Source organism: Artemia franciscana, chromosome 1, assembly GCF_032884065.1.
Source record: "Artemia franciscana chromosome 1, ASM3288406v1, whole genome shotgun sequence".
NCBI classification, from domain to species: domain Eukaryota; kingdom Metazoa; phylum Arthropoda; class Branchiopoda; order Anostraca; family Artemiidae; genus Artemia; species Artemia franciscana.
Genome location: NC_088863.1, coordinates 9,083,863 through 9,228,041, shown reverse-complemented (window position 1 = coordinate 9,228,041; position 144,179 = coordinate 9,083,863). Strand labels below are relative to the sequence as shown.

The 144,179-nt window shown below is 34.0% G+C and overlaps 2 protein-coding genes across 3 annotated transcripts in view; one reads left to right on the top strand and one right to left on the bottom strand.

The window, feature by feature from the left end:
• Positions 1–32,989, top strand: part of LOC136025168 (2-amino-3-carboxymuconate-6-semialdehyde decarboxylase-like) — a 146,085-nt gene extending 113,096 nt beyond the window's left edge. Inside the window, exons 6-7 of the mRNA XM_065700935.1 lie at positions 20,828–20,923; positions 32,341–32,989. Of these exons, the coding sequence (XP_065557007.1) occupies positions 20,828–20,923; positions 32,341–32,385 (141 nt within the window). The 3' untranslated portion in view covers positions 32,386–32,989. The remainder of the gene's footprint in view (positions 1–20,827; positions 20,924–32,340) is intronic.
• Positions 32,990–53,316: 20,327 nt separating this feature from the next.
• Positions 53,317–126,522, bottom strand: LOC136025156 (uncharacterized). Of its 2 annotated transcripts, none has more exons than XM_065700922.1 (6): positions 99,251–99,311; positions 93,718–93,868; positions 86,779–86,927; positions 72,065–72,297; positions 66,347–66,448; positions 53,317–55,113 (listed from the first exon to the last, which is right to left on the bottom strand). In XM_065700922.1, the coding sequence occupies exons 1-6, from the start codon at positions 99,264–99,266 to the stop codon at positions 54,103–54,105; spliced, it is 1,662 nt and encodes a 553-aa protein (XP_065556994.1). In that variant the 5' UTR covers positions 99,267–99,311; the 3' UTR covers positions 53,317–54,102. The 2 variants fall into 2 exon arrangements, with proteins under 2 accessions (XP_065556994.1, XP_065556984.1); XM_065700912.1 differs by lacking the exon at positions 99,251–99,311 and adding an exon at positions 126,332–126,522 and having other exon boundaries at positions 53,319–55,113.
• Between the last annotated feature and the right edge of the window lie 17,657 nt (positions 126,523–144,179).

Below are 144,179 nucleotides of genomic sequence, written 5' to 3'. Positions count from 1 at the left end.
CATCCCCCTTCACAAAGAGGGTTCTAAGCTAGATACTAAAATTATAGACCCATATCAATCCTACCCCTGTTTTCAAAATTATTTGAAAAATTATGCATAAAAGACTTTATGATTACATTCCGGAAATGGGGATTTTAAGTGAAACCCAATTCGGCTTTAGGAAAGGTCACTCGACGTTAGATGCCGTGCATTCCCTCTGTGATACTGTAAATAAATGCTTTGCAGGTGGTGTAATTCCTTTGACTGCTTTAGTGATTTTAAAAAAGCGTTTGATGCAATGGATTTTAAAATTTTACTCAAACATCAACAATCCCCTGGAATTCGTGTTAGCTATCTGAAGTGATTTAGTTTTTTGAGAGGAAGAACTCATCAAATTGTATTAAATGATGTTTTCCTCTCCTTTTCAAGTAAAGTTTGGTGTACCCCAGGGGTGTATCTTGGGACCACTTCTGTACCTTCTGTATATTGATTCAATGCGTTTCTACTTACCTGAGTGCTTTGTTACAACTTTTGCGGATGATACTGCAATAACTGTTTCTAGTCGATCCACTGATGATTTGTTGTTGAAAGTAAATAGGGTTTTAAAGTATTTTTTTTTTTTTGCATTTACAAGTTTGAGCCTTTTGTCAGTGAATGTTAAAAAAATTATTTTATGATATTTGGAAGAGTTAGTAAGCAGTCAAGTGTTGATGGAGATATACTTTTTAATGTGCGTTATTCGGGCTTCCAGCTTGATTGTAATTTGTCTGGGAGGCAATTTGTCTGGGAGGTGATTTGTAATAGTGATCTTGTTGCAGCTAAAGTTGCTAGAGGTCTGGGGATTTTGCGCTGATTAAAGTATGTTTTGCCATTATCAGTTCTTCTATTACTGTACCATACTATTGCTGCGCTTTACGAATGAATTTTTACATGTTTTGCAAGTTCAGGGTGCTAGAATAGGTTTGAAAATTAATGTTAAGAAGACTAAGTCTTTTAGGCTAGGAATAAGTGAAAATGAAAAGGTGACGTTGGGTAACGAAAAGATCGATCAGTTGGGCAGCTTCACGTACCTTGGTAGTATTATTAGTAAAGACGGTAGGAGCAGTGAAAATATTAAAAGTAGAACAGCTAATGCTCAGGATGTTTTTTTCACAGTTAAAAAAAGGTTTAGAAGAATAAGAAGATAAGTCTGCAAACAAGATTAGAATATTGGAAGCAACAGTGTTGACAGTGGTCAAATATGGCTCTGAAGCTATTGTTATATGGGCGCTCCTAAAAGCGGACGAAAGTTTACTAGATTTTTTCCACAGTAATTGCCTACGGAATGTTCTGGGTTCCCGGCTGACTGATCGTATTTCTAACAGTAGATTTTCGTAAAATGTGGTTCAATCCTGCTTTCTAAGGCTATACTGAAAGAAAGGTTGAGATAGTTAGGCCACGTTCTGCGGATGAAGGATGACTGATTGCCGAAGATTGTCCTTTTTGGCTAACCGTCTGGGGCTACGCGGAAAGCAGGTCGTCCTCGTCTGGGGTGGGGGAATGTCATAAATAAAGATTTAAAGGAAATGGGAACTTCCTGGGAAGGTGCAAAGAGGGAGCCTTCAATAGATTTGGTTAGAGGAGGAGCGTTCGTAGCGGTGTTGGCCTCAGGCGGCTTGATGCTGCAGTGAGTTATTAGTAGTAGCAGTAGTTGTAGTAGTTGTGTTTTTTGGTCTAGAAACTCTTATGCAAATTTTAAAAGGGTGCAGATTCTTCAAAATAAAACAGTACGTCTTCTTGGTAATTATGTACAAAATGTGAATGATACGGCGTCGTTTTTTAAGAAATTACGACTGCTTACTATTGGTCAGATTCACGGTTATCAAGCTGCTGTTTTTGATTATTGATGTTGGAATGATGTATATCCTACAGTTTTTACTGATTTTTTTTCGCCTAAATTGTTCGCTCCGCGGGTATACGATTAGGGAGGCGGATAATTTTGTTGTTGAGTACAGAGACACCACACGTCCAGGTTTCGGAATTAGGTATTTAGCCCCGGCTATTTGGAATGATATCCCAGCTGGCATTAAGATGGCTGAACACATTGAGTCACTTAAAGTAAAGATTAAGTAACATTTATTGGGAGAGGGTATTTAATTTTGGTATTATTTGTTAGTTGAGAGAGTGTTTGTGTCCTTTTTTATTTTTTTTTAATTTTAGTTTTAAATCATTTGTGTTATTGATTCAGAATTAGAGGATTGCAACCGTCCATCATAAGGCTTTTCGAGCCTTCCCGTGGTGGTTGTGTCTATATATGATTTATTTTGTAATTACTAGTGGATAAAATTAATTTATCTAAATTAATATAAAAATTTGTCTAAATTTGTCTAGTCTAGGGTTAAGTATGTGAAGAATTTTCATAGGCCAATCACATTATATCTTTAATGTATATCAGAAATTGACACCCAAAAAGACCCTTTTTAAAGCCTGAATGATTCTCCTGTGCGAAAGGCTAAGCAAGTAAAAAAGGACGAAAAAACAAGTTCTATCTAATGGGTTCTTATGTAAAAAATTCAAGTAAAAAAAGAAAAGTCTTGATTGATTGCGATTTCTTACAAAAATTTCCTTTGTTTATCTATGGTTACACCTTCCGGTTTTAATTTCGTTCAGTTCCACCTCTGAAAGGATTCTAATCTTGGCCACAGTATCCGGCAACTTCATATTTTGTTAATTTAAATAGATTCCAAGAAGGATTATATAATTTTCAAATAAGCGATTCCTTAATCTAATATCAACGAAAGAATAGTTTCCGGAATGACCCTTCTAAGCTAATTTAAAAGCCTTTTTAGTAATTTACCGAAAATCATCAGAAGACATGCAATCGTCAGCTGCAGATGAGATTAGATAAAAGGGTTGCATTAAAAGGATGATTGCGTCTAATCTTTTCTATTGTGAAAAGCTTTTTTCTCTGCATAACTTTCTATGGTCCTTCATTAAAAATAAGAAATACTAGAAATACTTGAAATACTAGAAATATCTAAAAGAAATACTAAGAAATAAGAAATTAGAATGTAGAAATACTTTTACACTTAAGCAAATCGCAGAGCAGAAAACTTAAGTAATATTTATAGTAATATTTAATATTTATAGTTAATATTTAATAATTCTAAGTAATATTTAGGAATCTAATATATGAACTAAGCATTAAATATGAAAGTAGGAGGCGATACTTTTCTGCGTTTCTATCCCAGAAAATTCCTTGTACAGTATGTATAATATCTGTTGAAAAACCAGTGCTTTTTGTCAAATTTGTTAGTTGTTCTAAGATCCATTCACAATAAGATTTCACTAATACCAAGATTCAGCTATCCCTAAATTAAGTCACATCAGATATTTTATACAATTTTTTGACTGGCTAATGACAATCAAAAAATTTTGCGAAAAGTTTTGAATGGCTCAAGTTAGCGATAGCCATATCTTTGGTTATATATATATATGGTTATATTTATTGTTATAAAATTGGAAATAAAATACAAAAACTGTGAATATGATTATTGATAAAGAGGAAAAAGCTCGGGATTTTACAATCAGATATTTTATACAATTTTTTGACTGGCTGATGACAATCAAAAAATTCTACGAAAAGTTTTGATGGCTCATGTTAGACATAGCCGCATCTTTGTATTAGTCAAGTCAAATTGTTAATGGGCCTGAAGCAAACGCATTTTACTCATTTTTTTTATTACTCATTTTTATATTACTCATTTTAACTAAAGAGATCATGCTGCAACTTCTCTGCGTTTCTATCCAAGCAAATTTCATGTACAATATGTATAATATCTGTTGAAAAACCAGTGCTTTTTGTCTAGTTTGTTAGTTGTTCTAAGATCCATTCACAATAAGATTTTACTAATACCGAGATTCAGCTATCCCTAAATTAAGCCACATTCGATATTTTATACAATTTTTTGACTGGTTGATGACAATCAAAAAATTCTACGAGACGTTGTAAATGGCTCAAGTTAGCGACAGCCATATCTTTGGTTATATATATATATATATGGTATGGTATATATATATATATATATATATATATATATATATATATATATATATATATATATATATATAGGGTTATAAAATTGGAAATAAAATACAAAAAAATCGTGAATCTGGTTATTGATAAAGAGGAAAAAGCTCAGGATTTTACCAATCAGATATTTTATAGAATTTTTTGACTGGCTGATAACAATCAAAAAATTCTACGAAAAGTTTTGAATGGCTCAAGTTAGACATAGCCACAGCTTTGTATTAGCTAAGTCACATTGTTAATGGGCCGGACGCAAACGCATATTACTTTTTTTGTTCCCTACTGCTGATTTTATATTGACACCATAAAGGAGAGGTGGTTATAAAATTGGAAATAAAATACAAAAATTAGTGAATATTATTATTGATGAAGAGGGAAAAGCTCGAGATTTTACCAAAACTTTGATTAGACCCTCTGTTAGAAAGGTGGAAAAAGGAAAAAGCCTGGGACTTTACCAAAACTTTGATTAGACCCTCTGTTAGAAAAGTGGGAAAAGGAAAAAGCCCGGGACTTTACCAAAACTTTGATTAAACCCTCTGTTAGAAAGGTGGTGAGAGTTAGTGTAGCAAGTAGAGAGACATTAGCTTGACTTCTGTAGGAAGCAAATTACTTAGCATGATTCCGTATCTATATTTTAAACGAAAAAGAGTGTTGTTTTATGATGGGAAATGGACATGATACCAAAATTTGTACACTTAGATTAAAAAAGTTTGTGAGTCAGCAGACCTAATTAATCATTACTTGGTAATACGGATTACGGTAATATTCCCCATCAGTAATATTCCCCAGTAATTACTTGGTAATAATGGATTACGAAAAGGTAATTGATTCACCCCATTGAAAGGTGAATTGAAGGTTTTAACATTGTAAGGAATGACAGAAGTGGGCTTTTTACAAGAACAATGTTGCTGCGATTGAAAGTGAAGTTAGTTCTCGGTTCTGGCTGGAGTCAAAAGTTAAGCAAATTGGCATTATCTCCATCAATATATATTTAGGTTTTAAAAATTCAGGATGCAAAAGTAGGTTCAAAAATTAAATTTCAAGTATAGCGAATTATTCAAATTAGTGCTTGACGACAAAGAGGTTGCTTTGATAAAAACAAAGACCGAGTGGTTATACGTAGATAGTAATATTTTCATATCTATGGTTAATGCTATCAACATTTAAAAATACAATAGCCAATACATAAGGCGTCTTTTTCAGGGGGGCCATTTGCCGGAAATATAGCGAGGGGGATGAAATAAACTTTTAAGGTTTTAGGAGGGGGAGGGGGAATATCGTGATTTTTCAATTTCAGTCAAAACAAACACCAAAAACAGTATTTGTTAATGAAATTCCTAAAAATAAATTATTTTAAAATCTAGCAATGAACAAAAAAATTAATGGGGGAGGGAAAGTCACCTCCCATATTCAAAAATAGGTTAATCATACCCGAAAATAGCTAACATCAGAAATATTCATAACAAAGCTCATCTAAATTCTGGGGCATTTTTTTTTCCTTTTTTTTCCAGCTTAGCCAGTTCTGAAAAGTGAAAAGTTTTGCCATTGAATGCATGATTTACATTGTTTCAGGATTTTTAAGTAAGTTTAGATCCTTCTTCAAGAAAATTCAAAGTAATATCATAATTCTGGATTGGTGAGTTTAAAAATCTGAGACTAATAAAGTCAATTATATAAATATCTTTTTGTTATAGTTCCAGTTACAGCTGCAGGATTGTCACAAAATTACGTATTCAGAGGGAACATAATGACAGTGACAGTAGTGACAGTCGTGACCCTAATGACGGTATGCGTGTAAAAGCTGAGTCGGCTTCTCTCGAAAGATATTCTAAAGTTAAAATGACGGAGCCCAAGTATAAGAATTTACTCTGTTACCTCCCTTTTAAAAAGACGGAATAAAATAGAGTTGAGGCCAAATCTCATAAATGAATAGTTTACGTTGAAAGCTGATATGACGACGGGTTTAGTAAAACCCGGCGTAAGTTAGCTTAGAAAGCACTTTTATTGGGCTGTGCTTTCGACTGATACTTTTTCACTTCTGTTCGATTTAGTCAAGAGCCAAGAATTTTTCGCGGGATGGAGGGAGTTGGACTGATAAAAGAGAACCTAGGAGGTCCCCATGGAACAATTTAATATGTCATTTGAAGAGCTTAGGGTCCACTAAGCAGTCCTAAGGATTTCAAATTAACTAAGAAAATGAAAGAAGACTTTTATAAACCAATCCCTATCCAGAGAAAAACAATGCGGCCAATTATAGGAAGCTAAAATGGGGAAATGGCTTCTCCTAAGCCGATCCAAATGAGTTTTATTCTTATTATAGGTACTTGTATGTGAAATGTTGGGACACAAATAAGCTAGGGGAATAAGTAAATGAGATTCTTTCTTGTCAACTATTGACAATATCCATTTTGGTGAGATTCTTGGCTATCAAATAAGCTCATTTTGAAGAAAATGCACCAGCAAACATTAATTACATTTGATTTACTTACGAAAGTAGATTGTTTATTGTGAACACCTTAATTGTTAGCCATAAAAATTGAACATTATAGTAGGAATACGGACATTCTTTTCTCTTCTTTTAAGATTTTTTAAGTTAATCTCTTTTACTGAAAATTCAATATATACTACACAGCAAAAAATATTTCTGTGGCAAAACCGGTTAATTTCTTGAACTTCAGGACAACAATCCTAATTAAGATTGACTAGCCTTTTTGTTAATTTTGAAGGATTTTTGGAACTTAATGGAATTCAAATTTTGAAATCGGAAGAATATTAAAATATTTTTTTTTTTAGTTCAACCTTAAAATGAAATTAAATTAACCTAATTATCTTGATTACATTATATTATCAATAAATAGATCTAATTATGTGAACAAATTACAAATTACACCTGTTGGCTTTTATTTATATTTGGAATGAAAAAATAGCCGTAATGTAATCAAAGTAGAACTATAATTGTGTAAAATAATAGGGAATATATATGAAATATAGAAACAGCAACAGATTTTACTGATAAAAAGATAAGAAAACTTGACATTGAATTATGTTTCGCGAGGACTGCAGCCCTAAGTTGTAAATTTTCTTAGGTAGAGCAAGTGGAAATGGGTGATAAAATATCTACGAGATGGGTTTTTGCTAGAAAAGGGGGGTTATTGCCACCGTACAGAATTACCTCCCCTGAATCTGGGAAGTTCATATGTAGTGTTTTGGTACTTCAAAATTGATTGGTCATCTTAAAATTCTTTCCCAAGTGCAATTTGCCTTTCTTTGGGGCAAAATACTAGTTCGGTCCTACTTAATTTTTTTTGCTACTTAAACTTTTTTTGCTACTTAAAATGGGCAAGAGAACTTCTATGTCCAGTGATCCTCTCCCTATTTTCTAATATCATAGGTTTGACGTGATTGCCCTTGGAAAAATCTATGATTTTTTTTCTAGGAAAAAAAAAATGTAAAATTTCATGTTTTTGTGGATAGGAAATTTGAATGTCGAAAAGCAAAACTTTCTTTCTTGAATTTTCAGTTGTTATAATCCCGAGTTGTTACTAAAAGTACTAGAAAAAAAATATCGAGAGAGTCAAGAAAAAAAAAGAATGCCTAGGTGTTTCCCGAGAATAATAAAAATGTTCAATAAAAATATTCTCAAAAGAACAGGTTGATAGCCAAATGAAATTTTTTTATTGATTTTGAACATTTTAATGCTTTTAATTACAAATTAGCCAACAAACTTAAAAAAGGCTTTGGCAATCCATTTTTTTAAGAGTAGCCAAACAATTAAATTATACAGAGCTAAAATAGAAAAGTCTATTTCTTGAACCGAACGAAATGAGTTTTTATTTTCTATTATGTCCACTTATAAAAGACATGCTGTGACACAAAAAAGCTAGGAGGATAAGTTGATGTGACCCAACTTGTGGTAAGACATAGACTCATTTATAAACAATAGTTTTGATGAGACCCAGGGGTGGATCTTGAGCAAAATGTTGGGGGCGATATGAGAAATCTAGGGGAAGGGGGTAATTATTCCAAAAAAGAATGAAAAAAGAACAAACACAGGGAAAGAGGGGCCCAAAAAAATTTTGGACCCCTAGATCAGCCGATGATAAGGCTCATGGCTCGAGAGCAAAGATATACAATACCGATGTCCAACTGAAGAGTTTTTATCTAACCAATAACTGTCCTTGTCTTTTTTTAGTTTCTTCTCAAACTTTCATGATTTTCACCTATTTAAAGTAAGCTTATTCAGAAAATTCCACCTTTACAGAAGAACTTGGAGAAAATTAAATATTACTTATGGAATAATATTAATTTATATTAATTAAGTACAACTGAGTCTGAATAGTAATTGAGTATTTTTTTTGTATTTATTTAAAAATCGAAAGGAAAACTAAAAATTATGTGGAAAGCCCAATCAAACAGTTCGTGGTAACGAACTGTAGTAAGGAGCGACCCGGCTCAATAGTAACCAAAACTCTAAAAAATGGAATTTTGGTACCGATAGCTACATCAAAAGAATCGCATTTTAATGCTGATTTTAAATATATAAGTTTCATCAAGTTTAGTCTTACCCATCAAAAGTTACGAGCCTGAGAAAATTTGTGTCATTTTAGAAAATAGGGGGAAACACCCCCTAAAAGTCATAGAATCTTAAAAAAACAAGTTGTTTTAAATGAAAGTAAGTAGCGACATTAAAACTTAAAACGAACAGAAATTACTCCGTATATGAAAGGGGCTTTTCCTTCTCAACGCCCCGCTCTTTACGCTAAAGTTTTTTACTGTTTTAAAATGTAGAGTTAAGAGAAAGAGTCAAACTTTAGCGTAAAGAGCGGGGCGTTGAGAAGGAAAAGCCCCTTTCATATACGGAGTAATTTCTGTTCGTTTTAAGTTTTAATGTCGCTCCTTACTTTCATTTAAAAAAGCTATTTTTTTTTTATTTAATTATTGAACATAATCGGAAAGATGCTTCAAGTTCCTATAGACAAAAGAAGTGAGAGGGGGCTAGCTGCCCTCCATTATTTTTGGTCCCTTAAATTGGGAACTAGAACTTTTGATTTCCGATCAAATATGCCTTCTGCAGATCTTATTGGATCACTGTTTTGAGGCGATCACCCCAGGGGAAAACAAAAAACAACAAATGAACACGCATCTGTGATCTTGCTTCTGGCAAAAAATTCAAAATTATATGTGTTTGTATATAGGAGCTTGAAACATCTACAGTAGGATTCTCTGATATTCTGAATCTCATGACGTGATTTTCATTAAGATCGCTTGATTTCTTATTGGCTTTTTTTCCCTTTTTCAAAAATTATGCAAATTTTCTCTGGCCCGTAACTTTGATGGGTAACATTAAACTTCATGAGATTTATATATTTTGAATAAGCATCAAAAGCCGATTCTTTCGATGTATCTTTTATTGTCAAGATTCTGTTTCTTATAGTTTCGGCTACTTTTGAGTCGCATCCCTCCTTAATTACAGTTCTTTATCAACAACTATTTGAAACCTTGATAAAACGTACGTAATTGGACGTAATTGGATAGTTTCTCCAGTAACTATGAAAAAACAAAAATGAAGAAACAGATCAATGTCCTCTAGTGGAACCTTTTATACTCCTCGGACAGTTTTCTTCAGTATTTTCTAATTATACTGGTTAATTATGTTTATTTTTAACACAATATTGATATCTTTTTCCCAAAAATACAAGTTTTGTTTTTCAATTTTTTTAATGCATATATGGTTGTGTAAATGTTCACGTAACCAATCCAAAAAGTCAGATTTTATTATCAAGACTCTGTTTTTTACAGTTTTGGCTACTATTGAATCGCATCGCTCCTTAATTACAGTTCGTTACCAAGAACTGTTTGAAATGCAAAAAAAAGCAAATAGAGTATGGAAAGCCTGATTACCAGACATAATTGATAAGGTTTTTCCAGCAACTATGAAAAAACAAAAACTAAAACGAAGAAATAAAATCGTTGTACTCTAGTGGAACATTTTATACTCCTCGGACAGTTTGTTCAGTATTTTGAAATTACACTGTTTAATCATATTTATTTTTAACACAATATGGATATCTTTTTCACCAAAATTAAAGTTTAGTTTTTTCGATTTTTTTAATGCATATATGGCTGTGTAAATTTTCACGTAACCAATCAAAAAAGTCAGATTTCATTTTTACTACCCTTGTGAGTATCATCCGGCACCTTTTTTGCACTCAAGTACGTAAATTAAATAGAAAAAAAACAAGTTTTTTTTAATGAAAGTAAGGAGCAAGATTAAAACTTAAAACGAACAGAAATTACTCCGTATATGAAAGGGGCTTTTCCTCCTCAACGCCCCGCTCCTTGCGCTAAAGTTTGATTCTTTCTCGCAACTCTACTTTTTAAAACAATAAAAAACTCTTTTTACTTTTTAAAACAGTAAGAAACTTTAGCGTAAAGAGCGGGGCGTTGAGGAGGAAAAGCCCCTTTCATATACGGAGTAATTTCTGTTCGTTTTAAGTTTTAATCTTGCTCCTTACTTTCATTAAAAAAAACTTGTTTTTTTTTCTATTTAATTTCTGGACGTTTTTGAATTAATGCATGTTTTGATCTTGGCTCTCCGCACATAAGTAATTAAAACAAAAGTTGCATATTAATTAATTGCAATTATCGGAAGACTTTGAGAAAAAAGGAGTGAAGGGGTAGGCCATGTTCCCCTCCAATTTTTTGATTACTTAAAAAGGCAAGTAGAACTTTTAATTTTTTACAAACGTTTTCATTGGTAAAAATTATACGTAACTTGCAAATTAACTTACGTAACGAACTTCTATATTCGTATATTTTTATTGCGTATATGAGGGGGTTCAACCCTCGTCGATACCTCACTCTTTGCACTAAAGCTGAAATGTCCCATTTAAGCCTTAGTGACTTTGAACTTTAAGCTTTAGAACTTAAATCACACTTTGAATCACAAAGGCCGTAGAATAAATAGCTGAAATTACTAAAAATACGTAAAGAGTGATGCGTAAAGAGTGACGTAAGAGTTAGCGTAAAGAGTGACGTATAACGAGGAGGTAAACCCCTCATATGCGTAATAATTTTTGTTAGTTTTAAGTTTTAATGGTTGGCGCGCTGGGGTGGGAATTCTGTGTCCAAGGGGTACGGGCTCAATCCCAGTTTTGACTAGTTATTTAGTTTGGGACGGGGGTCAGTGGCGTGACTCTGTAAGCTCAGCCAGAGTCGACTCAGCTCTAGATGGGTACCTGGGGAAATCTGGGGAAGGTAAGCAGGAAGGGTGTGCGAAAGCACAGGATGGTTGGCCCCCAACCCCCTATTGCACTTCCTGGCTGAAGGACCATGAAACGGAGATTATCACCGCCGGTTTGGACCTTAAGGGTCTAGTGCCGACTTACTTACTTACTTACTTTCAATAGAAAAAACTTTTCATATTTATTTTCATTGTTTTCTCAAATAATGCTAGAAAATCCCGCCCCCCTTTCATTCAAATTCTCTTCCCCCATGAAAAGCTCCTCCATGGAAATATCCTCCCACGTAACCCCCCCCCCCCTCAACTCTCCCCCCTAAACCAAAAAAATCCCCCTGAAAACGTCTGCACACGTCCCAGTAATCATTACTATATGTAAACACAGGTCAAAGTTTGTAACTTACGGCCCCTCCCACGGGGACCGCGGGGGAGTAAGTCGTCCCTAAGGACATAGTTATTAGGCTGTTCGACTATGGTGAATAAAATGGCTATCTCAGAATTTTGATCCGGTGACTTTTGGGAAAAAATGAGCGTGGGAGGGGGGCCTAGGTGCCCTCCAATTTTTTTGGTCACTTTAAAAAGGCACTAGAACTTTTCATTTTCGTTACAATGAGCCCTCTCGCGACATTCTAGGACCGCTCAGTCGATACGATCATCCCCGGGGAAAAAAGACAAAAAAACAAATAAACACGCATCCGTGATCTGTCTTCTGGCAAAAAATGCGAAATTCCACATTTTTATAGATAGGAGCTTAAAACTTCTACAGTAGGGTTCTCTGATACGCTGAATCTGATGGTGTGAGTTTCGTTAAGATTGTGTGACTTTTATGGGGTGTTTCTCCCTATTTTCTAAAATGAGGCAGATTTTCTCAGGCTCGTAACTTTCGATGGGTATAACTTGATGAAACTTATATATTTAAAATCAGCATTAAAATGCGATTCTTTTGATGTAACTATTGGTATCAAAACTCGATTTTTTAGAGTTTCGGTTACTATTGAGCCAGGTCGCTCCTTACTACAGTTCTTTACCACGAACTGTTTGATAAGACAAGTTCTTTTTTATTAAAATTACTTCGTATATGAAAGAGGCTGCTTCCTCATCAACGCCCCGCTCTTTACGCTAAAGTTTGACTCTGTCTATCAATTCTTCTTTTTAAAACAGTAAAAAACTTTAGCGTAAAGAGTGGGGCGTTGATGAGGAAGCAGCCTCTTTCATATACGAAGTAATTTCTGTTCGTTTTAAGTTTTAATGTCGCTCCTTACTTTCAGTTAAAAAAACTTGTTTTTTTTTATTTAATTTCTGAACGTTTTTGAATCAATGCATGTTTTGATTTTGGCTCTCCGCAGAGGAATAATTAAAACGAAATTTGCATTTTTTTTTTTTTTGGTTAAATGGCTTTCTCATAATTTTGATCGAATGATTTTGAGAAAAAAAGAGCGAGGGAGGAAGCCTAGTTGCCCTCCGATTTTTTGGTTAATTAAAAAGGCAACTAGAACTTTTAATTTTTTACGAATATTTTTATTAGTAAGAGATTTACGTAACTTATAAATTAGCTTACGTAAAGAACTTTTGTATTCTCATATTTTTATTACATATATGAGGGGGTTCGCCCCCTTGTCAGATCCTCGCTCTTTACACTAAAGCTTAAATTTTGTCCCAATTCATTAAGAATGACCCCAGAATCACAAAAGCCGTAGAATAAATAGTTGAAATTACTAAAAATACTTTAACGTAAAGAGCGAGGTATTAGGAGGAGGTGAGCCCCTCAAATGGGTAATAATTTCTGTTTGTTTTAAGTTTTAATGCTGTTCCTTACTTCCAGCTGAAAGTACTTTTTCATATTTATTTTTTCATTGTGTTTTTAAATAATGCTAGTAAATCCTGCGCTCCCTTCATGGAGGTTTTCATCCCCCATGACAAATTATCGATGGAAAGTTCCCCCAGCATATCCCCCTCTTCTCAACCCCTCCCCCAACCAAAAAAATCCTCCTGAAAACGCCTGTACACTTCCCAATAACCATTACTATATGTAAGCATTGGTCAAAGTTTGTAACTTGTTGCCCCTCCCATGGGGACTGTGGGGGAGTAAGTCGTCCCTAAAGACATAGTTATAAGGTTTTTCGACTACGCTGAATAAAATGGCGATCTCAGAATTTTGATCCGTTGACTTTGGTAAAATAATTAGCGTGGGAGGGGGCCTAGGTGCCCTCCAATTTTTTTGGTCACTTAAAAAGGGCACTAGAACTTTTCATTTCCGTTAGAATGAGCCCTCTTGCAACATTCTAGGACAACTGGGTCGATACGATCACCCCTGGGGAAAAGAAAAAAAAAACAAAAAAACAAAAAAACAAAAAAACAAATAAACACGCATCCGTGATCTGCCTTCTGGCAAAAAATACAAAATTCCACATTTTTGTAGATAGGAGCTTGAAACTTCTACAGTAGGGTTCTCTGATACCCTGAATCTGATGGTGTGATTTTCGTTAAGATTCTATGACTTTTAGGGGGCGTTTCCCCCTATTTTCTAAAATAACGCAAATTTTCTCAGGCTCGTAACTTTTGATGGGTAAAACTAAACTTGATGAAACTTATATATTTAAAATCAGCATTAAAATGCGATTCTTTTGATGTAGGTATTGGTATCAAAATTCCATTTTTTAGAGTTTTGGTTACTATTGAGCCGGGTCGCTCCTTACTACAGTTCGTTACCACGAACTGTTTGAAAACTAAAATCTTAAGCCCTTTCTCACGTGGATTATTGATAAGTCACGTCCAAAAACAGCATTGTATGTTACATATCCCTTATCCTCACTCTTTTTTGTTGTCAACTAAGCCTCTAATAACTTACTCAGAGGAAAAATTTTGTCCATTAAACATTTCGTGGCAACAAACTGTAAGTAAGGAGGGGCACGGCTCAATAGTAGCTAAAACTCCAAATACCGGGATTTTGATACAAAGAGATATATCAAAAGAATGAGCTTATTATTTTGATTTCGAATGTACAAGATTCATTAAGCTTATTGTTGCCCATAAAAGACTACCAGCATGAAAAAATTAGGGAAACATCCCCAAAATTCAAAAGAACCTTAGTGAAAATCTTCCATCTACAAAATGTGAAATTTTCTACTTTTTGCCTGAAGAACGATTACCAATTCGGGTTTAATTGTTTGTCGTTTTTTCCAGGAGAGATTGCATCTAAGGAATAGTCTTAGAATATCGAGAGAATGTTCATTCGAACGAAAATTAGCAGTTCTAGTGCCCCTTTTAAGTGAAAAAAATGGAGGGCAACTAACCCTCCTTTCATGCCCCCTTTCCTCAAAATGCCCAATCAAAATTTAGAGTCAGTTATTTTGTTCAGCATAGTTAAAAGGCCGAATAGCTATGCCTTTGCAGATAACAAGGCGCCCTAAAGCTCCTGGAGAAGGATCTTTATGCTGTAAAATTTGCCCATTGTTTACGTATAATATTTGTTATTGGGAGTTATTAGGATACATTATTTGGGAGGGGGAGGTAAAAATTATGCTGAGGGGATTTTAAGTGGGGGAATCTTTTATGAGGAAGGAAGTTTCCCGAGGCTGAACTTTCAGGAGATATTTTACACTGGGGGAATTTGCCAAATATTCTTATACGAAATTCTTCTTATTTGTCTTACTTTCTCTTTGCTGACTCAATTTTTTGTTTGGAGATGTTCAGAATAATTTTCTAGGTAAATCGTCACCGCCGCTGAGTTGCCTAGAGGATTTTTTCGTGGGGGAGGCGTGGAGGTAGACCCGGACAATCAGAAACTAAACAAAAAGAACAAGTTTTTGTTAACTGAAAGTAAGGAACAATATTAAAACTTAAAACGAAAAGAGATTATCATGTGTATGAGGAAGTTTGCCCTCTCCTCATTCCCTTACTCTTTAAGCTAAAGTTTAAATTTGTTACCCATTCTTTAAGAACGACTCCTGAAACACAAGCCACAGCAATAAAAAAAATTTTTAAAAGCATTAAAATCTTTAGCGTTAATAGCGAGGTATTGAGGAAAGGGGCAACCCTCCTCATATATGTAATGATTTCTATTCGGTTAAAGTTTTAATGATGCTTCTTATTTTCAGTTGAAGAAACTTATTTTTTCTTATTTAATCCCGAAAAAAGCGGAAAAAATAACGAGCTCACTGGGGAAATCTTTGAATCCAGTTTGACTTTTCCACTAGATTCTTCCGTGCATTGGGGAAAATGCAAGTGACAAAGCCGTTTTGACGTGTTTTTGTCTTGTAAGGACAAAGAATTTGGAATTCATCTTGGGGAAAGAAAATTCTATATGTGAATCATAACCAATTGCTTTAGAGAAGTGTTTTTTTTTTCGGTTTTGAAAAATGATCTGAATGAGTTTTATATGTCGGCTACAATTGTTTTTGACTAGTAGGTATATGGAGAAGCTAGTGGGAAAAAAGCTAGTTAAGTAGAATGAAAACTTCTTTAAGCAAGTAAATGCCGCGTGGGATGAACAAACCTTTTCTTGAAGCTTGTACTTGAAGGTCTGCAACAAGATGATAATCATCATCGCGTATCGCAAACGCGAAAAACACACAAAAAAAACTTCAAAAAGCACATCAAAATTCTTTGTATTCATTTTTGTTACGTTCATTTTATATATTCATTTTGTAACGAGTCTAACAAATATTTCAGGGGGGAGGGGTTCAAACCCCCTACACCCGATGGATACAGCCTTGACCTATGGATACACATTTGGTTTAGGCAAACGTGTTAAAATGCAAGTGGTAAATAACACACTTGCACCTACCTATTAGATACATTTGTTATAGTCACAAATGCTTCCAATAAAGCGCTTTAAAATTTTGTAGTAAAGAGTAGGGACTGAAGAGGGGATAGCCTCCCTTACATACAGAATAGCTTATGCTCATCTAAGTTATTTATTGTCACTCTTTACTTTCATTTGAAACAATTCTTTTATCCAAGACTAACCACGATTAAGGTGTTTTGGCGCCTCTGCTAAAAAGTGAGATTGAAATATGGCATGGTAATAATTTTCCACTTAGAATAGGGACTGCTGCATTATTATTGTTCGACAGTGATGGTGAAAATCTTACTTGGCAATATAATTTTTAGAGCATCCACGAGGCCCAAATTATATAATTATGAAATAATGCTTTATCCTAGGGGATCCTGGAAATTATGAAGCCAAATTAGAATTTAATTAGGACCATCTACGGATATTCTAGCTCAGGGTGGTATTTGCCCACTCCTTCTCATAGTCACTTGGTCCTGCAGTAAAGTTTGTGGTATAATTGCCCTTTCAAGTGGAAAAATAGAAATCACTCAAAAAATGCGATAGAAGATATAATTCGTATCGCACTGGGTGCATTATTTTATGCTGAAATGTATAGCTCACCTTTCTCAGCTTTTTTACTGATCCATCCAGTCCATCTGTCTGTTTGGGTTCTCTGGAAACTTTTTCTTTTCGTTTTTCCAATTTTTGAAAATTTTACTATAGCCTATGTCTATTTTTCGTTTATATAGAGCTCAACGTTGGGGCTTTTCATGCGGGAATTGTATGTGTTATTTACTCGAAAAGATCAACATGCACGCAAAAGTATCTCTACGACTGAAGAGTCCTAAGTGCATGGGCCCCAGATCATGAAATTGCCCTATCTTTGCTAGTGCATTTTAGAGAAAAAAACTGATATGCTGTATCAAATATAGACTGAAATATATTCTAAGAAATGATATAACTTTATTTCATGACATTGAAATAAAAAAACTGTTGTTAATTAAAGTCATTAATAATGAAGTGCTAAGATTTTCAGCTATTTTGTCATTATAATCTAAACATTTAGTTATTTTCACTTTGAATTGAGTATTGATATTAATTTTTATGTGTTATAGAATTTAATTATTCGTCTATATCAGTATATGTTATCTTCATGTTTGATCTGATTATTTATTGAATTTTTATTTATTCGGGTTTTATTTATTCCTTGATAGTATCTGATCGTTCTGAGTTTGAATTATTATATGACACTATTTCTGCTTGTCTTTAGTTTTAATATGACTCTTTACTTTCCCTTGAAAGAATTGTTTTTTCAGGAAGGTTTTTTAAGAATTAAGTTTAAGTTAAAATAACTTTAATTTATGGAATCTCTTTGGAGTGGTGCAAAAAGAGCTATGTCTTGAATCACAGAAAAAACGAGCCAAATATAAGGTAAAGATTTTCATAGAACCAAAATAAATCAGTACTTTAGCCATAAACCAATAACAATTTTATCTTTTTTTATAAGCCAATAATAATAATAATAATAATAATAATAATAATAATAATAAAATAATAATAAACCAATAAACCTATTTTATAAACCAGTAACAAAGTTATCTTTCAGTGTAACAGCGAGTCCTTGAAAGGTGCAAATACTAGATCTGTCTAAAAAAAAGTTCAAGTTGTTGACAGACTCGTTGCAAAAAGAAAAGCTCAAGTGTCGATTCAGTGACCAGCTTTTAGCAAACCAATTTTGTGCTTGTCCTTGTTTAATTTCAGTTTATTCCAAGCTTGTTTTCATGAAAATTTTACCTTTATAATAGAACATTAAATGCATAATCAAATACAACCTATGCATTTAATTCTCATTAAATTTTCTTTTGTAGACTTTTAACTCATAAATCTATAATGGTTTAACAAAGGTCGTTTTTTGGACATGAATTGATTATTTGAATTAATTGATCATTCAGTAAACAGCGCAGCACTGTCTTCAAACATACATCTTCATCAATCTAATAACGGCAAGGTACGTCTTTTGCCCGGCACCAATTTTAAGACATGCATTACCAATTTAAAACATGTATAGCTGTGTTTTATACATTTTGTATGTGCTCAAGAGTTTGCCTTCCAAAGAAACTCAGTTAAAAAGAAGCTTTGTCTACAAAAATAAAATCTAGTCTTGATTTTCCAGAGCGCTGCTTAATTTTCAGTAGCTTTTCTTAGGCCGACTTTATTTTCATAGGCTGGCCACAAAATAAATTTTGCTTCAAGTCGCTAAAAAGACAGAACAATCAATAAAACAATGTTATCTTCTTGTGGAATATTTTTAATCTTTGGGAAATATATTCATTATTTTTAATTTATACTGCTTAATTATAATGGTTTAAATGTTATTTGAGTCTTTTTCGATACTTATTAGAAAATCTAAAAGAAAAAGCCAGAAAGAATATTAAAAACTAAATATTTTCACTAAAAAATTAAAACTCTACATTTCCATAATTTTAAATCCATCATATGGCTGTCGAAGTTTTCACTTAACTAATTCAAGAAGTCAAATTTCATGTTTACTGCCTTTTTTCTTAAAAATACTCATAACAAGCACTATTCGTGCTCTCAAATACATAAAGTAGCGAAATTTTGGAGCTATTTCTCACCTAAATCATTGACACATCTTATTCAAAAACCAGCATTGTATATTACATGCCCCTTGTCTCTATTATTTGTTTTTGTCAACTAAGCCCTTCTAATAACCTATCCAGAGAAAAATTGTGTCTATCCAGGACTAAGACGGAGGAAAATGACTGGCTGACAAAAGAAATAGGAAATAGTTGAATTTGGTTTTATTTTTCCATCGTGCTCTTCCATGCATTAACGAAGAAAATGGAACTGACAAAGCTATTTTTTTTGTCTTGTCAGGACAAATGATTTTTAAATTAATTTTGAATATTTATACAAATTGCTGCAGACAAGAGTTTTTTTATTGTATGAATGAGTCTTGTCGATTAGATAGAAGTGCTTTTGACATTTAGTTGTATGGGGAAGCTGTTGGAAAGTAGGGTAGAATAGATACTATAGATATAGATACTAGGGTAGAAGTACTTTATACCCTACTCGATACCCTACTCCATGAGCACAGATTTTCATAAGCTTGCAGTTGAAGTTCTGTAACAAGATAATAAATTATCTCCGTAAAGACGCTAGAATCTTCAGTAAGAATCTATGTAAACACAGAAGCTAGTGGAAAGTCAGAAGCTAGTGGAAAGTTAAGTAAAATAGAAATTCTTTAACTTTTTTTTAGACTTATACTTGAAGGTCCGTAGCAAGATAATAAATCATCGCGGGTTTCAAAGATATTCGACGCATTTTCTTATGGTGAACTTTATCTCTTGCACTCCTCAGGTTTTCGACTTGTCCATCCAATCCATTTGTCTGTTTTGATTCTCAAGAAGCTTTGTTTCCGTTTTTTTAATTATTTTTTTTAATTGCACTAATAATAATTTTTTAAGTGGTAAAAAATTTATCACTGGAGCTTTCCCTGCTGGAGCTATGTTTGCTGCCCTCGGTTAAATCAGCAACCTCTTGATCAGAAATAGAAAAAGCGGGGTGCTGAGGTGGGGACAGCCCCTCTCATATATGGAACAACTTTTGTTCGTTTTAAGTTTTAATGTCGCTCCTTACTTTCAGTTAAAAAAAACTTGTTTTTTATTTAATTGTAGATAGGAGCTTGAAACTTCTACAGTAGCGCTCTCTGATACGCTGAATCTGATAGTGTGATTTTCGTTAAGATTGATTAAGACGTTTAGGGGGTATTTTCCCCTATTTTCTAAAATAAGGCAAATTTTTTCAGGCTTGTAACTTTTGATTGGTAAGGTTAAACTTGATGAATCTTATATATTTAAAATCAGTATTAAAATCCAATTCTTTTGATGGAACTATTGGTATCAAAATTTCGTTTTTTAGAGTTTCGGTTACTATTGACCCAAGTCGCTCCTTACTACAGTTCGTTACCACGAACTGTTTGATACTTGTCATTCTTTGCTATAATTTTTTTTTTAAATCGCTTACTTTAAGAAAATGAAATTGAAACAGATGGACATATTAAGGCAATATTCTCTAAAATCAAAAAGTGCATCCTGACTTTATTGATGCTATCACACGATTAAAATGTTGAAATCCTACACACTAATATTTTAAATTTCTGTCATTTTAACTATCTTGTGATAATTACTAATGTATTAATGATTAATTTGTTAATTAAAAATGTCTCCTACATGGTAATATTTATCAATAAAATAATAGTTATTAATTACACTTACAATAATGCTAATAAAACAATTATTTATTTAAAAAAAATGTATTTATAGAACTTAAAAAAATGGGGTTCGATCAAAGAAAGGTCAAAACAAGGAAAGACGTGCTGACTTTAATTATACTACACTTGGGTAAAGTTTTGAAATTCTGCATGCTAATATTTTTAATTTCTTTTATTTTTATTTTATTATAATAACTATTTATGTATTATTGATTAATTTATTAATTATTAATTCATCAATCATTTATTTGGTTAATCATTAGTAAAAAATTTAATTTATTAATAATCAATTATTATACTATTTTATTGATTTGGAAGTCTATTACCATAACCTACTCCTATTAAATATCTCTGCATTTGGAAGCTCTTGGAAGTCTCAGGGCAGAAGAAAATTAGGGTCTTAAGATCAATTTCGTATTGAGTTTTTTGTAAACAGTATATGTATTATTTTGATGCTTGTTCTCTTTTTAGGACAGAATTATGCTGGGATCAGATTTTCCATTTCCACTTGGTGAACATTACCCTGGAAAACTCATTGAAGATTCCAAAATGGTTTCAACTTTTAAGGTGAGTTCTTTTTGATATAGGATTTTTGGCCTAATTTTGTTCGACTCCTTTTTTATATTTTTTGCTCCTTTTTGAAAGCTAATTTGGTTGCCGACAATGGACGGAGTCACAAAATTTACTGGCAGTTTGAAAATACCCTCGAAAATCCTCAGGCAAATTCACTTCTCCCTTCTATTTTGCTTGTTTGATGGTTTATTTAAATGATGCATTTTTGTTTCAGCCCTTCTTTGGCTGAACAAAGCTCTAAAATGTTTATTCAGTTTTAGGTCTAAACTGTGACAACCCTGTACATCTGACGGATATGCCTTAGAATATTTTTGCTGATCTTCAGACTTTATCTATGATTCAATTTGAACTAATGATGATTGATTATTTATTATTTTGTCCATTCTGAAATGTTATTCAACAAAGAAATTGTGCCTTAAAATACGTATAATGAATAAAACCGGCACAAACTGTTGTGTTGTTCGTGCTTACTCTATGATAAAGCTCGATTCGTTCCTTGATGTCCTTGAAACCTTATGGTGTCACTACTGATCGGACCCGAAAATATCATAGCCTATTGTCTGAGTGTTGCCTAAACCATGCTTTATTCTTTTCTTCTTTTTAATTTCTTTTGTCTTTGTCCTTGCTAGATAGGACCCATGATCTTAGCGATCCTTTCAGTTAAGAGAAGGTTCAGTCAACCGAGATTCTTAAGTATTTTTATTCTTAAGTATTTATTCTTAAGTATTTACGTATGTCGTTTTTCAGTTATAAAATGGAACTGAGGTCGTCTGACGGTCTTATTTGGCACGTTATTTTATCCTGGGTGTGCTGATAGCTCAAACTTAGCATCAAATCAAAACTCAAGGAGGGTTATCTTAATCAAAATGACTAGAAAGTCTTCACAAAATCTCCGAATGGCTCAAATGTTGCACGCAGCTCCAAGGGGAACGATGCATAATTACTGAAATTAGCCGCTTCAAAATAAATCTTGATAGATACATTTCAGGGGAAAGATTACATATTATGCATTGTTGAAACCAAAATCATGCAAACTTTGTTGTATGCATAAGTGGATGGTCTAAAGAATAAAATTTGTTTGCTCAAAGGTTCCGCTTAATTTGTTCTAGTGTAATGCTGCTCCATGGCTCAAGGAATAACTGGTGTCAGTTATAAGCAGGTCAGAAAAATTAAAATTTGGCCATTTTAGGGGCTTCATTTTTGAACTCATGTCAAGACTAGGACTGTTCTTGTGCGCTAAGGACTCTTGGCCCAGGGAAATACGGTTTTAAGTCTCAAACCTTTGGAAAAAAGTTTTTCTTGCCCTTTGTCAAAAACCCTTTTTGAAAATCCTTTTTATTTTCTTTTTTCTGTATCTGGGTAAACTTACCTCAACGAATTAAGAAAATGGGTTTCAAACGAATTTCCTTTAGCAACTTTTATTTAAATTAACCTCTTCGTAACCCACAGCCTTACGGCTGTAGCTGCAACATTCATCTGATGAAGAACAATTAGTTTATTGGCTTGTTTTTGGAACGGACTCCCTGACATGCTTACCCTCTACCATCTACATGTATGAGGCTCCTGGACTACAGAATACTCCCTGAGGGGATTGCGCAGATAAGACACCCAAGATAAAACTTACCTCCTCCCCCATAAAAAAAACCTTTCTATAAGCAATTAGCGATTTGCATTACTCACGGCAATTGCATGAGGGACTGTAGGGGCTATATTATTCCCGGGGCCATACTTTTTTTTAGTCTTTCGACTTTACTGGAATAAATAGCTGTCTCAAAATTTTTGACTGGATTTCTTGTGGCTAATTCAATTTCTTACTTTCGACGAGAAACATACATTATTGCTTACTGCCCGGCACCATTAATGACCGGATGACTTATGTAATCCAGTTCGATCAGCAGCTGCTTGTTTGCAGTTTTCAGACAAGTCTCATCTCAACAACGTCCATGCCAGCAGAAGCCACCCTAAGGAACCTGATCATTCTTGAATTTTTGCCAGAGATTTCTTCTCTGTTCACCCGGCCTTTATTTTCAGATTGGGAGAAGAACACATATGAACATCTCCCGAAATTTGGTTTCAGATGGACGTTGTGGTGTTGCTGCTGTTTTATGATTGTTGTGAGTTGATGTTTCCGGACAGAGCGTCTTTGAATCTACAGGGTCTTAGATATGAGACTGTTGGCTGAATTGTAGTATGTGCCTAATACAGCAATGGCCGAATACTTCCAAAGATCTTGTATCTTAGATTGAACGAACACTTGCCTCGTAGTCGTTCATCCTGTTTTTCAAATCATTGTATGTCTTAGGAGCTCTGGAGATATGGGTAGTAAACGGGCATAAACGAGCTCTGGAGATATGAGACTGTTGGCTGAATTGTATGTAGTATGTGCCTAATACAGCAATGGCCGAATACTTCCAAAGATCTTGTATCTTAGATTGAACGAACACTTGCCTCGTAGTCGTTCATCCTGTTTTTCAAATCATTGTATGTCTTAAGAGCTCTGGACATATGGGTAGTAAGCGGGTATGGAAGAGGGGTTGGCTGCTATCCAGTCACTTTTGGCTCTTAAAAAGGGTACTAGAAATTTCAATTTTTCGTCGGATACGTTCCCTTTCAAGTTTCTATTACGATTCCTTCTGTACGAAAGGGCTGTGCGGAAAGAAAGGTATTGAAGGTACATGGCTCTTTACCATAGATAACACCAGAACATTGCTTCTGATTGGATATCATTTCTTCCCTTTTTTTCAATTCTAACTCAAAAACTACTTTTTTTTAACTGGTGCCATTGTTTTAGTAACTCTGAGCATGCATACACCCAAGAAATTCCTCAGAGGGTAATAGACACCAAAAACAAAATTTTGTATTGATGGGATTTACATCTTCACTTAATTCTATTGTATTTTCAGTTAATTCTTAACGATTTCGTTGACGAAAAGATTGCAATGGAAAAGTAAACTACGTATAAACAAGAGATAGGTAGCAATTAAGAGAGAAGCAGAGGAAGCATAGAAGGCATTCAAGTATGAACTGAGTAAATATTCAATCAAGGGTACGAATAAGATGGTTAAGGATCTGGAAAATCCAGCCAGACGGCACAATACTAAGGAATTGTATTGGCCTATAAAGAAACCGAGGGGAACATGTCAGTCCCGAAAAGTTTCAGTCAAAAATAGGAATGGGGCTTCAATTATTGATAAACAGCGCAGAAGTAACATGTGCAGAAAGGAAGTGTTGACAAGTAGTTAAATTAGGATGAACTTGTCGGAATGACAGGAAAAATAATGAAATTTTTGGTAATTTAGAAGGAGAAGATTAGGAAGATTAGGAAAATACAATACGGCTTCGGGTACTGATAATTTGAAAACGAAATTTTAAGACTGGTATAACGTACAGAAAGTTCACAAATTTGATTTTTGACCAAAGGCTAACGCCCAGTGATTTGTAAAAGCTTTAACTGGATTCTCTTATAGGATTGGTGGTTAGAGTATATGGAGTAATTATAGACAAATTAACCTAATCTCTGTCGGAGAAAGATGCTTATTAGACTTGTTGATACTGGAAATGAAAGTCTAGGAGAATAATAATCCTATTCCTATATCAGATACAAGACAAATACGTCAAATACAGACATCAAATACATTTTTCTACTTTTTTTAATTTAATTTTCTTCACATATAAAACCAAAACAAATCTTCAACAAAATGCTTCCGCGCTAAGAAAAACTTTAGAGTTTGTAGACGCATGGCAGTAACAAGTAATAATATATATATATATTATTAATTAATTAATAATTAATTAATTTAATTAATTAATTTATTTATTTATTAATATATATTCCTTTACAATTCATAACATAACCATAATCAACTCAAACTTCAAATGAATCTTTTTCATTTAAACAAGCAACACAAAGCTCAAACCCCCTCCAAAAAAAGAGTTGTTAAGAGTTTAGACTAAGGGCGAATATTCTGATAACTTTAAGAATAAAACTGTCCTAAACCTGGATTATGCTGGATATTTGAGCTCCCTAGATATAATTGTAGTGAAGATGTAATAAACCTAATAGTGAAGGAGCAGGGTGTTTGTTTGCACTAAAAAAAATTGTAGAAGTTTCAAGCTCCTATCTACAAAAATGTAGAATTTCGCATTTATTGTTTTTTAGAAGAGTAGAAACAGGCTTTAAAAATAAGAATGGACATTAGACGCCACCTATTGATAGTAGCCACGGATGTCTGTTAAGCCTTGACACTTAAAAATTGGTAAGATAAACATGCTAGTTTTTTCCCGAGATTTTTTTTCCACGACAGTGTTTCAGGTACTCATTCGAATGACCGTATGTACAAGAACAAGCTCTGCGACATATGTGGGTTCCCACTTTCTAAAACTATAATGAGTGATTATGCCGTATCTGACGGTTCAATGATGATAGGGTGTAAAAATTCTGCGTTTTGATTAATTAGCTGGAGCCTAACGAAAATCAAGACATTTTTAAAGGGGATGAGAAAGGGACATCAGAAAAGAAATAAAGTACGTAAAAACTTAATTCAAGAGATTGAAGAATGAAGCTCTTAACAGAATCGGGTGAACTAGGAGAGTGAGCAAATATAGTATTTCATGAAATAAAAAAAAATTGCATTGCAAATCTTTTGGTCAAGGGGAAAACCAGCATAAGAGTATATCTCTTTCCTTGCAGATACACTTATGCCTGTGATGTACTCGGGTTTTAAAAAATAAATACTTTTGTCGTAATATTGGAGCTTGGATACTTTCATCTACTAAGCAATCGTATATTCCTTATTTCCAGATCTTTAAAATAGAGAAACGTGGAAAAGACGTTTATTTTTCTTGACATATAATTATCCACGAAAAACGTGACATTGCTGATGCTTCTCTAAATAGGTCGTGTCCTGTTTCATTGCTTCTAGTTTGCTTCCTTTTCTATAAACAAAAGACATTTGTTTGTTTTTCCTCCTACTTGTAGTTTTAATTCACGGAAGGAAAAATAAGGACGAAAAAATTAAGAGGAAATATTTGACAAACTACTTTACAAAGCTAAAATTATATACACAATAATGTTTCACCTAATTTCCCAGCGGCATTTCAGAGCAGCCTTAAATGATGATTTTGATGAAAGGGTTAAATATAAAGACTGGATCTTTGAACCCGACTGTTTTAAAACTGATACTAAGGTTTCTAGGTAAAAAGGTAAAGAATACGGAATTGGAATTTACAGTCCCTACCAGTGGTGCTCATCTCCGTTTCCTGACCCTTCGGCCAGGAAGTGCAACGGGGGGTTAGGGGGTCAGCCATCCTGTGCTTTTGCACACCCTTCCTGTTACCCCTCCCCATATTTCTCCTACCCATTTAGAGCTTGGTCGACTCTGGTTGAAATTATAGTGTCATGCTTGACTTACTTGACTTAAGTCCCGTCCGGCCTTTGTGGCTGTATTGGGGCTTTTTCTCTTCTGAACAAATGATGAATGTGGTGACGGTAGTCCGATATATCTGGCCCTAGACAGAGTAGCTGGGGGAGGTTATTGGCCGGGAAGTTGTCGGTCCATCTCTTACGAGGTCGGCCTCTGGGGCACGTGCCGTGAACCCGTCCTTCAAAAGTGATTTTTGGGAGCTGGTTGGCCGACATTCGTTGGATATGGCCAAGCCAGCGGAGTTGGTGGCTTCTTACCCGGTCCTTGATGGTGCGGGGACAACGGAGTAGTTTTCGGAGGTCTTCATTTGAGACTCGATCATGCATGACAGTGTCATACAACTGACCCGTATTCCAAAAAATTAACTAGCTACACCAGGACTCGCATCCCTGTCATAACGGACAAACGGTTACAAGTCTAGCTAGCCAACCTAAACTAGTCATGTTTAATATTTCACAAACGGAAATATCCTCCGCAATAAAGTATTTTCTGATAACACTTTTTCAAAATTCATTCGATTCAATGACTAAAGTAAGTTGAAGTTCAAATAGTTTCAGAATGCTCAAATTTAACACTTTTTATCCAGTCAAGTTAAGAGAGTCTACTTGAGGACTCTTTTTTAGAATTATCTATAGTGTGCTTACTAGCTAAATTTGTGTAAGGTTTTCTTACGTTGAATACAAAAACATGTGATTATTTTGTTTATTGAATGTGAGCCTTTTCTTTGTTTGACAGCAAGAGTGGTAAGAATTAATATTGTTCAATTTGTCCTTGCAACCTACTTACCAGTACACTTAGTGTTGCCACCCTTGTTGGCAATTTTTGCCAATTCTTCTTTCATCCTAGGGAGCAAATTCTAATTGGATTTTGGCGGAAATCCTTAAAAATATTTCTTGTTTCCTAGATTTGTCACATGATTTATCTAATTCTTTGAATGTGTTGCTTTCAAAAGGCGCTAAACATAGAAATTACTTTTCAAAATAATTTTCTAAGCACCTGTCTACAGTGTTTCAGTCCCCCAATAGTGGTAAAGAAAGAAGGGAACACCACTGCTTCCCATTCAAAAGACATTTTTATTGATACTCAAGACGAGGAATTGTAGTTCTATATAGGGATATTTGGATGTGATGATCCCAACCATTTTCAAGGGATTTCAGCTTATATTTCAGTTTCGGTTACTATTGAGCCGGGTCGCTCCTTACTACAGTTCGTTACCACGAACTGTTCGAAAACATGTGCTAGTCATCTCAAAGTTTCTCTCATTATAACCCAAAAAAGTGAGAAAGAACCACATTTTTCATACGGCTTATTGTTTTATATTCTATCGATATTTTCGGTTTCTGCTGACAAGGGTCGGTCTTTACTTGCCGTTTGTAACTACAAGCTGTTTGATTAAAGACATCTGTGAATGCCAGGGAGCGTTACTACTCCCTCCTTTAACCCCTGAATTTACATTCAAGTTTAATATTCTTAAAACAATGCATCGAGAATGATTTTCAACTAGGAAAAATACCCCCTACGTGAAATATCCACTGATTAAAAATTGCTTAGCCCTGTGTTTCTGCCCCGATGGAGAATTTAACAACTTTATGACTCTTTTTGGGGCCTAAATTTGCCTTATTTTTTTCCATTAGGTTCCTTTTGCCCTGGGAATATCACTGTAAGTTGCAAAAAGATCAAGAAAAAATCTTTTTTGGCCCAGTTCCAGCAGTGTATCCCTTCCAAAATGAATATATATTCTCCTCCCCCAAACAACAGTTTTTGAAAGTTTTAAGATGATTGGAAAAACAATTTTGGCCCTCTTTTGAGTCAGTTTCGGTAGTAGGGCAATGTCCAATTTTTTGTTTAGTTTAAGAGTCCGCTTGATCCACGGACTTTCAATTCTAAATTCTGATCTGTTCAGCACTCTGGCTTGAGGATTTTCTGTCCCTCAAATCCTCCTGGTCATTTATACACCCGTTCAGGTTGAAAAGGTCCGCGTCTGACATAGTGAGTTTTCTGACGAAGTTTGAGTCCCCATTGTCCAAACTTTGAAAATACCTGGATAACTACAGCGTTTTTCCATGATATCTCAGTTGAGGCTGTTGCACCAAATAAATTCTGTGTGGGTTTCTGTCCTCTTTATGAAGCTTTTGTTGAAGAGATTATTGAGAAATCCCTGTCTCAATTTATCTTCTCCTTACTTGTGTGGATGGATTTTCTTCAAAACATCCTGCTAATCGTTGACGATTTTCATCACTTCTTCGTATGCAGGGTCTTCTAGATACGCGAAAGTTGCCAGCGGGTGAACTTTTCAGGGGAAACCTTATACTGGAGGATTTTGAAAGAATTCCTAAACCATATTTCTTTATATGTCTTGATTTCTCTTTATCAGCTCAGTTTTGTCGTGGAGCTGTTAAGGGTAATTGTACGGGGTTAATTTTCACCAGGATTGAATTGTCCAGAGGATATTTTCGTGAGGAGGGGGATTTTTCCGTTTAGGTTAGCCATAATCTCTGTCTTTATTTAAAAAGTGATCAAAAATTGAACATAAGAAAATAAATTTTTTCAACTGAAAGTAAGAAGCAACATTGAAACTTAAAACGAACAGAAGTTATTACTCGTATGATGGGGTTAGAAATTCAAATTAAAAATATTTACCGTTTTAAATGCGTTGATTATACGTAGTACTGATGAGCTGTATTTTACTATCTATCGAAAGCCAACGCAAAACAATAGATATCTTCATTTTAAATCTAATCACCCCCCACAAGTTAAAAGAGCTGTTGTAACTTCTTTCGTTGATTGTTCCCTGAAAATTTTCTTCGACTCGCACATAAAAGCAGAAATCAATTTTTATCAGAGATATTTCTTTTTTGGTAACGGATGCCCTATTCTTTTTAGCCATAATTCAATTGACCATAGACTAAAATGAGGTTCCGTTAAAATTAAAGGTATTTCACAATTTGAGTCTCCTGATGTGACCTCAAATATAAACTATCTTCTATTCATTTCAAAAACACAACAAAATAAAAAATAAAACTAATCTATATGTAGTTTTTCACTAATTATTGTAAGATCACAAATTTCTTAAACTCTGGCAAAGATAAAACCCCAGTTACTAGCCAAAGAGGAGTTTATCAAATACCATGTGACTGTGGCAATTACTATCCTGGCAGAACTCATCAGAATCTAAAAGAACGGCTACACCAGCATAAAAAAGACATAGACAAAGCATTAATTTCTAATAGTTCGAATAATTCTTTTGATTCTGCTTTAGGAAGCCATAGTTTTTACCCTAGCCACACAATACTTCATGAACAATCTCATCTATTAGTAATGGTGTGGGGACCAAACATGTAGTTCGGGAATCAATTGGAATTAAACTGAATATAAATCGTAATATTTCTTTAAATAGTAAGTTAAATAGGGGAATATTCATTAAGTTCTCTATGCACAAATTTAATTAAAAATAATCTAACTAAATATTTTACTAAAACAATATATAATACCAGTAGACCTCATTCAAAAAGACCTTTAAGGCTTGCTGCCAAAAAAAAAGATTAGCTTTGTAAGCTTGTATTTAATTATTTTATTTCGTTTGAAAGAATTTTATAGTCTCACATTACTTCATTTATCAGTCCCAATTGAACTTCGTTGAAGCAATGATGAAAAGGCTGTTTAAGATTTTTTTTTAAGTTCACTTTATAATGTAAGTTATATATATATGTATATATATATATATATATATATATATATATATATATATATATATATATTTATATATATATGCATATATATATATATATATATATATATATATATATATATATATATATATATATATATATATATATGTATATATATATATATATATATATATATATATATATATATATATATATATATATATATATATACATATATATATATATATATATATATATATATATATATGGCCCTTGGACATAGGTTCGAAATATTCACTGAATTGAATTCCAATGTTGAGAGAAAGTTTTCCCTATTATTTCGAAGTGTGTTTTTTTGTTAACACAGTTGTCGTTTAATTAAAAACATAAGTAACTTTTTTAAAAGTTCCGAAAAACTTTGGCGTGAAGAGTGAGGTGTCAAGGAGGCAACCCCCTTATATGCGTAATAATTTCTGTTTGTTTTAAGTGTTAATGTTGCTTCTTACTTTCGCTTGAAAAAACCTTTTTTTTTAATCCTGGCGAAAGTAATTTAAAAAATCACTGTGGCTCTAATTCCGTTGGGATTAGAGAAACTTCCTGTATTGAATTGGTACTGAAGTTTTTTAGGAGTTTCTGATATTGACATATCCAGCCAAAAGTACCCCTATACGATGCATATCCTCTCCTCGGTGGTGTAACGGCTCATAATGACTTTAGAAGGGTACTGAGGAAAACAAGATAAATATATTAAAAGTTAATGAAGAAATGATATTTTTTTTAATCCGTGATCTTATTTTTGGAGCCCCTTCATATAGAAGAGATCATAGTTCATTTTTGATAGTGTTACTTTATTTCAAAAAGTAAATTCACGAAATAAGTTCATTCTCTCGAAGCATTACCATGGAAAAGTTAAATTTTGATTTAAAGATTTGGGTTGAGAGGCAGCACCCCTCCTCACATTTAAGGTTAACCCTTGGTATGCAAGTAAAAATGAAAGTAAATAAAATAGAAAAAATATTTTTTATTCAAATAAAAGCAGTTAGCGCTATTAGAATTAAAACGAACAAAAAATCTTCTATATTGGCAAAGGGTTTCTCCCTCCTTGAACCTCCGTTGTTTATGCTAAGGTTTTATTGTTGGCCCCAATTCTTCAAGGTCGGCTACTCAAGACAAAGGCTGTTAAATTGGAATAAGAATTAATTTTAAATGACTAAATAACTGTAGCTTAAAGAGAAAAAAGTTGTGGAGGGGACAACCCCACCTCATATACAGAGAAATTTCTATTAGTTTTTAAATTTTAGCTGCTCATTCATTGCGTTTCAGAAAAAAATTAAAATAAAGCATGCAACAATGTAAAATAAAAGAGAAAAAAGAAATTTATGTCCTGTTCTTCCCTGCTAAAAGTGTGATTTAATTAGTTTGGATATTTTTTATTTCTGCCACGCATTTTTTCATAAAACCCTTTTATTGTTTAAGCTTGTATCAGAAGAGGAAGCCAAACAACCACACTTTTTTTTTACCATTGCTGTATTTACCTGTTAATGCTATGTCAAATATTGAGCTGCAAAAAAAAAGAAAAATGAAATTTTTTTCTAAAAGCTTTAAAAAGTATGAATAGCTTTTGAACCACAGAATATTGTACTAGCAAGCCTTCTGTTTTTGCGTAGTTGAGTAACTAGAACAAAGGATTGCTCGAGGGAAAGTTCCCAAAATTATCCTCATTAAATATTTAGATAATTATTACAGTGCCATTCTTTGACTGTTCTATTCTATATAAATTATACTATTTTATTTTCGAAGTTATGCCTTAAACTAGGTAGAATTGGGATAAGTCCTTTTATTAGACAGTAAAAAGATGCACATAATTAGGATTATCAGCAGACAAGCTAAACTTTACAATTAAAACCAACGTATTTATTAAGAACAAAAAAAAATTGTGACCGAAAGTAATTATTTTGTTCTGTAGAAACACGTTTGTTTTAATTTTAATACTTTAGCTTTTCTGCTGATGACGACCACTGATGTGTGTGGTCAAAATGATGTGTGATGACGACCACTGTGATGTGTGTGGTATCTGTTTCCACTGTCAAACAAAAGAACTTATCCTCACTTGAACTTTCATTTGTTCGTTATACTATTTAAGTGTATTAGTTTTGTAACAGTCCATAATTTTGTCATTCTCTATACTACTATCTTTAGCGTCAAGATATATTTTAGCCAAACATATTTCTTGTATGAATTACAACAATTATAATAGTTATAGGTTTATTAGTGATTGGACTTAAAAAGAGTAAACTTATTAAAACTATGTCTTTTTCAGGATAAGCTTTTACACGAAAATGCTGTGAAATTCTTTGAAAACTAAACTTCGTGCAACGCATCTAAGTCTCCATTGGCTCTATCCGACGAAAAGTTATCAATAATTGGGCGAACTTCTTATTATTTCTTTAGTTCTGTTTTCACTTTTGTTTTCTAGAGTTTCTTAAATCTAATTTCTCACTTCTTAACTAACTCTTTATTTCTACTTCAAACCTATATTATACACACTCGAGAATTTGGATCTACACGCACGGGGTTGAAACAACTGAGACGCTTGGGAGATGGATAGAATATAGGCCTATATATTTTGGGATGTATATTTGCGCATTGGGAAGGGGGAGGTTGGAGGTTAAGGTTAGCGGGGCTGCATGTAAAAGTTAACCTAACCTAACCAAAATACCAATTTTATTAAAATATAGGTACAATGTAGTTTTCCACTGAACCGAAGGTAATTGTCTCCGTATACAAACAGCAATAAACCAGTTATTGTCTGATTTTATAGATCCAAATTCTTGAGTGTGCACCGGCTAATAGATAAAAAATGATCCGGTGTTTTTTATTTTTTCTCTTTCCTTTGTTCTTTGTTTGTATAGTTTTCTTTTGTTTGACTCAATAATAACTTTTGGAACAAAATTTATTATGTTCCAGTCTTTTGAAGTAGAAAATTGTATTATTTAGCTATGAAATAAAATACATAGTTATCATAACATGACTTATACGGATAGGAATTGAGTTCATTCATTTTACCCATGGGCATCAAAATAAAAATATTCCCCTTGGATCCATCCTAGGTCTGTGAGTACATGAAAATCACTGTTTCCAAGATATTGTCTTATGGTCGTTTCAAAACTATCGACATCTTAGGGAGTAGCACCTTTTTGTCAGTATTACCATGTTGGACAATGAAAATAAAAGAAAAAAACAAACTTATTAGGTAAATCAGGCAATCCTCTTTGTCCACAAAATTTAAACATTAAGAATCTGTTGATTGTTATATGATCTGTATTGTTTCATTGTCACATATGGTTGTATCGTTATACGATCTTTGGACAAAAAAGATTTGTTGTCCTTCGATCACTTTTGGCTCTTAAAAGAGGCACTAAAACTTCCAATCTCTAATCGAATGCGCCTTCTCGAAAGTTTTTACGATTACTCCTTCTATAAATAACTTATATATTAAAATGGACAACTAGCATAACTTGAAGCCCTTGTCTTGAGGGTGGCATTGTTCGGGGTGTTCGAGAATGCGTCTTCTCGAAAGTTTTTACGATTACTCCTTTTATAAATAACTTATATATTGAAATGGGCAACTAGCATAACTTGAAGCCCTTGTCTTGAGGGTGGCATTGTTCGGGGTTCGGGGTGTTCGAGAATGCGTCTTCTCGAAAGTTTTTACGATTACTCCTTCTATAAATAACTTATAGTCCTTGTCTTAAGGGCTGTTTAAGAATCTGTTGATTGTTATATGATCTGTATTGTTTCATTGTAACATATGGTTGCATCGTTATATGATCTTTGGACAAAAAGGATTTGTTGGCTTCGATCACTTTTGGCTCTTAAAAGAGGCACTAAAACTTCCAATCTCTAATCGAATGCGCCTTCTCGAAAGTTTTTACGATTACTCCTTCTATAAATAACTTATAGCCCTTGTCTTGAGGGCTGTTTTTCGGGGTGGCATTCCTAAAGATGTAATTACTAAATCTTTCAGCTAGGTTCCACAAAATGGCTATCTCAAAATTTTGATTGGATGCGCTTGGTGAAATGATGAGTGGGGAAGGCAAGTTGCCTTCTAATCACTTTTGACTCTTAAAAGGGCACTAGAACTTTCAATTTCCAATTGAAGGAACTGCTTCCAAAGTTTCTGCGGTAAATTACTTTATACAAAGTGCCTTGTAGAAAAAAAAATAATGTATTTTGCCTACATCACTCTTTACTTAGGCAGCACTGCTGCGCAGCCTATGACTGGATATATAAATACCCTTTCAATAGTTTGTGGAATCATTTCTTGGCAACATTTTGGCCATGGTCGACCCAAAATTGCTTTTTACGGGCCAAAAGGCTTGAATTTGGCATTTTCCTAAGGTTGGTCTCTTTTAAAAGATTAAATAAAAAAAACTAATTTTTTAGCTGAAAGTAAGGAGCGACATTAAAACTTAAAACGAACAGAAATTACTCCGTATATAAAATGGGTTGTCCCCTCCGCAATCCCTCGCTCTTTACGCTAAAGTTTTTAAATGTTTTAAAAAGTAGAATTTTAGCAAAGAGTCAAACTTTAGCGTAAAGAGCGAGGGATTGCAGAGGGGACAACCCATTTTATATACGGAGTAATTTCTGTTCGTTTTAAGTTTTAATGTTGCTCCTTACTTTCAGCTAAAAAATTAGTTTTTTTTATTTAATTTTTGAACGTTTTTGAATTAATGCATGTTTGGTTTTGGCTCTCCGCACATAAATTATTAAAATGAAATTTGTATATTAATTCTTTTTTTGGCTAAATAGCTTTCTCTTAGTTTTGATCAGACGATTTTGAGAAATAAGGGGTGGAGAAGGAGGCCTAGTTGCCCTCCAATTTTTGATTGCTTAAAAAGGCAACTAGAACTTTTAATTTTTAACGAACGTTTTTATTAGTAAAAAATATACGTAACTTATTAATTAAAAAACTTACGTAACAAACTTTCATAATCTTATATTTTTATTATGTATACGAGGGGGTTTGTATCCTCTTTAATACCTCACTCTTTACACTAAATCTTAAGTTTTGTCCCAATTCTTTAAGAATGGCCCCTGAATCAGACATGCCGTAGAATAAATAGTTGAAATTACTAAAAATACTTTAGCATAAAGAGCTAGGTATTTATCTCCTCCTAAATACCTCGCTCTTTATGCTAAAGTATTTTTAGAACCCCTCATATGCGTAATAATCTCTGTTCGTTTTAAGTTTCAATTCTACTCCTTCCTTTCATTTGAAGAAACGTTTTCATGTTTATTTTTCATTGTTTTCTTATAGTAATGCTAGAAAATCATGCGCCCTTTTCCTTGAATTTTTCTTCCCCCATGACAGATTCCTCCAAGGAAAGATCCTCCAACATAGCCCCCTCCCCTCAGCCCCATCCCCCAAACAAAATAAAATCCCCCTGAAAACGTCTGTACACTTCCCAATAACCATTGCTATATGTAAACACTGGTCAAAGTTTGTAACTTGCGGCCCCTCCCCCAGGGATTGTGGGGGAGTAAATCATCCCCAAAGACATAGTTATTATGGTTTTCGACGTTGAACAAAATGGCTATCTCAAAATTTTGATCCGTTGACTTTGGGAAAAAATGAGCGTGGGAGGGGGCCTAGATGTCCTCCAATTGTTTTGGTCACTTAAAAAGGGCACTAGAACTTTTCATTTCCGTTAGAATGAGCTCTCTTGTGGCATTCTAGGACCACTTGGTCGATACGATGACCCCTGGGAAAAAGAAAAAAGAAAAAAAAACAAACAAATAAACACGCACCCGTGATTTGTCTTCTGGCAAAAAATACAAAATTCCACATTTTTGTAGATAGGAGCTTGAAACTTCTACAGTATGGTTCTCTGATACGCTGAATCTGATGGTGTCATTTTCGTTAAAATTCTTCGACTTTTAGGGGGTGTTTTCCCCTATTTTCTTAATTAAGGCAAATTTTCTCAGGCTCGTAACTTTTGATGGGTAAGACTAAACTTGATGAAACTTATATATTTAAAATCAGCATTTAAATGTGATTCTTTTGATGTAGCTATTGATATTAAAATTCAATTTTTTAGAGTTTTGGTTACTATTGAGCCGGGTCACTCCTTACTACAGTTCGTTACCACGAACTGTTTGACAATCTGTAAATCCAAAGTGACGCTAGATCATTTAGGGATTTTGAGCGGATGGAAGTCCTACTCTTATTTGTCGCAGTTTCTGTTCGTTTAAAGATGATTTCCGTTTCTTGCAAAACTAGAACTTAGCAGAGATTAACTGTCAAACATAAAACAAGCAAAAATGACTTTGAATGACAATTTGAAACCTAAAACAAACACAAGTTAAAACAAACAATGAAATCTAAAACAAACAGAAATCATCGTCAATAAGGGCGTAGCTCCTCTCCCTCCAGCTGCCGAAAGTAGTTTTAAAACAATTACGAGAGTTGTGCATGCTCTAATTTATTAAGATCAAAATCTTACACATTTTGCTCTACATAATTTCAGAATCTGGTAAACAACTGTAATCCCCTAAAACCCCATATGTATAGATATTGTGCACGTTCATCAGCCTTTGATTATTCAGGGATCTTTTCGGAAATGGTCTTTACTTATCGACTCACTATCCCACAAGAAAAATGCAAAAAAAAAGTCTTACAACAGTCTTACAAAAAGTCAATACAAACATTTTTAATTAAAAAGAAAATCAAAACTAAATATAAGAAATAGCGAAGTTTTTATGCAGGTTATAAAGAGCGAGATTAACTAGCTTAGAAATTTTAAACTTGAATAAATTAACTTATATAAAAAGTAAAATTGAAAAAGAACAAACATTCCTATGAATAAAGGAAACAAATTGAAAAAGACAATATTTTACGCTAAACAATGAGTTCAAGGTAAAGTGAATAGGAATTCCTATTGATGGATTAACTCTCCTTCCTACTCAAACCTCTCTAAGAGCTACTCTAACCTCTTACTCTAACCTCTCTAAGAGCCTGTCAATTACATTCCATTGACATCAGATATGTTTTGGAAAGCTTGAATTTATGATTTATTTTCGATATGAGTACAAGTGTTACAACGAATTTAGTTATACTACATTTGTAAGGCATTAATTTTTCAGCGATATATTCTTCTTTTTGAATCCATTCCCTCTAAATTAAACTCCTGTCACTATACGACGGTATATATATAAAATATTCTTAAGAATTTCTAAGTCGTGTGGTGTAATTTCTATTCGTTTTAAGCTTCATTTTTCACCCAAAGTCATTTTAGTTATCATTTAAGTTTGCTTCAAGAGCAAGAATATGTTTGTTCTGTTTAAACTTCAACGTCGCCCTTTCGTTTTTCTTTTTAACTTTTTCTTGAAAGTTTCCTCTGCATCTGACTTCATCGAAGCCCCCAACAAAAACACTTGCTTCAAAGCATATATTAGTTCTTGATCATTGGTTGACTTCTCTTTATCTACGCCTAGGGGTGCATCCAGTTGGTCAAGTGGAGTTCTTACCGTGTTTCGCCCCCCTAAAATGTTTTTCCTATTTGTACCTTTACCGTTAAAATAGGGGGTAAAAAGACGATTTCTCTTTAGAAAATGAAAATTATTTCCCCGACTCGTAAATTGGCTTTAAAAATGCAGGTGAAAAAACTTTAAACCCACTCCTGAACAAAAATTTGTTTGGTAGCCCCCCCCCCCAAAAAAAAAACGAAAATCCTGGCTACGTATATCTTTTTTTGATTAATTGGGAGGGACTTTTTCTTATTAGTCAGTTACTATTTGTCAAAGCTACAGTATGTTTATTTGACAAAAAAAAACTTACCACGAGGTTTATTAATTCCGTGTTTTGAATCTTTATTTTTCCTAGTCATTTCCAAATGAATATCTTCTATTTTACAACTTCTTAGAGATGCAACATATTGATATTTGTAAATTGAATAGGAACGTGCTCTATTATCTAGTTACTGAATAAGAAAATATTTTGAAGTTCTATCCTATTCTTCTGGGGAATTTTACAGGCTCGATTGATAAGCAAAAAATCCTGTTTGATGACAAAAAAATTCTGATGATCGGAAAAATCAGTAAGCACGCCAAAACGTGAAAATATTTTATGTGTCAAGAATATGTTGATAAAAGTCAACGCCTTTTACGTTGACTAAGTGAAAAACAATGTCTGTGCCGTAAATTATTTCTGCTGCCGCTGTTTTTAAGAGAATTTCAAATATTCGTATTTGTATTTGTACCAAGCCAAGAGATTAATGTTGTTGCGATATATTTTCTTTTGCTGTTTTTAAGAGAATTTCAAATATCCGTTTTAAAGGTTAAATGTAATCAGAGGACAATAAGTCATTTTTCCACACCCTTTGTTGTTCTTAGGTATCCCTTAAACCCCCCTGGCATCTGCTTAAGGCTGTGAGATGTGTCCATACTTGGAATGATTGTGAAATCTAGAAAATATATCCCAATAGGGAATATAATCCACAAAACCTCATAATAAGGCCTAAAATTTCTGAAATCGGTCCTAAAAATATTTTTGTCGATAGAACTAGCATGTTGCGCAATGTTAAATCCGAAGTCATTTTAACTTTGATATACGTACACTCTGGAAATTTTACCTCTCCACTCCCTACTTTTAACTGACAGCTTTTCAAACAGTTCGTGGTAACGAACTGTAGTAAGGAGCGACCCGGCTCAATATTAACCAAAACTCTAAAAAACAGAATTTTGATACCAAAAGTTATATAAAGAAATCCCATTTTAATGTTGATTTTAAATATACAAGTTTCTTCAAGTTTAGACTTGCCCATCAAAAGTTACGAGCCTAAGCAATTTTGCCTTATTTTAGAAAATAGGGTGATGTACCCCCTAAAGGTCATAGAATCCTAAAATCATACCATCGGATTCAGCGTATCAGAAAACCCTACTGTAAAAGTTTCAAGCTCCTATCTACAAAAATGTGGAATTTTGTAATTTTTGCCAGAAGACATGATTTCAATCATGATTACACGATTCGGACGGAATTAACCGTCCAGAGAGGACGGTTAATTCGGAAAATATAGAAAAAATGAGGTATTTTTAGCTTACGAACGGGAGATTGGATCTTGATGAAGTTTGATATTTAGAAGGATACCGTGTCTCAGAGCTCTCATTTTGACACAGATGCGTGTTTATTTTTTATTTTATTTTATTTTGATAATTTTTTTTCCCAAGAGTGATCGTATCGGCCCAGCGGTCCTAGAATTTCGCGAGAGGGCTCATTCAAACGCAAATGAAAAGTTCTAGTGCCCTTTTTAAGTGACCAAAAACATTGGAGGGCACCTAGGCCCCCTCCGACGCTCATTTTTTCAAAGTCGTCAGATCAAAATTCTGAGAAAACCATTTTATTCAACATAATAGAAAAACCTTATAACTATGTCTTTGGGGACGACTTACTCCCCAACAGGCCCCATGTGAGGGGCTGTAAGTTACAAACTTTGACCAGCTTTTGTATATATAGTAATGGTTATTGGGAAGTGCACAAATGTTTTCAGGGAGATTTTTTGGTTGGGAGGAGGGGTTGAGAAGAGGTGGTTATCTGGGGGAAACTTTCCATGGAGGAAATTATCATGAGGGAAGAAAATTTCCATGAAGGGGGCGCAGGATTTTCTGCATTATTTAAAAAAAAAACAGTGAAAAAATAAATATGAAAATTTTTTTCAACTGAAAGTAAGGAACAGCATTAAAACTAAAAAGAACAGAAAATATTACGCATATAAGGGGTTCACCTGCTCCTAATACCTCACTCTTTACCCTAAAGTATTTTTAGTAATTTCAATTATTTATTCTACAGCCTTTGTGATTCAGGGGTCATTCGTAAGGAATTAGGAATAAATTAAAGCTTCATATACGTAACCCCCTTTTTATATACGTATTCATATACTAACCCCCTCATATACGTAAAAAAACATACGAATATAGAAGTTTGTTACGTAAGCTAATCCGTAAGTTACGTAGATCTTTTAATAATGAAAACGTTCGTAAAAAACTAAAAGTTCTAGTTGCATTTTTAAGTAACCAAAAAATTTGAGGGCAACTGGGCCTCCTCCCCCGCTCCTTTTTTCTCCAAATCGTTCGATCAAAACTATGAGAAAGTCATTTAGCCAAAAAAATAAATATGCAAAATTTGTTTTAATTATTCATCCGCGGAGAGCCGGAATCAAAACATGGATTAACTCAAAAACGTTCAGAAATTAAATAAAACAAACAAGTTTTTTTTTTAACTGAAAGTAAGGAGCGACATTAAAACTTAAAACGAACAGAAATTACTTCGTATATGAAAGGGGCTGTTCCTTCCTCAATGCCCCGCTCATTACGCTAGTCTTTACTGTTTTAAAAAGTAGAGTTGAGAGAAAGAGTCAAACTTTAGCGCAAAGAACGAGGCGTTGAGGAGGGAACATCCCCCTTCATATACAGGGTAATTTCTGTTCGTTTTAATTTTTATGTCGCTCCTTACTTTCAGTTAATTGTTTTTTATTTAATCAAACAGTTCGTGGTAACGAACTGTAGTAAGGAGCGACCCGGCTCAATAGTAACCAAAACTTTAAAAAATTGAATTTTGATACCAATAGCTACATCAAAACAATCGCATTTTAATGCTGATTTTAAATATATAAGTTTCATCAAGTATAGTCTTACCCATCAAAAGTTACGAGCCTGAGAAAATTTGCCTTATTTAAGAAAATAGGGAGAAACACCCCCTAAAAGTCGTAGGATCTTAACGAAAATGACGACATTAGATTCAGCGTATCAGAGAACCCTACTATAGAAGTTTCAAGCTCCTATCTACAAAAATGTGGAATTTTGTATTTTTTGCCAGAAGACAAATCACGGGTGCGTGTTTATTTTTTTTTTTTTTCCAGGGGTCATCGTATCAACCAAGTGGTCCTAGAATGTCGCAAGAGGGCTCATTCTAATGGAAATGAAAAGTTCTAGTGCCCTTTTTAAGTGACCAAAAAAATTGGAGGGCATCTAGGCCCCCTCCCACGCTCATTTTTTTCCCAAAGTCAACGGATCAAAATTTTGAGATAGCCATTTTGTTCAACATAGTCAAAAACCATAATAACTATGTCTTTGGGGATGACTTACTCCCCCACAATCCCTGGGGGAGGGGCTGCAAGTTACAAACTTTGACCTGTGTTTACATATAGTAATGGTTATTGGGAAGTGTACAGACGTTTTCAGGGGGATTTTATTTTGTTTGGGGGTGGGGCTGAGGAGAGGGGGCTATGTTGGAGGATCTTTCCTTGGAGGAATCTGTCATGGGGGAAGAAAAATTCAATGAAAAGGGCGCAGGATTCTCTAGCATTACTATAATAAAACAATGAAAAATAAACATGAAAACGTTTTTTCAAATGAAAGGAAGAAGTAGCATTGAAACTTAAAACGAACAGAGATAATTACGCATGTGAGGGGTTCTAAAAATACTTTAGCATAAAGAGCGAGGTATTTAGGAGGAGATAAATACCTTGGTCTTTATGCTAAAGTATTTTTAGTAATTTCAACTATTTATTCTACGGCCTTTCTGATTCCGGGGTCATTCTTAAAGAATTGGGACAAAACTTACGATTTAGTGTAAAGAGCGAGGTATTAACGAGGGTACAAACCCCCTCGTATACATAATAAAAATATAAGGTTATGAAAGTTTGTTACGTAAGTTAATTCTTAAGTTACGTGTATTTTTTACTAATAAAAATGTTCATTAAAAATTAAAAGCTCTAGTTGCCTTTTTAAGTAACCGAAAAATTGGAGGGCAACTAGGCCTCCTTCTCCACCCCTTATTTCTCAAAATCGTCTGATCAAAACTAAGAGAAAGCCATTTAGCCAAAAAAAGAATTAATATACAAATTTCATTTTAATAATTTATGTGCGGAGAGCCAAAACCAAACATGCATTAATTCAAAAACGTTCAGAAATTAAATAAAAAAAAACTAATTTTTTTAGCTGAAAGTAAGGAGCGACATTAAAACTTAAAACGAACAGAAATTACTCCATATATGAAATGGGTTGTCCCCTCCGCAATCCCTCGCTCTTTACGCTGAAGTTTGACTCTTTGCCACAATTCTACTTTTTAAAACAATTAAAAGCTTTAGCGTAAAGAGCGAGGGATTGCGGAGGGGACGACCCATTTCATATACGGAACGTGTTTAAACCGCAAACCTGAATAGATTCTCATTTTACTTGCAAAGCGAGCTGTTTCAACAGCAAATAACCACTTGGCTTGGTACAAATATAACCTATACCCTCACTAGGTATTAAAATGATTTTAGTTCAAGCTGTGGGTTTTTGATTATGTGATGCAAAAACTGGTTAAGTCGTAAGCCACTACAGGAATGAGCTATTCCCAAGCTGTAAATTGAACACATTCCGTGGAGAAATGTGTTGATTCCTGACTCATTGCAAAAAGAGCCCTTCTCTCATTTAAAGCAAAACGAGCAAAGTAAGAGAAATAAGGGAATAAAGTTTTAATAAGTAATTGTGATTGGGATAAATGAAATAAATCCCCTAGATTGTCTTTGCGTATTTCTTCCTAGATTTTGAAAATATCTTTTTTTGGTATTCTGATTTAGCAGTATGATTTTTTTTTATAAATATTTTTATTAGCAAAAAGAAAATTTTAGATCTTGAAAAATATATTGTACCCCCTCCCCCCTGTGCTGAAAAAGAAGCTTAGGACATATTCACTGTAAGCACGATTCAAGTCGAAATTCAAGATTATAACTTTTGAATAAGGGATTTTCACGAAGCACTAGAAAAATAAACGCTGTTTTTGCAAAGCTGTGGATGACCGATGATTAATCTAGATCAGTAAAGCCTCTCACGGTCAGTAGCACATCCTTTAATTAGTCGTCTATTTGTCTCTTAGTAAATATTTAGAGACCAGAGTGATAATTCACATGGTACTAATGTGTTTCTCAGATGAGGCAGATCTCTGTATTTAGTTTTCTTTTATTAGAAATTCTAGGATTAATCAGTGATTAGGCTGATAAAGGCATGGCTCGCTAGTGGGCAAATATTTACTAAGTGTCGCTTTTGCCCCGGTAAAAAAGGTAATATACAAGACAAGCGTTTCTCCTAAAATGGTGCCCTGTGTTTTTTTCTCTCTCGTATCTCTGGTTTACTGATCTTAAGGCAGGGACATATTCCTCTATGCCTCCTCTCAGCTGCGTAGATATGTTTGTGGAAATATATGAAAATAAAATACTCAAATATTTAAATAAGAAATATTTAAACTCGGTAATGTTAGCATAGAAATTAATATTAGCATTTTTAAAACCATCTATTATGCCTTAATTTTTTACTTTTAGAGACTATACTTAAACAATTACAGAACCAAAAACACGTTGACACAGAATTTTTTTAATTATGCTTATGAGTTGCTTTAGCACATAAGCTACCAAAATTGCTTGAGGTGCCCCACCTCAATTTTTTAAAAAATATTTATTCAAAAAGGTGGGTGGTACACAGTGTGCCTTTTTTAATATATTCTGCTTTAATATTTTGAGAAAAAGAGAGAAGGATTCATTCTAACAAAAAGTCTATCCCATTCTTGCCCAAAATTCATGAATGTTTATTAATGAAAATCAGCTAAGACGTATCTTCGTCATTACGTTTGTGGTAACGATTCAGACAATTCGCGGTAACGAAGTGTAAATAAGGAGCAATTTAGCCAAATACTAACCGGAAATCTAAGCTTATACCACCATTCAGTTTCAAGTCAATCTGCAGATTTTTTTTTTTTTTTCATTTCAAATCTATACAGGCAAATGTGTATTGTTACAGTTTTTTATCCTGATTGCATTCCTTTAGGTACAAACTACATAGCCTGAAATGTTCAAGCCAATCTGTGTATTACAACTTTGGACCACTCTGGGGCGTCAGAAACGACACGATTCACTTATCATAATATGTTGTCCTATTAGATCTGTTTTGCTGGGTGTACGCCCCAAATAAGTTGTAAGCTTATTAAAGCCAATATAATTTGTTTCAGACATCACTAGTACGATATTTTTTTTTTATCTTCATCAAGCTCCCCTGTCCTAGTTTACATTCTTTTTAAATTTCCTGCACATAAAAAAAAATAATCTGATATTTTTTTGTCATGTATGATTGATGCAACGTATTTTTCCATAATGTTTTTTTTTAAAGCTTTTCAACAAAAAATTCCAATTTAGAAAAAAATATTTTATCTCTATTCAGTAAAACAAAAGAACTTCATATGGTCAGTCTATGTGTTTTTTAAGCTTATCCTAAAAAGAGGAAACAGATTTTTCAGCCAGTTTCTGACGTCAGAAATCAATATAACCAATATTTTGAATGAAAGTTTTGAGTCTCGGGTCCCCTCTGACCCGAGACTTGGGGTTTAGTTTTCAAGTCGTTTGAAATAAATCGCCCTTTTTGGATCCTATTTTAGGGCAGGTTATTGTTTTCGAATTTTCCATTTGGGGGAGAGGAGTTTTCTGAACTATATGAACTAAGTACGTTTATCCTGAAATAAATTCATAGCAGGATTTCTCTGGTCTTGGGACTTAAGTGTTCACCCTTAAGATGTAATTTTCATGCCGTTTTGATCCAACATTTTCTGGACCCATTACTGGGCAAACCAATATTTTTCCGTTTACTTTGCAATTGATTTATTAATCCCTGGCCCGTGGACTTACAAACTTAAGTTTTAAATTAATTAGAGCTACAATTATCTTTAGCCCAAATGTTTTTGTGTTTCTTTGATTGTGTGTTTGTATGTGTGTGAATATGCGTGTGCACCTAAAGACTTTTAAGCCACTCGACAAAGGAGTTTTAATCCAATGAAAATAATAGTGTTAGTCTCTTTTTTTTTGGGGGGGGGGGAGGTTCTTAGCTGTAAATATTTTTTTTTGTATTAAAATTTTTCTGGCACAGGAACTTCGAAAAGTCAGCTTTAGTCATTCATATGAAAAACTGTTGACTCTTTTTTAAGTCCCGGTTTTTGGGAACCACAATCTTTTCAAAGCAGTTTTGCAGTGGGATCCCCTTGGTCAAAGTACTAAAGAATATAAGTTTTAAGCTGATGGGAAAAAAACACATTTGGCCCATTTTGGGCCCCAGTTTTGTCTGGTTCATGTCCCATATTATTTCTAAAGTATGAGTCTATGTACCATATTGAAAGTTTAAATAAAAGTTAATAATAATGATAAATAAAAAAGGGCCTATATTTTAACCCAAGTATAAAATGTGCAAGTTTTTCCCAACTAAAAAAGAATATAGATTGTTTTTATGAATGAGGGCTACTACCCTCTTGATCCATTGCTTTGTTCAGTAGAATCTTTTTCTTTTCTCGGGTTTAAGAAAGTGCCATTACGCAAAAGCAACAAACTTAAAAAAAGGTAAATTCTTCAAAACGGTTCGAAGATAAAGGATCTTACCTATTTATATCTGCTTCAAACTATTAAGTTCTGTTTCAAATGTTTTGAAAGACTTTTGAGAGATTAAGGTCCTCTACATTCTGGAAATTGGGGAAACAAAACACTTCCAGTTACTCGCTGGTAATGTTTGTTATCCTCTATAACAATTTTAGGAAAGTATTAGTCAAATTTTGAGTTTAAAAAGTGACATCCTCCTCATATATAAATTTAGTTTTCAGTTTTAGTTTTTCTCTTTACCTCAAACTCGTCCGAACAAAATTTTGAGACAGCCATTTTGTTCAGCATAATTAAAAAGTAAAGTAACTGTGTCTTTTGGAATAATACGACCCCTCCCCTTCCCTAGACCCTGGGGAATGGTGTGTAAGTCACGAAGTTTGCCCATTGTTTACGTGGTATTTGTTATTGGGTAGTATACAGACTTTTTTTGGAAAAGGTGGGTGAGTTTTCTTTTGGGAGAGATCTTCGACGGGGAGAATTCTCCGTGCAAAGGGAATCTTCCGGGGAGAACTTTTCGAGGAAAATTTTACATTGGGGGAATTCGTCAGAATTTCTATACAAAATCCTTTTTACTTGTCATACTTTCTCTTTGCCAACTCAGTTTTACATGTGGAGATAAGGGGCATTGTCCAGGGGGAAAGTTTTACTGGTTGGAACTGTCGAGAGTATTTTTCTGTAGGGGGGGGGGATTTTCACGGGTTGAATTCTATAGACAAAATTTTCTGCGGAAGCAACTTTCTACAAGGGGGCAGGTTATATGAGGGAATACTTTTCTCCAAAGGGGGGGATTTCCAGTATAATTTTTACAGTAATCAGAAATTAAAGTGCTCCAAGAAAAATAATTTCAGGGCGAAATTTCAGCTAAAATTGAGTTGTCTGGGGGAAATTTTCCTGGCCGTGAGGGGTGGGGGTATTTTTCTTGGGAATAACTTTGTATGGAGGTATTTGCTGTGGGAGGAAGGAATTTTCCATGTAGGGAGAGCCAAATTTTTCAGCATGTTTAAAGCGATGAGAAATTCAAACAAAAGTTTTTTTTACTGTAAGTAAGGAGCAGCATCAAAACTTGAAACTAACAGTAATTATTACGTAAATGAGGGGGTTGCGCCCTTCGTGATACCTCGCTCTTTAAGCTAAAGTTTGACTTTGTGTCCTAATTCTTTAAGGACGACTCCTGAAACACAAGAGCCGTTTAATTAGAATAATACGATGTTTTTAAAAGTTCTAAGGAAAGCAAGGTGTTGAGGAAGTGGCAATCCCCTAATATACGTAATAGTTTCTGTCCATTTTAAGTTTTGATGTTGCTCCCTAATTTCAATTAAAAAGGTTTGTTATTTGCAGTTAATTATGCGTTCATAAAGATAAATAAATTTAACTAATGAAATCAGCCGGATAAAAATAAAAGCCTAATAAAATTAATTGGAATAAAAGTGAGCTTAAATCTTTTAATCTGAATAAATTGCTTCTATTTGTATTTTTCATTCATATACTTTGCGCAAATGTCTAACGTCTTGTATGTTTGATTTTAGTCTCATAAAAAAAATGTGGAAACGTGTATTTTTGAACAGGTCCCAGAAAAAAAAGACTCTTCAAGTCCTTCTTACGAAAAATTGAAATAAAATTGCCAATATGTCTTTCTGTGACACTCCCGTATAAGTTCAAACTATAGAGAAGACTTTCCCTAAGTTCATTAGGGTAATTTTCTAACAAATCTATTTCTCTTCATTAATTATTCCTACTATTCCATCACGTTATCACGTACCATTAAGATTGATCCCCTATTACTTTCTAAATAGTAAATGTTGTGGCCTTTCCTTTTTCCGTAACCCTGAGTAGTCCCTTGTTGGTTTTTAATCTCCTTTTTCGTAGACCATTAATGGAACAGGATTGACTTTCACGCTGCCAGGAATTTGTCGCCTGGGAAAAAGCCACTTGTTTATCTCTCGCAAGATAAGCTGTGGCTTGAAAGAAAGCGTTATATATTTCTTGAAAGTCAATTGCTATTGCGCCATAAAAACAAAAAAAAGCTAAAGGTACTACAAGCAGAGAGTAAAAGAATAATGGACACAGATAAAAACGCTAAGACTGCTCCGTTTGCATGCACATATCCTGGAGCAACCAACAGGGGTATTCAATTCATTGCTTCAACTACTGATGAAGTACCCAGGACAGTGAAAATGGAATCTAATTGTTTTAATTGGTTAAATAGAGATTTGCACAGCCATTTTTAGCTTATAAGAAATAGAAAAAAAACGGAGAATTCAATTTTCAATAAAAGCCCTTCGTATGCACTTATTCGGAATTTGGTACTAGCGAATACCAAATTAAAAAAAGAAGAAAAAATTTGAGTGAACATTAGTATTTAAGACGGTGTAGTTCTCGTTTGAAGGTGCAATTGTCTTCGGGAATCACCAAATTTTTTAAGCTTAAAAAATTAAGCTCAAAATACTTTGTAAAGAGCAATTTAAACAGATATAGTTCTTGTTTGAAGGTATAATTTTTTGGGGGAATCACCAAATTGTTAATGTCTGAATTTTAAGGATGTAAATGTCCAATTACCTTGGCTTAATTATTTTCAGGATTCAACATTGCAACAGGGACGAAAATGTGGTAATGCTCAACAAAGTGGATAATTTTGGAACACCATAGGAAAATCTTAGGAAAACGCAGTTATACCTTAGATGGATTAGATATTAGATTAGATATACCTTAGATGGGCTCAGAGGGGTGTATTATTTGGGTATTTCTGGTACTCTACACAGTAAGGGTAACGTGGTTAAAATTATAAGTTTCAGGAATTGGTTTGCTCAACAACCTAAAACTTTTTCCTTCTTTATGGCTATGGATAAATATTCTCAGGGTAAATTTTATGAATTACTTGGAACACTTTTATGAGAATTTTCTGTGCAGTTAATTCCACTACTTAAACAAAAAGGGAGATTTTCTACATAAATACCTTGGTTATCGTGAAAGTTGAAGCATTTTCTTATAGTATTTTCGAACAATCAGATATAGAAGCTTCAACTGAACTTATTTGACTGCTGGGTCGTTAGGGATCAATAAACTCCTTGACTTTGTCTGTTTTTTATTACCTCACTGTATTTCCTTGAACTTCTAACCTTCGCAACTAATGGTCTCGTGCATTTGGTATTACAAATATAACCCGGTGTTTCTTCCTTTCACTCACTATGCTCGCTAAGAGCGTTATCTTATGCCTTTGGACTTTGCTTGCTTTTTATCATGACATCACACTAACTCTTTCCTATTAGCTTTTCCGGCTCACTTCTTAAAAAATTTGACTAGGCTACTAATTCGATTTCAAATTTTGTACTCCTCTAATTTCCTGGATCCTAGAAAGCCCTATCAATAGAAGCACTAATAAACTTCTCAAAGCTTCAATTTAATTACCAGAATTGTCAGAATGCAACTTGTCATAATGTAGGATATAAAGCTTCAATAACGTTTCACTATGCTGCTAATTTTATCTCAACTTTTTTGCTCCTCTAAGTCCCTGCATCCTAGAAAGCACTATCAACACAAACGCTAGTAAACTTCTCAAAGCTTCAATTTTATTGCCAGAATTGTCAGAATACAACTTGTCCCAATGCAGAATGGAAAGCTTGAATAACATTTCACTAAGCTGCTAATTGGATGCCAACTTTTGTGTTTCTCTAATGTCCTGGATACTAGAAATCCCTATCAACAGAAGCACTAGTGAACTACTCAAAGCTTCAATTTTATTGCCAGAATTGTCAAAATGCAACTTGTCATAATGTAGAATATAAAGCTTCAATAACGTTTCACTATGCTGCTAATTTTATCTCAACTTTTTTGCTCCTCTAATTCCCTGCATCCTGGAAAACACTATCAACACAAACGCTAGTAAACTTCTCAAAGCTTCAATTTTATTGCCAGAATTGTCAGAATACAACTTGTCCCAATGTAGAATGGAAAGCTTGAATAACATTTCACTAAGCTGCTAATTGGATGCCAACTTTTGTGTTTCTCTAATTTCCTGGATACTAGAAAGCCCTATCAACAGAAACACTAGTGAACTACTCAAAGCTTCAATTTTATTGCCAGAATTGTCAAAATGCAACTTGTCATAATGTAGAATGCAAAGCTTCAATAACGTTTCACTATGCTGCTAATTTTATCTCAACTTTTTTGCTCCTCTAATTCCCTGCATCCTAGAAAGCACTATCAACACAAACGCTAGTAAACTTCTCAAAGCTTCAATTTTATTGCCAGAATTGTCAGAATACAACTTGTCCCAATGCAGAATGGAAAGCTTGAATAACATTTCACTAAGCTGCTAATTGGATGCCAACTTTTGTGCTCCTCTTATTTCCTGGATACTATCAACAGAAATACTAGTGAACTTCTCAAAGCTTCAATTTATTGCCAGAATTGTTAAAATGCAACTTGTCATAATGCAGAGCTTCAATAGCCTTTCACTAGGCTGCTAATTTGAACTCAAGCTTTGTGCACCCTTAATTTCCTATATCCTAGGAAGCCCCATCAACAGAAACGCTGGTGAAATTCTCAAAATTTCAATTTTATTGCCAGAATTGCCAGAATGCAACTTGTCACAATGCAAAATGCAAAGCTTCAATAGCCTTTCACTAGGCTGCTAATTCGATGTCAACTTTTGTGCTCCTCTAATTTCCTGGATCCTAGAAAGCCCTATCTAGTTGATAACCGATTGGTTATCTTAGAAATTTTGTTCAATAGCATTTTCGCTCTATTTGATGCCCCACTTTATTGTGGCAGGAAACATGGACGTAAAAAGGGCACTAGAACTTTAATTCCCATTCACTGTCAATAACTAACCTAAAATTGATTACGTGCGCAAAGGCGGAAAGTGCCCCTTGCCCGCAGAAGCGGGCAAGGGGCAATTCACAGGTAAAATTTTTCGCCAAATCTTCCCGAGTTTTTAGTTTTTCACGCTGTTTCCAAGTAAGATTTTGTTTTTTATTCAGGTTTCGTTTTCACCTCTTTTTTATATTGATAAATTTTTCGAGATATTAAGTACAAATAACGGGTAGTTCTAAATCTAGGCATAATAATGATATCTAAACGGTAATCTTCATAAGAAGTTTTACTTGTTGACATATGTTTGTATGTTTTTATTTGATTTTACTTCTTTAATATAATAATTTTGTATTATTTTCTACAAGGGTACTTTTTGGCAAATTTCTTATCTCCTTTGGAAACAGAGCAATGGCTATAATTTCTGTTCAAAATTATCTCTGGCTACAACAAGCTTAGAATAATTATAAAAGGGTACCATCAAAAGACTCAAATGTCATATGCAGATAGGTTCTTACTCTCACTTCTTGCTCTCACTCCTAAGCTTTCCGTTTCCATGACCCTTTCCAAAACACTTAAAGGAAATCCTGTTTCTCGCTAGACAGGAAAACAACAATAGTATCCATGGGAAGTAACTAGGTCTGTAACACCGGATTCAGAAAATATGTTTCTCAGTCAAGACTTCTGAATTATTTTAAGGTAATGGATATATCTGTCATGAATTGTTTGGTCAATTTTGATTTAGTTTAAATTGATTTTATTTCCTCGAGGAATGGCAACCCTTGAGTGGAAAATTAAAGTCTTGGACGACTTAGCGGTAGTACTGCTATTCTTACTAAGAGTGCCTCGTCCCTTAGCATTTTGGTCAATTTTAAGCTGCAAACAAGAATGTGATGTTGTAAAAAAATGAAACATCACTGTGAAACATATAAATTGCGTATTTATCATTTTTATACATCTATACATCTTTTTTCCCTGGGCCTGTAGCATTTTAAATTTTTATCGAAATATAGCCAAAATCTGATAAATTGTTTTCGATCAATTGTTGACCAAAAGCTACTAACAATAATCAATGAAGTAAAAAAAAAACTAATTCAGATTTCTGTATCTTTTCTCATTTGTATAGGAATATGCATTCCTGTGATCATAAATGTTATGTGATTGTCTATAGAATATGAAAGAGATTCGCAAAAGACGACTACAAGTAAAGGGGGGGGGGAAATTTCAACTAACTGATTGGTTGACCCAAAACTTTTCTGACAAGCTGTTAAAGAGACAGACAAAGCTCAGGGGCCGAGTCTCCTTTGAATTTTTGTAGTCTGTATTTGCAGATGATACATTTTATATGATCGATTATTTATTGGTTGGATTTATTACTGTTTGGTTACTAGAGATTTAAAAAAATGGCGTTTTACCTTGGTTTTTCTGAGTTTAAACACATTAATTTGTGTACCGGTAATAAAAATGGATATTTTCTTTCCGTTAAATTCCAAATCTTGTTAATTCCAAAATACACTGAATATTTATATTTAATTCAACTTGATTTAGGCGAAAAAGAAATTTCATTTTCAATTTATGAAAATCGCGGTCGTTTAAATTTTCTATTTTAAAGTTGTCTTATTACAAAGCTATAGAAGAATTTTTAGGAGAAAAGGGGGTGAAGGAATAGGGTCTCAACCTTTTCTCCATCCAATGTTGGTTTTCTTCGTAAAGAATACACATTCTTAAAATTGTGTTTCGAATTTTGTTGGCCCACAGTTTGGTATGCATTCAAAGGGGGGAGGGAATTAGTAAATGACCAATTATATACTAAGAAATGCTTAAGCCATTGATATCTTGGGGTAGGGGTTAGACTGAAACCTTGTTCTATGCTGCAAAGCCTGACTTACAGAATAAAAGCTTAAACCAGACCTCTGAAATTAGAAATGTATTTGTATCTGTAACTGCCTAAGAATGAATAAAAAGTCCCCCAAGGGCCAAGTTTTATTTACAGTTTAACATTCTTAATATATATAAAATTAAAGGTTATGGACTTAACCAGGGGCATAGCTTTCTAGGAGAAGGTTTCTGAACTTGTCTTCTAGAATGATCTCATAACAATAGTATTTATCCACAAGCCATTGATTCTACTTCATGATGCGCCAAAGGCTCTAAGCCTTGTCACAAATTTAATAAAAAAACAAGTTTTTTCAACTGAAAATAAGGAGTAGCCTTAAAACTGAAAATGAACAGAAATTATTACATATATGAATGGGGTTGCACCCTCTTCAACACCTCGCTCTTCACACTAAAGTGCTTTAAAAAAAAATGCGGATTATTGTTCTAATTAAACGGCCTTTGTATTTCAGTAGTCATTTTTAAAGAATCGGGACAAAATAAACTTTAGCGTAAAGAGCGAGGTGTTGACGAGGGGATGACCCCCTTCATAAACGTAATAACTTCTGTTTGTTTTAATTTTAATGTTGCTCCTTACTTTAAGTTGAAGAAATTGTTTTTTATTTAATTTCTGATCGTTTTTTAAGTACTGCAAGGAAATCTGGTCCCGATCTCCACGGAGAAATCCCCGACTCTCCAAGGAAATGTCCTCTATTCAATTTAATCCCGGGGAAATTTTACCACTGACAATTACTCTTAATTCTTTTTTAGCGCAGTTCCAGAAAGCTTTGGCAATCGCAACTTTTCTTTCTTTCCCTAAGTCTTCCATGAACACCAAAGTATATATATATATATATATATATATATATATATATATATATATATATATATATATATATATATATATATATATATATTTGAGTATGATATATATATATATATATTTGAGTATGATGGTAGTATATTCGAGTTTAACACAAAGACGCAGTCTGATATTAAGCTGAGATTTCAGATGCTTGTGATTATCATGACCAGTCGACAAATATATAAATATATGTATATATATATGCTCGTATCAACAGAGTTTCTTGACGTTTTGAAAGTGACATTTTAACATTTTGTTAAGTGCTCCCATTTATAATACCATGATGCACAAAACTTACAGAGCCCCAAGGCTCGCTAATTCTCCACGAAAGTTCTTATATCACCTGCACGATATAACAGCCTAAAATACATTATATGGATAAGAATATACGAAGTACATTAAATGATTTTATGAAGACCAAAATGTACATTGTAATATACAATTTTAAAACACACTAAAATAAGTACCTGTTTGCTTGTATCAACGGTGAGATTTTATACTGGTTTAAACTGACTATTTTCTTCACTTTCATTACTAAACACTGGTTTATATGCTAGAAAACTTTTTACAAGATGAATAATAATTTGTTATGCCGAGGTAGTTGAGCATTCAGCATGTGTCTCTTATTTTGACGTTGGGGTATAAAAAATATTTATTTTTAGGGTTGTATATTCTTGATGGGTAAAGGGAATGTGGCTTTTTCGATGCATGCATACTATTGCCCTTTCAAAAAATAAAAAATCATTTCGTAGTTGACGTGTATTTATTAACCTAATATCTTATATTTGCTAATTTTAGATCTTTGAAGCAAATACCTCCCTCTTACAGACTTGCCATGCCCTAAAAAAAGAAATATTATTTTGTCTCGTATGCAGTATAGGGTTTCATAGTTTATGCAACTTATCATTATAATTACTTCATTATCATCGATATCATTATTATTATAATCTCATTATCATTAGTTTAATCTCATTATCATTATAGCATTATCATTATCATTACATTATAATTATAACTTATAATTATCATTGTTGTTCCATTGTCGGTTGCATAGTTTATGCAAACTTATCTACTTTTATCAACAAAAATGTTCTTGACTGGCGTTGAGTAGAATATTTTCTTCATTTTCATCGCTGAAAACAGTTTCATATGCTAAATAAGTCTTTCTAAGCTGAAGGAGGCTTTTTCGTCTTTCTCTATGTCTAGTGACATGAGGCAAGGATTCTCCATCAAAAGAACTATTTCTTATATCCTCCACGACTGGGAGCTGTTCAACCACATCAATCATTTCAGTTGAATTTTCATCCTCTTCATTAGCTGATGAGGATGCATTAGAAGTCTCTTGAGATGACAGAGTGACCTTTGTTCTATATTTTTCCAATAGTGTCTTACACTGTGAGTGTTTCGGCTCAGAATCACCACGCTTCATTGACTCAAGATTCTCAGATCTTGGCTTTTCTTGTCGGTTCAAAGCTGCAAAGGAGTTTCGGGACACTTTTGGCAAAGGTAAAGATATTGAGACGTTGCTTAATTTGGGTGCTCTCTCTAGTTTGTTTTCTTTCATGTTGATCACTGTTGCAATTGATGAATTACTACTAACTGATGCTTGTGAACAAAGAAATGATGGAGCTTGAAGCCGGCCAAAGATAGGCTTTAATAATTTTTTATTTTTATCATCACATTCTAAGTTTAAAGTAGATTTTTCTTTCGCTAAATTTACACGTGATTGTGCTAATTCAACAAGAACATTAAGCCAAGGATCGGTGTGGCGTCTATAGGCTGCCCAGCTCCTGAATTGTTTTTGATTGCCTTGGCGATGCTGAACAGGTGAAAAATATAAGGGTTGAACTTCTTTTGCTCGTTGGTTCTCGTGTGTAAATATAGTTATTGTCTCTGCACTTTTTGACCGTCGCAATTCATGTATTAGTTGTATCTTGGGAATTTCGCTTCTCTTATTTCTATTGCTAATGCTAGATGGTTCTTTATCAGTTGATCCAGCTTTTTTTGTGGAGACACTTGGATGGCCAATGGTTTCTGAACCAGCATAAGTATCTGCCTTGCACCAAACATGATGACCACATCTGGTAATCTAAAAAGTCAAATAGTTTGAATTACAGCAACAAAATGTGAATTTTTTAAAATGTAAATTCAAATGTTCATGAAAAAAGTGTGCTGATATTACCGGGCTTCTGTCGAATTCAAGTGAGATTTTTTTTTTTATGGTTAAAATAAAATAATATGACATAACAAGTTTCACACATTTCAACTTTCAACTTTTTTACAGCCTTTCTTTGAGCGAAAAATGTTTTTATTTTACTTTTTTTTTCCAAATTTTTAGAAATGTTTAAAAAGTCAAATTTTGAGACATGAAACGCCGAAAAACAAAAACGTTGCATTATATGACGTTGCATGCAGAATGGTAAACGATTGCTTTGGTTGTCTTGGTCTGTTGATTCGAAAAATATAAGTAGCACTTCGTACCCGTTTTAGTAAGTTGACGCAAAAAAATGGCATATACACCATACAGAGAGACAGAAAACTTATTTTAAATATCGTTATGAGTTAAAAACCTCGCGTTCTTTTTGCTGGCTAAAAAATTCACATACAAGAGCCTTGCTTAAAAATAGTTGCTTAAAATAGCACAATGTCTGACAATCAGGAAATTTAATGCTTTAGGAATGATTCTCAAAGGGTGAGGCCTTTTTTTTCTTCTGAGACAAGGAATAATTTGGCTTAAGACAATACGTTACAAAAATAAGTCAGAGAATTGTAGTTATTTTTCAAAAAGAAGGTGTATGACAGCAATGTCTCTTTTCAGCTTTTCAGACTGTATCAAAAATACATTGAATGCTGTAAGTTTTCTTTTCTCATCTGAGAAAAAAGGCGACACCCGTGTAATTATTTGTTGTTGTACTTTTTATTTCCCCGGTGGTTATAGTATCGAACCAATGGTCCTAAGAGATTGAGATAGGGCTTGTTCCAACGAAAATCAAAAGTTCTTGCACCCTTTTTGAGTGACCAAAAAGAGGGAAGGCAACTATCCCTCCTCCCATGGCCCCTTTTCCTCATAAAATATCCGATCAAATTTTGAGATAGCCATTCAATTTAGAATAGTTGAAAGTTCCAGTAACTATGCCTTTGGGGACGATAAGGCACCTCAGTGCCTCTGCGAAACAGGTTGTGATTTACAGAATTTGCTCGTTGTTTGCGTATCGTGTTTGTTATTGGGAAACATTAATCAGGAATCATCAGGAATAGAAATTTATCAGGAATAAATTCTCGCCAGGAATAAATTTTTCAGGAGGAATTTTACACGGATGGGGGAGGGAATTAGATTTCCTGGCATGATTTGAAAAATGGTGAGAAATTAAATTTTTTCAAATCCTATTTTTTTAACTGAAAGAATGGAGCAACATTAAAACTTAAAAACGATCAGAGATTGTCTCGCACATGAAAAGTGCTACCCTTTTTCAACCCTTGCTTTTCTTTCTAAAGCTTGACTTTCTGTCACAATTTTTTAAGAAAAACTACTCAAACACAATGGCCGTTGAATTTTATTGAGAAGTGTTTTTAAGAACTTTAACTCTTTAGCGTAAACAGCCAAGGTTAAGGAAGGGGTAGTCCCTATCATATATGGAATAGTCTATGTTCTTTCAAAGTTTTAATTTTGCTCCTTATTTTTAGTCGAAAAATGTGTTTTTCTTTAATTTAACATTTTTTTTAACACATTTTTGTTGAATGAAAAAGAATTGGCATTTTACTATGATTTTAAATGTGTAAAATTTAGTAGCTTATTAAAATTCATTAGTCCATCTACTAATAGCTACAGGGCTAAGAAAATTTGCCCCATTTAAAAAAAAGTAGCAAAATACTCTAAAGGGTGAATGATCTGGACAAAAGTTACACTATCAAATTCAACTTTTGAAAGAGCCCTATTACAGAGGTCTCAAGCTCTGCAATGCGGAATATCATATTTTTTAACCAATACTAAAAAATCAATCAAATTTAACCTTTGGAAGAGCCCTATTGCAGAGGTCTCAAGCTCTGCAATGCGGAATTTCATATTTTTTATTTATCCAGCACTGGTATATGCTCTACACCCAACAAAATAAATATGTCTGGTAATCTGAAATGTTAATAAGCTTTTCAGAGCTGTTTTTCATCTCGGCTGCGAGTCCAGGGGACTTTTTGGTCCTATGTCAATTCCAAAAAATACGAGAGTTTGCCTGAGACTCTAAGCGGGCAAGGTCACTTGCTCGCCTATGAACCCAAGTAAATTCAGTCCCACGCTTTGCATACAAGTCCAGTGGATATTGTCAGTCATGAGCCAACCCAAATATATCGATCATCCTTCAGAACTATGACTATCTACCTTATAGTTCTGCCCTCAAGGATCGATGGATGATTGACTATCTATCAACAAGTGAAAATGATATCATTTTCATGCAAATCTGTAAAAGGCTTATACCAGCTTTGCCTCACATTGAGACTATTTGTCTCGGATTTACTTCAATTAGCCGTGGCTTGATGGCAACTTGATTTTAATTCAAACTTGTAGACAATCTTTCTGTTCCTCTATGGGGTATATTACCTTGCTTTGGCTTACTGACACGGGTATGAACTATTACTTACACTTTGCGAATCCGTATACCCTGTCTGAGCATGCGGCTTTAAACTCCTATTGAAAAAAGGGCAAAACTTGCATTTTTTCGGACACAAATGACCATAGACGCGTTTTTTTTGTTTTTTTGGGGGGTGGGGTATAAGTATTTGCTTCGCACCAAAATCTCAATCAAATCGTAATCAAAAACCACATCTGGTATTCCGAGAAGTCAAATAGCTTGCGTTACAACCAGAAAATGTTTGGCTTTAATACTTAAATTCAACATCAATTTAAAAAATCCAACTGAGAGGTCCGGGGACCATTTCAACTTCAAATGAAAATGTTTTCCTTCAATATACGGCAAAAATGAAAAAAATAAATAAAATTTGGTGAAAAGGCGGATTCCTATCTTTAACTATTAATTAACAAAATTTTAGCTAAATAATTTAAACATTAAGTTTAAATATTTTTAACTATAAATTCGAGTAATAACAGTTCTAACAAACAATTCCGAAACAGTGAGTCTTTAGCACCTAAATTCATCATCAATATAAAAGTATTTGCTGAAAAGACTTGACCTCAATTTAACTTCAAATAAGATTCCTTTTCTTCAACACGGAAATAATAAGGAATATAATTTGTTGAAAAGGGGGATTCTTATCCTCAAATATTAACATAAAAAAATTTTAGCTAAAAAATTTAAACAATAAATTTTAAATAATTTTGGCCAAAAACTCGAGCAATACAAATTCTAGCTTTTTAACAAGGAAGCAGAGGACGTTACTTTCCTTTTTTAGATTTGTATACTATGTCGAAAATATACCACATATATATATATATATATATATATATATATATATATATATATATATATATATATATATATATATATATATATAGTGTACGTTTCTTGGCCAAACGAAGAATTTCTATTTTGTTTATTGCAACAAAATAATATGCTACATGCAATATAGATACAGATTTTAAATGGTAAATAATATGAAAAACCTGTATTAAGAAAGTGAACATAAACCATGGTTGTCCTTGTCATTAGCATTCCAAGAAAGAAAGTACTGTCGAGAGAAGGGCACAAAAATTTGGAACATCAAATGATGAATAGTAAAACGAGAAGAAATGGTAAATAATTGTGAAAACTCCGCTTTGAAAAAGCAGGAAGGAACTCATGACCTTCATTGTCAGTAGTATTGTATATCAAAGAACATTCTTTAAATCAGGACAAAAAATAGGTATCTAGCAAATAAAAACGGTAACAGTAATAAATGGATGGTTAATCCAAAAAGTTCATATTGAAAGAGTGAAAAGTAGCTTGTGACTGTCCTTGTTAATAGCAATACTAGCTAAAGAATATTTTTGAAGTGAAATTTCTAGTTCTATATGAACCGAGGAAAGCTTGAGCCTGAATCCTGAAAATAGAAACTGAACTAAGAGAAAATCTACAGCGCCTCAATCAAACAGTTCGTGGTAACGAACCGTAGTGACGAGCGACCCAGCTTAACAGTAACCGAAACTCTAAAAACCGGAATTTTTGATACCAAAAGTTACCTTAAAAGAAATGTATTTTAATACTGATTTTAAATATATAAGTTTCATCAAAAGTTACCCATCAAAAATTACGAGCCTGAGAAAATTTGTCTTATTTTAGAAAATAGGGAGAAACGCACCCTAAAAGTCATAGAATCTGAACAAAAATCACACCATCAGATTCAGCGTATCAGAGAACTCTACTGAAGAAGTTTCATGCTCCTATCTACAAAAACGTGGAGTTTTGTATTTTTTTTCCAGAAGACAGATCACGGATGCGTGTTCATTTGTTTGTTTATATGTTTTTGTTGTTTTTTTTTCAGGGGTGATCGTATCAACCCAGTGGTCCTAGAATGTTGCAAGAGAGCTCATTCAAACGGAAATTAAAATTTCTAGTGCCCTTTTTAAGTGACCGAAAAATTGGAGGGCAGATAAGTACCCTCCCACGCACATTTTTTCCGTTACGTGGGAGGATCTCTCCATGGAGGAATTTATCATGAGGCAAGAGAATTTCCATGAATTGGGCGCAGGATTTTCTAGCATTATTTAAAAAAAAACAATGACAAAATAAATAAAAAAAAGTTTTTTCAACTGGGAGTAATGAGCAGCATTAAAACTTAAAACGAACATAAGATATATACATATATAAGGGAGTTCGTCTCCTCTACAATACCTTGCTCTTTACACTAAAGTATTTTTAGTAATTTCAACTGTTTATTCTACGGCCTTTGTGATTCAGGGATCTTTCTTAAAGATTTGGGACAAAATTCAAGCTTTGGTGTAAAGACCAAGGTATTGACGAGGGGGAGAACCCTCTCATATACGCAATGAAAATAAACAAATATAGAATTTCGTTACGTAAGTTAATTCGTAAGGTACGTATGTTTATTACTAACAAAAACATTTGTAAAAAAAAAATAAAAATCTAGTTGTGTTTTTAAGTAAACAAAAATTGGAGGGCAGCTAGGCCTCCTCCTCCGCCCCTTTTTTTCGAAATCGTCCGAATAGAGCTATGAGAAAGCCATGTAGCAAAAAAAAAAAATATGCAATTTTCGTTTTATTTATTCATGTGCAGTGAGCCAAAATCAAAACATGGATTAATTCAAAAATGTTCAGAAATTAAATTTTAAAAAATCAAGGTTTTTTAACTGCAAGTAAGGAGTGACATTAAAACTTAAAATGCACATAAATTATTTCGGATGTAAAAGGGGTAGTCCCCTCCTCAACGCCTCGCTCTTTACGCTAAAGTTTTTTTTATTGTTTTAAAAAGTAGAGTTGTGACAAAGAGTCAAACTTTAGCGTAAAGAGCAAGGCGTTGAGGACGGGACAATCCTTTTCATATACGGAATAATTTCTGTTGGTTTTAAGTTTTAATGTCGCTCCTTACTTGCAGTTAAAAAAAAGCTATTTTTTTTATTTAGTATAGTTATAAGAAGAAGTAGAAACTGCTAGCAATATTGAAAGTGCAGCAATACCAAAAATAGCAATAAGAAAATTAGTTGAAATACAAACATAAAACCAAAAACTTAGTGCAGTACCAGGGTGAAAGAGCTCAATAAAATAGAGGTTTCTTCTTCTGAGAAGAGAAGAGAAGAGAAGAGAAGAGCCTTTTTCAGCTTTTCAGACTGTATCAAAAATACATTTTATGCTGTAAGTTTTCTTTTCTCATCTGAGATTTTTCAAACAGTACAAAAGAGCTATAAGTAAGCAGCGATTCGGGATATAATAGAAAATAATACTAAAAAAGGAGTTTTAATGACGATACATCAAACAGTTCGTGAAAGACTGGTTCCGAAGATCTATTAGAAAACACAGCCGCATATAATCACATTCAGAAGATCTTAATCCATTGAGCTAAATTATATAAAAGCACAAACTACAAATATTATCTTATAAGATCACACAAAACAAGGGCTAAATATTTCCCATAGGGGGTAATAGGGGTCCCATAGGAGGTAATTGAGGGCAATTACCTCCTCTCCTTGAATGAAATAAGTTTAAACAAGTGGAAGGAATAAATCTGGCTGCTTACAAACTTTTCTGACAAAAACTTTGATTGTGGCAAGAGGCGGTGCTACTTTGGCAACAATTATTTATTTAAAACACAAATCAACCTGAGTAGAAAGACTGGTTCCGAACCCCTATACTGAAGAAAGAGTTTTAATGACGATTCATCAAACAGTTCGTGGTAAAGTGGTTCGTAATAAGACTAAGTGCTGTAAGCAATTAGTGACTCGGACCAATAGTAACCGAAACTCTAGAAAACAAGACTTTGAGTACAATAGGTACATCAAAATAACTGATATTATACGCTAATTCCACATATATAAAACTCATTAAATTTTATGCTACCCAAGAAAAGCCACGTGGTTTTCAAAAAAGGGGCTATCTGTATGATCGCCTTATGTTTCAAGCTCCTATCTACACTAATGTGGAATTTTTTTTTGCCAGAAAAAAGGCGACACCCGTGTAATTATTTGTTGTTTTTTTTACCCAGTGGTTATAGTATCGAACCAATGGTCCTAAGGTATTGGGATAGGGCTTGTTCGAACGAAAATCAAAAGTTCTTGCACCCTTTTTGAGTGACCAAAAAGATGGAAGGCAACTATCCCTCCTCCCATGGCACCTTTTCCTCATAAAATATTCGATCAAAATTTTGAGATAGCCATTCAATTCAGTATAGTTGAAATTTCCAGTAACTATGCCTTTGGGGACGATAAGGGACCCCAGAGCCCCTGCGAAAAAGGTTGTGATTTATCAGGAATCATCAGGAATAGAAATCTATCAGGAATATATTTTTGCCAGGAATGAATTTTTCCGGAGGTATTTTACACGGATGGGGGAGGGAATTAGATTTCTTGGCATGATTTGAAAAGTGGTGAGAAATTAAATTTAAAAAAAAATCCTATTTTTTTAACTGAAAGTAAGGACCAACATTAAAACTTAAAAACGAACAGTCATTATCTCGCATATGAGAAGTGCTAAACTTTTTTCAACCCTTGCTCTTCTTTCTAAAGTTTGACTTTATGTCACAATTCTTTAAGAAAAACTACACAAACACAAGGGCCGTTGAATTTTATTGAGAAGTGTTTTTAAGAACTTTAAGACTTTAGCGTAAACAGCCAAGGCTAAGAAAGGGGTAGTCCCTATCATATATGGAATAATCTATGTTCTTTCAAAGTTTTAATGTTACTCCTTATTTTTAGTCGGAAAAACGTGTTTTTATTTAATTTAATACCTTTTTTTATTACATTTTTGTTGAATGAAAAAGAATTGGCGTTTTACTATGATTGTAAATGTGTAAAATTCAGTAGCTTATTAAAATTCATTATAGTCTATCTACTAATTGCTAGAGGGCTAAGAAAATTTGCCCCATTTAAAAAAAAATAGCAAAATACTCGAAAGGGTGAATGATCTGGACAAAAGTTACACTATCAAATTCAATTTTTGAAAGAGCCCTATTGCAGAGGTCTCAAGCTCTGCAATGCGGAATTTCATATTTGTTATTTATCCAGCACTGGTATATGCTCTGCACCAAACAAAATAATCATGTCTGGTAATCTGAAATGTTAATAAGCTTTTCAGAGCTGTTTTTCATCTCGACTGCGAGTCCAGGGGACTTGTTGGTCATGTATCAATTCCAATAAACACGATAGTTCGCCTAAGACTCTAAACGGGCAAGGTCACTTGCTCGCCTATGAGCCCAAGTAAATTCAGTCCCACGTTTTGCATACAAGTCCAGTAGATATTGTCAGTCATGAGCCAACCCAAATATATTGATCAGCCTTCAGAACTGTGACTATCTATCTTATAGTTCTGTCTTAGGGATCGATGGATGATTGAGTATCTATCAACAAGTGAAAATGATATCATTTTTATGCAATTCTGAAAAAGGCTTATGCCAGCTTTGCCTCTCATTGAGACTATTTGTCTCGGATTTACTTCAATTGGCTTGATGGCAATTTGATTTTAATTCAAACTTGTAGACAAGCTTTCTGTTCCTCTATGGGGTCTACTACCTTGCTTTGGCTTACTGACACGGGTATGAACTACTATTTACACTTTGCGAATCCGTATACCCTGTCTGAGCATGAGGCTTTAAACTCCTATTGAAAAAAGGGAAAATTTGCATTTTTTTGGAGACAAATGACTATAGCGTGTTTTTTGTTGTTTTTTGTGGGGAGGGGGGGGCATAAGCATTTGTTTTGCACCAAAATAATGACAACCACACCTGGTATTCCGAGAAGTCAAATAGCTTACGTTACAACTAGAAAATGTTTGGCTTTAATGCTTAAATTCAACATCAATTACAAAAAATTCAACTGAGAGGTCCTGGGACCATTTCAACTTCAAATGAAAATGTTTTCCTTCAATATGGCAAAAATAAAAATAAAAATTGTTGAAAAGGGGGATTCCTTTAACTATTAATTAAAATTTTTTTAGCTAAATAATTTAAACATTAAGTTTAAATAGTTTTAACTAAAAAGTTGATTAATAACAGTTCTAACAAACAATTCCGAAACAGTAAGTCTTTAGCACCTAAATTCTTTATCAATTTAAAAATATTTGCTGAAAAGACCTGACCTCAATTTTTCCTTTCTTCAATACGGAAATAACAAAAGAATATAATTTGTTGAAAAGGGGGATTCCTATCCTCAAATATTAACAAAATAAAATTTTAGCTAGCAAATTTAAACAATAAATTTTAAGTAATTCTAGCCAAAAACTCGAGTAACACAAATTACAGCTTTTTAACAAGGAAGCAGAGAACGTTATTTTTCCTTTTTTAGATTTGCATATTATGCAAATCTATTTGCATATTAATATATATATATGTATATATATATATATATATATATATATATATATATATATATATATATATATTGTACTTTTCTTGGCCAAACGAAGAATTTCCATTTTGTTTATTACAACAAAATAATATGCTACAAACAATATAGATATAGATTTTAAATGTTAAATAATATCAAAAACCTGCATTAAGAAAGTGAACATAAGCCACGGTTGTCATTGTCACTAGCATTCCAAGAAAGAAAGTACTGTCGAGAGAAGGGCACAAAAATTTGGAACATCAAATGATGAATAGTAAAACGAGAAGAAATGGTAAATAATTGTGAAGACTCCGCTTTGAAAAAGCAGGAAGGAACTCATGACCTTCATTGTCAGTAGTATTGTATATTAAAGAACATTCTTTACATCAGGACAAAAAATAGGCATCTAGCAAATAAAAAATAGTAGCGGTAACAAATGGATAATTATTCCAAAAACTTCATATTGAAAGAGTGAAAAGTAGCTTGTGACTGTCCTTGTTAATAGCAATACTAGCTAAAGAATATTTTTGGAAGTGAAATTGGATATTCTAGAGCCTTAAGGCTCTCTTTCATGGTTCTTTTTAAATATTTTTAGTAACTATACTTGCTTTGTTTTAACTGATTAGCGATTTCTTTGGATACAACTTACAACTTGATTTAATTCATACTATTAATACAAGTTGATAGACATGATCGTTGGATACCTTTTGCTAATTTGAACTACCTACATGATATACTCTAGGTAATTAGCCGTTTCTCATTATGTTAAATAAAATAAAAACTAGGTTTTTTTAACTGAAAGTAAGGAGTGACATTAAAACTTAAAACGAACAGAAATTACTCCGTGTATGAAAGGGGCTGTTCCCTTCTCTACGCGCCGCTCTTTACGATAAAATTTAACTCTTTCTCTCAATTCTGCTTTATTAAACAGTAAAAAACTATTACATAAATTATTCCGGATGTAAAACGGGGTGTCCCCTCCTCAACGCCTTGCTCTTTACGCTAAAGTTTTTTTATTGTTTTAAAAAGTAAAGTTGTGACAAAGAGTCAAACTTTAGCGTAAAGAGCGAGGCGTTGAAAACGGGACAATCCCTTTCATATACGGAATAATTTCTTTTCGTTTTAAGTTTTAATGTCGCTCCTTACTTGCAGTTAAAGAAAAATTATTTTTATTATTTATTATAGTTATAAGACGAAGTAGAAACTGCAAGAAATATTGAAAGTGCAGCAATACCCAAAATAGCTATGAGAAAATTAGTTTTATTTTAGTTCTCATTACTAATACTCAGAACTCAGTTGAAATACAATAATAAAACCAAAATTTAATGTAGCGCAAATGTGAAAGAGCTCAATAAAATATAGATGGAAGTTTAAAAAAAAGCTCCTGATCCCCTTTTTGATGAATTTAGTCTTTGGTTTTTTAGAATGAATTTAGCTACCTTCGGCTAAATATGAAGCAAAAAAAATAATAAAAGCAGATAAAATCGATATACTTCTTTAGCTTTATTTTTTTAATCCGCTTCAAGATTTTTTGGGGTAAAAGTAGAAGGCATTGGCAGTTCCTTTTCAAACAATTCGTGATACGAACTGAAAGTAAGGAGCAACATTAAAACTTAAAGCGAACATAAATTGTTAAGTATATGAGGGGTTTTCCCCCTTGTTAATACCTTGGTTTTTACGATAAAGTGTTTTTAGTACTCTCAAAAGAGCTATTTATTCTAATTAAACAGCCTTTTTGATTCAGGAACCATTCTTAAAGAGTTTAAACGAGAGTTTGAAAGAGAGAACGAAATTTTGAACTTTAGCGCAAAGAGCGAGGTAATGACAAGGGGGCAAATCCCCTCATATGCACAATAATTACTCTTCGTTTTCAGTTTTGACGTTCTTCCTTACTTTCAGTTGAAAAACTTATTTTTTTTTTAATTTAATTTCTCTCAGGGATGAACCTTAGTCTTTGTTTCATGCAATATATCCCTCTTACTTCTTTCTTATCGCTTTTTTTGTCAAGTCCTTTTTTATTTTTTTTCATAATTTTCGTTTTGTAGAAGATTTAAATTCTTCTGTTCATCATGCCTGACAATTACGAGCTCATTTCTCTGTTGGGGGTGTTTTTTCTTGCTCTATTGTACTGAATCAATGTTTTCATATATTTAGTCCATGAAAATATAATGCTCAACCTTACATATATCAATATTAATTAGTTCAATCGTTTTTGGAATTTTCACTAAATTCTTTTAATTTTCTTATGCAACGATTTCAATTCGCCATGTCGTGGATTGAAATTTGACTCCCTTAAAACAAATCGATCATTCTCAAAGAAAACTTTGTAGCTTATTTATACTTACTGCACAGGAAATGTTGGAATCACGATACGTTGACTGTTGTTGTTTTAATATTGGCTGGTTGCCATGGCTGTGTAGTGGAGTGCCATTGGTGCTATTTTGCTCCTAAAATAATTGATACTATCTAGTTATTAATAAAGTGACAGAATATTGGAGATCGATATCAGTACTTAAGATTATTCTCGTCAGAAAAAGTTGTAGAGTAGATATATTTCCGAAAACAACTAGGATTTCTTTTTTATAGATATTTAATCACTTTCCTTGGAGGGGGTAATCATTCTCTCTTAGAAGATCTTGAGAAGCATAATTTTAGCTGAAAGTTTTTAGCGACCTAATTTTGGAGAATTTTAAGATATTCACCGATAAATGTTAAGTCATTCAAAAAGAAGCTGCTGAAACGGAAAATGGAGAAAAACAACCAAGTTTCTGTTAAAATAGTACCATTGTAGTACTATTGGTACTATTGGTGGTAGTACTATTACTATTATAATAGTACTACTGGTGGTAGATCAACTTGTTTTTGGCCAAAGCCTGATTTTTTCTTGCACCTTGTTATAAAACACCTTAAAGTTACGGTGGGAAAAATGTTGGAAAGAACTATATGGTTTAAAATTTTCAGCGATACAATTTTCTGAGCCTTTAGAGAATTTCTTTTTATTTTATGAGAAGCATTCAGAAGTAAAACTAAAAAGAAAAAAACAAACAGGTATTTTAACCAGAAAATTTAGATATTTGATTTTTCTATCATAGATAATTTAATATGCATCTTCATACCTTTCGAACCTGTATTTGTATGGAAAAATTTTTGGTCGTCATGAGAAACAAATCAAAAGGTAATAGACATAAAACAATTAAAACTAGTAAAATGTCTTTTTAATTGTACAGTAACTCGGTTTTGGTCCAGGCTTCCTGAGACAATTAGGCACCTTGTAGTAAATGGCATTGGCGGGAGGAGGAGAAATTTAACCTCAACCCCTAGAAAGTCCTGAAAAGGACATTCTTGGCTTAAAATTTTCAGTAACATATTTTTTCAGACAGTGCAAAATTTCTCTGGTTTTTGTCAAGCATTTTGAGTCCTAAGAAAAATTTCATTTGACCTCAATATATTAATATATGGATATTACTATCTAAAAATATATATTTATATCATATAGACTTACGTTTAACATACCCGAAAAAAATTTTGTCTATCAAGAAAAGCTACTAAAAGGAAAAGAAACGTTAAATAGCAGAGCTAGGTAGAACCCATCCCGAAGTTCAATATATTTGATTTCTTTTCTGGAATTCAAATAAGACCAGCAAACTAAAAAGCTTCATAATGAATGCTTGACTCTAAAGAAAAAAATGCTTAGGAATTTAACCACAAAGCGAAACTTTTCTGTCTTAACAAGAGGCCTTTTCTATTGACAAACCCCATTGTAAAATAATAGTCTGGATTAAAAATGTTCCCAGTATGTGATAATGTTCATAATCTAAATTACGAATTCTAGAATTTTATGAATTCTATGAGGATTGCCGATTTTGCCCGGGCACTTGTCAGGCTTATAAATTTTTCTGTTTCACAATTTCTTACTCAACAATCCAGTTTCATTAACTAAATTTTAAAAGCTATTACAGTTGCCCTGACGAAAAAAGACTGGGTATAAAGATTGGGGCTGTTCCGGTGTTATAGGATAGTTTCAGTATTTTGCTGTTTCATAATCTCTTTCACCCCTATCTCTAAAGGGAAATTGTGGTCTCAATGTGGCGTCAGGGTGGGTATTCATAGAGTTTGCCTAGTCAGAATAGTGACTGCATACGGCCCTATAGGGTGACTCTTAGGAGCATTATCCCTCGAGAAAATCATAGCCTAGTAAATGATACAACACTACACTGGATTCTGACAAAAGGATTAATCTTCTGGGTCCTGTTTGTTTTAGTAGGCTTTTTTTTGTACAGAATAACTTCTTCTAAGCTAATGTATCTATACGTAGGCTGCCTCCTCAATGTGGTATAATGTTTGAAAGTATGAATATATGACGAATTGGAGGCGATTGGCCTGATTTTTTTTGTGAAGGACGTTATTCTGGTTTATGGTAGAGCATCACCAAGTGTTGAAAACCATGTCTTGATGAAGGTGGGTCCAAGGTTGCGAAAGCCTCAATTAAACTGGAGGTCTCAAGAATTTTTTCTTATACGGTTCTAAGCCGGCTTAAGCGCCTTTTGTACATTTGAAATGTTCATCCCTGATATGCACAGGTAAGACCCGTTACTTTTATTTGAGACCATAACAGTTCCAATGATTCAAATAACACGAGAATTGCAACTTAGAATGTTACAGCGTTAAAATTTAGCTCACATGTTGACACTTTGACATACAATTGCGAAAGTATTAAGAGTTTCAGAAACTCATCTCCCAAGATTTAGAAACATGAAATTTTGTGATATTGAATTTGTTTATTCCGATAGAAAGGATGTGATACATGAACAGGAAGTAAGGTTGACAATAAATGAAAAGCTTCTAACTATTGCTTATGTTAGGAAGGTATTAAAATAAAATGCTAGTTGCTAATTTTATGATGCATAAGTGCGTTATGTATATAGCCTAATAGTATATAGTCTTATTGAACCGACTGATGGAGACGATAATGACTCGGATAGATTTTAAATAGATTTATTGCAACCATAAGACAGGGTATTTTTGTAAGAAGATTCTAATCCCAGATTGGTTGAAATCAGGGTATATGGAATATTAGCATGAGTAAAGCTGGAATACGGATGGAAAGTACCCACAGCAATAGGCAGCAGTAAATTTGAAAGTACAACAATATAGATATAACCAATAAGAAATTTCGTTATTAAATTGCAAACATCATGATGGGTTGGTTATCATGGTACTCACATGATGGTAAGACGTTCAGCCCAATTGACTATGTTAGGGTAAATCAAGGACTCACAGGATTAATGTAAGACCCTAGGATAGGTAGGACTGAGATTGATGATGTTAGAAGTGATTATAAGTATCTAGTAGTCTCTAGAGCTTAATCGGGAAGCACAGCTATCTTCCAGATGAAGGTAACTTTCAGGTGACTTGATTATGATATACTTTCCAAGAATAATCAATGTGAAACCTGAGAATTTTGAAGAAGACGGAGGGAATTACTTTATTAAAATAGATAGTGAAGTAGCAGAGAATGATTTAAGGAGGAATATTAAAAACGCAGCTTGGAATATTCGTTTTTTTCTGTCACCTCTGAGTTTAACTCCGGTCTGAATAACAAGCGCAGGTTTCAACGTAATGCATTTTTTTTTCGTTTCAATTACAGCTTCCGTAAGAGCTAAATAAATCAGTTACTGAAGTGGCAAATTCTAACGGCAACGCTGATGCGAGTAAATCCAACGAAAGTAACGCCGACTTTGTTGGAGGAAACGATGATAGCGATTGGAGTTACATAAAAAAAAATTTTCTAGACAAAAAAATTTGCTTTTTAATTTTTTTGTCCTAAAAGTACCTAAATTCCTGATTTTTTTTTTCCGGTAAACTACTTTAACTGAATGCAAGACGACAAGATTCAAGGAAAATAGGAACTTCTTGGGAGGTTGTAAAGAGGAAGACTTTGAATAGATTGACGTGAAGGAGGAGTGTGTGTAGCTGTGTTGGCCTTAGAGCTACTTGGTGCTGCAGCGAGTTGTTAGCAGTAGTAGTTCTGGCGTGCCACTTATTCGCCAGTGCGCTTTAAGCTTGTTTTGCAAAAGAAGTTTTTGAGTGATAAATCATGCTGGTCTAAGAGAAAAATTAAACGAATAAGAGAAACAATAATACTGTGAATTAAGAATAAGTGAAATGGAAGCAATAATAAAATTGCCAAGGATCTGAAAAATGACTACGGGAGAGAATAGTATTAAATAGTAAGGTAAAACTCTCCTAGACTTTGATTGTTCAAAGTATTTGAATGTCTTAGATAAAAATGCCAGACAAAGGAATACATTATCAGAGGTTTGAGATTTCAGGGTTTAAGAAGAGATTTTAAAATTAATGCTAAAAAAAATTAGCCACTCATACTGGGAATAAACAAAAGTGAATAAGTGTTGTTTGGTAACCAGAAGGTTGATCAAGTCGAGAGATTAGCTTACCTGATTGCATTATTAGTAAATATGATGGCGGTAGTAAATATGTAAAAAATAGAAGTCGGCTATTGAATGATCGCTCTGTAGAACGAGGAGGGAGGCAATAACTCACCAATTTTTTCTTTTATAATTCCCTCGATAGACAAACGAAAATATTATTTTAATTTTTCTTTATTGACAGATTGGTTGGCAAAAGTCTTAATTACGTTTATGTTTTGGCTTGGCAAAATGTTATGACTTATTTTACTTTTGAAAATTTCATATAACGACACATAAGAATTACATGCAATCAAAATGCACAGAGTCAAAGCAAGGACGGGGTTACCATCACTCTACTTGTCAACAGATTAGTATATACAAATAAAACTTATACAGTAATAATTGTTCTTTTCGTTTCGAATCAGTACGGACTGTTTAGATAAACATAATTCTAGTGAAGACATTCGCCTTCAAAGGGATTTTAAACCCAACTTCTTGCGTGTAAACATTTATATTATTGAACTGTCGCTCTTTTTTTGGCAAACAAAGGGGAGACACAAGTTTTATGTATAAATGCAAAGACAAAAAGTTAGCTGGGTCTTAGCTTTGCTTCTGCTTATTCACGCTTATAGAAAGTAAGTCTAATATGTTTCTTCCTATTTCTTAGTTTTTACCATTTTAAATGCTAGTAAAGGGGTCAAACGCCCTCCATCGATTCTGTAATAGTATTAGCATCTTCTTTCAAACAAAAACATGTTAACCTTACTATAGTTGTTGGAATGCTTGTTTTTTTTTCATTGATAATGAAATTTTACTTATACCTAATAAAAGAACAGGAATTGAAGACGATTTCTGAGTTTATGAATAATAGTAACCAAAATTCTTTCACAGGTATAGAAAAACCTAAAAGTTTATCAATAAAGAAGATAATTTTTGCTAATTAATTTAAAATTCAAATATAGTATTTAATTAAAATCAAGTAGTTGCAGGCATCAGGGCTTCTTTAAATTCTAGTAAAGGGGTTAAACGCCCTCCACCAATTCTGCAATAGTATTATCTTCTTCTTTCAAACAAAAACATGTTAGCCTTACTATAGTTGTTGTAATGCTTGGTTTTCTTCATTGATAATGAAATTTTACTTATAGCTTATAAAAAACAGGGATTGATGAAGATTTCTGAGTTTATGAATAACAAATTTTGAATTTTTAGCTGAACAACTTAATTTACTGTACAAATAAATTAATCCTGAAAACAATTCTGAAACAACTTTAATTAATTAACCAAAATTCTTTTCTTACTAATAAGCTCTTAGCTTGTTTCTATGCCTATGTTGGCTTGTCTATTCTTTTACGAGGTTAGGATTTGTCAATATTTTGTCTATTCATTTATCACTCAGTTAATTCAAATCTTTTACTCAAGGCTTAATGAGGGCATAGTCGGGTATCACAGCAGAATCTGGACAATATACTCCTTGCTATGAAGCCCCCCAAATACATCATTCACAGTACAAAGTATAACTACACCAAAGCTTAGGGGTGGTCACTTCCATTCTCCCCCTCCCTTCGTGCACTATCGATTCAACATGGTATAACTCCAAAAGACACAATCAAACATATTTTGATTGAATTTCGTTACCTTAAAGACGGGCTGGTAGGGTAATAGCATTCTGATTTTGCCCCAACGGTTAAAAAACAGTAAAACAGATGCAGCCCAAAATCCAAGGACAAGGAGAACAATCGAAACTTCTTCGGCATGTACTTCAATTAGAGGCTCCGCTGTTTCGTTTAGAGTGTCTGGCCCTGATGGCACAGGAAGAACAGGTACAGGAAACTGATTTTGCCACTGTCGCTGATTTCTAAGCTTGTATCCTGAAATGGCATTTACGTTTTTAAATCGTCATACAGTAACAGAAACATTGAAATAAGTCAAAGTTTTGGAATAGTATTTTATATTCCTTAGAAACTTGATAAAGAATTGGAAACTTCACACAGTTTTGAGATTTTATGTAGGATGTGAACCTGAATCCACACAACAACCTAGTCAAAAACTTTAAAACTAAATCCAAGGCATGTATGGTGGGCTCTTAGGGCACATAAAAAATGGTCACGATAATCAGGCTTAGCCGTTGACACTGATTTCCGAGCTTGTATACTAAAATCTATTAATGGTTTTAAGATATGTTTACAATTATCTGTTGCATTATAACGAATTAAGAATTGCTGTTCTTCTTTATCAAAAAGTATGACTGGTCCTGAGGGCCAACATCTGTCTTAAAATTTATCTAATGTTATGAAATTAACTTTGTCTTACTATACGTTACTAAATAAAAAAAACAAGTTTTTTCAACGAAAAGTAAGGAGCAACACTAAAACTTAAAACGAACAGAAAGTATTCTGTATATGAAAGGGACTGTCCCCTCCTCAACTCCCCGTTCTTTACGCCAATATTTTTTATTACATAAAAAGTAGAGCTGTGACAAAGAGTCAAACTTTAGCGTAAAGAGCGATGCATTGAGGAGGGACAGCACAAACATAATATATATGTAATAAAAAAAAGTCTCCCTTATTTGTTCGTTTCAATAATCTTAGTTATTATGATATATTTTTTTCTTTTCGCTGTTGCTGTTGTTGATATTTTAAGAAATAAAACGACACTGTTCAAATAGACATCGTTTTCATTGGAATGCTAATGTCAGTCAAACTGTTTTGAGAGGGAGGGATCGAAACAAGTAGCACCAGTCTTATCTGCAAACCATTTTTAGCCCTAAGATACAGTTTCTTGTTGCTGGTTGTTGGTATTATAGCAAGTAAAACTCATTGCCTGAAATAAAAATAGGGTTCAATAAAACCCAAATTACGATATGGGCTTTTGGTAGGCTCAAATTTCTCTGGATATCTTACCTTACCGCACTTTAGCCTGCCGAATAAGCAGGTTTAAGAAAACATTGTTCTCTAAGCAATAAACCCAGTAATGAAGTCAGTAGTTTGAATAATTTGCCGCCTTACCCATGGGAAGCGGAGCGATGGCATCCCCATACATATCCTTATTGGATCTTTTGATTATTGTGAATAACGCAGCTATACCAAAAGCTACACAAGACATCTTAATACAGGAGGCAGGGCAGCTTATTGCCCTCTAAATGCTTCTGACTATCAAAAGTCACAAAAGAGCTCTCAATTTCTGATAGATGAGCCGCCTTTCAATTTCAATCAATCAATCAATCAATATTTATTAATTCAAATTAAAAATATACAGAAACAATATTATGCCCCAACAGAGAGCAGAGCTTGTAAGGCTGGGGCAGCATAAATGCATAAAAAAACACAACGTCTCGTCATACTAATAATTCTAAAAGGAGAGAGAAGAAACTAAGAAAACAAAAAAAAATACGAGGTAGGAAATCATAGAGGAGGCCACCCCAGCGCAAGAACACCACAGCAAAATACATACTAAAATCTATTATTAATCAACCCCGACATCCAGGCAAAGAATTGTTTTTGAAATATGTTTTTTCAAAGAAAAACGACTTGTGGACATTTCTACTGAGTTAAGTTTGTTTGCAATATGAGGAATCTGGTGTCTGATTGAGAATCTAGCTCTTTCTGATTTGATTGGCGGAAGGCGATACTTCTTGGAGCGGATGTAGTGGGCAGGAGAAGTGGGAGTCCCAATTATACCCAAATCACGGAAATAATTTGCTGAGGATTGGATATCATAATACCACATTGCTGTATGCACGTCCTTCAATTGTTGGAGATTAAGTATATCGCAAAAAATATATAAAGTTTGGGTTTCTGACAGATTTTTAAGTCTCGCAGGGCGATGAACAAAAGCACCCAGAATTCTAATTGCCTTATTTTGAATTATCTGAAGAGGTTGCAGATGGACCATAAATGTGTTGAGATAAACTATGGGGCAATAATTAAAATATGATTCAATTATAGAATGGTATAAAATTTTAAGGATGGAGAAAGGAAACACATGTTTCAATCTGTGAAGACAACCTAAGTGATGGGCAAGTTTCAATCTCAAATAATCAGAATACTTACGGAAAGATAAAAGCCAATCGAGAATAACCCCAAGGTAACAGCTTTTACTGTCACAGCCGTATCATCTGCAAAAATTACTGCTAAGCTACTATCTTGGGGTAAACACCTTGGGAGGTCATTTATATAGATCAGAAATAGTAATGGCCCCAATACTGATCCCTGGGGGACTCCAACATCATCAATAACGATATGGCTTGATAAATGTCCATTTATTTCTACCTGAATTTTTCGATCATGCAGGTAAGATTTTATTAGATCTAGGCCTTTACCTCTAATACCTGTGTTATTAATTTTTTCCATCAAGATTTCATGGTTTAGCGTATCAAATGCCTTTTTTATATCATAGAAGAGAGCAGACACATAATTATCATCATTTAGTGAATCATTAATCTCTAAGATTAGCGCAGCAATAGCTTGTTCAGTGGAACGACCCGACCAGAATCAAAACTGATTTTTAGTAAATAAATTCCTTTTATTAAAATAGAATACAATTTTTTCTTGAATAATTTTTTCTAGAACCTTAGATATTGGAGAAAGAATAGTTATTGGGCGGTAGTTGCCTACATCTGTCTTATCACCTTTCTTATGAATTGGAATAACCCGTGCAGATTTCCATACTTCTGGAAAGATCCCTGATGATATAGATGCGTTTAAAATGTGAAGCAATGGAACATGGATTACACAAGCAAGTTCTTTCAGAATATCTGTGGAGAGCCCATCTTGACCTAGGGAATTCCCACGTTTTAAATTCGTAATTACTTTCTGGAATTCACCGAAAGTAACAGGGGCCAGGAACATACTAGAATTTTCGGATGACAGTAGATAATCCTTATATGAATCAATTAAAGATTCAGGGGATTTCAGATTAGCAGTAGCACTAAAATGGGTAAAGTAATTACAACAATAATCTGCAACAACATCCTTCCCCTTCAATTCAACACCACTTTCATTTATGATGACTTCAGGATGTGCTATGTCTCAGTATTATCTCCAATTTGAAGTTTCTATGGCAGTTCCTTCTATACCAAGAACATTGGGGAAAAATAAGAAATAAATAATACATGAAAGTCAATTTGCTATTAATTTAGGTAGCTTTACTACACTGCCAATGCTACTTTAAAATTTGCAGTTTTACTGTTTTGATAGGTGTAACTGGTTATAGGAGAACAGGAAAAACAGAACAGGAAAAACAGAACAGGAAAAAATAGTTATAAAAAATCTCGTTCTCTCACTGTCACCGGGTTTTAAAGTTACATCCTGAAATTTATCCATATTTTGAAATTATCTCACTACTATGTTACTATAGGTTACAATTTGGAGCTCTCTCATTTCATTATGCATATCAAGATCTGAGGGCAAATGAAAAATAAGCAAAACAATCTAATTTTGATGCCATCGATGATTTCTAAGCTTATATCATAGATTTTATTACGATTTTTGCAATTCTGTAACGATTATCAATTACGATACATTAAATGGCGTAATAAACAGCTGTATTGTATCGATAAGTTTAACAGGTATTGAACGCAAAGTAAGGTTTTACCACTGTCACTGAGTTCTATAGGTTGTAAATGTTTGTTCGTAGTATTTACAAACACTTACATTCAGTAGTCACCAGCACAAGTATTCAGTGACGGCAAAGACTCCACGAACTGTGATGATCACTTATGGGTTACTCAAAAACGAAATATTTTCCTCTGATCGTACTTTTTTGCCATTAAGACAGTGATTGTGTATTTAGTAGAATGGCAACTCTAAACATGACCACTAACACATAATTTTTCCACCTTCACAGAAAATAATGGCTTCTATTATAATATTATTCTTTTATTACCGTTTTCATTCAGTATTTATGTTCCGACGAAGTGGAACAACAAGAACAACGTAGATTTTTTAGTAGATGGGTTTCTTCAAGCGTTGGAAGCTACTTTAATCTAATTTTCAGCATTTTTTTTTTATTTTTTCAGGCCACATTAAGTAACTTACCGCCAACTGTGACCTCTACTTTATTTTAATACCACTTAATTTGAAAAATTACAGCGTGATTATAAATTTTAGATTATCGATAAAAAGAAAAATAAATAAAAATTGATAAAAAGAAAAAATAAAATAAAAAAAGAAAAAATGAAAATAAAAAGAAAAAAATAAAAAATAAAAAGAAGAATCGAAAAATAAATATTAGATTATAAATGACGAAGTGGAACAACAAGAACAACGTAAATGTTTCAGTAGGTGGGTTTCTTCAAGCGTTGGAAGCTACTTTAATATAATTTTCAGCATTTTTTTAATTTTTAGAGGCCACATTAAGTAACTTACTGCCAACTGTGACCTCTACTTTATTTTAATAAACACTTAATTTGAAAAATTACAACGTGATTATAAATGTTAGGTTATCTATTTCAAATTTGCACCCCTAAAATTTTGAGATTTCTCTCCAAAATTGTCTCTCCTCTAGAACCACCTGTAGGGAAAGAGATGTCAGAAAACTTTTGAAAAACACAAGCCTGAATGTACTTTAAATATATCTGAAAATTCTTATGATTTTGTTCCGAAATAATTCAGACTACTATTAATGCAGTACGAATATTATTGTTAAAACCACTAAATCTCATTTTCTTTTCCAGTGTTTTCTTTTCATATTTTTCAATGAAAACATTTCTTTTTTCAATCATTTCATGCTTTTCAATGATTCTATTTCTGTCCTATTTGCAGACGTGGAGGGTGTATTAAAATTTATATTAAAATTTTAAAGCTAGAAAATCTTATTTTTCTGAACTGATAGATTTTAGGAATTTGAAGAGCCGTACCAACAAAGGGATACAATTTGACCTAAGCAAACATAGCAAACAGGAAGCATAGCACATTTTCACAATTTTGCCATTAACTAGGCTCACCTAATTACTTGCTGATAAGGTTTTGAAAAAGGTATATTTGTATCAATGTTAATGTGGAATATATTAGGAAGTATAATTTATATATATATGTATATATATATATATATATATTATATATATATTTATATATATATTTATATATTTATTATATATATATATATGTTTTTCACCTTTTTTATATCAAAATGACGATGGATTAATTAAAAAATTTATCCGCTCAAAGTAAAGAATGAAGTTGAAACTTAAAACGAGCAATAGTTTTAAAGCTACTTAATAATTTTTTCTCCAAATTATTGGGGGTGCAACTGTCTCTTCTTGCCCCCATTCCTTCAAGGACGCCAATGTCACTGTGTGTGTGATCCATATTTCTATGAATTTTTTCATGGTTTTCACTGTCTAGTAAAAGGATTAATCCCTATTTAAATTGTTATTTGTAGAAAATAGATGTTGCAAAGACAAAACTTATTTCAGAGCAGGGTGAAAATTGTTCATTGGGTATTTAAATCCTGCGTTGTGCACCACTCTGGTTTAATTATTTGTTATTATTTGTTCTTATTATTGTTGTTATTATTATTATTATTATTATTATTATTATTATTATTATTATTATTATTATTATTATTATTATTATTATTATTATTATTATTATTATTATTATTGTTATTATTATTATTGTTGTTATTATTATTTATTATGTTATTATTTGTTGTCTCATTAATTATTTGTTGGTTAAATTATTTGTTAGGCAAAACTTCATATTTTTTCTTTATTAAAAACGGATTTTGATTCGTGAAAGAACATATTTTTCTTGTTTTCTGCAGCATTTTCTGGAAGTGGAGCAATACATGGGTTTTGATAAGATTTGATACGAATTTGTTTGTAGTCATAATGCAATTAAAAAGCACAGGACCTGAATACACACTTTAAACACTATTCTCATTCTTGCAGGGAAGTAGCCCAAAAGAAATTCTCCAATAGCCCATTTTTTATTTTCTGCATATCTGCGAATATAAATTTTCTGAAGTCTGTTACTTTCTAGTGTTCCATTTTCAGCAATATTTGCAGAAAAAAGCAATCTCTTCAGTTGCTTTGTCTGCCAATTTGCCAAATTGGAATGCTAATCCCCGTTTCTGTTTCAAGAGAAGTTGAAATAGAGAAAACTTGTTATTTCCTGTGTCATATATAGCTAAAATACCTAACGTTGAGTATTTTTAAAGGACGTTCTTCCTTCTTTCTTAGAAGTGTTTTTATTTTCTATTTCTTAACTGAGGTTTTTTGTGACTCATCTTGTTTTATTTCCTGCTATACATAATTTTCTATTCTTTTTTTATTATTTTATTTTTAAAAGACGTTCTTCCTTCTTTATTAGAAGTGTTTTTTTTTCTATTTCTTAACTGACGTTTTTTGTGCTTCATCTTGTTTTATTTTCTGCTACACATAATTTTCTTTTTCCTTATTTAAAATCTTGGTGATAGCTCTCTAATGCAAAACTGAAGCTATGTAGATGAAGAGCTAACTTGATAAAAGCGTGATAACTATGTTTTAATTTGTGTCGTTTTTAAAACTGTGCAGAAAACCGGAAAACTATCGTTCTTATATTTTGATGGAAACAGTCCACTTTCCTGGCCCAGTAGTGGGCCGAAAACTTCCTATTTCTTATCAATTTGAAACTTATAGCCCTAAGTCTTTGGGCTTAGAGAAGTTTAACTTTCAAAAATTTCGGGTGGGGCATTGCCCCCTCTCAACATCCCATCCCTCAAAAAAGAGCATGGAAATTTTTGGCTCCTGATTAATTTGAAACTTTAGAATATCTGCTGCTTTTTCTTTTAGAGTTCCATTTCTATAATTGAACTTACTCTGTTATTTTTTTATCTATTTGATTTTATTTTCCACTCTACATAATTTTCTTGTTTTATTTAGTATCTTCAGGATGATCCTGTAATACAAACTAGAAGGTTTGCAGAGGAAAATCTAGCTTCAAAAATGGGTAATAACAATCCATTTTAGCTTTTGAGTGTTTTAAAAGTTGGGCAGTACGCCTAAAACGTTGTCGTAACTATATTTTGGTGCACAATAAGTAGAAAATGGATTTCCCCCTTTTAATCTCTCAGAGCAGGTAAGTTAATTAGGAGGGGCTTTTGAAAAGGAGATAAAAGAAATTGAGACCGACAGGAAGAACCAGTGACATTTATCCCATGTACAGTATATTGGAGAAAGCTTTTAGAGTTTGGTTGCCTAGACACGTTTGTTTCGCCTGCTCAGTTTGAAATTGACAAAATAAGAGCGAATTTAAAGGATTGATCAGACCAGAAAGGAAGGATATAAGGCCTTACAGCACTAGAAACTGATAATAGACAGTATTTAAGTTTATCTCGAAGGAAAAAGTCAAATAACGAGATCAATGATACCCATAAAAAAAACAAATTAAAGTCCGATCTAAATTTGTTTTATGCATCTTTTCGCTCGTTTAGATGTATATTCAGCAGATAATAAGAGACTCAATTTCATTCAAATGAAACGAGAGACAGAATTAAAAGTGAATACAAGCTGTGACGGGTAATATTTTAATTAAGACAGGGAAAAAATATATACTACAAAAATCTCCAGAATTCCAGGCTGCCGTCTGGACACCTTTATCAAAGGACAAAAAGAAGTAAAAACTACATTGAAGAACTGAAAGAGACACGAAACGAATCTAAGTGTTTAGTGTTTAACTCAAATCTGAAACAGATCTAATTTTTCAATAGACAACTAAAAGAGAAACGGGTAATAATTGACAGAAATGGCTAATTGTTGCCCATAAGCTTGACGAATGAAAGTTCTTAATCCGAATTGGCCAGACATGACACCAAACAACAGAGAGAGATAAAACTCCACAAATAAAACCTCAAACGAGACTGCAGCCAGTAGAGAGAAAAGAGATGAAATTCTAAAATAATGTGGATATTTCACCTGTATCTAAACTAGGCGTCCCCAGCGCACGATAAAAAGAAAAAATACTAAACTAAAAACAAATAAAACCACCACCAATAATAATAAATACAGTTGTTGCTACTGATCCACGTAGGGAAAATAAGCTATCAGAGTTGCTTCAATGAGAACATCAAAGCAACTGAGGAAAAATTATGAAAATTGAAACTAAATTAACTATTCTATTGCGAAATAATGTTCTTGTTAACTAATATTGAATCAATTCTTTTAGTGTTTTTCTTTTTATCTTGTGCTGAGGACGCCTAGTTTAGATATAGGCGAAGTATCCGCGTTGTTTTAATCTTTCATCTCTTTTCTCTTTACTGACCGCAGTCTCGTTTGAGGTTTTTTTTGTGGAGTTTTATCTCTCTTTGGTGCTTGTTGTCATGTCTGGCAAGTTCGGCTTAAGAACTTTCTTTCGATCTAATTTGTAAATCTGGACAAGGCAAGAGATGAAATGAAAATATATAAACAATGGCTAAAACTTTTAATAAAGTCAGTGAAGAGATATATATGAATAATGTTGGCTTCATGTCTGGAAAAAACTGTCCACTAACACTATCTTTGCTTCTAATATTCAAATCTTGGTGTGCAGACTTATTTTTCTATTCTTTCAAACTTTTTTTCAGCTTTGAAAAAGCACACTTAGCCTTGGCTATTCTGTTTTTAACATCTTCACTGCATCGAACATCCTTATTAACAATACTACCCAGGAAAATGAATCAATCCACTTGATAGATCTTTTCTTTACCCAACATCACTTCTTCCCCTTCATTTATTCCTAGTCTAATCAGCTTGTTTTTCTTGGCATTAATTTTTAAACATATTCTTGCATCCTGAAATATCCAAAAATTTATTCATTTTCCTGACATTATCATCCACGAAACTTAAATCATTTGCCTAATTTAATTCTAAAGTTTTTATCATTTCATTTGATTCCTTGCTCTCTCATAGCCTTTCTCGTCTTCCCAGGAGAAGTTCATCCAAATAAGCCGTATAAAAGGGAACAGGACACAACAATGCTTAACTCCAGATTTAATACCGAACCCGTTTTTAACCTTACTTTCTACCTTAACCAAAGAAATATTGTTCCTGAATATATCATTAATCTCTTTGATGTACTTATCTGGTATGATAGGCAGTGCAATAGCGCTGCCTAAGTAAAGAGCGATGTGGACACAATGTATTACTTGAATTTTTTTCTTACCAAGGCACTTCGTGTAGAAGGAGTTGTCATTGAAACTTCGAGAGGAGCTCATTCGATTGGAAATTGAAACTTTTCTTTTTAAATTGAAGCTGATGTTTAAATTGAAATTACCCTTTTTAAGAGTCAAAGGTGATTGGAAAACAACCAGCCCCTCCACGCCCATCATTTTCCCAAACACATTTGACGACACCCCCCCCCCCTTACAGCCCTCATGGCAAGGGTTACATGAAACGCTAGTTGCCCATTATTAACATATAAGGTTTTCATGGAAGGGGTGGTCGTACAGTCTTCAGGAGTGACTTGTTAAGTTGAAAATAAGAAGTTCTAGTGACATTTTTAAGAGTCAAAACTGATCAGAGGGCAACTAGCGTCCCACCCAGGTCCACTTTTACCAAAACGCATCCGATAGAAACTTTGAAATCGCCAATTATTCAAAACAGTCCAAGATCATACAACAAGACGTTTGAGGTTGAAATAACCACACAGAGCCTGGGGGCGAGGTTATGAGTTATATCTGGGATCAGGTTTTTCGGAAGGCGTGGTTGAATAAATTTAAGAGGAAGCTTATTTGATTGAAAACTGAAAGTTTTAGTTCCCTTTTAAGTTAAAGGTGATGGAAGGTAACTACCCCCCTCCCCTATCCCCGATACACTCTTTTCCCAAAACGCACCAAAATTATGAGATAGCCATTTCGTCCAAAATAGTCCAAAGAGCATATAATAATGACATCAGTGTTGACACAACTCCCTAGAGCCCAAGGGCAAGGATTGTAAGTTATACCCTGGGACAAATAAGGCTTTAATGAAATGGAGGGTCACATGAACTTCGGATGGGGATCATTTGAATGGAAATTGGAAGTTCTAGTACCATTTTTAAGATTCAAGAGTGATTTGAGGGCAACCAGCCCCTCCCCCTTACAACCATCGTTTTCAAAAACACATCTGTTCAGAATTACCGGAAGGTCCAGTAATTATACCTTTGGGGAAGTCCTCGGGGGAAGGGCTGTATATTAGGCAATTCATTCATTGTTTACATATAGTATATGTTGAATTAAATCAAAGCTATTTATGTACATACGGTTTGTCAAAAGGACGCAACTCAAGTATGACTGACTATACTAATGTGGTGTTTAGAAGAAATGATTAGGCAGATGACTAATTGACCGAAAAGGCAATATTTGCACGCTACTACTATTATTACTACTGCAACTAATATTACTGCTACCACTATCACTACTACTACTACCACTAAGGCTACTGCTTCTTTAGCGAGTACTATCAAGGCTGAGAATATTAAAATGGACATCTGAGGAAACGCTAAAGGGAAAGTGAACTAAATCAAAACATACTATGTGCATAAAGATTGCTGATACAGGTGTATCAGCAATATTTTTGGAACCGCTTACCGATCAAGATAAAACTTCTGGAGTATCATGAGTGGAATCTTCAACTTACCAAAAGGCAACATGTACATGCTACTGCTGCTATTAACTCCGCTGCCACTATTTTTACTTCCACTACTAATACAACACCATTAATGCTACTACTTTGGGATTATGTAACATTTCTGACATCCTTACTTCATATCAATAAAAAAGGAAACCAACAATATCATCAATAACGCCAACAGAATAAAACTGTCTGTCGTTTTAGAGTCGAATTTGATAGAAGTTAAGGATTATAGTTAGAGCTGTCCTCCATGGGTTGTTCTAGATCCCTAGTTATTCTTGACGTGAAGACATTAGGAATTGATTACTTAGGCGCATCCTCTATCTCAACCTTTTCAAAGTTTCTTTCCTTACATCCTCCCAAGAGTGCTAATTTCTCTTAAATCCTTTCTCTTGACCTCTTACCACCCCTTTTGGGGAAGATATGATTTTATTTCGGTCCAATTTGTATGGCCAAAAAGGACGATCTTTCGCAATCTGTCATCCCTCATCCGCAAATCATGTCCTAGCCGTCTCAATTTTTCTCTTATTATAGCCCTAGAAAGTGGGATAGAAAATTCCATAGAGCCTACTGAGCAAATTTAAACTGTTTTATGGGACTTTAGCAGATACAGGAAATTCACATAGTTCATTGCGACATATTACTAGTCAGCATTTGAAAGGTCAAGCCCCTCTTTTAGAATATCCCCCTTTTCCTTTGATTTCTAGTAGAACTAGTAGAAACTTGAATATTCAAAATAATAAGCAAACGGAGTATTGCATAGTTGGATTCTATGTTGTAAACAGACTAATTTCTCATATGTCCTATTTTAAGACCTCTTGCTACCCCGTTTGGGGACGATATTCTTTTATTTCGGTCCGATTTGTATGGCCAAAAACGACGATCTGTCGCAATCTGTCATTCTTCATCCGGAAATCGTGTCCTAGCCATCTCAATTTTTCTCTTATTATAGCCCTAAAAATAGGGATAAAAAATTCCATAGTATTACTAGTCAGTATTTGAAAGGTCATGCCCCCTCTTTTAGAATATCCGCCCTTTTCATTAGATTTTCTTAGTAGAAACATGAATATTCAAAATAATCAACAAACGGAATTTTGCATAGTTGGATTTTATGTGGTAAATAGACGTCTGTTTTCTCAATATATTTTTTTTGGGCGAAATTGTAATCTCCGAAGTTATGAGCCTTTCATAGCCCATTTATTTCTTAGGACTTCTGAATTGAGTCTAATGACCCCTAAAGGGAAAATTATAACCAACCTTGGCAATTCTCAGTAGAAGTACTTAAATAGAAAATTATCACTAGAAATGTTATTAAATTATATTTGGTCTATCGTTAATTAGACATTGTGAACTTTAATTTGATTAAAAGGAAAGAACGTGTCCGGGTCCTGCTTGTCTAAGTGCTTAGGTCAAAGTTTCTTATATATTAATCAATTTTAATCAATGTTTTTATGTTTGGTCATATTCCCTTTTATCTGCCTGTCTAATTTTTCGATTAAACTGGCTTAAGTACTCAGCAGAAATCAATGATGAGCCTCTTGAAATTTCCACCTTGTTTAATATTTTCCAAATATTCATTTTTGTCTTCAAAATTAACATTTTGCTTCTGGTTGCTGCATTTGGGCTGCCAGAAGACTTGTTAGTAGTGGCTGATTAACATTCAATGAACAACAATACCGACTTCATTAACAAAAAAGAAAAGAAAAAGGAAACGATACAAAAAGTGGGAAGAGAAAAAAAGAAAATAAAGAAGAAGAAGAAGAGAGAAGAGAGAGAGAGAGAGAGAGAGAGAGAAAGAGAGAGAGAAAAATCCTACTTAAAAAACAAGACAATAAGCTATCCCATTTAAATTATTTAAATAATCTCTTCCCAGAAGGTGATTCTTCATTCTACTCTTAAACTGGCTAACATTTTCAGATAACCTTATGCTCGTTGGTAAAGAATTCCATATTACTGGTCCAGCTAACCTGGGACTTTTTTATTTTTCTTTCAGTTTTACTTGAAAAAGTGTTTTTTTCCTTTCCTTTCTTATTGCGAGGAAAAATGTTTTAATCGTATTAAATGTTTTTGTCGTTGTTGTACAAAGCTCTCTTTTTTTTTTCTGTTTTTTTTTTTTTTTTACTTTCCTCAAACATGCATTAACATTTTTACCCGTTTTATTTTATACTTGTTCATCAAACCAATTTCTTTTTTAAGTAATTTTATATAAATTAGAGTTTGACTATTCTAGTAGACTATGCTGATTTTGTTCAGAATTAGCAATTATTTTGCTTTTCCAGGCTTGTTTTAAATTAATAATTGGCCCATTTTGTCTATCCAAAACAGTATATTTTAGTTTGATGGGAGCTACAACCTTTCAAATCTGGACAGGTGAGCCGATCTGTTATGTTACACTTAAAATATGTTGAAATAAAGGGGGATGTGCCCATGTTGTAGGTTTAGTTTAGTCCACAAATTTCATCGGGATGAAGAACAGCTAGGATCAAATTCACCTCCATCCCTCCTTCTATATTTATTTAGAGGCTCGCAAAAAGTTAAAAAACATGGCGACGAAAATGAATTTTTTAGGTTTTAGCCCCCCCTTCCCACCAACCTACAGAAACTTCACTAGGTCTACTCTATAATAGCCTATATCCAATTACACGCCACAGGACATAATTTTATGAGGCCTCAAATGAGTCAATTCAGATAGTTGTTTATATTATCCGTGTTTTTGTATAGAGTAAGAACATCTTTGGAATGATTGCATCAACTGGCGTAATCTCTTCTATTACTTAAAAAAGGCACTAGAACTTTAAATTTCAGTTTGAATGAGTTTTTTCTCGAAAATCTAGGACCGTTGGTTTGATGTCATTATCAAAAAAGGAAAAAACAGAGAATGTCCATCCGTTACCATTGTTCTCAGAATGAATTACAAAAAGTGAGTTTTTTTCAAAATGAATGTAGAGTGATGAAATTGAAAGTATTTAAACTTAAAATAAACAAAAATCATTCTGTATATGAGGAGAGCTATCGGGTATTCTTCTCACATACGGAAAGATTTGACTCGTTTAAGCAGTAGTCCTCTTTGACAGAAGAGGCCTCTTTGACCAAGTCCTCTTCGCACCCTTCCAATTTGAGGCAGGTAAGCATATGATTCGAAATTTATATGTAAAAGCCCCCCCCCAAAAAAATTATGGGTGGACACATTCAAACAGACAGTTTAAAGCATCCTGAAAAAGAATAAGATACACAATATACGGTTAAATAAATTGATTGACCTTAATAGGCTGATGGAATCCGGCTATAAGCTGTTTTATGACAAAAATATCATGTAGCACTTTATGGATTATTGAAGCAAAACTTCTAGGTAATGTCAGCGTGAGAATCTGTAAATAATCGTTCGCTGATCAAACTTTCTTTGATTGTTTAAAGAATGTAGTAGATCCAGATAGATGACATTTTCAGGCGTCAGCTCAAATATTAAAAACTGAAAATCTTTGAAAGTTTTATTGACCTAGCTCAACTGTGGATCTTAACATCAATAAAGTCGGGTACTTACGTATAAAACCGATCAAACTTTGTTCTTGATCTGTTGCAAAACCAATTTCTCTTTGTCCACTTGAAGATAATCAGCTTAGCCCAAGAGAGATAACCTACTATTGGGGTATGTTTTACTTAAATATTTAATATGTAGAGATAGTTAGCTTAGGTAATTTAACTCACAATTTACACTTTGAAAGATAATTTAAACTCACACAGTTTGATCGTGAATAAAAAGGTTCTTTAGCTAAAGACGTACCTGCTGTTCTAATCAACGTTGATGCACCTTTCCATCGCTTTCTATCAGTACCAATGGCTATGACTGAGATCTGGTATGATGCATTTGGGGAAAGACTTTCTATTCGAACTGAACGTCGTGTTGCAGACAATGGGATAACAATTTTAAATCTGTAATATTGCAAATGAATAAAATTTGATTCGTTACATTCATTACTAAAGCTAGTGTATCTACTACTGTATCATCCACTGTCGCATTACAGTGCCCTAATTTTTTTTTTATTGAGTTTTAGCAAGATGTAATAGTTTCAGCAAACGCTATCGACCTTGTTATATCCATATCAATCCAATTCAAAACTAAGTTTTCTACGATTAAACTAAGGTGAAAAGAAGAAAAAAGAAAAGGAAAGGAGAAGAAAAAGAAAAGGAAAAGAGAAAAAAGTAAAAGAAGATTAATTTAAGCCTGAAAAAACAAAACCTTCCGAAGTTCTAAATTTACTGAGCTGATGAATAAAGTAAATAGCCCAGGACAAATTATTTACCTAAAATGAATAATAACTAAAGTAGATTTTTTTTTAAAGTGAGGTAGTCAGATTTACTCACATTTCCTTTTATCTTATGCATAGTATTTGCAATAATGACTAATAATAACAATATATCAGTCATAGTGGTAATAACACTAAAAATAATAATAATAATAATAATACATAGAATATTTAAAATAATAATTTCATTTTCAACCACTTATAGAGAAGAGGAGAAAGGCGGAGTAACAAAAAAAGGAAAACAAGAGTTTTTCAGGAAAAAAATTAACGATAAACTGTTTCTTTTAAATTCAATTAAATTAGACGTATAAGATAAAATATAAGATAAGATATATTTCAACCTCCGCTCCAAAACAAAGCAAAAAAAAACTCAATAGCACAATCCCCCCACAAAGATTCCATGGCCTGTAATTTAGAGGCAAAAACTCAAATAAAATTCGAAAAACTTTTTTTCCACAATTTTTCAACGAATTGCACAACAAATATCGGTTATATAATACTTTGAGAACTTGAGACTGTTTTGCTTCTGTCGCATGGTGGGTATTGAAGCACACACTTCAGGCATTAACTGTAAACAGACTATATGACTATATTTCAGGTAGTTATGACGTTGATAGACTCCAGGAAGAGAACTTGATCGGAACTTTTCAGGAAGAGCTCGATATGAATTTAAAGAGTTCCGATTTCGACAGTGTAAAAGATGGCTGGAACAATTTCAGAAAAATAATCTGAGAATTAGCTGAAGATATCCTAGGGGGAGGAGCTAGAAACTCAGTTAGGAAAGTTAGAAATCAAGAAATTGTGAAATCGAGGCCATGACTGAAATTGCTAAAGAAATCTAAAATGGCATCCAGACTGCGTGATAATATGATACGCAACTGTAACGGCCTATTAAAAAGTGAGAGGATGTAGTCAGTATGAACTCATCCCAGTTTAAGATAGAACAGAGGCCTCAATTAGCAAAAATGAAGCGTTAAAAGGAGATCGGTTGAATTTTCTAAGAATTTGTCAAACTGTGATAAAGATGTATAAATGATATAGAAAAGGATAAAAAGATTGTTGACAATTTTTAACCGAAGGATTTTTTTAGGGGGAGTTAGAGACAGTGGAAATACAATTCAAAGATATTCACGCTTCAGATGCTAATAGTTGGTAAGTGATTTCATTAAATATGGTGGTCCCGGAGTCACAGATAAATGTAAATGTAGTCTCGTGATTTTAGAAACTTTAATTGACACTTCATAAGAAACGTGAAAAGAGTGAGTATGGTTATTGGGAAGGCATTAGCTGAATTTTAGTGAGAAGGAAAATACATAGCATGATGATACTTATAGACTAATAGAGGGTGTAGATAATGCCTTAAGAGAAGTAAAGTGTGGTTCTAAGAAGGGGGAGAATGTTTTGACCAAATTTTGTCTCTTAGATTAATAATTGAGAACCGGCTGAGTCATCTGACGCCTTTATTCCTCAGAGACACTGTATATTTAGTTGTAAGAGAAGATTAGTATAGTTTTACGAAGGGGAGAGCAAGTGTTGACCAAACATTCACTCTTCTATTAATAATTGAAAAGTGTTCAGATTATTAGACCACTTTTGTCCTCAGTAATATAGGCTATAAATATGCATTTGATTCAGCTGACAGATTAGCTTTAGTAAAGGTTTTTCTCCTTGTGTAGTATACCAAATAATCCGACGAAAGGGATTAAAGCTATGGAGGAGGCTGATTTGATTGGAAATCAGAAGTCCTATTACCCTATTTAGGAGTAAAAAATAATCAGAGGGCAACTAGTCCCCCCTCACATTCTCTTTCGCCCAAATTAAAATTTCGAGATACATTTTGTTCAATATAGTCAAAAGACCTTTTAACAAAAACTCCTGGGTCAACCAAACTCCCCAAATCCCGGGGAAAAGTGTTGTAAGCTATACCCCACGGAGATATACGGTTCTTATAGAAGGGGTGGTCATAAGAACTTTGGAGGAGTCTCATTTGGTTGCAAATTGAAAGTTCGAATTCGCTTTCTAAGAATCAAAAGTGATCAGAAGGCAATTATCCTTACTCCACTCCCTCTTTTCACCTAATGCATCCAATCAAAATTTTGATATATAAATTGTGTTCAATATAATCCAAGATCATATAACAGTGCCTTGGTGGTTGAAAACACTCCCCAGAAACAAGGATCGTAGGTTATACCCAGGGGGCATATAAGGCTCTTAAGTGATGTGTGGCCTTATAAAACTTTGGAAAAGGCTAATTTGATTTAAAGTTGAAAGCTCTTGTTCTCCTTTAAGAGTCAAAATTGATCGGGGGGCAACTAGCCCCCCCCTCAAACCATCTTTTTTGCGAAGGTATTCAATTGAAATTTTGAGAAAACCATTTTGCTCAAAATATTTATAAGCTAATATAACAGAGCCTCCAAGGTTGACACAACCCTCCAGAGCCCGAGAACAAGGGTTGTAAGTAATGCCCAATGGGCAATTTTTTTTATGAACAGGGTGGTCGTATAAGCTTCCAAGGAGGCTCATTTGATTGGAAATTAAAAGTTCTAGTTCCTTTATTTAGTTAAAAATGATCAAAGGAAGACAAGCCCCCCCCCCCCCCCATTAAATCATGTTTTCCCCAAATGCACCCAATCAAACTTTTTAGATAGCCATCTTGTTCAAAATAACCCATATGTAATATAACAACACATTCTGGGTTGACAAAACCCCTTAGAATTAGGGGGGAAGGGTTTTAAGCTAATCTTTTGGGCATATAAAGTTTTTATGTAAGGGGAAGTTGTAGAAACTTTGGACGAGGCTCATTTGATTGAAAATCAAAAGTTCTAATTTCTTTTTTAAGAGTCAAGAGGGACTGAAGGAAAACTGCCCTTACTCCGCGCCCCCCTTTAACCTAACGCATCATCAAAATTTCGAGATAACCATTTTGTCAAAAAATAGTCCTGAGATCATATAACGATGCCTCTATAAGGTTTATATAGAAACAGTGGTCTTACAAACTTTGGAGGAGGCTCATTCGATTGAACATTAAAAGTTACAGTTCCCTTTTTTAGATTCAAGAGTGATCGGAGGGAAAGTAGCCCCCTCCATACCTTCTTTCCACAATTATACCTGGTCGGGGGAAGTTCTTCAGGAGAGAAATTTTCCATTGGAAAATTTTTCGCAGGAGGAATTTTTAGTCGTGGGAGGGGATAATTTTCCAGAGAATGTTTTCTGCTAAGGGAAGAGGCAGATTTTCAGTCATGATCTAAAAATGACTAGAAATTAAATAAAATCGAAGTTTTCCGAGAAATGTAAATAAAAATACAAGAAGCTATATCAGAACTTAAAATTAACAGAAACTGTGCAGAAGGGACACTGCCCCCTCCTTAATGACTCACTCTTTACTTTAAAATTTAACTTTTTTCCCAATTTGGAACGACTCCTGAAGTAGAATTGGAAGGTTTCATTCGAATAAAAAGCTTTAAGTCGAAAAAAGACATTGTTACAACTACACTGTGGAACCATAAAAACGCATTACGTAGGTTTAGTTGAGAAGATGTTTCAACTGTAAGAAGAATTGAAATTCGACCCCCCCCTCCAAAACTCTATACTCTTTATATTCTGTTGCCGGCAAAACCCTTAAAATAGTTAAAAATAATTCGTCATGTGAAACGTCAAATCTATTATAAATAATTGAAACAGAATCTCCTAGTTCCTTTTCTTATTTAAATGCAAGAAAAGTTATTACTACCCACTCCCATCCCCCATTTCTTTTATTTCCCTTCTGAATATTCTCCTCCTGACAAAGAGGGTAACACACACCAAGCTAAACACCAACTAGCCCTCTTGCTTAAGAATGTATACCAAACAGAAAAACAAACGGAGTGCTATAATGTTGGCGGAGATGTTGGCGAAGTATGGTTGAAGAAAATTAGAGAGGATTTTGCTATTCAATGATCTCTTATCAACGATCTTATCAACGAAGTCTTATCAACGATCCGTATCAACAACATAATAATATTGAAGCATTCATATTTTAAATTCATCCAAAATATTTACGAAATCGAAAATAAATTACAAGTATGGATGTTCATCTATATTCAAAAGCATTAAAAAGAGGACGAGGTTATAATATGGGGCCAAACCAGAGTCTGAAAAGATTAGCCTAACCTAACTGGTTTTACATAGCTTTATTTAAAATTAAAAGTTCGCAGCTTTCCAAACTCTCATTTTGAAATGATCTGCTAATGAATGCCGACTAGCGATCATTACCAAACAAAATACAACAATCAATACCGAACAACAAACAACAAACAAACAACAAACAAACAATAACAAACAACAACAAAAAACAACAAACAAACAAACAACAACAAACAAAAAACAACAAACAAACAAACAATAAACAAGCAACAACAACAAAAAACAACAACAACAAAACAACAAAAAAACAAACAAACAACAAACAAACAACAAACAAAATAACAACAAAATACCAAACAAAATACAAAAATCAAAAGATTAGAAGCAGTGTTGAGATTGTGTAAACTGAGTTCAACTAATATGTCAGCCTGAAGTTTCATCATAAGAGACAGTACTTCGCATTAGCACTGACTTACAAGACGTTTCAGAATAAAGATACCAAAACGTTGGAAGCAGACTTTCTTTATGTGACTTTTTATTTTGTTTAGATGAACCGATAACCTAAGGTTGTTTTTCTTTTGACTGATGTGGTGATTCTTTGCCAAATCAATTTATTTGCGCAATAATGACAGAATCGACAACAATCCAGGTCACTGAGGACACTCTTAATTGGTCGTGAGCTAGTCACACAAAGTACAGCTGAATTGGTCGAGAGGTTGGGATATTCAATCAGTATTGTCCAGGATCTTATCATAAGTGCACTGCCACGACATTCCCCACTATAGGTGCAAGAGAGTATTTGCAGTGATCAGTTTTATTGGTGGTATATTTCCAGCAAGATAGAGCCTGCCCTCGCAGCTCAAACCTGTTATGACGCTGAACTGAAAGGAAACTTTAAGACGATGGGGTTCTATCGGGTCTTCTTTTGGGTACTAGATCTCCAGAATTTTTTTTTTGTGACAGCCTCAGAAAAAGAGCATCCTCACGGATTCCTCTGACTATTCTTATACCCAAAGGACCCCTTACTGAGTAACCATAGTTATTTTTAAGGTGTTTTGTAGGGAAGTCAAGAAAAAATTTTTCTCTGCATAAAAAACACTGAGGAGCACGTTAGGGCCACATTGAACATCATATGCTGTAAAACTATAAGCAAATGCCACATGATTCTCTAATTGCAGCATAGCCTATTGACTAAACTTAGAAAAATGAGACATTAAAGATAACCCTAGAATCATATATTAGACACCGCCAAATTCTAGTTGGGCTGCCCATCTTGGAAAGTGTCCTTGTAATTTTTGTCCTTTGGATTGAACATATCAGGCCTATTTCTAATAAAATCAATGATCGTGTTTTAATTGATGCCATTTTTCAACTATAGGCTATGATAAATTTCTAAAGTAATTATCACTAAGTTGAAAAATGTTCAACTTGGGTAATTTATGTAAAGTAAAAAAGCGGGTTTTCCATGCCTATGTGAGCGGGATGAAAAACCAAAGTGCATCCAGGATTATAATTAAACAGAACGGCCTGAATAGCCAAAATGCACCTAGTTCTAACATTAAACAAATAAATTAAGTCCGTTGAAACTTGGTGTATATCTTTTAGGGTCATAAACCTGGGCTTATGTTCGCCTAAAAATTACATGAATTTCTCCTGTTTCTTCTATATTATATCTCTACTTTGTTATAGATAAAACTTATTGAGAAATCTACTATATAAAAATAATTTATACTAGTGCATTTGAGAAACCTTGAATATATTTACGAATACAGCATAATAATATTTCTCCCTTTATCATATTTTGGATATACTCAAAAGGGTATGCTGGCAGTCACATGAACTATAGTGAGCCATATGTAACCCACCAATTGTGCATCTGGAAAGTTTAATATAAGGAGTCTACAACTGGAAAGAGTGAGCAAGTTTAAAATAAGGAGTTTACAACTGGAAGGACTGAGTAAATTTAATATAAGGAGTGCGCAACTGGAAAGAGTGAGCAAACTTAAAATAAGGAGTCTACAACTGGAAAGAGTGAGTAAATTTAATATAAAGAGTGTGCAACTGGAAAGAGTGAGCAAACGTAAAATAAGGATTCTACAACTGTAAAGAGAGAGTAAATTTAACATAAGGAGTCAGTATTTAACATCATACTGGAGAGAGTGAGCAAATTTAAAATAAGGAGTCTACAACTGGGAGTGAGTAAATTGAATATAGGGAGTCTACAACTGGAAAGAGTGAGCAAATTTCCTGTTTCTTTAAAATGTACATCTTTGTTTAAAAAAGGAAAAACGTACCCTTGATCCCTAGGTTTGATGATTACCTCAAATCGCAAAAGCTTATCCCTTTGCTCTTTCGTGGTGAAATTCATGATCCAACGAACAATAATTGATTGATGAGTTATCACAGAAATACGAATGTTCTGAGGGATGAGATCCGCTGTATTCACTGTAATAAAATAAGAAAAAAGATTTACGCCATCTCAGCTCAAGACAAAGTATATTATCGTAGTCACACTTAAAGGTCGTATTTTCACACTTCTGAGATAATTATCAAGAACCATTTGCTATGCTGCTCACTAAGAAAAGACCGAAAAACAATTCACACCTTTGGTATCTTGATCTGAAAATCAACTTCCCAAAATTAATTACTATTTGGCCCATATGAACATTGTAAACCCAATTAATATATTCTTGCCTCGGGACAGCTGAATTCTACACACTATCTGTAGAAAACAATGTTAATCAGAATCCGAAGCTGAAGTAACAATCTAAGCTAAAAAAAATAATATAAATTCTCATTTCAGCTTACCCTCTACGAAGGCCTTTTTCAAGTTTTATAAGTCACTACCAATGCTTTCCTCTATCCTCAAGTCCTCCTTTCCTCTTCCTCTTCTCCTCCAGCGTCCAAATTCTTTTTAATTTCCTATTTTCTAATGTTTTCCATTATCTGCACCAGTTTTTAGCATTTTTTCTTTCTCTTTTGCCCATCAATAAGTTCCTAAATACTTCTGGGCTAAGACTTTTTTTTTTCTTCATGGAGGTTATGCGAGTAAAAGGATGTTACTACCCACTACCTACCTACGATGTTACTGTATTAAGGCTGAAGGGAGGTTTTTTTATACTGTTTGTTTTAAGTTTCAATGGCTTTAGTGGCTGAGTTTTATTTACCTAAAATCTGGAAAGCAAAAAGCTTAATCTTAGCTTCCCAAATCTAACCATTCAAAAGAAAGACATGAATGATAAACCAAATCTACATAGTGAATAAGCTAGTAAATAAACTTAGTGATTGGCAGCCTTAGTATGTTTTCATTACTTTTCTAACTAGAATATAAAACAACAGTGTTCTAACTAACAGTTTAAAAACTAGACCACTTTACAACTAATACTAAAAACTCCTAAAAAAAACACACAAGAAATAGGCCTTCGTTTAAACACACAAATAAAAGGGAGCCTTGGTTCTGAATAAGCCAAGTGAATGTTTATCTCTTTTACAAGTATAAAAAATTGTAGGAAAGAACACGATGCTATTAAAAATCAGAATAAAAAAAAATATTATGTATAGACCTAGACAAAGATTTCAGAATTTTAATGGGTGGAATTGGGAGATGGGTGTAGAGTGAAAACTAGCTTTAAAAATATAAAACATTTTGTCATTTTTAGAAAAGAAAAATGCGTTTGGGCCTTACTGAGAATTTAACTGGAAAAAAGTGTGAAACGAAAATGGTGGGATTTTGAGCTACATCATGTGTAATATTCCAGTCCAGATCGTTAAATCTTAATAAAGGTATTTTTGCCTGTATTAGTATCGGTAACATAACATGTCAGAATTTTCTTTGTAGAGAATTGATTAAAAGAAGCCGTGGAAAAGTTTTTAAATCATCATTGAACAAAGTAATTCATTTATAATAGTAATGAACCTATTCAGTACGTGAAATTGAATCCCAGGGGGGTGGGGTAACTATAGAAACGTAAAGTGACAAAACTGGATAGTGTCGAGCAGTTCTTCCTAACAAACTGTTGGTAAACGGTAGGTTTTTAAAACGGAAATTTTATAGTAATATATGCAAAGAAAGATATGATTTTGTATGGTAATTCTAAATATCGTGACGAGCAAGAGAAAACTATCTTAATTTTAGATGTGAAGGCAGATACCCCAAAAAAATGACTTATATAGATAAATTCAAACACATCAGAGAATTCTCATGCAGAGGTTTGAAGTTCCTATTTTTAAAACGAAAAATTTAGTTTTTTATGTGTTTCTACCTGAGGAAAAATTACCTAAGTGGATTCTTCAATAGGTGAAATTGAACTATTTCTTATATATCTTGTCTGTTTTTTCTGAGAAAGATAGTCCCTAATTGTCTCTGACGGCCCCAATTCATACAAACTGAAAATCTGTGTAATTTTTGGTCTTCTATATGGTTGAAGGCAATTTCATTTCCCATTTTCTGCTATGCATTTACATTCCTCATTCTGCCATTTTATTAAAAGACTCTTTTCGTGCTCTATTTTGCTGTATTTACTGTTTGTTTAAAGGTATGTCAATTCTCTTAACAAAACAAAAAAAACTCTGTTTTGCTGTCTAAGAAAAAAAAAGTTTTTTTCTTTCACGAAAAAAAAGTTTCACAAAGTTTCATTCGCTAAAAAAAAAGAAAAAGTTTTTTTTCATGAATGAATGCCAACCTGACTTACTTCCTTAACTTTTGTGCTATTGGAGATTTCCATGTCTTAATCTTCAGGCATGGATAACTTCAATTTTTTCATTAAAAAAAACAACAACTATAAAAAATGTGGTTTAAGCCGATTCAACTTTTCTTTTTTTTCCTCATTAAGGTCCATAGGTCTAGCCTAATTGTCCAGTTTCACGGCTTTTAAAAAAAATGTTTAACCCTTCTCGTTTGTCACTAACAATTACAATCTTTTTCCTACAAACTTTCAGGGATTTTATCGAACAACAAGTTTTAAGTTGAAAGGATCAGGGGAGAGGGGGAGAGTCCTAAAATTGATTTTTTCTGGATCCACTGTATCAGTTCTATACTATAAGCCTCTATGGGACATAGAACCTATTAGTGGTTAAGTAGTGAGGAAAATCAAAGACATTAGATTTTGCCAGGTGATCAGAACAGGTAATTAAAACAGAAAGGGTGAGATGGTGAAGTTGAAACTTTAAGCAGATGCTCAGGAAGGGCCATGGGACTTCTCATATTGCATTTAGGCAATACGACAGGTGTGGTAAAACATTTTTAGCTTCCTAAATGATAGTCTCTCCGAAAAAGGAACAACGATAAAAAAGCAAAAATAATGCCCTTCCCGGTAGTCCTACCCCTGGTTGTGGGAATATTTCTCCCTTACAGATTTATCTGACTATTAATTATTGCTTAAGATAATTGTAGGTCTTATATATTCATCTCTAGCAGTAACTGTTATCTTTATCCTTGATGTAATTGTCCATTTGAATCTCCGTATTTTGGGGTTAATCCTTTCATTGGTTCTGTTTGTTTTAAGTTTGAACTATTATATGAGTTTATTTTTGTTGGTCTTAGGTTTTAATATGACTCTTTACTTTTCTTTGACAAACCTATCTTTTGGAAACCATTTTAAAATTAATTTCGAGAACAAGTCAAATTCGACCATGCATGCAATATACTGTAACGGATAGTAAACTATAGGAGAGATACAGGAATATATTACACTTGCTTTTTTACGTCAAGCATTCATAAAAAGTTCTTTAAATTTGTGTGTTTATTAAGGTTCTTATGGTATAAGGAGAGATACAGGAATATATTACACTTGCTTTTGTACGTCAAATATTCATAAAAAGTTCTTTAAATTTGTGTGTTTATTAAGGTCCGTATGGTCTGAATTCATCGAGGAAGCCTATCAAGGGTTTTCCTGATATGCTTTTGAAAAATAGTTTTGTCATTTTTTTGGGCTTATTTAGCCCTGTACATTTGTCCACATTAAGTTTATTAAGTTTTCTTTAGCTCAGATACACACGGCTTCAAGTTTCTGGCTGACTCTAAGTCCGGACTTTAAGGAGTCGGACTGTGAAGGAGTCGGACTTTAAGTCCGACTCCTTCACAGCCTCAATAAATAATCTGTCTATGTAGTCCACGCATATTTTAAGCAATGGATGTTTAAAGCAAATCGAAAAGATTTTCTTGGTGGTTCTTTGTGTTTGATGGTAGACGTGCTTCCTAACAAAAAATCTTTCTTGTACACTAGGGTGCCATCAGTCTTGGGACTCTCCAGTTTCCCTAGATTCAGAAAAAATAGTCTGTTGGCCACTTTATGGGTCCAATGTTTAGACGGCGAAAACTATTTTTTTATTCTTAAGGAATATCTTATAAAGGTTTTAAGCCGACAAAGAAAATTGTCCTGGCCAATTATTAAGTCTTTGCTATTATTTTTTTTTTTTTTTTTTTTTAGATTAGCGTCCGCTTGGCCCTACAGCTTGAAGTTTAAGTTTCAAGCCGTTTAGAAACATGCAAATATATTTAAGATCATGAAATACCTTACAAAATCAACATAGGACAATTATAAACTTAATAGTTTTTGGTCATTTTTTTTAATTGATTTAGAGGTCTTGCCGTAACGTTTAAGACTTGGATAAAACATCTGAACACAAAATAAAACACAAAACCTACAACTCAAAAACGACTGTTTTCCTGGAAATCTTAGATAAATGAATTAATTTTCCCATATGTGTGCCAGATATACAGACATTAGTTTTAACGAAACTTACACTATCAAGAACTGTGAATTTTATACTTGTGATTAAAGGGAGCACAATTTTATTTTCAAGTTCGGGAAAGGCTGGTCACTAAAAATGTTCTAGCATACCTTCTCAAAAAACTCTTGGACAGAACTAAAAAAAAATTTCATTTGAGTAATTTGAAAACTTCGGGAGTTCCCTGTAGTGCTACCTACTTTAATTGGCAAAACTTGCCAGCGAAAAATAAATATTTTTCACTGTCGTTTCAGTAAAATCTTACAGTCAAACCACAAATTTTCGACAGATCCCGATAATAGCTAGTCCCCTTTGAGGGTACTCTAATGGACCCTTTGTCTTTGAAACGGTCAGTCAACGGTGAGACTCACAAAGTTAATTTGAAGATATTGCATCACCTTAATAATTAATGACTTGAGAATTTTCTTTTATGTAACAGCAGTGGATATAGCAAAAATAGACAATAGCTTACATCATATCTGGCTCTTAAATCTTTTGGGGGAAGTTTGAAAAGCGGTTACTCATTTAACCCAAACTCAATATTTCTTCATTGTCATCAATACCTTCTTTACTTTTGTTACACTTTGACCCTGTCTTGACTCGTGTCCCTATTTCAAAACTTGACAGAGGGAAAAGCATTATTTTAAAGAGAAAATCGAATCCATCTTCAAACAAAAATCGCATTGGAAAGGTTTTCTTGAAAGACCGAATGAGGAAATTTGTTCAGGCAGAGATAAGCCTTTTACTTGAATTCACTCGTGTTTGTAAGCATATCCCAGAAAATCTATTCTTACCTTGAAAAAAGGGGGAAACAAATAAGAGTATTTAAATCTTCTAGAATTGGGTTCTTGCGATTTATTTTCTTCTTTTGAAGGCACAAATTTTGACGATAATGAGAAAATTTACTTTCACTATATTCGGTTTAAAATTAGTTTGTAAGGAGAGACAGCTACGTACGCAATAGGTGGATGTAATATATCCAACTATCCAAAGAATTTTCTCATCAAGGATCTCATTCTGCATAGACAAATGGGTTCCACGGATCACCACTCAGGGCTCGAAAATTTTCGTATTATGTGCACTGAAAAGCTATATTACCTTCAGTTTTGAACATCTTAAAAAATGTTGGAGTGCCATTAGTCCTTACTCGAGTGATATCAATAATGAGGGTGTTCTTGTATCAAACTTGATGAAGATGGCGGGACTTATCTACGAAAAATATCTTTCTGGTATTTTTTGGCAATTAAACAACCGACAAGAAGCGCATCTGTTTGCAATTTTTCACATTTTAGGCGACTAGGGAAAATCAAACCTGAGACAATCAAACTCTCGGCTCCTACTTCCTTCTTTTTTTATTAATAGTATGTATGTCAACTTAAATAATTTCTGTTTTGTTTTTATTGTGTGCTTGTCCCATCTAGGAATATCTCTTCCGAAATAAACCCCTTAGCGCATGCCTGTGAATACAAAAGCCATTCGTAAAAGCTGTTACGAATGTTCCTGCGGTGTTCCCGTTTCCAGTCTCCCAGATGATCGGACGACCAAGAAAAGCATGGAAAACATGATATGGTGTTCTTGAGACTGTCGGAAAAAAAAAACAACCATGGAAAACCGTTTTCTTCATTAGTTTTAACGTGAGTGTAAAATATTCAAAGCATCTTCCTCATATGTACCTAAGAAGGTACAATTTTCAACAATCTCTGTATTGGACATTCCGATTTCCGTCATGCTTTTTATCTTAAATTTGAACTTTTCTGCCATTTTTAGTTATCTGGCTTTGGTTCCCCAGGTCTGATGAAAGAGGACTGATACCGTCGTCCTTGGAGACTCGACTGGTGATATCCTCCATGGAAAGCAGTATTTCGATCCAGAAGACTGCTAAAAAGGTGATTTGAGTGTCCTGGAGAATCATATGATAAATTGGTAAAAATATGATGCAATGATACAATACCATATGATACGATGTTTCCATCCCTAGTTTTTTATCCTCTCCTTAATATATCTGCACCAAAATGTTTCTTAAAAACCTTTCTTATTACGTGCCTGCCTAGGAGAATTGTGAAGAAATTATTCTTTTACTAATTTCAACAGGATAAGGTGTTTTCCGTCTCACCTGGTACCTAAAATTCAGATCTTGCAAAGAATTCGTAATATCAAGGAATTCCTTTAAAATAACATATTCATTTTATGCATGTAACTCAATCTGTTCCCTATGTATTTTAGTACACTTTTTCTAATGGATTTAATTTTGTTTGATGTCATCTTCTGCAGCATATTCGATTCATTCCTTAAATAAAATTCAGTGTTCATTACGGCATAGTAATTAATTTTGATTTCACGTTTGACGTTGATGATTTGTATTTAAGTACCGTCTAGAATGTACTGCTTAAATATTAATAGTATTTAAATATAGGGACTACTTTTGAGAATCCTTAACAGAATTATTTGAATTAAATAGTTGATGGTAAATTTTTATTGTAAAAATGTATTCTTCCATAAAAACGGGGAGAGAATTAAGCCCCTGACACCATAATTTTCAATAGTTAACAATAATAATTATTAGGATAATAATAATAATAATAATAATAACAATAATTATAATAAAGATGATATAATATAATAATAATAATAATAATAATAATAATAATAATAGTAATAATAATAATAATAATAATAATAATAATAATAATAATAATAATAATAATAATAATAATAATAATAATAATAATAATAATAATAATAATAATAATAATAATAATAATAATAATAATAATAATAATAATAATAATAATAATAATAATAATAGTAATCATAATAATAATAATAATAATGATAATAATAAATTAATTAAAAACTAATGATCAATATTTGATAATAATTAGTAGTTTCATTAATAAAGAACAAAAATCTGAAGCTTCTCGAATTAGAGTGTGAATTTTTATTTCCCCGCGGACGTTGCCATATACAGGTCAGACTAATTTCTTCAATACATATTATAAATCATCTGCCTGTAATTAAAAGTAGCTTTAATATATTTCTTATTAAATAATATATTAGAAAGAAGCTTTTCGGCACCATGGTTGCTACGCTGTTTTATTTAATTTTTACTAGCCTCTTTGTGGAGTATGCACCACAGAGGAACAGAGGATTTACTTGTAAGAAGAACGGTGGGAAATCGTGTGCCTCAAACCCTATTCGTCCTTTTGTGTGCTTAAGATTTTAAACAGGAAAGTCAATCAGGTTTTCAAAATTATTTGTAATTCAATCTTCCCAGAAATTCTGTTTCTTAAGATCCGTTGGCTTAAGAAGACCCATCACAAATATAAACAAACAAAATTAAGCCACGCTTTTACCAGGGAACTATAAGAAAGCAATTTCTGTTTTCTCTTTGAAGGAATCATTCCGAAAACTTCTATATTGTTCGTGATGGAATCTGGCTGTGGAAATTTCTTACATTACTGCTTATATAAGAATTTTTTCTCAACACCCTACTCGAAAGCTTGCAGAAAATAAACCTTGTATTGACACTCCAAATAGCTTTTGGGGATTGTTATTGTCATCATTATTTTTAATATGAATCAACAGAAAATATCATCATCCTAAGAGATTTATTTTTCATTAAAAGATCAATTAAATACATTTCAAGTTATGTGACAGAGCAATTGGCTTGGCAAAGATAATGTTAAATTAACGAACAAGCATTATCTGATGCCATGCGTTACAAGGAGAGATTTAAAGATTTTGAAAATAGTGTATACTTGAAATAGATACTATGAAAATAGTTTGTTAGAAATTTATACAAAACTTCAGAAAATTTTGTGCTCAGATTGCTGTTACAACCTATGCTGCTTTTTGACTGAAGAAATCCTAAGAAAAATTAGTAGTTTTGTTACTTTTAAATGTGTAACTAGGACGCTCACCTGCGACTGTTTGGTCGGCGGAATTGTATAAATAAAGTTAAAGCCTATAAATAAGTAAATTCAAGTAAGAGAAGAATATGGGGTTTTGATTTGCAAGAGATATAAAATAATTTTAAAAAAATCTTTGAGACCCCGGAAAGAGTACTATCTGCTATTCTCCCTTACGAGGAAAGTTTCAGGAGGCTCCCAAAATAGTGTTTATTTTCAGTATAAATTATGAATGCAGGAGTGATTTCATTCAGTGACAAAACCGAACAGGGGTTTCACTATCTACAAAATAAAGCACAAAATAATGATGAAGTAAAGGAAATACCAAATGGCATAAAGGAAGAAAAAACAATGTATAGACAAAATTTATCAATAGGAGGTAGATAAAGGAGGAAAAAATATCTAATATCAGGTCTCATTGTTTGATTCAAGTATAAAAAAAATCCTTGCCTAGCCTCTTTAAGAAACCAAATAGCCAAGGCTATATCCAGGAGGGGTAAGGGGTTTGAACCCACCTCCCAACTCGTAAAAACGTAACGAAAATAAATGTAACCACGTTTTTTATGCATTTCTTAAAGTTTTTTTTATACCCCCCTTCCCCCGAATAAATCCTTGTGTAATCCCTTCCTCCCCCCCTTCCGCTAAAAACAACAAAGTCTCGGATAAGATCCTACTAATAACATTAATACGAAAAACATCAAACCACAAAAATTCTCTTAATTTAACGTACATTTTAGTTCTTTCATTTTCAATAATCTAGACTCAAAAAGGAGGATACAAAGTCTTTTCATCTCCACAAGCACGAGTGAAACAAACACATTTAATTGGGTCTGTAGTGAACAGTAATTTTGTCAGTTTATAATTAGTGGAAGTTATGAACACGACCTTAATGAAACAAGTTAAGAATAAAGTTTTCCAATTTGTTTAAAATCCAACTTCCTCTTACGGCTCAACAAATTTTCTGCAACAGAATATAATAGAAAAAATTATATTCCAAGAAAAGTGAACGACTTTTTTTCTTTTTTTTATATGACCTAGGAGCATAATTTTTTTTTCTCCCTAAACGTCTAAATTTTTGTAAGTTCGAAGTTATTTGGGAAATTTGCTCGATTTCTAAAGAAATGAGAGAACTCCCCCAGAAGGGTAACTGATCTTGATGAAAATTTTATTATTAGTTCAGAAAATTGGAGAACCATATAACAAACATTCGAAGCCTTTATCTACACACTGTTAAATTTTGTGTTTTTCCGATTATGACAATTACGGGTGCGTATCCACTATTGTTCTATAGGTGAAATCGTTGAGCCAATGGGTTTAGAACACCAGAACCAACAGAAATTTCTAATGCCCTTTATAAGTTGCCGAAAAGATTGTGCCAACGTGAAGTCGTGTTTTCTGCTTTTTATACGCAAAACGATTATTTTCGCTGAAAGGATGCTCAACAGTATTCGAGCAAAATCCTGAATTCGCCAATGGATTTAAAAAAAAATTAAATTATATATTGAGTTTTTATATTTCAAAGGCATTAATACCTCACGGCGGTGTATTCTTCCCCAAAGATGCATAACTTCAGGTAAAATAAATGGAGAATGGAGATAATTGTCTTAAAGTTTTGTTTGACCAAGTTCATTCATTTGACGTTTAATAAAAATATGTATAATTCTGAGCAATTGCGCATCAGCCATTATGCATGAAGACTGTTGGATATTAGTGTGTGAATAAGTAACGGAGAGTTAGGCGTACATGATGCCTGTAAAGGTTCATATTTGTGTCCAAATTTTCGAACTCTCAGTGAGCAATTATATAGGTATTAAAGGATGTTGGTAGGGGGTGTTAGAATATAACCTCTAATCTCCCTTCACTCCCCAAAGCGTTTTAGGACTAAAAATGTAATATGGATGCTGCGGCTAAATAGCTATCCGCTTTTGCAAATAATCATTTTCTGTGTAACATAAAAGATTAAATTCAAGACCATACCGGATGAAAAGAGACAGGAGTAGGGGACAATCATCAACAGCCCAGAGTGGCTAGGGGGCAAGTGCTACCCTGGATCTCTTTATTTACCAAAACTGAAATTGGGCGAATTTATTGATCAAGACCAAGTTCAAAAATAGACTTAGTGAGAGAAGGTATCCTCGCTTATCTCAAATAAGAAGGGGCTGCCGAAGCCCTCTTCAGTTCACTGACTTTCAAACCTGAACTGAAGGTGAAATATCAGAAACCGAATTATGCCGCAATCGCCAAATTTGTCCCCAAAGTATTACACCAGAGAATATCGCAAAAGTAACTCCAGAATACTAGAAGCTAAGCGATACGGCAAATCAGGTACCGTGAAACTCCTTTTTGGTAATGCCCTTGCTCGAGACAAAGCACTGAAGCTAGGGATTTATATGGAGTATACCCATCTGAGAATGAATTTAGAAAAGTCCCCAAACGCTGCTTTCGTTGCCAGTCTTCTGACCATCTTTCTCGCAATTGCACGAACGAGGTCAAGTGTTCTCGTTGTGCAGGCTCCTACGAATCGACGAAAGAAAACCCATGTAGCGTAGAATCTGTACAGTGTGTCCTCTGCCCAAACGGGCATAACACCCACCCGAGTTATAGTTTCCGCTGCCCCGCAGTTGAGAAAGCGCTCTTGGAGACGAAAGACGGAAACAAATGACTGAATTTTCAATTTTTTCAAGATATGTGTATGGGCATAATGCTGGTAAGCTAACATACATTCATGAAACATGTCCGAACTTTAACGTCGTGTGTCTCTATGAGTTCCTCCTCACAAGTGACAATTTTGGCTTACTGGAACAAATTCCTCATAAAACTATTTTTTTTCAAAAAGCTAAGCGTCGATAAAGTCGCGACATGCCTTTTGTTGGTACAGCGATACTAGTTGATGATCGAATCGATTGCAACTTTCATGAATCTTATGATCATTATCAAGCAGTAGAATTTCCAGGACCATCCGATTCTTCTCAATTAACGTCTACTTACCGACCATTCTTAACAGTGACCAATCAGAGAAAAAAGTTCTCAGAAGCTTGTAACCGCTTAAGTAGGCTCACCTCTAAACTTGGCAATAGGTGCTACGTGATTTGTGGTGATTTTCAGTGTGACCCAAACAGTCCTGGTAAATTAACTGTTATACTTCTCGTCAGATTACCTGACGATGTCTCCACATATAGAACAAGTCAGCAGTTTACTTATTTTGATTATTCATGCTTGACTAGTAATATCGATTACGTTTTAAACGTAAGACTATCTGGATCAGTTCTAGTTGAATCAGAACACACAGTGAATGACTATCTTCGTCAAAGTTTCAAAATTCTATTCAAGCCAGTTGCCTCTAACCCCAAAAGCGGAAAATTCAATATTAAGTTGGAGTAGTCGAAAAAAAACACAGATGTGTACGGTGCTACATCTCATAGTATTCTAAACAAAATCAAAGTATCGTATCATTTGTTGTTACATGGAAATAAAGACCCAATAGCCTTGGATATTTATATTTGGGAATGCACTGAAAGTTGCAGAGACTACTGCTGTACCAAAATGCAAATTAGGAAAGACGCTCACAAACTGGGATGGGATAAATGCCCCGAACTCAAAATTGCTAAAAGTTGAGCCAGGTTGTGGCCAGATCGTCCGTCGATACGATCACCCCCGAAAAAAGGAAAAAATAAAGAAGCAAATAAATCTATACTCTTTAAAAAAAATTGATAAATTTGCTAATTTTTTGATGGGGGCTTGAAATCCTGTACAGTAGGTTACTAAGCCTGTTGACTTTGATAGCGCAATTTTCCTTAAATTTACTTGCCCTTTTTGGGATATTTCTTCCCTATTTTCCCGAAATCTGGCAAATTTTCTCGGGCTCGTGACTCTTCGCTGGGTAACTTTAACGTTAATGGATTTACATATTTAGAGTCTCCGTAAAAAAAACTTGTACGTTATCTTTGATGTTTTAAATGAAATATAAGTTTTTTAAATGAATATAAAGAGTAACATTAAAACTAAAAACGAACGTATGAGTTGGGTGAACAGCTCTTCAATCCCCACTCTTTAATAACCACTGATAGTGCTTAAACAATTTTTTTATGCAAATTAAATACTATTTTTGCAGCATTGGGACAAAAGATCCAAATTTAGCGCAAATAGAAGAGAAATAAGGAGGGAAATAGCCACCTTCGTATCAGGGGTAATTTCTGTTTGTATTGAGTTTTAATGCCATCTATACTTTCATTTGAAAAACCCGTTCTTTGACTCAATCAAGTTTCAAAGCTTTTTCCAAAAAAGATGTTGTTTTTTTACAGAAAAGTAAAGAAGTGTATTAAACCAAAATTGAGCAGAAATAAAGCCAAACAATTCAAACTAAAATATAAAAATAAAGTCATCAAACTGCTATAAATTATCATCAATCAATAGATTAAACAAAAAAAAACCAGATATTACAATAAATTACAGATTCAAACTCAAAACGAGCAGAATATAATATTAGTAAGGATGACATCCCCCCTCGTGACTTCTAAGACCAGATCATAATTTGTATTTTGCGGAAAACAGTCCTTATTTCAAGCTGTGCGTTTTTATTTCTACTAATATGGAAAAAGAAGAAAAAAATTGTCTTCATAACCAAGATTACTGAAAAAATACACAAATGAATGTGGATTGACAGCTTAGAATATATAGTGAAATTCATTCCTGAAGGTCTTAATAGCTTTAAATTGATTAAATAAAAAAAGAGATAAATTTAAATTGATTTTGTTGACCACCCATTTAATAACATGCATCGACATACTTTGTTTGTATTTAGTTCAACATCCTCCTCAATATTCCTTCAATTTCTCAACATAAGACCTTTAGGTTCAGTACACCTACTAGCAGTAGTCGTAGCCATAGAAGTAGTAATAGTCGTATTAGTTGTGGTTGTAATAAAATTAGCAGTAGTTGTACCAGTTTTATTAGTTGTAATAGTAGTAGTATTAAGCACATAGTGACTTCTTGGTTAGTTCAACACCCCCGTTAACATGCACTAAAAATTTGGACTTAACAGACTAGACTATTCCTGAGATATTACTTATGTGCCTTTGATGGACGTAGGGAGGGACGACAGAGGAGGGCAGCTGCCCCCCTTAAGAACTTTAACGTTGCATTTGATATTAACGTAAACTTTTCGTATGTTGGAATTTTTGTATTGGATGTTCGATGGTAGATGGTTAAAAAAGCTGGAAATAAACAGTAAGTTCCAAATATCATTTTTTTTCAATATCAATATTTACGTTTTGATTCTCAATATTGATTTTTGGTCCGATATACAGATAGGAGACTGGCCCACGATTGGCAGGTTTAATATTTTTTAATTCTCAAGGAATTGATTTAAGCGGTAAGAATTTGCTGAGTATGCCAAAGCAAAGGTAAATAATTCAATACCACCCTTGAAGAAGACAATTATAACACTCTACAAGTTTTCAAACTGAAAGGCTCTCTATGCAAGTGGTTTAAAGTACCGAACCTGGGCAACCTCAGTATGGGTTTGGCCATCTCTGGATTACGTTCGGCCACCTGACAAAAGAAATAGAAAAGTGGCCGGGGAAACATTAAAACGTGTTTTTCGGCTATAAATTATGAAAGAATATGATCAGTACAAGAAACTACGATTCAATTTCAGCAAAGTTTAAAAAAACTAAAGCTCATCAATTTCAAATTATGAATTGACTGATCAACACAAAAAGTAAGCTGTTCCGCTAATTTTGGTATTCCACCTGTCAATGGTTGCAGCTTCATTTCAACTTCTGTCTTTGAAACACTATCCATCTCGTTTGTTAGCGCAAATTCTATTATTCCAGTCTCCTAAGGAAAGTAGACCTAAGTTTTCCAGTTGCTACTTTTTTGATAATGATAATGTGGTGAACAGGATTTCATTTCTTACTCTTCAGCTCAAACAAACGTAATCACCAGCCTTGACTTTCTCGGTGTCAAATTAGAAGTTGCTGTTAGATGCTCGTCTTCAGTGTCCATACTGGAGTCTGAAGAGTTTCTGAAGAGTTTTCCTATACAGGCTCATCTACGTCATAATCATCACTACAACTGCAATTCTTGTAATGAGAAACATTCCTTTTTATTTTTTAGCCTTTTTACTTCTTTCATTTTTTTCTTTCCAGGGATAAGGCCTTCTTGGCAGACACAGCTTTTATCGGTTCCATCAGCTTTTATCAGATGTAGCAGTAGTGCGTTCTTTCACAAGGTTTGTCAGTGAGCACTTCGGACTTTTTCATATATTTGGTTTTTCCTGTTGATTTTACGTTTTGAGCCTTATGAAAAGGGATGTGCACGGACGATCTCTTTAACGAATCATCTGGTGACCTTTAGTTCTCATTTAGAGACAGAACCGGTGCTGCATCCGTTTCAGTGTTTATGTTAAAGAGGGAGTCCAAATGTTACACAATATTGCGCTGAGCATAGAAACTTCCCTTGTAAGTGCTTGATTAGATGTGTTAGGCATTATGTATGAGGCAAAAGACGAGATGAACTCATAATCCTTTAAGACATCTCTGTTCGTGGGGTAGATCCCTCTTGTTCTGAAACCACTGACCATATTCTCAAGAGGGAAAGCCCTTGGATGTGCTTCCCCCTGCAGCTCAGCAATGTTATAAACTGATATAGTTTTACAATGTTATGGGCAGTCATAAAGCTTGCAGCTTCCTGCTTGTAGTAGGCCTTAAAAGGATCATGACTCTTCTTATTAGAGCCTGTAGTTTGTGAGTAGTATGGGTAGTGAGAGTTATAAGTGCATCACCATTAATTTTAGCTAGATCAAGCAATTCCATGGGGCTGATCTAGTTGTCTATTATCAGAAGTGTAGGTGACTGTTCCGAGGGTTTGAATTGATCGATAAAATACTGCAAGAAAAGCGAAAAATTGGAGGCAATGATCCGGCCAATAGTATTTTCTGAGCCAATCATGATAGTTCACGAAAAAGCTCCCTTGACTAAAATTTAGGGAGACTGTTTTCCGAGGAAAAATAAGTAGAGGGACTGTGTTCCCAATGCATTAACACTAGCACAAATCCCGGTCAACTGATTTTTTTTTATGCTAAATTGACCTTCCCTACTTACTTCTGGCCTCACAGGGCAATGATATTCAAGCTTGTGGATATTTTTCAGACCCAATTCGTCAAGATTCAAAATGCCTTGTGGTCTGAACATTTTTTTTTTATCTAAGTCTCACTCCAGATTGTCGAAGAAAGCTCCTGCACAGGGACTGTTGAAATCAGTTACCCGTCATAAGCTTGTACCTTCGGGCGTTGTTTCTGGTAGAGTTCTAAGGCAATTCGTAACACCATGTTACCTATCTTTATCTACAATTCCACGACAGTCTCCACTACCTTTGCATTTCCGCCTATTAAAATTTACAATTTTTCGCACAAAAATTAAAAATTTTTCAAAGGTACTTTTATACTCCTAATAATGTCATAAGCATATTCAAATTTACGTGCTTCCAGGGGATTAAAGTCGAAATGCAAATCAGTTATCATTTTTGAGTAAGTTTTCAGTCACTTTTTCTTGTTTCTCTGTAAATATTTATCGTAAATATGTATCTTCAGCTTCTCAACTTTTTTCGTGCAACTTTGCAGCGTTTCTCTATGGACACCCATGATACTTCCAGAGAGTTCGACTGACTTTTCATCGACCAAGACAGAAAGACCATACCTTCTTTTCTCCTCTGCTTTGCTTCTAATATTTTATTTCAAATAAAATTTAAAAGGAGAAAATAGAATTTAAGTTCACCTACAAGTCTGACAGGGTTAGGCAACGCCATAATCAATCATTTTTTTGTGTTTTGAGCTAGCCTTCAACCTCAAAATATGCTCTCTACGCAGCTTTTAAAGCATAACTCACTTTCAGGCACCATGGCACCGCATGCTGAACCTACCCCAGGTATTGTGGCTAAGCGTGGGAATTTACCATCCCGCGGGATAAAAAAATTCTAACAGAAACCAGTGAAGATGGCACGTCTCAGAAGCTGCCAAAAGACAGACAAATACTAAGAGAATACATCTTGAGTTTGCGGCTTTTCTAGTATTCGTAATTAGGCGTGGGCCTCCAGAGAAAGGCCTTCAAATTAAGCACCATAAACCTTGGTTCAGTCTGATATTTCTGGTAAAAGTATTAATCAAGGCCAGACATTTTAAAAACATACATTGCCATATGGCAGAGCTTTTATAATCCACAAGAAATCCCCACAGTTTTTATATTTAGATTATTTTGTTCTTTAGTTCCTGACCCTCTTTGAATTTGCCACTGTTTTAGTCTAATAATTACAATTATATTAATTAATTACTTTCCTACATAGATTAAGCAAATGCCTCTGGAAGGCATTTGCCTTAACAGGTAGCCTTAACACGTTTTGATATTTAATATTTTCCAACTTTATACTTTTGAATTGAGTTCTTAGATCAAGAAGCTGTTATCTAATCGTAATTAGAAGTAGGATGGTAAGTGAACTATATTATATTATTGCGGGACAAGTACAACATGGAAAATGCTAAAGGCCGAATTTTAGTGACATTTAGAATAACTAGTTTCTAAGGACTTATATTCAAAGGACCTTGGGAAGTATTTATAATACCCCCTCCCCATCAAAGAATCGGCTGCGTTCCCCCAGACAAGATGCTAACTACGCCCATTGTGCCCTTTTTTACAACCTCTATGCACAGAGTTTGCTTTTATTTAGTTTAATACCCCTTGGACAACACCTGAAAAATCCATTTCTAGTCCAACATCCCTCTCAACACGACCTGGAAGTTTTAGCTTAACACTCTAAGCTATTCTTGTGAAAATACTCCTAAATCTTTTTGGTAACCTGAATGCACAAAATTAATGGGCTTTGGTGCACAAAGAGTATAGTTCGAGATCCCCTAAATATTTTTGAAATTTTCATCTTAATACCCTTAGCCTCTGTAAAAGTAGCAGCAATAGTGGTAGTAATAATAGCAAAAGTGGCTGCATCGACATAATTCTGGTTAGTTCAAAATCCCCCTTAACATGCCCTGAAAGTTTCAGCCTAATAATGTAAGCCTATCCTAAGATGTTGCTTATATGGCCTTTAGGCAACCTACATGAAATGGTGTGTTTTGATTTAGTTGAAATTCCCCTAAATATTACCCAAAAATTTCATCTAATACAATTGGCCTTACTATTAGAATAGAATAGAATATGATTTATTGGCTAAAATAGTACACAAGCTAGCATAAGCACTTCAGAACAATTACAATGATAAAAAAAATGTTAAGGAATAAACATAATTATAAAGTTAAATCAATTATTAAAATGTGAAACAAAATAGGGAACAAAAGAGTTTTTCCACCTCATGGTCAATATTTGGGAACACAAGTCAAGTTGGGTATTTGGAGCTCTATGAGCATTAAGGCTTTTATTAGGAAAGAATGGGGGATTTTCTTTGAAGGGGAAGGGAGAAAATTTAAGGAGAAAATTAACATATTTGAATAAGTGAAAAGTGTGGGAGTTCCATTTTAGGTCACTGTTCAACTGCACACCAAGCAGTTTAACTAGCATCAACCTTGGTCCTTTCGACAGTATTTTATCTCAACATCCATTAAATATAACAATATTAGTAATAGCAGTAGAAATAATATTTCTAACAATAATAGCAGTAGTATTAGTAGCAGCTGAATTAGAAATAATAGCATGCAATTATTGTCTTTCGGTTCGTTCAGCATTTCCCACTTCATACTGCAAGCTAATTCTAAGATATTGCTGAAACGCCCTTTTGACAAGTTGTATACACACAGTGTTTTTTTTAATTTTTGTTGAGCTTTCCAATCAATATTTTTTGAAATTTTCACCTTCACCTCAGCCTTAGTGATAATAGTAGTAGCAGAAGGAATATTAGCAGAGCATTAGTAAAAGCAGTAACATAAGCAGCAGTAGTACTAGAAGCAGTACTAGAAGCACGCTTTTAGCTAAAAATAGCAGCAGTATTAGTAGTTGCAGCTATTTATTATTTATTTAAGCTATTTAAATACCAATAACTACTAATTTAGCTTAACTCCTACTGAAAAAATTTTAGCTGTTATGAACTTTTTGTTTTATCTTTAGTACATTTAGAAAAAAGGTGTTACTTGAAAAAGTTTCCTTTTAAGTATTTTTATTTCATCACCTTTAGTCTTTAGTAAATGAATTTTCAAGTGTAATATTTTATCGCGAGATCAAGTGTTATCAACAACTTTATACAACAACAACAAATAAAAATAAGCTACAAAAACAACCGATGAAGTCTCCTTCATAACAACTATTACCTGTCTATAAGCAGGTATTTGATCATCTTTGAATACTGAATTTCCTTTAACGTAATTACATGAAGTTAACTAAAAACGGTTAATTACGTTCAACATTCAAAACTAAAAATTTCAATTTGATTTTATATGATCTTTATATGATTTTATATTTATATATGATCTTTTCAACTGTATCGCCCATTAAGGTGCCTTAAGTGAAAAAAATTGAGTCAGATTAAAAATGATATCAGCATCCAACAATATGAACTCCGCTAAATGATCGTTCATATTCATCTGTAGCTCAACAACAGCAACAAACAAGTCTTCTAAGTTCTAGTCTTGTTGCAGATGTTAGTAAAGGAAAGAATAAATAAAATAAAAATAAAAACACGCCAATTTTCATACCTTCCAACCATCAAAGGTATCTGCAATGGTCATATCAGTATCAAAATATAATTTTTGTCACAAACAAAAACATTATAAAAGCGCTAAATTAAATCCAAAGAGCAAAAGAGAGATTGCCACTACGATTTTGTGTTAAAAAGTGTACTTTAATTCTATTGGTGTTATTTTGTGACGGGTTTTTGCGACCCAATCACACTCTTAGCGTATGTCAAAAAGCGTATGATGAAGACCTTTGGCATCAAACTCTGAAAATTCTAAAATTTTACAATCCAGAAGTGGAAGGGGGTTGACTATGTTTGAAAAAAAAAAGTAATATAGAGCCAGTGAAATAATAAACACGCCGCAATTTTTCCAGGAGTGGGCACAGTCTTGGATTTTCTATTTTGTCTACGTGACTATGTCATACAACTTGTCTTCCTTTTTTTTTTTTTTTTTTTTTTGCAGCATGCTCAGAGTTCCTTTTGATAGTTCAACTTTCCCCACATAATCCCGTGAAAGTTTCACCTTTATACCCTAAGCCGCTTCTAAGATGTTGCTAATATACCCTTTCAGACATCATGGGTATAACTGGTATGTTTCTGTTTAGTTTAACATCAATTTAGTATCTAAAGGAAGTCAAACATCACAATCTTGCCTTACCCTCTGCTGAATATGACTATTGGCGCCACCTATAAGAAGAACGCAAAACCTGATTGCCTTTTATGCATGTAGCATTGTTCTTTACTAAATCACCCCAAATAAGCCAAAAAAAAGTACTTTGATAAGCCAAAAACGAGAAGTTTTGAGTAATATCATCTTTATAAATAAATTCTGTTTCCCTGTGGCACAAATGTTGTTTCCAAATAAAGTTCCAACATTTCAGAAATTGTAAGACTACTTTGTGGTTACCTTGGTAGCATTATATGAGTTTCATAAGTTGTTTTTATCTTTTCATTTATAGGCTTAATGAACTTTGGCAGAGTTCGACGTAGTAAGCTGGTCTATTGTAAGTAAAGTCCAAAAGGGAGTCCAAAAGGGAGGTTTACGAAAACATTTCTAACTTGAAGGGGTGACGTTAACGAAAACTAATGTGAATATAGTGTTGTCAACACTATAGTGTCATAAAGTGTTGATTTGTAGACAGGAAAGCAAAAGAAAGGGTATTATGAGTATGAATGTACCTATGCTGCATATAAGAAATATGCATTGTTTTTCATGAAATAATAAGTAATTTTTGGGACCAAATAGCGGCCACACATAATAACAAACATGAAAAAGGAATACAATGCTAAACAAATTATCATTAAACTTTTAGATTAAAGTAAAAGTAAATATTTTGGCGAAGTTCAGCATTTAGCATAAAAAAGATACTCGTATGATATACGCCCTACCTAATGTTCTACTAATGTTTCTCTGACACTCAATCCTAATGGAATATACAAAAGTCAGATAAAAATATAATATTTTAGAAACAGATTTGGGCTATATATTTGCATATTAGGGGGGTGGGGGTTCAAGTATAGTGGGTTTACATGCCTAATGCATAACGTATTGTTATGCTGCATATTATGTAGTAAGAATTGTTTTCTAACTTCACACTGTCAAATTACTTTACCTCCATCCCACCCCTAATTTGCAATTTGTCTTGTCTCAAGCTACGCTGAAAGGAACCAACGAAACAAAACTGGTTTCTATAATGCTTCAATAAATGAACAACTTGAGAGGTAGGGCTTTAATCATTTAAGCATCTAAAAAAAAAACAAAAAAAAAACAGCAACATGAAAAACTGGGAGAGACCGGAAGAAGGAAAAGAAAACATACCTACAGTTCAATCCTGGTAATCTGACAGACGCTGGTTCAACAGTCTATCCGTTTATAAAACTTTCCAGATTACCCAGGGTATGACTTAAACAATGAAAAATAAATAAATAATAAATTCTGATCATAGTAATTGTAAAATGATATTTATTTGTGCATACTTATTTTATACAGGTAACATTTTGGTTAGTGCAAATAAAGGTTGTTAAAAAAAAACAGTCTTAGCTCACTTGAAAGAATGTAAAAGTGCTCTTTGTTGTGCTGTTTTGAAGAGCAGGTGCTGTGATTTTTTTTCTAAGCTTCTTTGGACTCAGAACAGTTTCTATGTCAAAACTATACTCCTGAGACCAAAGTAAAAACGTAGCAGCAGTTGACAAGGAATCGTCACAAATGCCAGCACAGGAATTTACATCTTCATCCTGTTTCTTGGTATTCCCAACATACTCAGTGTCCTATTATATCATTCAACTATTTCTTCATTGGTTAAAACAGCGTTCACAGCCGGAAGTGTCTGTTCAAGTTTTAATTTGTCGAAAATATTCTTCTTGTTATGGCAAAATTTTAAACTACGGTTCAGTAGGTATATATGTATCACTTGCGGTACAATTATAGTCGGGAAACTAGTGCAGTTTATTTCAAAGCGTTGGCAACACTGATTTTTAAATGTCGGATTATTAAAAGGATACCGTACAAGTCAAAACTATGGCTACTATTAATGAGTTAGTAGGCAAAGATTTTTTGCGCAAGCCCTGTGGCCACTGAGTTGAATAACAACACCAAACTTGTACACCAAAGGTCATATAAAACTAACATAGCTTTAGAAGCTCCTCCTTTGGTTTTCTCTATTGAAAGTTTGATTTTTAATTTTCCATGATGCTTTCATTCATTTTAAATGTTTCCTTGTGACCCCATCCTATCAGTGGTGCCATCTGGGTGGTAAAATGGTTTGCTCCTCCATATGTTTTTCCTCCCCCCCCCCTATTCTAGATTTTGCATAACTTTAGCAATTTTGATTTTAATCCCCCATGATGACTCCCATCACTTTAAATGTTGTTCTTGTGACCAGTTCTTACCAGCACTTGGATAGTAGGTTGGTTTGCCCCCCCAACAGAAATTTCTGCCACCCTCTCCAGATTTGAATTTTTTATATTTGAAATCGATAAGGTGAAAAAATCGCCCTCTTTCCCCATTTATTTTGAAAATTTTACTTCTCCCCCACACCCGACAAATTTTCTTGAATTGCCGTCACTGCATACTATACCATTTGAGAATATTTAGCTTTTCGTTAAGTAGTAGCGGGATTTTCATGATTTTCTCTCTTTTTTTTCTTATTTTTAATGACAACTTTGTTGCCTAGCATTTTGGTGACCTCTTTATGTTCTTTCTTTTTATGGATAAATTCGCATGCTAAACCCTGCTGATATATTTTTCCTTTCTTTTTTTTTATGAGAAATGGATTCTTTGTTTGATTTAGGGATTTGTAAGCTAGAATTTTCATGAGTTTTTATTCTCCTTTTCCTTGGATCGCTTGATTCGCAAAATGGGATTTTAATGACTTTTTATCGTCTTTCTTTTAATAGATTCGTAGGCTAGAATCTGTTGACTTTTTTCCTTCGTCTTTTTGTGGTAGAGGGTTTTGAAAGCTAGAATTTATATTTTACACCACAGGAGTGTAAAAATATAAAAGGGCTTTAATGTTAGATGTTGAAAAACTGGAGGGGGGGCTGTCCTACCTAAAACCACCACCTCTTTTAAGGTAGCTCTTTTTTCTCAATCTTAATAAAGATTGAGAAATGTGAGTTGTTCAACACTTTAGGGAAAAGGCGACTCTGATGTTTGGTTTCATGTTTCTGGGTTGATGAGCAAATTCAATATCACCTCCTATGACAGAGTTGAAAGGAGGCTATTTACAGGTTCATTGAAAACAAGGATTAAGGCTGTGTTTTTCATCACACAAGCCAGTTTTCACCTGCGGCAATTTAACACTCAGTTGTCAGAAATGCCAACTATGTGTGAATTTAATTTGCAGTGATTTCACGGCTATCTTGATCTTCTTTGTGAATATAGCTAATGTACCAAGTTTCTTTATCTTATTTCTAAGACAGTCGTGGTTAGTGTCAACGTTGAGCCCAAAATAGGGCCGAAAAGACAAGTCTTAGACCGATTACCTAGAAAAGTATATGACTCAGCTTATTAAATTCAAGAAAAATCACTGCTACACCTCTGTAACTTGAACTAGGTAAAATGAAGAACTTAGTCGAAGTCACTTTTCTAGATGGCGATTGTCTAAAATGCGTGTGCTAGCTATTTTCCAGATACGTTTAAAACCTAGCTGAAACAACAGACTTTCGTTGGTTCATGAGCTTACGAAAGATATTGACTTTAAAACTAGCGTGACAATGACGGGAAAAGATGCTTGGGTTGCAGTCGAAAATGTCATCATTGAATTCCTGGGTTACAAGAATCCTGTGTATAAAGCAATTATTCTTAATATGCTGAACAAATTTAGAGTACTGGGCTGCTTCATGACTGTTAAAGTAAATTTCCTTCTTTTATATGTGGACTTTGCACTGAAAACCTTGGCCTAGCTAACAAAGAGCGGAAAAAAATCGTCTACCAAGACATCAAAGATAAAAACTATTACTGACAACTCGCTACAGCACCCAGCTGCATAAACACGCCGCGCACGCTCCTCCTCTATCTCAATCTTTTTAAAGTTTCTCTCTTTACACCCTCCTAAGAAATACCCGTTTCCCTTCAATCTTGCGTTACGACATCCTCAAAAGTAGAACAAAAGTGGAAAAAAGCTGACAAAAGTAGAAGGTGTCCTAGCCATCTTGGCCTTTCTCTCATTATAGCCCTAAAAGGCGAGATTGCGTCACTTTTTTTGTATCGCTTACCGTTTGAGATAAGGTCAGTCAGTCTTACAGTATTTAATGTAAGATACGGACAGTCAACAATTTCTCTAGAAAACCTTTAGCAAATCCTCCTCTGTTTTCTGAAACACCCACGCTTCAGAACCATACTTGATCACTGGTATCACCGAAGCTTCCAATGTTCTGAACTTGGTTCACTGACTTATCTTCCTTTTTTTTCAAAACTCTTTTTGAAATGTAAAAATATACCCTGGGCCTTCGCTATTTTACTTTTAATATTACACCCATTGTCCTTATTAATATTACTACCTAGGTATGTGAAGCAGTTCACTTGATAGGTTTTTCCATTGCCCAGAACCCCTTTTCACCTTTTCAGTCTTCTTAACATTATTTTCAAACCTGTTCTTGCTTCCTGAATTCGCAAAACCTCTAGAAGCTTATTTTGCTAGCATTTTCATGTGGGATGCTTAAATCTGTATAATCTAAGTCCAGGAGAGTTTTACTTACCTATTAGATTCAGTATTCTCCCACCGCCTTTGCTGTACATGTTAAGACAAAGTCCTTAAAAATGAGCCATATAAATGGGAATAGAACTCAACCTTGCTTAACTGATTTAATATAAAACTAGCAATTTACCTCATTTCCTAGATTCTCAAATTCCTCATTAACCTAGATTCTGAGAGAGAGAGAGATAGAGAGAGAGAGAGAGAGAGAGAGAGAGAGAGAGGAGAGAGAGAGAGAGAGAGAGAGAGAGAGAGAGAGAGAGAGAGAGAGAGAGAGAGAGAGAGAGAGAGAGAGAGAGAGAAGAGAGAGAGAGAGAGAGAGACGAGAGGAGAGGAGAGAGAGAGAGAGAGAGAGAGAGAGAGTTTTTACAAAATCATACATTTAGACATAAATTACACACTACGACTCAGCATTGAAATTGATGTGAAGAAAGGCACAAATGAGTTGGAGTAACAATTAGTCCGTACTTTAGGAGGTAGAAGTTTATTTTGTAGCCGAATATATATATATATATATATATATATATATATATATATATTATATATATATATATATATATATATATATATATATATATATATATATATATATTCACAGGTGGGACACAGGGACACAACTACAATGGCGCGTAACTAATATGGCGCGTAACAACTTATGCGCGCGGGGGGGCTTGGGGGGTGCGAAGCGCCCCACCAACTAGGTGTTGGGGTGGCGCGAAGCGCCACCCCAACAGCTAGTATCACCTAATTTCTTGTTTCCTATTCCTGGGATATGATCTTCGAAATTTCCTAATAAGTTCAGTTCAAATCGTCTAAATTCATCAATCAAAATGTCATTAAGATAAATGTTTTTCAACGTCGTAACCTTCCAAGTTGCAATTTTCATTTTATTCAAATCACCGAAATTACTATAGCGTAAGGAACAGCAACATTCCCAGAACCAGTGCAGGATGGGGACAAACACATCTTCTGAAGTTTACACAAAGTGCTTAGGCCAGCTTAGACACAGACAATAAGAAGTTCCTGGGGCTTCCAGTTGAATGGACGCTTTTTCCAATTCTTGGCCTATCTTAGTCACAACACGATTTTCCTCACTTGGCAAAACTCTTCTATCAACATGAGTCGAAATCCTGCTCAGTTAAAATATAGCTAGTTTTTCATAGCTAGTCATATCGGTCATAGTAAGTCTTTCTCAAGAGCTATGACATTATTAACCAAAAACTATGCTTGGATTTGGGTGACTGTTATTATTTCGAAGGTAGAATTTAAAAACCCATGCCGTATATGATTTACCATGTGAACCAAGTCCATTTTTGTTATAGAATTTCTTAAAGACCATGTCTGACTATCTTGACCGAGTAAGACTAGTTACAAAGCGTTGCGTAAAGAAACAAATTGATAGCTACCTTTAAAGTGTGATTTCATTCGCATGATATCTTCCTGTTTCGTAGAAAACGTCCATCCAGTTGAATGGACGCTTTGTGCAATCCTTGGCCCATCTTGGTCACAACACGATTTTCCACACTTGGCAAAACTCTTCTATCAACATGAGTCGAAATCCTGCCCAGTTAAAATTAGCTAGTTTTTCATAGCTAGTCATATCAGTCATAGTAAATCTTTTCCAAGAGCCATGTCATTATTAACCAAAAACTATGCTTGGATTTGCGTGACTGTTATTATTTCGAAGGTAGAATTTAAAAACCCATGCCGTATATGATTTACCATGTGAACCAAGTCCATTTTTGTTATAGAATTTCTTAAAAGACCATGTCTGACTATCTTGACCAAGTAAGACTAGTTAAAAAGTGGCGCGTGAAGAAACAAATTGAAAGCTACCTTTAAAATGTGATTTCATTCGCATGATATCTTCCTGTTTCGTAAAAAACGATTATTTCCCATTTAATAATCAAAGGTAAAGAATAGGATATTGGATTTTACAATCCCTACCGTTGGTGCTAATCTGTATTTTATTGTCCTTTAGCCAGGGAGTGCAATGGGAGGCTGGGGTCCAGTAATCCTGTGTTTTCAAACACCCTTCCTGTTTAACTTTCCCAGATTTTTTTTCAGGTACTCATTTAGAGCTGTTTTGACTCTGGCTGTCACGCTACTGACTCCCGTTCAAACCAAATAACCAACGACAGCAGGACTCGAACCCCCGTCCTCACATACAAAGGGTCTCAAATCTAGTACACTAACCACTCGGGTGGGACGGTGATTAAATAATCAAGCTTCTTAATAACAATTGAGCTCTTTAGTACATAATTCGACCTCTGGATTAAGATTGCACTTAAGTATATAAAAACAAGTTTTTTTTTTAACTGAAAGTAAGGAGCAACATTAAAACTTAAAACGAACAGAAATTATTCCGTATATGAACGGGGCATACCGTATCATTTAATTGTGATAATGACTATTATCACAGATAATAGTCATTATATAGCTAGTAATACTATATAAACGCAATGGTGTCAAGAGAGGAAGAGCTATACCAATGTATGACTGAATTTCAGACTGAAACAGAGGACTCCCAAGTAGATGTCCAGGAAAATGAGGAAGAGTCATTTAGTGGAAAAGCAAAATCTAGACCCGGCAATGGAAACACTTTTCATTCAGAGAATTTGGCTAAAAACTTTGCTTCCAGCCCAACCTTAAGAAGACAATCTCAAGAAGCTAAAATTGTAAACGCCACTGAAGAGATGTTTAAAGACAAAGAGAAACCAACACTATTTAACCAAGACTATGAACCAAATACTAAGTTCCAACGAATTTTCAACGAATCTCCAATCTCCAATGAAATTCCAAGAAACAAAAACATGGAATATCCAGGTACAGTGGCTGATAATCTGTTAAGCTGTAGAATTCAAAACTCAATTTCTGAGGTGTCAGGAGATGCTGACGACATCAGTAGAGAAATATTTTTACAAGACCAGGTTGATCAAGAGCGTCAAATGGATTCTTTCGGGCCTCAACCAGTGAAAAGTAACGAAGGAAAAGGAGCCCAAGAACAAATCGCTAATGATGGGTTATGTAACAGCCAAGAAAATATTAACGAGAATCGGAGCTCCCTAGAAGATGTTGATAGTGCATCAATTTCAAAGTCCTTAAATTTGCATTTTATTGTTTTGTCTATCAATAATAGCCTTAATGTTACTTTATGGAAAAAGGCTGCTAGATTCTGAAATTAATGAGAGTAAACACATATTCACAGCACCTTAGAAATAATCTAAAAAACAACTAAATTATACCCCTAGATTAAAAAAAAAACATTTTGTCACCCTGTATTGTTGGGAATTAACCCCCCACAAATGCTTATGTAATTTGAATAGTAATAAAGTAAAGCATGGTAGACAATGATCCAGTCAAACAAAGGTCCATTATCTTATATTAATTTCTTCCCTTGAACAAATCAAGAAGTTTATTTCAATTTCTAAGGGAGCACATTAGGCGGAGCTCAGGAATTGCAGGTTTGGGAAACGCCTTTGAGGGATCTGAATTCAAAAACCTAAAAATATTGGGAAAATAAAGATTCAGTAAAAATTGGGAATTAAGAGAAGCAAAGACTGAAATTAATCAAATATTTCATCGTAACGAATTGTAAGTAAGGAGCGACCCGACTCAATAGTAATCGAAACTCAAAAAATGGAGTTTTGATTCCACTAAATATATCAGAAGAATCGAATTTTTGTGTTGGTTTCAAACAGGCATTTTTCATAAAGTTTAGTTTCACCCATCAAAGGTTACGACCAACAGAAAATTTGCTTGATTTTTGAAAAAAGGGGGGGACTTCTAAGCGTAATAGACTGATAATGAAATTCAAAACACCTCATTTAGTGTATCAGAGAACCCTACTGTAGAGGTTTCAAGCTCCTTTCTGAAAAATATATAATTTTGTATTTTTAGCAAGAAGAAAAATCACGGATGTGTGTTTATTTTTATTTTTTCCAGGGGTGATTGTATTGACGGAGTGTTCCTAGAATATCGTGAGAGGACTCATTCAAACGGAAATTAAAGGTTCGAGTGCCATTTTTTAGTAGCCGAAAAATTGGGGGGCAGCTAGACCCCCTCCCACGCCCTTTTTTCTCAAAATGGCCCGATCTAAATTTTGAGATAGTCATTTTGTTAAGAATAGTTGAAAGGCTGAATAATTATGCCTTTGGAGATACCATGATCCCCACAACCCGTGGGGAAAGGTCTTTAAGTTACAAAATTTGCACATTGCTTAGGTATAGTATTTGTTATTGGGAAGTATACATATATTTTAAGGGGGGGTGAATTTCATGCTGATGGGATTTGCCACAGAGGTAATTTTCCATTGAGAGGGAAGTTTCCAGGGGGTAAATTTTTCAGGGAAAATTTTACACTAGGGGAAATTGCCAAAATTCCTATATGAAATTCTTCTTTTGTCCTGCTTTCTCATTACCGACTCAGTTCTAGGGGTGGATGTGTTAAGGGCAATTGTCCGCGATAAATTTTCACCAGGATTGAATTTATCTAGATAATGAATCTGTGGGAAGAAGGGATTTTTCATCCATGGAAGTGTAGCCAGATTTCCTAGCATTACTTAAAAGATCAGAAATTAAATAAAGGAAAACAAGTTTTTTTAACTGAAAATATGGAGCAACAATAAAACTTAAATTGAACAGAAATTATTACATATATTAGGGGCGTTGCTCCCCCTCAACCTCTCTCTCTATACACTGAAGCTTGAATTCTGTCCCAGTTATTTAAGAACGACTCCCAAAACATTGTTCGTCTAATTAGAATAATAAGGAAGCTTTTTCAGTACTAAAAATTTTAGCGTAAAGAGCGATTGTTGTGGAGGAGTAACCCCCTTATATACGTAATAATTTTTTTTTTTTTTTAAGTTTTAATGTTGCTCCTTACTTTCAGTTGAAAAAACTCATTTTTTTATCAATGGAATGAACCAACTCCATAAAAAACAACTTGATATGCGTTAGGTCACACATACAGGATTCACGGTGCAAGAACATAGAAACGGAAAAATTAATTTCTCTGTTTTACAGAAACAAAGTTTTAAAAATAGATGCGTATTTTCCTCTCGAGAAATTATATATATTGCGGTGAAATTGCATAAGTACTCACAAACATAAACGAATAGAACTGAAACTTACTTTTTACCTGGGAAGCATAGGACAGACTTTTTTTTATACTTTGGCCTGATTAAACTTAATAAAAGTGAGGAATGCTACTACATTTCTTTCTTCTAAGGGTAAGGAGCCAAATGAAGCAGCCCAGAGAGTAAAAAAAGAAGTTATTTTACAATATTTTGTGGATTTTCTAATCAGGATTTGACTTCTATACTATGAGTTTTGAGTCTTAGGACTGACTTAAAATTAGCGGCATCGTAGAGCCTGTCTAATCCAATAATCAAATTTAATCAAACAGTACAGGGTAGCGCATTTAAGTAAGAAGAGGCACGACCCAATAGCAACCGAAACTCTATCCAAGGCAAAGAATAGTACCCAGAAAAGTAACAAAACCAAGAATAACAATTAACAATAATTAACCAAAATCAAAGAGTAGAACCCAGAAAAGTAACCAAAACCAGAAATAATAATTAACAATTAAGGATAACAATTAATACATGAAAGAAATTTGATTTTTACTGATTCTAAATATAACAATTTCATTAAGTTTAATTTTACCAATCGATCTTATACGATTACCATCTTTTTCTATGTAGCATAAAATGTAATATCCTCATACCTACCGACAAAGAGGTGAAAATGGTAAGACAGTGTATCTTAAGCTCGCCAGGATATTTCTAGGGGGAGGGGCAGGGAAGTTGCTACCACGAGCTTTGTTTTCAGCATATAGTGATATTTGAAATAGTGATATTTCTTTTTCTGTACAAATGCAATGTTTTAGTGTATTTAAACGTATGCATATTTTAATTTTACCAATCGATCTTATACGATTACCAATACGATAATCTTTTTCTATGTAGCATAAAATGTAATATTCTCATACCTACCGACAAAGAGGTGAAAATGGTAAGACAGAGTATCTTAAGCTCGCTAGGATACTTCTAGGGGGAGGGGGCAGGGAAGTTGCTACCACGAGCTTTTTTTTCAGCATATAGTGATATTTGAAATAGTAATATTTCTTTTTCTGTACAAATGCAATGTTTTAGTGTATTTAAACGTATGCATAAATATCATAGATATCATAAATATCATATGCATAAATATGCATAAATAATGCATTTAAATATCAGGAACCTTACTTCAGAAGCCACAATTGCTTCAACCGCAGAGAAGATATAAAGCTACATTAAGATTTCTACAAAAAATATTTATATGACTTCTTGACTTGACTTGACTTATATTTTTATTAAGATTGACCCCTGAATCACAAAGGCTTTAGAATAAATAGTTGAAATTACTAAAAATACTTTAGCGCAAAGGGAGAGCTATTTAGGAAGAGATGAACCCCCCATATGCGTAATAATATCTGTTCATTTTAAGTTTTAATGCTGGTCCTTACTTTCAGTTGAAACTTTTTCATATTTCTTTTTCATTGTTTTTCTTTAAATAATGCTAGGAAATCCTGCGCTCCCACCATGGAATTTCTCTTCATCCTTGACACATTCCTCCAAGGGAAGATACTCCCACGTATCCCCCTCCCCTCACCCCCCCCCCCCAACCAAAAAATCATCCTGAAAAGGTCTGTACACTTCCAAATAAGCATTACTGTATGTAAACGCTGATCGATGTTTGCAAATTGCAGCCCCTCCCCTGGGGACTGTGGGGGAGTAAGTGAGCCCCAAAGACATAGTTATTATGATTTCTACTATACTGAACAAAATGGATATCTCAAAATTTTTATCCGTTGACTTTTGGAAAAAAATGAGCGTGGGAGGGAGCCTAGGTGCCCTCCATTTTTTTCGTTACTTAAAAAGGGCACTAGAACTTTTAATTTCCGTTAGAATGAGCCCTCTCACGACATTCTAGGACCACTTTGTCGATACAATCACCCCTGGGAAAAAACAAAACAGACAAACAAACAAATAAACAAATAAACACGCACCCGTAATCGGTCTTCTGGCAAAAAATACGAAGTTCCAAATTTTTGTAGATAGGAGCTTGAAACTTCTACAGCAGGGTTCTCTGATACGTTGAATGCGATGGTGTGATTTTCGTTAAGATCGTATGACTTTTAGGGGGAGTTTCCCCCTATTTTCCAAAACAATGCAAATTTTCTCAGGCTCGTATCTTTTGATGAGTAAGGCTAAATTTGATGAAACTTACATATTTAAAATCATCATAAAAATCCGATTCTTTTGATATATCTATTGGTATCAAAATTTCGTTTTTTAATTTTCGACCAATACGACCTTTTGAAAACGACCAATTTTGAAAAATTAGTAAAAAAAAGGGAAAAAATGACTATTTTATACAAACTTTTAGAAACGTTTGCTATTTTATTTTTAATCTTTTCTTTTTTTTAGGAATCTCACCCCCCCTTAAAAACTCCGTATGACTAAAGTACTCAAAAACAAAATTAGCAACAATACTGAAGGGATTCAGTTTTAGCTCACCTGTGTTAATTCTATTCTCAACAAACGAGAAAACACAAAATTTCTATCCATATGAACAATAATACCCCTTTACTTCCACGTGTAATTCTGAAGTGCAAACATTATTAAAAACTAATTCCACAAAACTGAGACATCTACAAAACATTTTCGTTTTTTTTTTTTTTACTTCATATGTTCTGCTTAATTTAATTCAGTTTTTCCGTTGATAAGGGTTTCTGGACGTGAAGCCAAAATATTCGTACCTTTATCACTATTAAAACATTTTTCCACTTCCTTATTTGAAGTAGTATACCTGCTTTTCTATATTTTCATCGGCTTTACTTTACTGTAAAGCTATTACAGTTTTCACTGTGGCCAATTGAAGGAGGAATGATATCCACTGTGTCGGCCTTAGGGGGCTAATAGTAGTAGTAACAATAACAATAGTAATAATAATAATAACAGCAACATCAGCTATGCATAAACAAAATTTCCTTTGGGAGAATTTTTAGAAATATAAAATTAAGTTCTTCTTCAATGTGATTGTGATTTACATTAAAATTACCAAAAAATATAAGTTGACTTTAAATTAAATTGCGAATAAAAATGCTTCATAAGCCCTATGATTTCACACACAAAAAGGAAGAATCGTGCAATCTTTTCTTTGTGAAAACGCCCCAAATTTGAAAAGTTAGTAAAAAAAAAGGAAAAAATGACTATTTTATACAAACTTTTAGAAACGTTTACTATTTTATTTTTAACCTTTTCTTCTTTTAGGAATCTCACCCCCCTTAAAAACTCCACATGGCTAAAGTACTCAAAAACAAAATTATCAACAATACTAAAGGATTCAGTTTTAGCTCACCTGTGTTCATTCTATTCTCAACAAACGAGAAAACAGGATAAATCCAAGTCGTCACAATAAAATAAACACAGCTCAACTTAGGTTGTATTATCATCTTAGAGATACAAACAGTTCACTCAACATTGTTTCCGCTGACTCTATTAGAAAGGTGATAGGACAGTGGCAGAGAACTTTACTAAACTAAAGGACGTCTCTTTTAGTCTTTTTTCGAACACAATGTAAAGAGACTGAATGCGCCCGCTCACCTTATCATTTATCTCCCTGATAAAGTTAGAGAGCCTTCAGCTCCATTAGCGTCAAAAGTAATAGCTTTTTGGATATCTGAATGAGAGAACATATCATAATAATTAAAATAGAGATTTCTTAAAATCGATATCAGACCTTGAATTAAGAGAATGGAAAAGAATTGAAAAACGTACTGGCTGAAATTTTATTGGCTTTATGAGGGGGTCTATCGTCAAAAATTATTATAGAGGGAGTCTTTCGAAAGATAGGGGGTATAAAGGTGCACGTTATGAAAAATTATTATAGAGGGAATCTTTCGAAAGATAGGGGGTATAAAGGTGCACGTTGTGAGTGGACGTTTTACTAGGTGTCGAGTCTCAAGGGGCAGTCCTTAAGATGCTATCGCTTAATCAGGGCTTTCCATAATATTTAAGTTATTTCAATATGTGTTCTATACAGACCAAATAATGAGACAGCTACGTCCTGCAATATTAGACAAATTAAAAGAAACGTTCTAGTCAGAGATAAATAGCATTCTCATTGATCTCAAATAATATTAAATAAAAAAGGCAAGTTTTTTGAAATGAAAGTAAGGAGCGACATTAAGACTTAAAACGAACAGAAATTACTCCGTATATGAAAGGGGCTTTTCCTCCTCGACACCCCACTCTTTACGCTAAAGTTTTTTATTGTTTTAAAAAGTAGAGTTGCGAGAAAGAATCAAACTTTAGCGCAAGGAGTGGGGTGTCGAGTAGGAAAAGCCCCTTTCATATACGGAGTAATTTCTGTTCGTTTTAAGTTTTCATGTCACCCCTTACTTTCATTTCAAAATACTTGTTTTTTATTTAATTTCTGAAAGTTTTTGAATTAATGCATGTCTGATTTTGGCTCTCCGTACGTAAATTATAAAAATGAAATTTGCATATTAATTCTTTTTTTTGGCTAAATGGCTTTCTCTTAGTTTTGATCAGACGATTTTGAGAAATAAGGGGTGGGGAAGGAGGCCTAGTTGCCCTCCAATTTTTCGGTTACTTAAAAAGGCAACTAGATCTTTTAATTTTTAACGAACGTTTTTATTAGTAAAAAATATACGCAACTTAAGAATTAACTTACGTAACAAACTTTTATATTCTTATATTTTTGATTATATATATGAGGGGATTGGTCCCCTCGTTAATACCTCGCTCTTCAAACTAAATCTTGTTTTGTCCCAATTCTTTAAGAATGACCCCTGAATCAGAAAGGCCGTAGAATAAATAGTTGAAATTACTTTAAAAAATTTTAGCATAAAGAGCGAAGTATTTATCTCCTCCTAAATACCTCGCTCTTTATGCTAAAGTATTTTTAGAACCCCTCATATGCGTAATAATCTCTGTTCGTTTTAAGTGTTAATGCCTCTCCTTACTTTCAATTGAAAAAACTTTTCATGTTTATATTTTCATTGTTTGTTTTTTTAATAGTAATGCTAGAAAATCCTGCGCCCTTTTCATTGAATTTCTCTTCCCCCATGAAATATTCCTCCAAGGAAAGATCTTCCCATATAGCCCCCTCCCCTGAACCCCACACCCAAACCAAAAAATCCCCCTGATAACGTCGGTACACTTCCCAGTAACCATTACTGTATGTAAACATTGGTCAAAGTTTGTAACTTGCAGCCCCTCCCCCAGGGACTGTGGGGGGTAAGTCATCCCCAAAGACATAGTTATTATGGTTTTCGACTATTTTGAACAAAATGGCTATCTAAAAATTTTGATCCGTTGACTTTGGGAAAAAATGAGCGTGGGAGGGGGGCTAGGTACCCTCCTATTTTTTTGGTCACTTAAAAAAGGCACTAGAACTTTTCATTTCCGTTAGAATGAGCCCTCTTTCAACACTCTGGGACCACTTGGTCGATACGATGACCCCTGGGGAAAAACAAACAAACAAACAAATAAACACGCACCCGTGATTTGTCTTCTGGCAAAAAATACGAAATTCCACATTTTTGTAGATCGGACCTTGAAGTTTTTTTCTATAGGGTTCTCTATAGGATACGCTAAATGCGATGGTGTGATTTTCGTTAAGATCCTATGACTTTTAGTGGGTGTTACTCCCCTATTTTCTAAAATAAGGCAAATTTTCTCAGTCTCGTAACTTTTGATGACAAAGACTAAATTTGATGAAACTTATATATTTAAAATCATCATAAAAGTCCGATTCTTTTGATATATCTTTTAGCATCGAAATTCCATTTTTTAGAGTTTCGTTTACTATTGAGCCAGGTCGCTCCTTACTACAGTTCGTTACCACGAACTGTTTGAAACTTTTTTCAAGAGCGGGGTTACCTGGAAACCTAAATTATCAATGAAATTTTACTTGATTTCGTAAAACAAGGAGGAGGGGAGGGAGAAATAACCGGGTCCACATATGGTACCCAATATATGTATCTATGCCGCTAAATAGTGTGTCAGAGTTGATGCCAAGTCCAACAACTAGATTTCGTTCATAGAAATTGACAATTAAAAAATAACATCTTTTTTGTTTGAACACGACCGTTCTAACTTGTTTTTTTTTCCTTCTTTTCTTTCAAAGAGGCGTAACATTTTGAGGCAGTGACTTTAAAAATTTTAAGGAGAGCTTATGCGAATAGACTATTTTAACTCCTATTCTGTTATAATGGCAAAATGCTCACACCGCAGGAAAGATTTGTTATTAGCCCTTCTAACTTGAGCCCTGATTTTAGGCTTTAAAAAAGCCGAATTGGCATCGTATGAAAATAAAATTTTAAGGTAGCCTAGAAAATTAGAAGCACCAATAGATTTCATTCAAAGTTTCAGAAGCAACCTGTCACCTACTGGCGCATAATCAAAGCAAATAACGGGTTTGGTAAAGAGATAATCTGACATCTTTAACATCTATATCGGTTATTCGCTGTAAAATGAAATATCTAGAGTCTATAGTATTGAAGGAAAAAGAGAGCTTACACCCATCCCCCCAAAATACAATAACACTCAATTAAGGAATAGTCCCAAAAAGAGTTCTTTTCATCATAAGACTGCTGGCGCTTGAAGAATTCTGCTTGTCTCCCTCCAAGGAGTACTAGTCTTCCTCCCAAGAATGGCAGACTACAGAATGATACACATAAATCCATCACGTAAAGAAAAAAACCTGAAGATATATTGTGATTTCTTGGAGGCAAACCTGAATATTCCTTAAGGAATATTTATGCCATATTAGGCATAAATCATTTGCTTGACTGGAAGTAAAAAATGGACTCCTTTTTATACAAGCGATATATCCTACTGAAAGAGACCAGATACTTGTCAGTTTTTTAAACAATTTACATATTCTTTCATCTTGTAAGGTTATTGCGTAAATCCTTATGATTATTATGGGGCTATGGAAATATTGTTACAATAATGTATTTTTCTCGAAAAATAAACGAGGCAAAATTTTAACTCCAAGTAAACTAAAACTTGATAATACTTTCAGGACAGGAAAAAGCGCAAAAGTATATATATATATATATATATATATATATATATATATATATATATATATATATATATATATATATATATATATATATATATATATATATATATATATATATATATATATATATATATATGTATATATATATATATATATATATATATATATATATATATATATATATATATATATATATATATATATATATATATTATTAAATATATTTATGTTTACTGTTAAAAAGGACAATCAGTCATCATACTTATTTTGTGGCTATAAAACGCCTTTAGATGGAGGAGGATAAGCTTATTCCTCGCTAGACTCTAGATTTTATGTCTGAAGGAAATTAGGGAATATTTCGAGTGCAATTGGATTTGTAAGTAAATAAGTAAAATATTTATTACCCGCATTTTTCACATGGAACAAAACGGAGTACAATGAAAAAACAAATAAAAGAAAAGAAAAAAAAGAGAAGAAAACGGAGAGAAATTTAAGACACAACATGGAAAAATACATAATCAAGAACTGTAGAAATGTTTAAGCCAGGGGTGGTTCCATTTTGCCTGGAAATTAGAAATCAACCGGTTTACCGCGATACTGGGTCTGAACCATTTTTCTTATCTTCACAGATGAGAGAGAGAGAAGTTTATTATTAAACAGAAGACAATACAAAATACAATACAAAATCGAATCACAATCCACTTATTACAATACACTTAATTCCCCTCGAAAGGCTCCATGGCCAGGGATACAAGGGGGATAAGAAAAAAAAATACAAGCAATAACTTCAATACAGGCAATACATCTATGGGGGATACAATATAAGCAACAACTAGTTGGAGAAAAAAACACAAAAAAAAAAACATAGAGAACATACCCGAGGCCTGGGAGTCAAGAGCAGAGAAGACAACCACACACCACGAACAGAACACAGGGGACATCAACTCCTGAGAGGAAGAAAACAAATATTATTCTATTTGATTCTTTATTAAATGATCCTTAAGAATCCTTCTAAAAGTCCCAAACGAATGGCATTTCTGCACTGAAGAAGGTAGTGAATTCCAGACGTGTTGACAAGCAATATGAGGATCGAAATCTGATCAAAATCGATCTGATCGAAATCGGATGAGGAAATTGGGTGCCTCCCTAAAATCATTTTTTTTTCCTGAAAGATATCATCCTATTACGCAATTTGAAAATAATTACTTGAACCTTGTTTTTAATTATTTAAGACTCTTTTACCCAAGAATTTTACTCCATACTAAGATGAATCTAGAAAAGGGGTTTTTAGTTCTAGATTGGTCCATTTATTGAGTCAGAAATGTCATTTATTTATACTTTTCCTTAGAAAAGGATTTGAACTTGCTTAAAATACAAGTTGACCCTCCCTCCTTTTTAAAATAATTTTCAGCCCATATTCAATGTTATTTCCATGTAAAAAAAAACAACAAACACTAAACTTGTAAATTTAATTCATTAGGGGGATGTAAATGAATCTCAGCTCTGGAACGACATCAAAATTGTCTTATTTCGTTGTTGCATTAAACCATACCAGAGGAGAAACATAGCATACCAAAAATTACTCTGGGAATAGGAACCTCAAGGAGATAGTAAAGACGATTATGGCATTGATTATAAGAAATTTTGTCATCTTATTAGTGTCTTATTTAAAGTAGGTTCATTCCCTAGTAGGGGACAGTAGTTCCCTAGTAGTATTCAGGAGGTTGGTATAAAGGAATAACCCCCTACAATCTGAAAACTATACTAATTACAGAGATGGAGGGTCAAAAATATTAAAGGAAGAGCAAAAATTTCGCTGGTACCCTACCCCCAAATATTATTTTTGTATCTGCACCTTTTCCTAGTACGTTGAAAGGATATATACATCACTAAATTGCTAAGTTTATAAATGCATTGCTATATACCTTAGACTGGAAATAAAAGTGCTATAATTGTACCATTATTTAAAGCTGGTGAACCAAGGTGTTTCATAATTGTTGACCATTTTCGTCATTGTTGATTTTTTTTCAACAATCGTTTACTATTTGTAAGAATAGAACCTAAAATAGAAATAGCTGATTTTTGATTCATCAAATAAATTTGCTTCTGATAACTACTCAATGCTGAAAAAGCGTCATATCCTCCTTCTCAGTCCTAACCTATTCAATTCTTTATTCTTTACCCCTACCAAAGTGGGGGTAAACTCTTCGTTTTCTACCCATGGAGTTTGAACTTTCTTTAAGCTTTCTTTAACGATCTTTTCTAAACTCAGTTGGGGATGACCTGCTTCTCGTTTGGCCCCAGACGGATTGTCCAATATTTGGCGATTTGTCATCCTTCCTTGGTTAAAGGTGGCCTAGCCATCTGAGCCTTTCCTTCCTGATAACCCATAAAAGTGGAAAGTTTTAAAACCGAAAGTTATAAAAGGATATTTTTAAGACAACATTTGAAAAAAAAAAACAGTTTAGAGTTAGATCTTTATGTGTTGAGCTTAAAGCAAACGTGAAATATTAAGGAATAACAATGGATAAGACATTTGATCCTAAATATTAAACCATCCAAAATTTCTTGGAATGCGGGTTGAAACACTTGAACTAAGTTGAAACAGTTTGTGCCATCTAATTGCTTGGTTTAGTATTTCTCTTTTGTTCACCTTTATCTGATTTATTATTGTTCAAAATGGTCATTAGCTTGTTGGAGTCGTTACGTGCTTTGGAACGACTCCGTAGCCAAGCTTGCTGGGAACTAAAAACTGTATCCTAGCAATCCTTTTGGAGAATCCTTTTGGAGACAATTCGACCTCTATCGAGGACTGAAAAGAAGGGGAGGAAATTCTTGTTATAAGGAAATACAGCAGAAATGGCAGTTAGATCTCGACCTGACTTAGCAGAAAGTAAAATATATGTCTTAATGATTTGCTTGCCATACCCCGAATTGACCTTTCTAGGAGGGTTTCTTACTACCAATATAAAATCTAATCAAAAAGTTCATGGGAAAAAAGTGTCAGTAAAGAGCGACCATGGCTAATAGTAAACAAAAGTCGGAAAAAAGGAGTCTTGACAATAATATATGGTTAAAAATTTGCTTAATAAGGTATTCCCCAACCCAGAAAGATCCCCTTTCAGAAAACTACAACCACAAAAAATCCCTCTGGAAAATCCCCCCGTGGGAAATTATCTTCCGAAAAAGTTCCCCCAACCAAGAGCTACCCCCTCCCCGAAAATTCTCTCCTGTGGAAAATTCCACCCCGGATAATTCTTTCTTATGAAAAATCCCACCCCAAACAAAATTGACCAGTGACAGAGAAAGTACAGAATAGATTCATCAAAATATCCGTCAGATGTCCTAAGCGGTAACAAAAGGACCAGATATCAAAAAAGGTTCTTGGACAGGGGCTGGTTTGTCTCCAATCACCTTGTGCTTTAACAAAAAGGACTGGAATTCTCACTTTTAGATTGAATGAGGATTCTCCAGTAAGTCCCTAAGGCCCCGACGGAAGCTAGGGATGAGGGTGGGCAGCCTCCCTCCTATAAAAAACAAAATCTGCTCATTTTGGGATTTAATGTTACTCTTCACTTTCATAACGACGGCGTAGACCAGAAATATTCCCGAGAATCAAATGGAATTATTTATCAACTTCTAATCAGAACTAATTCTGAATTTTTCTGAGAGCTCAATGATAGTTAAGATAGTTGTCATAAACACGCATCTTTTGAGGTATCTTCCCCTCCTTCAATACAAAACGATCAGAGAACCCTACTATAGAGGTTTTAAGCTCTCGTCTACAAGAATTTGGAATTTGGTATTTGTTACCAAAGAAAAACAACGGATTTTGTGGGGTTTTTTTCCCTGGGGATGATCGTATCAAACCAAGAATCCTAGAAGATCCAGAAAGGGCTCATTCAAAACAAATTAAATGTTTTTGTGCCCTTTTAAGTGGCAAAACGTATTTGAAGGCGATTTGCCCCCTTCCTATGCTGTTTATTGTCGTACAGCGCTGAAGAAGGGAAAAATTGACCTCCCAAAATAATCGTCTAGTTTCTTCCAGTATTACCGTTGACATTATAAAAAAAACATTCTAGATATTCTTGTCTACGGTTTTGTAAGTAGTATCTCTTCAATGGGTTTAACCATGCCCCGTCCCCAGTGTGCTACTTGAGTCACTAGCCCCTCGTATCACTTCAACGGGTTTAATCGCGCCCTGGCCCATTGTGCTAATGGAGTTACTAGTCCCTCGTATCCAGCCAAAAACTCTTAGGAAAAATGTGAGGTTTTTCTGGGAACAATATATGCATATATTCTCGGTGAAACTATTCAATGGATACAAGTGCATACATGGCGTTATCGCAATTTACGGTTGATAAGAAAATTTTCAGAAATGCATATCAGATATTTTTCTTTCTAAAACTTTGTCATGTATACGAGCGGCCACTACTCCTATCATGTAAGATATCTCCGACACATACTTTGATTGAAATGACAACTAAGCCAACAACACTTTTAGGTTCTAAGCAGTTTTCTATCGAATTTTTGAAATATTTGTCTAATGTGGAAATCGAACGTGAGACCCACAATTTCTTACGGTAAAAGAACGACAAGTTATTCGACTGAATAACTGTTACTCGACTCCCCTCTAGGGCCCCGTCTTCTTTCAGGGCCCCATATCTCCCTCCAGGGTACCGATTCCCCCATAGCCCCATGTCCCTATTCCGGTCTCAAATGTCTCACTTCAAGGCTCCAATACCCTCCAAGTTTTGCCTCCCCCAGTTTCTTTAGTTTTGAATTTTTTAGGCTGAGATTTTTTTTAAATTTTTCCCATGTCTTAAAAAGACCTGCAATCTTTGATGAACCTAGTTTCTTGATTTTTTTTATTATGCGTCCGCCCCACTTACACTCTATGGCTGATCATTGACGTTACTTGGTCTATTGTTTATTGGCTTTACTTGCTTTATGGTTGGTTTATTCGTTTATACACGATAGAGTTGTCGTACCATTGAATGCTGACAAGGACGAATATTTGAACAGTAGAGCAAGCACTTACGTTTAAACCATTGGAAATGTATGCGAGCATTGTTGTGGTGGTGAGAGATTAAATCTCTTCGCAGTAGCGAAAAAATTCAATTGTCATAGTTGCGGAAATGCCAGAGTGAAATTTCCAGAGATGATAGTGCTTAAAGATAATGCAAGCCTTAAAATAATAGTTGATGATGAGGGCCAAATTTTTGCTTATGGTGCAGGTAAAACGTTCCCTGTTGATACATCATATCAACATCGTTTTGATATTACCATTCAACGAAACGTAAAAGCAAGGCGAGTATACTCCAGTATCAATGTGAAAAATCATATCTTATTTATGTGTCAGAACGGTAACATATGCAAAAATAATGTGATAATAGACAGTAAAATCAATGGCAAAATTAAAAAACTATAGGCAGATAACATCGTCAAAGAAATTTTAAAAATGCAACGAAAAGCAAAGCATCACTGAACGTTAATAATGTCATTGCTAGTTTGAAATCAGATACCATCATTCAACAGAATAATAGCAATGCTTAAAAGATGAATATGAAATACTTCCAGAAAGTATGTACATATAATAGAGTTCTCGTAGCATTTAATGCTAACAAATACAAATATTTGGACTATGAAACAAGCACTAATGGTGACACCAGTGGAAATGTATGTGAGCATTGTCATGACAGTGAGAAATTAAATTTCTTTGAACGATCAAAAAAATTCATCATTACTATAGGTGGATATATTAGAAAGTGGATATAAGTTTCCAGAGATAATAGTGTTTAAACACATTGCATACGTAAAAGTAATAGTTGACAACAAGGGTCTACCTCTTCCAAGTAGCGCGGGTAACACGTTACCTCTTGATAAATCATATCGCCCTCTTTCAGATATTAGCATACAATGGTAGTTAATAAGAATACAGGCGTACTGCTTCACCAATGTCATAAAACAGATCTTGTCTCACTGCCAGAAATTTTATCTGTAGAAAAATAGTGTGGTGATAGACAGTGAAATCGCCAGCAAAATAAAAAGCGCATTGGCAGATAATATGACCATGGAAATTAACAACAATTCAGAGAAAAGCAAAGCACCGGTTAATGTTGCTAGTATCATCGACAGTTTACCATCAGATACAGTCAATGAGCCCAACAATACCAATAATGAAATATATGATGGGATTGTATCTGAGACCATTCTAAAACTCTTGTATGACCCAAAAATGGAGTAAATGTTGTGTCAAGAGAAAAGTATTTTATAGAATGGATTCAAGGATACGCATTCATTCCAAGAATGCATGTTCTTGGAATGATGCCAAAAAAGGTTTTGGCAACTTCAATAGTACATTGGAGTATGGGCTGCTATCGTATATGTGTCTCAAAAGACCAGATATTAGAGCTGTCACAGTATGTATTGTATTGTTTCACTGACAACATAAATAATTACGCAATACCAAACAATACATCATTCTAAAAATAATCCGAAACATATCAAGGAATTCTCGGCGTCCCAAAATAATTCTAAGACTCCAAAAAAATTCTTTGTCCAAAAATGAAAATAATTCAAAGCCCCCACCCCCAAAAAAAAGATTAGAATTTCATAAAATTAATTAAAACTGCTTAGCAGCTAAAAATGTTGTCGACTCAGCTGTAATCTCAAAAGATAAGACGTGGGGGAAGTTACAGGATGTCACGGACAACACGAATGATAACGCAGTACCAGATAATGGGTCATTCTTGGAATTGTCGGAAATATGTCAAAAAATTCTCGGAAAGCAGGATTCATATTCTTGAAATGATGCGAAAAAAGGCGGTAACAACTCCAATAACACATCGGGGTATTGTCTGCAAAAGTATATATGTCTCAAAAGACCGGATGTAAGGGCAGTCACAGGTTGTATTGTATTGTTTCATCGGCAACATGAATGATCAGGCAATACCAGATAACTTATCATTCCTTAAATTATCGCCAAGAAACTATCAGAAATCAGGGTATGAAACGCTTATATTCGTTGTATTGTTTCACCGAGAGCACAAATGATTACGTAATACCATATAATGCAACATTCTCACGTGATGCTCACCAAACGCGTACGGTGTGCAAGGCCACTTGTATCTATGGGCCCTTACCACCGAGGAATAATAGGTGGCAAATGTTCCCTGAAATTATTCTAAATCACTGATACTTAGTCAGAAACTAAAACAATCTGAACTTAACAACATGTTGAGGTTAGTTGAGTCACAAATCATTAACCTCCTTCAATTTATAGACAACTAACAAAACGATTTGTTAATAAATAATTTAAAATGCCTATGTCTAATAATAATGAAATTTTAACAGAGTAACGCATATTTTTAATTGAAATAATTGGCATATAGAATATCATCTACACAGCATATGTGCCACAAAAGACCAGATGTAAGGGCAGTCACAGGATGTATTGTATTGTTTCACCGAGAACATGAATAATTACGCAATACTAGATAATGCATGGTTCTTGAAAATGTCCCCAAGAAATTCTAGATCCTATTCTAGAACTCTATTCTAGAAGTTCTAGAAATTCTCAGAAACCAGGATGCATGTTCTTGGAATGATGCAAAGAAAGGTGTTAGTAACTCCAATAGTACATCGGGGAAAGGGCTTCCACAGAACATCGGTCCCAAAGCACCATATATGAGGCCAGTCACAGGATGTATTGTATTGTTTCATTGGCAACATGAATGATTACGCAAAACCAGATAACACATCGTTCTTGAAATTCTTGGATACATGCCAAGAAAATCTTCAAAATCTGGATATGGGCCCGCCTGTATTCGTGTATTGTTTCACCGAGAGAATGAATGATCACGTAATATAATTGTTGGGTTCATGTATTATTCCCGCTTGTATTATTGGGTTCATTGACTGTATCTGATGGTAAACTGGCGATGATACTAGCAAGATTCACAAATGCTTTTCTTTTCTTTGAATTGTCATTAATTTCCATGGTGATATTTTCTGTCAATGCCCTTTTTATTTTGCCAGCCATTTCACTGTCTATTACCACAATAGTTTTACACAGGTAAAAATTCTGGCACTGACACATGATATGTGTTATGACATTAGTGCATCAGTACGTCTTGCCAGCGATTTCCCTGTCCATTACCACATTAGTTTTACACAGGTAACAATTCCGGCACTGAGACATGATACGTCTTATGACATTGGTGCATCAGTACGTCTATCTTCTTTTCATCTTCCGTTAAATGCTAATACTCAAAAGATGGGTATATGATTTATCAAGAAGTAACATGTTACTCGCGCTATGAGCAAGAAGTTGACCCCCATTGTCAACTATTATTTTTAGGTATGCAACACTATTATCTCTGGAAATTTTATTTTAGCATATCCACCAACAGTAATGATAAAATTTTTCGGTAGTCTAAAGAACGTTAGTCTTTCACTGTTATGACAATGCTCAGATAAATTTCCAGTGGTGTCATCATTACTGCTTGTTTCATAGTTCAAATATTTGTCTTTGTCAGCATTCAATGATAAAATAACTCTATTATGTGCACGTACTTTCTTGAAGTATTTCATTTTCACTTTTTCATCATTGCTATTATTCTGTCCAATGATGGTATCTTATTGTAAACTACCAATGATACTATTAATGTTCAGTGATGTTTTGCTTTTCATTGAATTGTCTTTAATTTCCTTGACGGTGTTATATGCCCAAGCCCTTTTAATTTTGCCTTAGATTTCACTGTCTATTACCACATTTTTTCACATAGGTTACAGTTCCGACACGAATACAATATAATTTATGACATTGACGCAGGAATAAGCTCGTTTTATTTCTACGTTCGGTTGATTGGTAATATCAAAAAGATGTTAATATGATGCACCAACAGGTAACGTGTTACCTGCGCCATAAGCAAGAGGTTGACCCTCATCACCAACAATCAGTTTTGTTACTTTTCATTGGATTTTCTTTACTTTCCTTGGCATGTTATATACGCCTGCCCCTTTAATTTTGCCCTCAATTTCACTGTTTATAACCACATTATTTTTACATAGGCTACAGTTCCGACACAGATACGATATGATTTATGACATTGATGCTGGAGTAAGTTCGTCTTGCTTTTACGTTCCGTTGAATGGTAATGCAAAAAACATGCTTATATGATGTATCAGCTGGCAACGTGTTACCCGCGTCAAAAGGAAGAAGTTGGAGCTCATCATCAACAATTAGTTCTATGCTTGCTTTATCTTTAAGCACTATTATCTCTAGAAGTTTAAATCTGGCATATCCACCACTATGACCATTGAATTCTTTCGGTACTCCCAAAGAGTTTAATTTCTCACTGCCACAACAACGCATTGACTTACATTTCCAATGATATCACCATTAGTGCTTGTCTCGCTGTTTAAATATTTGTTCTTGTCAGCATTCAATGCTAGGACAACTCTATCATATAGACATACTTTTTCGAAAATAACTCATCTTTACTTTTTAAAATAAGACATACGTTTTTATCCTTCCAGTACACAATTAATACTGATAGAAAACAAAGAATAAAGCAAGTAAAGTAAATCATCAGCAACAGAGTACCGGTGGGTTGGCCGCATAAGATAAATCAAAGAAGTATGTTACCCAAAGATTGCATGTCATTTTAAGACATGGAAAAAAGTAATTAAATCCAATGCTAAAAAAATCAAAGTAAAAAATTGGGGAGTGAGGCATTGGGGCACAAGAGGGGTAAATTGGGTTCTGAATTGGAGCAGTGTGCCCTGGAGCCCTGAAGTAGGACACGGGGCCCTGGAGGGGAATATGGGTACCCACACTCATGCGGAAGCCCTAGTAACCAAAAACTGATATGCTCAGGACCATTACAATACAAAAATGACACGTGCTTGGTTTTAGTCAGTACAGTTTTTGGATATCGAACCAAGTTTTATTAACTATCAAAAGAATATATCTGTCCATCAAGCATCTCAGATATCCTGGTATGCATATTCTCGAAATGATGCCAAAAAAGGTGCCCGGAAACGGATCACTGATGACACTGGTAACAAAAAGTCAATTGAGAAATTGATTGCACAAATAACTTGTTACGACAGTGTGACGCTCAACATCAGTTGGCCTGTCCGTTTTGTCTTTTTATTTTTATCAGGTTTGTTCCATTTGAATTTTTGCTCCGAAAATGTAATGTCTGTTTTGTCTTTTTATTTTATCATGTTTGTTCCATTTGAATTTTTGCTCCGAAAATGTAATGGGCTGTTTGAGGCCATTCATTTTTTTTTAATTTTGTTTATATAAAAGGGGTAATAAATCATAAGCAGCATAATAGCACTTCTGAATTAAAGATCGATGTGGGCACAACGTGTTATTTGTTTATTATATATTTTTCACCAAGACAATTCGTATTGAGTTATCGTAAAAACTTCAGAAGGGACTTAGTTGATTGAAAACTGAAAATTATAGCATCCTTTATAAGAGTCAAAAGTGATTGGAGGAGAAACGGCCCCCTTCCTACGCACCTTTCTAAACCAAAGACACCAAAATAAATTCTGAGATAGCCATCTTGTTCAGTATATTAAAAGGTTTAATAGCTGTGTATCTGGGGATGATAACCCTCTCACAGCCATTGGGGTAAGGGCTGTAAGTTATCAAATTCATTCATTGTTTACATATAGTATTGTTTGTAAGAAAGGGGGGAGATGTTTGACCTTTCGTGTCTGAATAGGAAAAGGCCTTGCAGGATAAACTCACAGGGATTTTAACTAAGTCAAAACAAACTATGTGCTTGCGGTTTGTCAAAAGGGTGTATCCCAGGAATGACTTAAGAGTATTAACTTGGAACTTGCAAGCAATGATGAGGGGGGATCAAAAGGCAACACGTGCGCGCTAATACTACCACCATTACTACTATTACTACTGGTATAACAACTTTTATTCCTAAGATAGCTTCTTCTGAGGTTGAGGAGATTAGGGTGGAAATTGTAGGAAATGTTGAAGGCAGGAGGCCATAACGTAATCCAAACACGCTATGTGCATACCGATTATCGAATAGGCACATCAGCAATTTCTTAAGAACAGCTTAGCGTACGAAGTTGAAATTTAGAGGGAATGATAAGGGGAACGTGCAACTGACCAAAAGGCAATATGTGTATACTTCTTTTGCTACTAGTGTAACTGCAAGTATTACTGCTACTTCTCCTACTGCAACTACTATGACTCCTACTACTACTGAGGCAGAGGGTATGAAAGTAAAAGTTTCAGAGAATTTTGAGGGGAACTAAATCAAAACACAATTTGTGCATGGTTGTCTAAAGGACGTATGTCAGGAATAAGTATGTCGAGGCTAAGACGTTGCTGGGCCGTTGATGACATACGCTTTTTATAACCCACTTGTGCTTAATCTATTTTGATTCATTTTAACAGCTGCCCACACCATTCCCTGAAAGTTTCACTAACACCCTTAGCTTTAGCAATAGCAGTAGTCATAGGAGTAGAATTAATATTACGAACATTGGGTGTAGTATTAGTGATAGTAGTAGTAGAATTAGAAGTAGCAGCAGTATTAGTGTCCACATTGAGCCTTTTTGGTCTTTTTTAAAGTTCCCTCCTCATTTTCTGAAAGTTTCAATTTAGTTCTTTCAGCCGTTTCTGAAATATTCCTGATACACCCTTTTGAAAACCTACATGCACTAAGTGTGTCTTGACTTAGCCCTTCGTTCCCCTCAGCAGTCCTTGAAAGTTCCGCAATAATGCCGTTAGCCGTAACAACTGTAGTATCAATATTAGTAATAGTAGAACTACTACTACTAGTAGTAGTACCATGCAATCAGTACGTTTTTATTAGTTCAGCGTGTCCCTTAACATGTCCTGAAAGTTCCAACCTAATACTCCAAGCCGTTCCTGAGATATGGCTGATACGCCGTTTAGGAAGCGTGCAAACAAATAGGGTGTTTTGGTAATTCAACATCCCCCTCAGCATATCCTAAGCATTTTTCCTCAACGACTTTAGCCATACTAGTAGGAATATTAACGTTAGCACAAGAAGTTACTGCAGTATATGGTACCTGTTGGTTGTTTCAACATCTACCTCAACACGCACTGAAAGTTTCAACTCTAAGCTGTTCCTGGGATAAGCCTTTTATGCCCTTTTAAAAATCTGAATCGATATAGTGTCATTTTATTTAGTTTCAGATCCTTCTTAACATTCTCATAAAGCTTCACACTAATGTCTACAGTAGTGCTACCAGTAGCAGCAGTAGGAAGCAAATATTTCGTTTAGGTTAGTTCAGCATCCCCCACACAAACCGCTATAAGTTTTAACATTATACTCCAATCTGTTTTATTATATTTTTGGTACGCCCTTTTGACAATCTGCGTGCACACAGTGTGTTTTGATTTAGCTGTGCCTTCTCATACATATTCCTTGAAATTTTCACTTTCATACCAACAACCTTAGTAGTATTAGTAGTCATAGTATGCATATATCGCCTTGTTGTCATTTGAACATCCCTCTCATCATGCCCAGGTACTTTCAATTTAATACTCTAAGCAGTTCCTAAGATATTGTTGACACGTCTTTCCCCCTAAACATTCCCTAAAATTTTCCTCTTATTAATTATGGCCTTAGTAATGCACAGTGTGCACACAGTTTATTTTGGTTTAGCTTAACTTTTCCCCTTCATATTTCCTGAAATTTTCCTTTTCATACCTATAGGCTTAGTGTATTAGTAGTCACAGTAGCAGTAGTACGCATATATCGCCTTGTTGTCAGTTGAACATCCGTCTCATCTTGCCCTGGTACTTTCAACTTAATGCTCTAAGCCGTTCCTAAGATATTGCTGACACGCCTTTCCTTTAAACATTCCCTAAAATTTAAATCTTATTAAGTTTAGCCATAGTAGTGCATAGTGTGCACATACTGTGCTTTGGTTTAGCTGCACTTTCCCCTCCATCCTCCCTGAAATTTTCACTCTCATACCTATAGCCTCAGCGCATTACTTACCAAGTATCGTATTACTAGTGTATTAACTGGAAGTTCCAACTTAATACTCTAAGTCGTTCCTAAGATATTGATGACACGCTCTTTCCCCCCAAATATTCCCATAAATTTTTATGTTATTAAGTTAAGCCTTAGTAGTACACAGTGTGTTTTGGTTTTTCTTAACCAATAAAAAGACTGTGACAATTAAAAACGAATAAAAATTTAGTACAATTTTTTTTCCCCCAGAAGAAGTTTCGGTAAAATTCTAGTTAATTGACTTCCTGCTATCTCAGAAAGGGGTTAGGTTAGGAAAATGAAACTTTCAGGGATGAATCTACAGACTAAAGTATGGCCCGGGAAGGTATTTTGAAGCAACTACCTCCACTCCTTCTCCCTCTAGAGGGCCCTGACCTTTGATGACCTTTAAAAATGTGTGTGATAAAAATGAAACCTTGCAAAATAGATCTTCTTCTTAATTGAAGTACAACAAAATTGTTTTCAGCTTCATAACTTTGCTCAATTCCATTTTATAAGGTTTTAAAGATGTGCAAATACATTTCCTAAATTTTGAAAAAAAAACCCACTGATATGGCTCAAAATTCTACTCAAATAACAGGAATTGCATTTTCAGAACTAAAGGCAGAGAAAAAGCAACTAGTAACTGAAAATTAAGGTAAAATGTTGTTTTGTCAAAATTTCAATAAATATAGACCTGTCATGTAGGCAAATTTCAGGGCCCACTAGAGGGAGAAGGAGTGGAGGTGGGTACTTTAAAATACCTTCCCAGGGCATACTTAAGCCTGTAGATCCATCCCTGAAAGTTTCATTTTCCTAACCTAAACCCTTTCCGAGATAGCAAGAAGTCAATTAATTAGAATTTTACCGAAGTTTCTCAAAGAAATGTAGAGCTATATTAAACCAAGATGAACAATAAAGTCAAATAATTTTTCAAGCATAAAAAAAACACAATAAATAAATAAATGAAACCTAAAACGAACAGAAATCACATTAAATAACTGAATCAAACTCAAAAAGAGCAGAAACTATGAGGAGCAGGGCTGAAGCCCCCGTGGCTTCTAGAGTTCACAACATAGTTTGTACTTTACTGAAAACCAAATACATTTTAAATATTTTCTCTCTTGTAACTT

Bases quoted from the DNA above. Each gene is read 5' to 3' on its own strand.
- LOC136025156 (XM_065700912.1), bottom strand. From the start codon at position 126,425: ATGATAATACAACCTAAGTTGAGCTGTGTTTATTTTATTGTGACGACT. The intron at 93,869-126,331 runs GTGAGCTAAAAC...ATTTTATTACAG, and splicing joins TGAGAATAGAATGAACACAG to TGAATACAGCGGATCTCATC. The intron at 66,449-72,064 runs GTAACGAAATTC...CAATTATTTTAG, and splicing joins CCTACCAGCCCGTCTTTAAG to GAGCAAAATAGCACCAATGG.